The 121,928-nt window shown below is 45.1% G+C and overlaps 2 protein-coding genes across 5 annotated transcripts; both read left to right on the top strand.

The window, feature by feature from the left end:
• Window positions 1–4,833: 4,833 nt before the first annotated feature.
• Window positions 4,834–5,564, top strand: LOC131496954 (reprimo-like protein). Its single transcript, XM_058702832.1, has one exon. The coding sequence runs from the start codon at window positions 4,834–4,836 to the stop codon at window positions 5,416–5,418; it is 585 nt and encodes a 194-aa protein (XP_058558815.1). The 3' UTR covers window positions 5,419–5,564.
• A 1,716-nt stretch (window positions 5,565–7,280) lies between these two features.
• LOC131497275 (cytoplasmic phosphatidylinositol transfer protein 1-like) lies at window positions 7,281–112,213 on the top strand. 4 transcript variants are annotated; one of them, XM_058703462.1, is made up of 5 exons: window positions 7,281–7,551; window positions 68,730–68,878; window positions 85,601–85,697; window positions 109,528–109,599; window positions 111,996–112,213. In XM_058703462.1, exons 1-5 carry the CDS (start codon window positions 7,423–7,425, stop codon window positions 112,041–112,043), a joined length of 495 nt encoding a protein of 164 aa, XP_058559445.1. In that variant the 5' UTR covers window positions 7,281–7,422; the 3' UTR covers window positions 112,044–112,213. The 4 variants fall into 4 exon arrangements, with proteins under 4 accessions (XP_058559445.1, XP_058559444.1, XP_058559446.1 ...); XM_058703461.1 differs by lacking the exon at window positions 7,281–7,551 and adding an exon at window positions 11,581–11,931; XM_058703463.1 differs by lacking the exon at window positions 7,281–7,551 and adding an exon at window positions 36,993–37,107.
• The last annotated feature ends 9,715 nt before the right edge of the window (window positions 112,214–121,928 follow it).

The following is a 121,928-nucleotide window of genomic DNA, read 5'->3' as shown; positions in this document are numbered from 1 at the left end:
GGTCTTGCAGTTTGTGAGGTCAAGCCCTGCATTGGGCTCTCTGCTGTCAGAGCAGAGCCTGCTTTGGATCCTCGGTCCGCTCTGTCTCTGCCCCCTCCCCCACAGGCACATACATGTATGCACATTCTCTCTCTCTCTCTCTCAAAACTAAGTAAACATTAAAAGAAGGGGCGCCTGGGGCGCCTGGGTGGCGCAGTCGGTTAAGCGTCCGACTTCAGCCAGGTCACGATCTCGCGGTCCGTGAGTTCGAGCCCCGCGTCAGGCTCTGGGCTGATGGCTCGGAGCCTGGAGCCTGTTTCCGATTCTGTGTCTCCCTCTCTCTCTGCCCCTCCCCCGTTCATGCTCTGTCTCTCTCTGTCCCAAAAATAAATAAAAAACGTTGAAAAAAAAATTAAAAAAAAAAAAAAAAAAAAAAGAAGGGGCGCCTGGGTGGCTCAGTCGGTTGAGCGTCCGACTTCGGCTCAGGTCACGATCTCACGGTCCGTGAGTTCGAGCCCCGCGTCAGGCTCTGGGCTGATGGCTCGGAGCCTGGAGCCTGTTTCCGATTCTGTGTCTCCCTCTCTCTCTGCCCCTCCCCCGTTCATGCTATGTCTCTCTCCGTCCCAAAAATAAATAAAAAACGTTGAAAAAAAAATTTAAAAATACATAAACATTAAAAAAAAATTTTTTTTTTTTAAAGAAAAAAAGAACATTCGACTTTTCAAGAACATTAACATGAACTGTTTGGGCTAAGATAAAAATAAAACAGTAAAATATTTATCCATAATCCTATCAGCTAACAGTTCAAACCAGGTTTTCTGTATTCCCTCCCAATCCTTTTCCAAAACACATAGGTAATTTTGACATGCTTATACTATGACAGAACTGTCTTTATCTTTCCCAAGGATTTTACATATATGTATTTTATAATTGATTTATGTAACAGACCTTAACGGAATACTTACATGTGTCAGGAACCAAGCCAAGTGTTGAGGATGCAAAATGAAGAAGAAAAGCAAGTCCTGCCCTCAGAGTAATCCCCCCACCCCCCAATTCCTGTGCTGTAGGTCAGGAAGTATTCGTTCTGTTTAACAGATGAGGAAATTAAGCTCAGTGAGGTTAAGTGAAATGTCTGCAGTGACCCAGCTGTTGACCAACAGAGCTGAGACTAACATCTGCCTCTGACTGCCAGGTCAAGGATCTTTCCTTTTTTCCTTCTTTCTTTTTAAAGTTTATTTCTTTATTTTAGGGGCGCCTGGGTGGCTCAGTCAGTTAAGCGTCCTATTTCAGCTCAGGTCACGATCTCACGGTTCGTGGGTTCGAGCCCCACATTGGGCTCTCTGCTGACAGATCAGAGCCTGGAGCCTGCTTCCAATTCTGTGTCTCCCTCTCTCTCTGTGCCTACCCTGCTCATCCTCTGTCTCTCTCTCTCTCTCTCTCTCTCAAAAATAAATAAACATTAAAAAAAATTTTTAAAAAGGATTAATGAAATACACAGCTTTGGATGGCATGGACGAAGAATAAACACTGAACCTCCATAGCAAAGAACATTAGTATCTCAGCATGTCTAATGTACAGAGATATATGCAAACATTTCTTCCTTGACAATGAGGCTGGAGAGATGTTTGTTCTGTAATTAGCGAAGTTAGAGGCATTTCTGATGTTTGTTTAGTGTAAACATTTCTAACTATACCACTTAACCATCATTATATTTTTAAAGATTTCATTTTTTTTAAGTAATCTCTATACCTAACGTGGGGCTCTAACCTACAACCTCGAGATCAAGAGTTGCAGACTCTAATGACTGAGACAGCCACGTGCCCCTTAGCCATCATTGTTTTAATGTTTATTTGTTTTTGAGAGAGACAGAGACAGAGCATGAGTGGGGGAGGGGCAGAGAGAGAGGGAGACAGAATCTGAAACAGGCTCCGGGCTCTGAGCTGTCAGCACAGAGCCCGACACGGGGCTCGAACCCACAAACTGTGAGATCACGACCTGAGTCAAAGTCGGACGCCCAACCAACTGAGCCACCCAGGAGCCCCAACCCCTTAACCATCATTTTAAACATCTATTTTTATGGTGGCATAAGAAGTTCCACACGGATCACAGGAATCTACTCCTGAAGCCAAGAGCACATTGTATGTTAGCTAACTTAACAATAAATTACATAAAACATAATAATAAAAAAATAAACTAATACAATTTCCCACACTGAAATCCTTAATCTGTTCTCTTGATAATTTAATATGTACTTGGTAATACTGCTTACATAATTCACCTGCTTAGTTAAATATTTAATATTCAAATATTTAATTTAGATTAAATTATTTAAAAATTCTGGGTTAATGGCATTCAAATTAATGTAAGTGTTCTATATTTTCTTGTCTTGTAGGTGACAATTTGAGGTTAACTTCAATTCCTCTCATTTTACTAAGCCAACTTTTTCAAACCTTTTCTGTAAAGGCCAGACAGTAAATATTTTAGGCTTTGCAGGCCATATACGGTCTCTGTCACATATTCTCTGTTTCTTTCCCTTCTTTTCTCTTTTACAGCCCTTTAAGAACACGAAAATCATTCTGAACTCATAGGTTGTATCAAGACAGACCATACACAGGATTTGATCCATGGGCCATAAATAATAAATATAAATAAAAGCAGATGGTATATGAACACTTACATAACAAGGTTCATATGGGTGTCCATAATGGCTCAGACTTCATTACCCCTTTTCCTCTACAACTGAAGGGCTTTTTCCTACATCTTGTCTATAAAATTAAAAAGTTGAAAATGCATAGGAGGTATTTAATGCTAGAGATGGGCTGGGTCCCCACAGACTCACAGAGTTATAGAATATAATAGAGAGAATTATAGAATTCCCCTATAGAGAATTATAGAATTCTACTGTAAGAAGAAATTGTTGCAATTATCTAATTTGAACCCTGTATATTTTAATAAATAATATAACTAAAAACTCATAATAAATGATGAACTGATTAACTTACAAATACTGGAGGGATAGCAGGCCTTCAAATGTGTCTTTACGTAATTCGGTCAGATAATTGTCACGGAGAATTCTGCAAAATGAAAAGGTCATTTCTCGGTCAAAATGCAAAATAACTACAACTATTTGCTACACAGGACCGCTAGATGTGAGAGAAACCTGGGTGATGGTGCCACCAAATACACTAATTCTTATTTAATGTAGGGATGGTGGTCTCTGCTGTTTGATTCAAATCTTTTCTTCTCACATACTCCTTTGTCTCTCTCTCTCTCTCTCTCTCTCTCTCTCTCTCTCTCTCTCTCTCACACACACACACACACACACACACACACACACACACACACGTGAATTAGTTCTAATGGCGGAGCGGTGGCTTTGAGATACTCCATGCTGGGGACATCCTGGGTACCCTCACACCCACTTGCCAAGCCCTTTCCATCCTCAGGTCTTTCCCTCCGCCACCACCAGCGGAATCTAAGCCTCCCACAGGATCTTCTGCCTGGACTCAAAGACTCCTAGATGCTTTCCTTCCTTCTCCACAGCTCAAAGAATGCAAATTATACAAGGATGAGAAACCATCCCACATCCCATAAACACAGGCAAAGATATGAAAATAATGACAATAACCAGGATCGGGGGCAATGCCCCCCGCCTTCCCCATAGGGCTGCAGTGTAAACTGGTTCGTTTCTGCAGAGCAATTTGGTAGGATGTAATCTTTGGATTCTGTGGGTCCATCGTTCAAAAAATCAAGAAAAAAATAGTTTTTGCATACACTTTGATACAGGCTCTTTATGGTAATATTGGTTCTGATGCAAAAAAAGGGGGCCAACTAAAATATCCAAAAATAAACATCTTCCTTAAATACATGGTAGTAGTCTCTACCCTTGAAACACCATTCCTTCACTAAAAATTGTATTACAGATCAGTAGTTCTCAAAGCAGGACCCGGAAGCAGCATGAACATCACCTGTGAGGGTATTAGTAATGCACATTCTGGGGCCCCCAACCCCGACATAATAAGTCCTCCAGAATATTCAGAACCACTGTTGTAGATGAATATTTATCACTACGAAAAGATACACAATTAAATGACAAAACAGTAGGTACTAACAATGCATCTCTATTTGAATAAATGTATGGAGACTCGCAAAGAAAAAAAGCCCAGATTTTGTACCAAGGTGGTAACGTCGACACTCTGGGGGGTAGGATTTTGAGGTTTTCGATTTTTTTTTTCATTTTGCTAATCCATACTTTCTAGTTTGCAATGGTGCGTTTTTTGCCAAAAGGAACGGGGGTGGGGGGAGACCTCAATAACTTCTTTTTGAATTAAAAACAAAAAATCAAATGGGGCAGGATGGGGGTGGGGTGGGAAGGACGAAGACAGCACGCCCCGCAGCCACAGCTTTCAGCCTGGGGACTGCAGCGAGGAGCGGGTAGGGGCGTGGCGGGACCGCTCGGACCCAGCGCCACCGCCCCAATGGAGAAGGGAGAGAGGAGGGCAGCCAACGCCAGGGGTGAGAGCTACTTCTCTGATGTCCAGGAAGGTCTACTGGGAGCCAAAGAGCGGAGCAGAAATTTAGGGCCGACTTCAGGAGGAGCTGAACCGCCACGAGCACCGATTCCCGGAATGGGCGCCTCGGGGAGATTTCCCAGCCCGAAACCCTCCGCCACTGCCCCCGGGGCGGGGCTGCCCGCTTCTCGGACCCAGAGGACTCCGGGGGGGTGGGGGTGGGGGGCGCCGCAGGGGGGGGAGCAGGAAGGAGGCGGGAGGGGGCGGGGCCGTTGCTAGGGGAGGGGCGGCGGGGCCGGCGAGCCGCGCAGCAGGCAACCGCGACCCGCGCTCGGCTTTCCGGATGCAGCTCCCGCGCAGCCTGTTGCTCGTTCCTCCGGGCCGCCGCTTCCCGCCCGGTGCCCAGGGCCAGGCGGCCCGAGGGGTGCCGGCGCGCGGGCGGCCTCCCGCCTTCCCCTCTCCCCGCCCGCGGATGGACCCCAGCATCTCCGAGAGCGCAGGCGCCGGCCAGCCTCCCCGCGCGCCCCGGCCGGCGCGCCGAGACCCCGGGCGCCGTGCTGCGAAGAACGCGACCTTCCTGAACCACAGCGGCCTGGAGGCGGCGGGCGGCTTGGGCGGCTGCGGCGGCGGGGCCACCCTGGGGAACCGCAGCCACGGGCTGGGCACGTGGCTGGGCTGCTGCCCCGGGGGCGCGCCGCTGGCCGCCACCGACGGGGTCCCCGCGGGGCTGGCGCCCGACGAGCGCAGCCTGTGGGTGTCGCGCGTGGCGCAGATCGCTGTGCTCTGCGTGCTGTCGCTCACCGTGGTCTTCGGCGTGTTCTTCCTGGGCTGCAACCTGCTCATCAAGTCGGAGAGTATGAGCAACTTTCTGGTGGAGGAGCGCCGGCCCTCCAAGGACGTGGGCGCCGCCATCCTGGGGCTGTACTGAGGCCGCCTCGGCCCGTCCCCGCCAGCCCGGCCGCAAGCGGACGAGAAGGGAGACCGGGACCCTCGTGCCCCTCCCGGGCTCTGCCGCCGCCGCCGCCGCCTGGAGGGCCGCGCAAGGAACAGCGACGGGCCTCGGGGCGCCCCGGCCCGGGGACACGGTGAGACTCGAGGCGGTGGCGCGGGAAGGGACTTCCACACCCGGGTCGGTCCAGTGTGCGCTTCAGCGTAGCGGGGTGGGAGAGGTCGTGGGAGGCTGCGTGGGGCTGAGGTCACGTGCGGGGGAGTTTTGTGCGTACGTAGACGCGTCCGCGTGCGGGTGAGTTGCAGGGTGCGGCAAGTTGAGGAATCCGAATCCCTGAGCTCGTGGGCCGGATTTTGCATTTGGAAAGAACCGTGGTAATAAACCTGCTGCCGTCGGGCTTCCGGCGGCTTCCCATTCGCAACTCTTCACGGAGTGTGTGTGTAAGTGTAAGGTGTGTTGGCTGGGGCGGGGTGGGTGCGCTGTGTACCTCACAGGCGGGTTGGCCGCCTGACTGCGGAGCCGTGGGGGGTAGGTGGGGGGCTCTTGAGACCCCACTTGGAGGAGGCCAGGAGGCCGTAGTCCTGGAGGGGAACGGGCAGGTCCTGCGGGGTGGCCAGACAGCTGGGGAGATTATTGAAATCTTTGGGAAATTGGAATCTATTCCGTGAGGGGGAAAAAAAAGAAAAATCAGTGACTTACCTGCAAAAGGGAAGAAAAGCAAAATTAATATATCAGAACAGTGAATAAAAATTTAATCTGGGGGTTGGTGGGGCGCTAGATCTAGGTAAATTACAAGGCCAAAGCCCCATCTAAGGGCTTGCTTGGACACCGTCCTTGTAGTGTGGAGCAGGAGTAGTGGGAAGAAATGCCCTTGCTGCCGGGGGTGGGGGTGGGGGGATGCAAGGGTGGGAGAGGGCTTTGTGGCGCGGAGGACCCAGGACATTTAAAATGCAGAAAATGACCTCCATATGCAGCTGTATTCAGGGAATTTTCAGTCCCCCATTATGAGATACCCCGTTGCCCAGAACCCAGGCACCTCTTGGAGATGCAGAATTAGAGTAAAGCGGTGTGAACGGGCTAGAAAGATGCCACTCATCGGCCAAGGGCGAGTGCGTGGCTCCACTGTCTGCAAGCGTCTGATCTGGGGAAGGGCTAAAACTGGGCATTATTCAATTTCGTCCTCATAACAATCCTTTGAGGCAGATATTAGCATTATCCCTACTTTACCTTTCACTGGTGGTGAATCTGAGGCCCAAGGAGGTTAGGCAAGGGGCTCAAGGTCACACCTGTACCTAAAGGGTGGGGGAGGTGACATGCCAGCCCAGAGAGAGAGAATCTTTTTTTTTCTTTTTCTTTTTTTAATGTTTATTTATTTTTGAGACAGAGAGAGACAGAGCATGAACGGGGGAGGGGCAGAGAGAGGGAGACACAGAATCGGAAACAGGCTCCAGGCTCTGAGCCATCGGCCCAGAGCCCGACGCGGGGCTCGAACTCACGGACCGCGAGATCGTGACCTGGCTGAAGTCGGACGCTTAACCGACTGCGCCACCCAGGCGCCCCATAATGTCTTATTATTTTTGAGAGAGACAGAGAGTCAGAGTGTGAGCAGGGCAGGGGCAGAGAGCAAGGAAGACATGGAATCCATAGCAGGCTCCAGGCTCTGAGCAGTCAGCACGGAGCCTGACGTGGGGCTTGAACTCATGAACCGCAAGATCATGACCTGAGCCGAAGTTGGACACCTAACCGTGAGCCACCCAGGCACCCCTGTCTTTTTTAAACTCTTGTTCAGAGCTCCGAGAGTGGAACTCGCACAGTGACAACAAAAATAAAATATTTCCTTATTATAAAGTGATCAAAGAACTGAAAAACAGTACAGTAAAATAATTTTCTTAACTGACGTTCTTTTGACCAACATTAAGATGGATTGTCTCTTTGGGGACATGATTCCGGTTTAATGATTGCAAATGTTTTGGGAGATGTTTTATGACTTCTGGTTTTATCGATTTCAAAGACTGTACGTCCATCTGCCCGTCCACGCATCCCCCACCCACCCAGCTGAGAGCAGAAGGGGCGAATGGGACGTTTACAGAGAGGGGCCAACCGCCTGGATTGGTAGGTAGCCTGAGGGGACTTGGTACTTTACGTTGTGCTTTTTCTGCTTGAAAAGCATATTGATCTCAATTTTCAAAACACAGCTCGGTTTGTAGCTGAAGAGGAGTAAGTTTTATAATGTCGCCGACGCTGTTGGTTGTCGTGGATTAGCCATGCTCTCTATGCTCTCTTCATCCCTATTAACCGGTTTCTTTATCCCGTTTTCTTACCCGCGCTATGGGCACCGCACCCACCTCAGAAGGTTGCTGTCAGAGTCCTGGATACTCATGCTAATGCTTACTCGCTAGCTCAGCCTAATTAAGATTTCTGTTAAGCTTGAGATAATTTGTAGCCAGTGTCTTCCAGATGAAAAACAGAGGCCTCTGTTGACACGTTTTGTTATTCTAAATTGGGACCATCCTGACTTTATACCCAAGAATTCATCTTTAGTTCAGTCATCACGTAAGCTGGTGTAATTCTCTAGGGGTGGCTGTCATTATTAATTTATATCTGACCTGGTTCTGAAAAAAAAATATTAAAGGCGGTGGAACCCTAATTTAGGACTTAGTGGTTCTTGCTTGGCCCATTAGTCTGGACCCGTGAAACCAAAATTGTATTGTTATTGTTATTTTTTTTAATGTTTATTTACTTTTTGAGAGAGAGACAGAGTGCGAGCAGGGAAGGCGCAGAGAGAGGGAGACACAGAATCCAAAGCAGGCTCCAGGCTCTGACCTGTCACCACAGAGCCTGATGCGGGGCTTGAACCCATAGACTGCGAGATCATGACCTGAGCTGAAGTCGGACGCCCAACCAACTGAGCCACCCAGGCATCCCCCCCGCCAAAAATTTTTTTTAAAGATTATTTAATAAGTTTAATCTCTACATTCAATGTGGGACTCAAACTCATGACCCTAAGATCAAGAGCTGGACACTCCACTGAGTGAGCCAGTGAGGTGACCCAGGACCTATGAAAATATTAGAACGATTCCCTAAGAAAGCAGACTAACAATTAATGACAACTTCAAACATCATGCTGAGTACTAGGGTTTCTTTTGACTCTCGGACATTGTGTCAACGCAGGTGATTACAACTAGTCTTCCCATCTTACAAATGGGGAAACAGAGACTCCGAGAGACCCATGACTTCTCTCAGTAGTTAGTAGTGTGGTCACAGGGTACCCACTCCCAACCCCTTGGCTACATCCTGTGTGTGTTTGTCAGTTTCCCGGTGGCTGTGCTACTGGGAGCATCTGTCGTGGGCACAGTAGGAAATGTGTGGAGCGTGTTGGAAAGCGTCTGGATTTTCATCTGGATTTGTGGATTTTGTAACAGGGTGTCTGCTGGATGGTGTGCTTGGGTAGAGCTGGCACTCTATCTCAGCGGATGGGTATTTCTATCAGAGAAGAATGGACTTGCCAAGTCAGTCTGGAACATCAGGAGTTGAAAGACATTGCAACTACGAAAAAAAAAACATTATTAAAGATGACTCTTAAGATGTCAAGAGGGAAAAGAAAATGACTTCTTAGGTCAGAAAAGCGAAAGCTATCATGCTGGGCGAGCCACGAGCTGAGGGATAGCTTCTCAAGGGCGGCTTAAATGCATTAGATTAGTCTGCAGTGTGGATTAAGGGACTGCGGGGATTTAATAACTTGTGTATGAGAGAAGGGCCCTGCAAATGTTACACTGTCATAAAAATGTAACCCTTCTAATTGAATTTAGAAGCAATATTAAAATTATTCTTTTGGTGATGCTTCCTAGATGTATTAAATAAAATATCAAGAGTCACAGTTGATTAAGCTGAAACTTGAACATGTGAGAGTTGTTTACACATGAAATTCTGTTGCTGGGGGTTATTTTGATTTTTTTTTTCTGAAATGTACTAAGAAATTTCTCCTTTTACCTAATTTATGGTCACTCCACTGTTTCAGGGTGCCAGAAGATGCTCTCAGAGTCTTGGCAGTGTTTTGGAATAGAGTATATTATCTTAGTGTTGGGCTATGTATATAATGAACACTTTATATATAGTGATGGTGGGACTGCATGAGCTGAATTCTCTCTTAAGGGCAAAGGAAGGGATAGACTATTATTAACTTACATATGGTGCTTGGCATGCCTTTAAGGAAGTAATGGTGGAAAACACACCTTTTTTTCCTCCTGTGGCCATACGTAGTTTGCTAGCCTTATGTCTGCGCCCCAAGACTTAATGAGAAGATGACTTTGACCGGAGGTCGTTACCAGTGTGCCGCTGGGATACTGCTGTCCATGAACTTCGTGAACTTCCTGGATCCATAGACTCCAGAGAGCCTTGTAGAAATCATGAAGCATGAGTGGCAACTGTGAGCCAGGGGGTCTTCTCCTTTCCACCTGAGGACAATCAGATGGGGGCAAACACGAGTGTAGGGAGAGGCAGGGAGATAGCATTTTGAATCCAGACATGTAACGAGGACTATAGTTGACTGACAGGCTGTGCTTTAGGAGCAGGGAAGGTGGTGGCGATTCAGAGGCAGGAAACCCTCACCCTTCAGGCTCTCATCCAGAGTCCCCAAAGTTGTATGTTGTATATTAAAGAGTATTGTGGCATGTATTCCTAAATACCTACATAGAAAAAAACGTATACGAGCACAAGTTAGACCTCAGAATACACGAGTCACACCATTCAAGGTAGATTTCCCTTTCCCTCCACGAACAAGAGCCTCCCGCCTTTTCTGTTATTACTCACATTTAGAGAAATTTCTTTTATTTTGCAGAACTTTATGCCAAAGAAACCAGTGAGTGTTTTCCTGTGTCTGTCTGAGCTCAGTGGAAGGGTGTCCAAGGACTTAATCCAACTCCCATTGAATGATTGGCTTCTGGCAGAACTGTTAATTTGCAAACTCTTAAGAAAGAGGAAAGTGTACATTCTTCCAGCTGCTAAACTTTGGGCTTCATGGTGAATCATTGGGACAGACTTTCTCGGCCGAGTGGGAGAGCTGTTGTGGGGCCCCGGGTTTATTTAGACACCTGGCCAGAGCTCAGACACATGTGCTTGGTGACCCGCCTCTAGGGCTGACGTGCCTTCCCTTAGAAAACATCTTCATATGTCATTCCCTGTATAGGATCTATCACAGACTGATTGAGGGAATGAGTTAGGATCACTGACCAGAGAACACCTGCCATGTTTTTCTTCTGCCTGTTTCAGGGATGTCCGTAAAGGAGAAACCTTACTCGCTTGAAAGCTTCGGATTGCCAGGCAGCTCCGAGCAGTCGCTAGAGGCATTTTCTTCTTGCTGGGGTTTTTCTTTGCCTCTAGAATACTGAGCAGAAAGGAGGGAAAAGAAGAAAGATAAGCCCCTCTTTCAAAATACGTTCGAGTCGATCCCTATCAAAGAGAAGACCTGAGATTTCTCAACTCACAAATTAGGTGGGACTACTGCATCTGGGAATTAGGACTAGGCCCCATATGGAGTTATTTGGGAATTAATCACCAGTTGGCTGTTCCCAGACGTGGAGCACATCGGAATTCACCTCGTGTTGTTTGAAAGTTGGCAACCTGCTTGTTACATAACATGGAACGCAAGGCCTGCCAGCCGGGCCTCCACGTGCCCTGGGGGATTTGTGAGGCTTTATAACTCTTTGTTGAGTCAGCCAGGCCTGCCAGATAGATTCCAGGGGCCTGGGGTATGTTGGACACTGACCTCAGGCTTCGCAGTTTAACAGACGATATCTCTGCCTTTGGGATTTTGTCTTTAGCAACTGCCGTGAACACCAGAGAGAAGTAAATGAGGGACATGACATGGGCTCTTTTTTATTTTTTATTTTTTATTTTTTTTATTTTTGAAAATGTGTTAAAATACGCATAACAAAATATACCCCCTTAACTATTTTTAAAGGTACATTTCAGGACACGTGGGTGGCTCAGTCAGTTAAACGTCTGACTCTTGATTTAGGCACAGGTCATGATGATATCGTGGTCATGAGATTGAGTCCTCCATCAGGCTCCACGCTTAAAATTCTCTCTCTCTCCCCCCCCACCCCTCCCCTACTCGCATGCATGCACTCTCTCTCTCTCTCTCAAAAAAGTACATTTCAGTGGTATTAAGTACATCCATTTTGTTCTATTGCTAGTGCTACTATCTGTAGCATTAATAATTCTGTACCCATTGAACACTAACTCTCCATTTCCCCTCTCCCCAGCCCCCCAGCAGCCACCATACCCCTTTCTGTCTCTATGAATTGGACTATTCAAAGTACCATATGTAAGCGCAGTATTGGACCCTTGTGGCCGGCTTATTTCACTCAGCATGACATCTTCGAGGTTCATCCATGTTGGAGCCTGCGTCAGAATACCCTGCCTTTTCCAGGCCAAATAATATTCCATCGTATGGATATACCACATTTTGTTTATCCATTCATCTGTGCACAGGTAGATGGATTGCTTCCTCCTTTTGGCTGTTGTGAATTATGTCGCTGTGAACGTGGGCATACAGATATTTCTTTGGGTCCCTGCTTTCCATTCTTTTGGATATGCGCCCATAAATGGAATTGCCAGGTCATATGTAATGGACTCCTTAAAAAAAAGAAAAAAGACAAGAAAACAGAGAAAGACAGTATAATGACAGTGTGTGACTACCCTTAGAGGACAGGACTTGATTGCTTGCTCTGTTTCCTTCTCCCCTCACCTGTTGCCTACATGCCTCAGTGGTAATCAGCTTGGTGGGGGGAGCTGGCCTTGTTTGGACTGAGATTGCCGGTGTAGACCTTCTCAGTTTGACCCTACATCTGATTCCCCCGCTAAAGCACAGAGAGATGAACAAAGTAGATTGAAGTCATACAAATGACTCCTCCTGCCTCCTTTTCTTCCTCTTTTCTTTCCTTTTTCTTCTTTTGAGAACTCTGGTTATGGTGTCTGCACATCTGTTTTGGCCTAAACTCCAGTAAATCAGTGGTGCTGCCCGTTGGAGTCACCTGGTTTCGTGCTGACAACTCAACCCTACGTCCAGAGACTCTGAGTTCATTTGCTTTGAGGCCTGGCCTGGGCGTGGGGGTTGGAAGGCCTGCAGGCAAGTCTAATGTGCACCCAGGAAAATGACCACACGTAAATAAATGTTTTCTTCACCCCTCTCTTTATGTCTTCTTTCTGGTTCTTTCTTGTAAAAAAAGATTTTTTTAATCTTTATTTATTTTTGAGAGAGACGAAGTGAGACAAAGTGTGAACGGGAAAGGGGCAGGGAGAGAGGGAGACACAGAATCCAAAGCGGGCTCCAGGCTCTGAGCTGTCAGCACAGAGCCCGATAGGGGCTCAAACCCATGAACTGTGAGATCGTGACCCCAGCCGAAGTCGGACGCCCAGCCGACTGAGCCACCCAGGCGTCCCCTCTGATTATTTCTTTAGAACGTATCTACAGATTTGTAAATCTCAGCTCAAACTTGAAAGTCTTCTAATTGACTTTTTTGCTTGTTTAAACTCATGAGGCTGCATGATGTAATTTTGAATCCAAGAATGAGGAGACCTGGGTCATACTCGTGTATGTCATTATCTAGCCAGGGATGATGAATTACTTCACTTGTCAGAATCATAGCCTTTTCGGGGCGCCTGGGTGGCGCAGTCGGTTGAGCGTCCGACTTCAGCCAGGTCACGATCTCGCGGTCCGTGAGTTCGAGCCCCGCGTCAGGCTCTGGGCTGATGGCTCGGAGCCTGGAGCCTGTTTCCGATTCTGTGTCTCCCTCTCTCTCTGCCCCTCCCCCATTCATGCTCTGTCTCTCTCTGTCCCAAAAATAAATTAAAAAAAAAAAAAAAAAAAACGTTAAAAAAAAAAAAAAAAAAGAATCATAGCCTTTTCTTCTCCCCCCCTCCCCCCCCCCCTTTTTTTTTTTGGTCTTCAAAATTAGAATATGGATCAGCATCTGATCCATAAAGAATGAAATTAATGATTAAAAGAAGATATCCCCTCCAGCTGTAACATGCTCTGAATGAGCAGGGGGGGATTGATGTGGAACAAGGGAGGCTTGTAGTTCACGAATGTGAACTGTGTCATGTTCTAGTAATGAGTAGGAGGATGAAGAACTTCCCCATAGGGCGCTACTGGGAGATCTGGTGCCCCAGAAGCAGCCTTCAGGGCAGTTCTGATCAGTAAATAAAAGGATGCAAAATAAAGATCTTGCAGGATACGTAGTTAATAAAGCAAGAATGTGGTGCCAGGCAGATTGTTAGAGAGTGTTGGGGACGTTGTAAGTGATAGAGGGAACACAGCAGGACTTGGTCTAGTGGAACAGAGTGCCAGAGGTCCCTGTCCCCCTGAAAATTGTCACCTCCTTGCCTCTTGCCACGAGCTGTTTATCATATATCTTCTGAATCCTTTCAAAGCTTATACTGTACAGTTTGTTTCTCCCCTCCTCTGAGCCTATTCGAGGAATATGGATGGCCCAAGTTTTTATGTGTGTGTGTTGGGTTTTGTGTTGTTTTTTTTTTTCCCCCTTCTCCAGATTAACACAAGCTAATGCAGTTGGGATACGGTGCCAGAGATGTTAGTGTAGAAAAGCAGAGAATGCACTTCTGTCCTGGACACCTCCGGGCATGGCATTTTTCTTCCATGGTGACTTCTTAGGCCCATGGGAAAGTAAGAGGAGGTGGCCTCTTGGGGTGGGGGGGTGGCACCTTCTCTGGAGCCGCCCCATAGCGTGTGGCCATCAGGATGACGCAGAGAGGCGTGTGAATACAGCCGGCCGCTGCAGCTGATGCACTTGACTCTGGGCGGCATGTTCCCAGGAACCCGCAGGACACTGAGGACCGTGAGTGATGTAACCCAGATCTGCCAGATGTGGGAGCCAGCGTGAGTCACGCTGGACGATTCATTAAGAAACGTTTTCTGGGTCATCTGGGTGAGGAGTCCTGGCTCTTTTCCCTGCCATCTGGGGTTGGAGGCACACGTCCACACACCAGGAATTCCCAAGTTCACTAACATCTGTCTAAAATTACAGCCCGGTTCTCTGAGCTGACACGGTGCAGAGCCCAGACTCTCGGATGGCCCCTGCCTTGTAATTTGCTAAAGGATGTCATCACTTTGGGCAGTAGAAGGTGGGGGAAAGTCACTTGATAAAACCATACATGTGAGTTGCTATGAAGTTTCTGTATATTCGACTAAGATCAGAAGGGGGATGGGATGTTGTGAGAAGACAAAACTCTGTGGGCGTGTGGCCAACAAAATGCCAGGGGTCGTCTTTTTTGTTAGATGTGTGTAAGATACCTCATGGTGGGTGAACAAGTGTATTTCTTTTATTTATTTACGTATTTGTTATTTTTTTTAATGTGTATTTCTTTTTGAGAGAGAGAGAGACCCACAGAGTGCAATCAGGGGAGGGGCAGAGAGAGAGGGAGACACAGAATCCGAAGGCTCCAAGCTGTCAGCACAGGGCCCGACGTGGGGCTCAAACTTGTGAGCGCGAGATCATGACCTGAGCTGAAGTCGGACGCTTAACTGACTGAGCCACCCAGGCGCCCCAGAACAAGTGTATTTCTAAAGTGCTTTTTTTCTTTGAGAGAGAGAGTGTGTGTACACATGTGAGTGGGGGAGTGGGGCAGAGGGAGAGAGAGAGAATCCCAATCGGGCTCTATGCCCAGCGAGCGGAGCCCAACACGGGGCTCCATCCCATGACCCTGGGATCATGACCTGAGCCGAAATCAAGAGTCAGGGGCTCAACTGACTGCGCCCCCCAAGGTGCCCTAACAAATCTATCTCTAAAAAGTTGTAAGCTGACTTAAAAAAAAATTCCTCACAGATGTGTAGCATATAACCAGAAAAGTGCATGCATGCATTGCTGGCTAAAATTTCACACCCTGTAATGGGTTGACTGGTGGTCCCTGGAAGCCTGTGAATATGACCTTATTTGGAGGGAGGTCTTTGGAGATATAATTAGATAAGAGATCTTGAGATGGGATCGTCCTGGATTTCCCAGGTGGGCCCTAAATCCAATGGCAAATGTCCTTATAAGAGACAGGAGAGAAGACACAGACACGGAGGAGAAGGCCACATAAAGACAGAGGCAGAGAAGGGGGAGTTCCAGCCATAAGGAACAGCTGGGGCCACCAGTAGCTGGAAGAGCCGAGAAGTGGATTGTCCCCTCGAGCCTTCAGCGGGGAGCTGGTCCTGCTGAGACCTTGAGTTCTGACTTCGGGCTTCCAGAACTGGGAGAGATACATTTCTATTGTGTTAAACATTCAAGTTTGTGGTAATTTGGTATGGAAACTAAAATAATAACCAACACCTAGATCAAGAAATAGAATGTTGCCAAAACCACAGAAACTCACCTTATGCCTCATCCTGAATTCACACCACCCCGGGGTAACCACTCTCCTGACTTCTAACATCAGAGATAGTTTTTATGTTCTTGGAACTTAATTAAATGGAATCACATAGTATGTAGTCTTCTCTATCAGGTTTCTTCCATTCAACACTGTATTTGTGTCTATGTTATTGTGTGTGTGATCATTGTTTTGGCCATACAGTGTTCTATGATGTGAATATGCCACTCTTTACTTATTCTTTTCCTTTTGGGGCCATTTGAGTAGCTTTCCTTTTAGGGCTGTTACAAATAGCGTTGTTATGGATTCTGTTATATGGGTTTTTTTGGTGAACACATGTGTTCATTTTTGTTGGTTATAGTCTCAAGAGTTGAAGTGTTGGGTCATAGGCTACTTATATGTTCAACTTTAGTAGATACTGCTAAACAGTTTTCGAATTAATTTTTAAAATGGCCAATCACATTCAGAATTCTTTTGTTAAATGGAGACTCCAACAATGAATTCAATAACCATTCTTTAATGGGATATTGTGCAAGAACCAAGTGTTGGACATAGGGTTTTCTAGGAGCGAGGCTCCCCTCCTTAGATCAGAACTCTGCATTCACAGTGAGGAATACCCCATGTCTCAGAAGAACCCATTACAGGTCTGGACAATTGTTAGAGCACCCCACTTTCTGGTGTGTCAGAGAAGCTGGGCTCCTGACTGTAAATTTTAAATACACCTCACCCATCAGTGGCCCAGCTGCTGGATCTCCATCTTGAAACTCAGAAATAAATTTGCCGTCTTATAAGACGTATATAAGACATTAATACTTCTTATAAGCCATATTAACTCCCCTTTCCAGCTTTTGAGTCTGTGTTCTATAACTTAGGAAGCAATCAAATGATATGAAGCAACCAGTAAACAAGTAAATCTGTACATGAAATAAAGAATACATCGTGTCTGGTCGTGACAAAAGCTGAGAAGACAGTCAAGTCAGATGTCGTGGTTGAGTTTGGAGGGAGTGTTCCCGAGCCTTTTTATTTTTTGGCCTGGGAACCTTTTTTTCACTTTGGGAAATGTTGCTTTTGCTGTGTAACTGGAGTTTTGTGAATTCTAATCTTTTCTTTCTGGTTTGTCATTAGTTTTACTCGTCCTAAGTATATTAAAAATAACTATCTTGGTTCTCTGCTATTTTAACTACGGTTAGGTTAGAAATATGGGCGTGTGTCGCTCAGTGGGATTCTTCTAGTGACCAATAACAAGGCATTTGGCTGAAGTTAGACTCAGAGCTGGTGGCCATTATCAGTGAGTTAACAGCTATAGCAAATGTTGTGCCCTCGCCTGTATCCCTTCATCCTCACCACTGCAGTGCACGCTGGCCCGACTTCTGACTTCCAGCAGCTGCATTTCTTTGCTTGAGGACTCTTCTGGCCTGTAGGCCACCTTGCTGCCCATGAACCAGTGCTTCCTGGGAGCAGCCTAAGTAATGACTGACAGGTGTATCAATACCCCAGCCCCCTCACCTGCCAGGGTGGGTAAATCTAAAGAATGTGTCTACATGGGTTTTGAGACTTCCCCAGTGGGATTAAGCCCAGTTGCCCAGAGTGGTAATTGGCTTGAAACATGCCATTTATTTCCTATTTCTTCTTCCCTATATCACTTCCCCATTCCCTTAAAATTGTTCGCATTTGAGTTCTTTTCTCAGCATATGCTTCTGAGGGAACCTACACTGAGCACGAGCCAATGTCAGAATCAAATCTATGATGTTGAATTTCCCTTCCGGTGATCTACTCGGAGAGATAGCCGGCCGCGTTGTTGAGCGGGTCAAGACAAGTGAAAAACGAGAAAACAGTCCGATGGCATAAGTCTACAGAATTCTTGCAACACGAGGGGAAAATCCACTCAGTTCGGGAATGAGATGGCACATTCTCAGTGGCTGTCTTGACCAATGAATTCGGCAACAGTACATTGCGTACTTGATAAATAATGCAAGTTAGCAGGTTGAAACTGCTTATTAGACAACAGAAATTCTGCATTAAGTAAGCCAGCATGATGTCTTAGGTGATTGATAGCTGCCCACTTCCCGTTTAGACATTTGATTGAACTGGCAAATCACATTTCTGATTTTATTTGTTTATATATATAAACACTCGACACTCGACATTTCTCTTGCTGGGCATCTTGTTATGCCAAAATAAGAAGGTAAAACGGGAAAAGGTTGATGCCCTCACTAATTCAGTCGACCTCCTAATTAGTCATACTTCCTTTCTTGAGAAGCAAAAATCTATCAAAAATTAAAATATAGAAAGTTTATTTTTCACTTCCCAGGAAACACTCACAGAAGGTAGGATGGTTTATGGATTTGGGCCACAAACTTAAACTTGTAAAGACAACCCTGATGGGGATAAAGGGTTTCTCAACCTGGAGCTTGTCGCGGAAGTATTGCCAGCCAGAGGGAATTCAGAATAATAGTACATCCATTTTGATGATAAAATCACATTTAAAAAACTCAGCCTATTTTCTAGTCTCCTTTCTAGTGGTTTTGAAAAGCCGTTGGCTATTTATTGTTTGTTGCCGTTCTTCAAATAATTGTAGCTCCCCCTTACCCTGGGCACGAGAGAAGGGTGCTCCTGGATGTCTGTCACAGGTGAGGCCACTGTGTGACTAGTTCTGGCCAATGGGTTGTATCAAGAACAACATAACTGCGACACTCCACATTTCCTTGCTGGTTGTGGAGTCTCCAGAGTTCTCGCTCTCCTTTTTGTGTGGTGACCACAAGGCTGGCGATGGTGACCGCTCTGTCAGCCTGGGTCTGGGACGATCAGGACACCCCATTGACTTGCAAGAGCAAGGAGTAAACTTGGGGCGGTTTTGAACCTTGGAGATCTTGGGGCTCTTTGTTGCCTCAGCAGAACTGGCCGATCCTGACTGATACAGCTCCTGCTGTAACAGATACGGGGACTCCCAGGGAGAGAACTTGAGCTGATTCCCCTTTGTTGTCACAGTGACCTTACTAGAGAGGTTTGTTTGTTGGTTTGTTTAGACTGAAGAGTCGAACCGGAATGTAAAAGGTCCTATGGAAATAAATGTCTTTGGGGCGCCTGGGGGGCTCAGTCCGTTGAGTGGCTGACTTGGGCTCAGGTTGGGATCTCGTGGTTCATGGGTTTGAGCCCCGCATTGGGCTCTCTGCTGTCAGCACAGGGCCTGCTTCAGATCCGGTCTTCCTCTCTCTGCCCCTTCCCCACTTGTTCTCCCTCCCTCCCTCTCAAAAATAAAAAAGTAAAAATAATTTTAAAAATTAAAAAAAAAAAAAAAGAATGAAAGAAATGTCTTCGGGGGGCACCCTGATTGCCTCAGTTGGTTAAGTGACTTCGGTGGAGGTCATGATCTCACTGTTATGGGTTCGAGCCCCGCATCGGGCTCTCTACTGTCAGTACAGACTGATTGGAAGCCTCTGCCCTGCTCTCTCTCTGCTCCTCCCCTTCTGTCTGTCTCTCTCTCTCTCTCTCTCTCTCTCTCTCTCTCTCTCTCTCTCAATAATAAATATTTAAAAGAAAGAAAGAAAGAAAGAAAGAAAGAAAGAAAGAAAGAAAGAAAGAGAAAAGAAAGAAAGGTCTTCAGATATGGGACAGTTTATAATTGACCATCTTTTATTTGATTTTGATTTTTTTCCCCTTTCCTTATGTTTAGGTTTTTGGAAATTCTGAAATACAAATGAATTTTTGGTGTTGCTGGGAGTTGAATTTCGAGAAGAAAATGTTGCAGGAATTTCAGCCAGCACTTTTGGAGCAGGGCCAAGCATAATACTTGTCCTTACAGGAAAAAATGCCGGAGAGCACAACTTGAATTGGGGGGGGAAAAAAAAGAACAAAATTTCAAAATACCACCCACCTCTCCAACAAACACTTTCATGAGGGAGACATTTCCCCTTGCCCTTTATTTTTCTTCTCCACTTCCTCCACCTATTTAACTACAGATTTTTGCATGTAGCAATTCCCCCATGTAAATTACGGGGAAAACATTTTCAGTTTTCTAACAACATTACCAAATGTGCAGCTTTTTAACTTGTTCCAAAAGGCATCCATGGCTCTCACCGAGTCCTGTAAACGTTACCGCTGGTCTCTGCAGAAACCAAGTGAGGTTGAGTCCGTTTGTGCAGGTTGTACCCCAAACTTGCATCCCAGTCTCCCCATGTTTACTGTGAAATTGTTGGGTCTGCTTCACATTCCTAAATTTGAATTTCCTTCTGCATGGGAAGCACTCACTGTTCCCCTCTGGTTGAGCCCTCCTGAGAGTATGAGGGGCGATTAGTTCTAGAAAACATGGTTGCAATTCTGTCAGGCCTCTGGAATGGTTTTAACCGGGACTCATGCATGGTTTCTGAAAGAGTCCATGTTACCACCGGTTAGGAAAATTATTTCTGTTTCGAATAGAGAAAATTAAGGGTGCTGATTTTTAACAGTCTTAATTCTGCCTTTCTCTGCAGAGCTCCCCACAGTAAAAAAATGTGCTATGTACCTTTTTTCAGAGCTTATGCTGTACATTTGCAAACATAAAGATTAAAACATAGGGGCACCTGGGTCGCTCAGTTGGTTAAGCGGCTGAGTTTGCTCAGGTCATGATCTCACGGTTCGTGGGTTCGAGCCCCACGTGGGGCTTTGTGCTGACAGCTCAGGACCTGGAGCCTGCTTCGGATTCTGTTTCCCTCTCTTTCTGCCCCTCCTCCACTTGTGCTCTGTCTCTGTCTCTGTCTGTCTGTCTGTCTCTGTCTCTCAAAAATAAAAAATAAACATAAAAAAAGATTAAAACATATAGTTTTTTTTTTAACATAACTGTCCACACATGACACATTATTATAAACTTGCTTTTTTGAAACTTCATTTATTTTTTATTTTTAAAAAATGTTTATTTTGAGAGAGAGACAGAGAGAGAGGGAGAGGGAGACGGAGAGGGAGAGAATCCCAAGCATGCTCTGCGCTGTTAGCCCAGAGCCCGACGTGAGGCTTGAACTCACCAACCGTGAGGCCACGACCTGAGTGGAAATCAAGAGTTAGTCACTTCACCGTCTAAGCCACCCGGGTGCCCCTTAGAACTTAATTTATAATTGGAGTCTCTCTGTGTGGCTACACGTACATCTCCCACACTCTTTTGAACAGCAGCTCATTACATAGATGAACAAAAAGGTATCTGTGCCCTCAATGATGGACATTTAGGAAGTTTGGGGTTTTGCTGTTACTACAAATGAGCTAAATCTCTGTCTCCACAAACCCATTTGTTTGCTCGTTCGTGTTGTCATGCATACGTGTATGTATTTCCCCCCAGGATGGATATCCTAAAGGGGAACTTCTAGACCAAAATGCCCACATCTTCATTTTTGGTAGAGCCTCTTGCCTTTTCAGAGCCAGACCGCTTTATAGCCCTACCCACGGTGAGCAGGGCAGATTCTCCGCACTTTCTCCAATGCTGCCATTTCGTATTTCGTATTTTAGTTTTCGCTAATCTTTTGGCTAAAAATATCGGGAGTGACTTAATTTGCATTTCCCTGATTCCTAATGAGGTTGACTAATCTTTTCTTTAGGTTGATAATCCATGTGTATATCCTCTTAGTAACTTGCTTCCAGATATCTTTTGCTCATTGTTTTTCTTAATCAGGTTGTTTATCCTTTTAATTGATTTTAGGAACTCTTTATATATTAGGACTGGTGATCTTCAGTAATAAGTTACAAATATTTTCTCCCAGACTATCGTTATTGCTTATGTGAGTATGTCTTTTATTGTAGAGGAATTTAAAATTGCTTCATAGGGGCGCCTGGGTGGCGCAGTCGGTTAAGCGTCCGACTTCAGCCAGGTCACGATCTCACGGTCCGTGAGTTCGAGCCCCGCATCAGGCTCTGGGCTGATGGCTCGGAGCCTGGAGCCTGTTTCCGATTCTGTGTCTCCCTCTCTCTCTGCCCCTCCCCCGTTCATGCTCTGTCCCTCTCTGTCCCAAAATAAATAAAAAACGTTGAAAAAAAAATTTTTTTAAAAATAAATAAATCAAAAAATAAAATTGCTTCATAGTCAATCCGTCAGTCTTTTTCTCTTTGGTTCCTAGATTTCATGTCTTGCTTTGAAACGCCTTCTACAAAAATATTCTCCTCTGCTCTTTTCATATAGTAAATTTAGAATCTGACTCTCTCTATATAAGAAGACAATTCCTCTCTAAGTTTCTCCACTTATTCCAGGTCTTTATTTATTTATTTATTTATTTTTCAGTGTTTATTTTATTTTGGAGAGAGAGCGAGAGAGAGAGAACATGAGCAGGGGAGGGGCAGAAAGAGAGAGGGAGAGAGAGAATCTCAAGCAGGCCCCACGCTGTTAGCACTAAGCCTGACTCGGGGCTTGATCCCATGAACCGTGAGATCATGACCTGAGCCAAACTCCAGAGCTGGATGCTTAACCGACTGAGCCACTTAGGCAACGCCCTCCCGCCCGCCCCCGCCCTGGTCTTTATTTTTAATGTTTTTCGATAAAATTTTATTTCTCTCTTCATATAGGCCTTGTACATTTTTGTCGTCGTTGTTAGATGGAGTCCTAGGCATTGTATGGTTTGGGTTGCTACTGTGAATGGGATCTTTTCCAGAAAAGTCTGAGCATTTGATTATTTTCCCAGCTTCGCTCAGCAAACCAGTGAGGACTATATATATTTTGCTGGTGTCTTGCCTTTGTCTTGTGAACTTAAATGGGATGGTGGCGCTGGAACAATCTCACTTTCTCTCTTTGCTTTGGTGGGCGGTACATGGCGCATGGTTGGGTTAGTGATGGCGGCAGTGGTGGGGGAATACCGCCCGCAGAACCTTAGCTTTGCGTGCCCAGTGACACGACTCGGCCGTGGCTCTCCTTGACTCTGTTTAACAGCACATGCTTCCAGCAGGAAACAGGGTTGCTCAGAAAAGATAACGTTGCGAAGTTAATAAGGAATGTCTGGCAGTTTTATCTCTAAATATGAATCCTCTGTTGTTGTCTTTTTTTTTCCAGTTACTTCTATTTCCTTCTCTTTCACCATAATCACTGGCTCTCTATAGAGTTGCCAGATAAAATATAGAATGCCCAGTTAAATTTGAGTTTCAGATAAAGAATGAACAATTTTTTTTTAGTATAAGTGCCCCAATGGGACATACTTATACTAAAAAAAAATATATATTATTCATTGTTGATCTGAAATTCAGAGTTAACTGGGTGTCCTATATTTTTATTTGTTGAATCTGGCAACTCTGGCTTATCTAATACCAGAGACAAGATCTGTCCCCTCAAGGAACTTACCTTTCAGTGATGGAGAAAGACTTGGGGAACTCTCTCTCTTGTCCTTAGTGCTGTCAGAGGGATTTTCTGACAAGATGGCAAGCTCTCTTTATAAAGGTGAGCCTTCTCATACGTGGTCTGCCCCTGTCGGTACTGGCTAATTTCCCCACTAATAGCCACGTCCCCCCTTCAGACCAGTGTATCCTCCCGGCTTTCGTCTCTGCTTGTTTTTAAACTGCGGTAAAACACACACACACACACACACACACACACACACACACACACACACACACACAAAACTACATAGCATAAATTTACCCTCTCAACAGAGTTGCCCTGTTTTCTTATGTATCAATTACAGTTTTTCTGGAAACTACTTCCCTTTCATTTTTACAGGAACAAAAAATAACATGGTTTCATTCTCTAGTGCGATTACCAAGCTCTTGGTTCCGTGACATCCCCTTACTTCTTAGAGCCACTGTCATCTTGCCCCATCCCACCAGGCCCTGCCCCCTGCCTTTCTCTGCCATGGCTCAGCATTTTCTTGGATTGCTGTCTTTCTCTATTTTGTTCTCTTCCCTTATTTTGAAGCCTCTTGAACGCGTATTGCTCAGGGAACGTACACACAAGAAAAAGTATGAGAGAGTTAACCGTTCTGAATTCTAGCATGCCTGAGAATATCTTTTTCTTAAATGTTTATTTATTTTGAGAGAGAGGGAGGGAGAGAACATGGGCAGGGGAGGGGCAGAGAGAGAGAGAGAGAGAGAGAAGGAAAGAGAGAATCCCAAGCAGGCTCCATGCTGTCAGCACAGAGCCTGACACGGGGCTTGATCCTACAAACCTTGAACTCATGATCTAAGCCGAAACCAAGAGTCCGATGCTTAGCTGACGGAGCCACCCAGGTGCCCCCTGCCTGAAAATAACTCAATTTTTGTCTGCTGCTTTGCCCGTGCCTCAGTTGCCTCATCTGTATGACGAGAGTGATCATAATTGTACCTACCTCTTAGAGTTATTAGTGAGGATTGGATGTGTTAGCGTGTGAAAAGCTGTTAGACGATCTTTGGTACATAATAAATTTGTCCAGTAAATATTAGCTGTTAATGTTGTAATTGAAGTGCATTTAGATGCACCGTGGCATTCAGCACTCTGAAAACATTGTATGGGCTAACAGTAAAGCAGTCAGATGAAAGTTCGTGTGATTAAGTAAACAGTCCTATTTCCACAGTTGCCCCATAGGCTTATGAATTATTTCTTAGTGTTTTTCTTCCCTTCTTTCATAAAGTCGCAATCAGTGTTTTAGGATTTACTTGTACTTTTTTATTTTTTATTTTTTTTTAGGTCACTAGGCTCTTCTCAGCTCTCTGGGTTTTTAGTAAAGCACAGTCATTTCCAGGAAATGGATCTAAATTGTCATGCAAATTCAGCTTAGCCGTATGAAAGCAGTTTTGGAGAGGAAAACTTAGGCTATTAAAGATTTAAGGAATAGGTTGGCTCAAGTACAAAAGCCGAAAAACATAAAATCCTCGGTGTGGTCAATCTACAGTGGCTGCTTGGACCGCTGTGGTGGAGAGGATTCCAGGTGATGTCTGCCATGAGATAGTAGTTGCATCTGTCGTTCCTGGCTTCACCTTAATCCTTTCTCATGAAGAAAGATACAAGGCGTTAGTAAGAGGCTCTGAGAGGGAGAGGGGGTCTAGGCTTTGGTGCTCAGGGAAGGTATCCGGGGAAGCTTGAGTGAGCCTGCGAGGCTGATGTCAACCAGCCAAAGGGAAGGAGGTTGAGAGAACCCAAGCACAAAGGCTCCTCGGAGGAAGGGAGTAGTTCAGTGTATCCGAGGCACGAAACTTCAAAGGATGGGAGGGTACGTCCCTGAGCTGGAGGAGTAGGTGCCCAGCAGGTCAGGGCATCCCTCGTGGGCCGTGCTGAAGACTAGAGCTTTATTCCAAGAGGGATTGCCTTTTTTTTTTTTTTTTTTTTAATAAGAGGTTTATTTTTTTTTAAATAATTTTTTAATGTTTATTTATTTTTGAGAGACAGAGAGACAGCACGAGCGGAGGAGGGACACAGAGAGAGAGAGAGAGAGAGAGAGAGAGGGAAACACAGAATCCGAAGCAGGCTCCAGGCTCTGAGCTGTCAGCACAGAGCCCGACGTGGGGCTTAAGCCCGTAGACTGCGAGATCACGACCTGAGCTGAAATTGGACGCTCAACGGACTGAGCCACCCAGGCGCCCCGAAGGGATTGTCTTGGGTAATGACAAAAACAGATCTTCAGTGAAATGGGAACCGAGGGACCAGAACGGATTCAGGCACACGTCTTTAGGAGCTCTTATAGGGTCCAGTGGAATGTGGTTGTATCTTAGCCCAGGGTGACAGCTGTGGGGTGGACAGAAGTCAGTGGAGGGGAGAGGGAGAGGGAGAAATCAGTCTACAGGATGTGTCGGGGGGCAAGGCAGGAGGCATCAAGAATGCTGACTCCTAGACTTCCACCTGGAGACCTGGGTGAAGGGTGGTAGGAACTGGGAGAAATCCAACCACTTATTGAACCCCTCCCTCTCACATACGAATGTGCTACAGCTTAGCAAAGGTCAGGGACTCTGGTTCACAGAGCTGCCGGTGGAATCCTGGTGGCTGTGGCTCTGTCTTAAAGGGAAAAAGCAGGTCACGTTGCCCAGTCACCCGTCTCACACTCTGGGTAACTGCTCTGCAACCCTGGCATTCTCTCCAACCTTCCAGGAATCTGAGGAACATTCTTCCCTAAAGGAGTAAGACCACTTGACCACTCTGTTATTGAATAGAAGTTGTTTTCATTTTCTTTTGTATCTGCCTTGAAGTCTGGAGCAAGTGAAAACCTGACAACACTGTATCAACGCAACACAGAAAAGCACCTCAGATCTTCCCATTTTCTCAGGTGGGCGCAAAACGGGTTTTTATCTAAAGCAGCTGAAAAGGCGCAGAGACAGTAATTGCTTTGCTATTCCAGGAACAGGTGGCCAAATGAGCAAAACTATCGAAGAGCACATTTTCAACCTGCTCAAAAGCTATAAGGAAATAGCCAAGATCTTTCTAGAACCCATTCCTCCCTGGGGCAAAAAGAAGACCTGGAAAATATATTTTAAACAAGCACACTCACGATGTTTGCAATTGGAATCATCTCTCTTTTTCCCTTGGTCAGTCTAACTAAAGGTGTGTCAACTTTGTTGTGTGACCAAAGCACCAGCTTTTGGTTTTGTTGATGGTTCCTGTTGTTTTTCTATTCTCCATTTCATTCATTTCGACTCTGATCTTTATTATTTCCTTCTTGCAGCTTGCTTTAGGTGTAGTTTGCTCTTCTTCCAGTGTCTTCAAGTAGAAGGTTAGGTTAGTGATTCGAGATCTTTCTTCTTTTTCACGAAATCTATTTACAGCTCTCGATTTCTCCTTACACCTGCTTTAGCTGCATCCCTGAAGCTTTGGTATGTTGTGTCTTAACTTTTATTCATCGAAAAGAAATTCCTAATTTCCTTTGTGGTTTCTTCTCTGAGTCATAGGCTGTTTAAGAGTGCGCCAGTTTTCTACATATTTGTGAATGTCTCCAATTTCTGACTTTATTCCATGTTGTCAGAGAACGTGCTTTGTATGAATTCAGTCCTTTCAAAATTATTGGAGTTTTGTTCTGTGGTCTAGCACATGGTCTATCCTGGAGACTGGTTCATGTGCGCTGTATTCTGCTGTGTTGGGTGGACCGGTCTATAGATATGTTAGGTCTGGTTGGCTTATAGTGTTGTTCACGCCTTCCGTTTCCATGTTGGTCTTCTGCCTAGCTGTTCTATCTGTTATTGAAATGGGGGGGTTGAGGTCTGTTTTTGCTTTATGTGTTTCAGGGCTCTGTTAGGGGCATACTATGTTTCTAGTTGTATCTTCGTGATAGATTGGCCCTTTCCCATCATGAAATGTCCTCTGTACCTTTGGTAACTTTTTTTGTTTTAAAATCTACTTTGTCGGATATTAGTATAGCTAATCCAACTTTCTTATGGTTATTGTTGGTATATTTTTTTCTGTCATTTTCAACCTATTTGTGACTTTGAAACTAAACTCTTCTATAGACAGCATATAGTTGGATCTTGTTTTTTTTGTTTGTTTGTTTTTGAGAGAGAGAGAGAGAGAGAGAGAGAGACTGCCTGCACGTGAGAGTGGAGAGTAGGGGAGGGACAGAGGGAGAGAGAATCTCAAGTAGTCTCCATGCTCTCGGCATGGTACCTGACACGGGGCCTGATCCCACAGCTATGAGATCGTGACTTGAGCCAAAATCAAGAGTTGGATGCTCAACTGATTGGGTCACCCAGGTACCCTGAATATATATATATATATATATATATATATACTATACATGGATATATTATATATATGAATATATATTATATATATGAATATATATGAACAGATACATAATATATGAATATATGAATAGATATGAATAGATATATAATATATGAATAGATATGAGTAGATAGATATAATATATGAATATATATGAATTCATTATATATGAATATATATGAATCTATTCATATATGAATAGATATGAATCTATATTATATATAATAGTTATATATATGAATATATCTATATCTGTATAGATAGATAGGGGGAGGGACAGAGAGAGGGGGAGGGACAGAGAGAGGGGGAGACACAGATTCTGAAGCAGGCTCCAGGCTCTGAGCTATCAGCACAGAGCCCAATGCGGGGCTCAAACTCACAAACCGTGAGATCATGACCTGAGCCGAAGTTAGACGCTTAACTGACTGAGCCACCCAGGCGCCCCTATACTATTGCTTTTTAAATCAGTTGAGACAGAAAAGGAGAAGAAATACGCATTTATACTTTTTTTTTTAAATATTATCTCCCCCTATGGGGCACCTGAGTGGCTCAGTTGGTTAAGGGTCTGATTTCAGCTCAGGTCATGATTTCAACAGTTTGGAGATCAAACTCCTCATCAGGTTCTCTGCTGTCAGCACAGACCCTGCTTTGGATTCTCTGTTTCCCTCTGTCTCTGCCCCTCCCTGCTCATGCTCTCTGTCTCAAAAATAAAAAAAACATAATATATATATTTATAATATATATTAATAAAATATATTAATGAAATATAATATAATTTATATATACATATGTGATTTATACATACATACATAATATACGTATATTGTCTCCCACCTATTTTGTTTTTAAAATATGCCTGTGTGGCTCAGTTGACTGAGCGTCTAACTCTTGATTTCGACACAGGTCATGATCCCAGGGTTGTGGGATCAAGCCCCATCTTGGACTCTGCACTGAGCGTGGAGCCTGCTTAGGATCCACTCTCTTTTTCCTTCTGCCTCTCTCCTCTGCTCATGCATGCACGCTCTGTCTGTCTGTCTCTCTCAAATAAAAAATAAAATAAAATAAAACACAGAAACCCCACAAAACAGTGCACAATCACAACCACAAAGGGAATTCTCTTCAGCCCTTCTGTTTCTTCCCCAACTCTAGAATGTGAGTGCTGTCCTACGGGACCGTTCGCTTTTAAACATAGGCGTCACCAGGCCACCCTTGGTTGCTCACCTGTCTGGATGTTTGATTTCCCCCAAAAGAGACAACAATGGTTAGGTTTCAGCCGGTGCATCATACCCTGACTTCCAGGCACAAGACCAGAAGACAGAACTGTGCTGAATTATAGTAAAAACAGGCTTGTATTAACCATCACTAGGCTAGAGCTTGAAAGTCAAAGCAAAGGAGAGAATTTTAATTGCCTTGATCATTTTGGCAAGATGATGTTTTATTTCTCTCCTGTGACTGTAAATTCTGTTTTTTGTTGTGCTTTTGTTTAATCTTGTTCTAATTATAAAAGTGCTGCATGCTCATTGAGACTTATTTAGGAAATTCAGAAGAAAGTAGAAATTCCATAACCTGGAGATTACTATTCTTAATATTTTAGAGTCTTTTCTCTCTCTCTGAACGTGTATGTTTGTATGTGCTTACAGTATTTAAATGGCATCCGAATTTGGATTTAGGTTGCCTTAAGCCTACGAGTTATAAAATAGGCCTGTTCCCATCTGCTTGCCTTGTCTGTGAATACAGCTTTGTCTTTGTCACCTAAGATTTAGTATGTAGTGCTCCCATCATTATTTTCTATTTTTTAATTGCGTGTAACTATAGTTTCGATGTCTACTCTGACCAGAAAGCTTATTGAAAAGTTCTTTTAAATTTCCAAGTGTTGGGGTTTGATTTAGACTTAGATATTTTTTTAGTGGAGTATTTTGTGACGTTGAGTCCTGTGTAGTTTCTTCTTGGAATTTATTTGGGTTTTTATGGTGGTTTATGACATGACTAATTTTTGTAAGCGTTGCGTGAACACATAAAAATAAAATATGGCCGATATTATCATGAATTAAAGGCACTTCTTTTTGTTTGTTGTCTGCTAAATCTTTGATCATCCTTTTATTATGACCATTTCTGTCTCATTTTGTTTTAGTTCTGCCTCTTGTAAGCAAAAAGTCACTGGGCCTTATTTTATAATCCCACATGAAAGTTATTTCCTTTTAATACGGAAGTGTAACTTACATTTATCATTATAGCTAATGGTACGGTCTTGTTTCATCTCATTTTATCTGTATTTTTATATCTTTTCTTTTAACAACTGCTGTTTTCTGTATGTACTGTGTCTTCTCTAGCAGTTTGCAAATTCATGTCCTGTTTTTAATTCTGGTGGTTACTTTTATGTGAGCATTCCTCAACCTTTCCGTTTTTGGATTGTCAAGGTCAAGGTAATCAGTACTTAGAGCAGTACTTTTTTTTTTTTTTTTTTTTAATATTTTTATTTATGTTTTGAGAGACGGAAGGAGACAGAGTGCGAGTGGGGAAGGGGCAGAGAGAGAGGGAGACCCAGGATCTGAAGCAGGCTCCAGGCTCCGAGCTGTCAGCACAGAGCCCGACGCGGGCTCGAACCCATGAGCCGTGAGATCATGACCTGAGCTGAAGTCGGACGCTTAACCGACCGAGCCACCCAGGCGCCCTCAGAGCCGTATTTATTATCTCTCCTCCATGTCCCCTTTCATGAACTTGCATGTCACTTCCACCTAAAATAATATGTGGAACTCAGAACGCTCTTAATACGTTTTGCATTGTACATTACGTTTAAGTTTTTAGTTTTTTTACTTTTTTTTTTTTCTTTCTTAAATTTTTTATCTTTATTTTTTATTTTTGAGAGACAGAGTGCGAGCGATGGAGGGGCCAGAGAGGGAGAGGGAACACAGGATCTGAAGGAAGCTCCAGGCTCTGAGCTGTCAGCACAGAGCCCGATGCAGGGCTGGAACTCACGAGCCGCAAGTTCATGACCTGGGCCGAAGTCGGATGCTCAAACCGATTGAGCCACCCAGGTGCCCGTAGTTTTTTTTACTTTACTTTACTTTTTATTTTTTTTACATTTAAGTTTTTAAAATGTCACAATATTATATCATATTTGCAATGATTATTTAGACATCACTGTTTTGCCGGTTTCAATGTACATCGTTAGATCTTCCAGACCTTGAGCTCTTAATTTTTATAGTTATTAGACATCTAGAAGAGATCTTCAAGTTGGTTTTTTTGGGGGAACACCTGTCAGGGCTGTGTGTGAGCCCTTTCACGCAAATGGCGGCTAGGTCATATGTAAAATTTTGGAGTCATTCTCTTTTACTCCCAAAGTTCATGTGCTGAAGTTTTTTATTTTATTTTATTTTTTATTTTTTATTATTATTTATTTATTGATTTATTGATTTATTGATTTATTGATTTATTGATTTATTTATTTTGGCCTTCGGGCCAGCAACGTCCGCCTCTGCATCTTTACCTACATAGCCTTGGAGCTTGCTGTCATGGCTTTAGGCTGCGTCTTTTGTCCAGTGGTTGGTCCCCTGTAGTAAGTCCATCCTTAGACCCTTTCCTGCCCTCATGGACGTGGAGATCGTGACCTTCGATCTCAGTCCCATTCTTTTCTTTTCCACTCTCTCTCCTTCCTCCCTCAAATCATTATGCTTGGCTGATAAAACTGTGCATCGGGTGGATATTAATTAGTGATACGGAAAGTTCACTTTCTTGTGGGCAAGTACATAAATCATATTAAACTGGCTTTTACCAACTGAAAAAATTTCAATATATTTTAATGTGAAGAGAAAACACTGAAGGAAGGAGATTCAGGAAAAGGTGACATGGGCTTTTACACAAATGTTCAGATTAGATGACACTAAAAATCTGTAGAAGGTTTCTGAACATAACCGTCTCCTTATAGATTTAAGACATTCTTTGTTTTTTCCTTTTTCTTTAAGGTTTTATTTAAATTCTAGTTAGTTAACATACGGTGCAATATTAGCTTCAGAAGTAGAATTTTTTTTTTAAGTTTATTTATTTATTTTGAGTGAGAGAGAGCACAAGTGGGGGAGGAACAGAGAGAGAGAGAGAGAGAGAGAGAGAGAGAGAGAGAGAGAATCCCGAGCAGGCTCTGCACTGTCAGCACAGAGTCTGATGCTGGGCTCAAACTCACGAACCGTGAGATCATGACCCGAGCTGAAATCAAAGATGGACGCTTAACCACCTGAGCCACCCAGGCGCCCCAGGAGTAAAAGTGACTCATCACTTACTCGTACCGCACCCAGTGCTCATCACAACGAATGCCCACTTTAATACCCGTCACCCATTTAGCCCATCCCCAGCCCACCTCCCTCCACCAACCCTCAGTTGATTCTCTATAGCTCAGAGTGTCCATTCTTTGTTTCTTTCCAAATCACTGCCTTCATCGTGGATTTGTCTTTGCAGAAGATGGAATGATCCCCATAGGCTGGAGGAAGCAGTAGTTTCATTTGATTTCATTGGGCTTACAAATTCTGCAAATATGTGTTACCACACAAGCAGAAAACAGTTTTTTCCCCATTTAAAAAATTTTCTGTTAATTGAATGATAAAGTCAATTGAGAACAGGATCTAGCTATTGATAATGCTTTGTCCTGATCATAACCATTCAATTCAACAAACATCTTCTGAATACTTACCAGGTGAAATGTACTGGGGGAGGCAGAAATTTTTGAAATTCTCATTCAGTAATTGGGGACTGATTAAATTATGCCCACACAAGGGGAGCGAATGCAACCATTAATAAGTTTTGAAGACTAAGGATACGAAAAATGCTGATAATATATGTTAAAAAAAGCACTTTACAAAGTGATCTATTCAGTATAATTTCCAATTTATCTACAACGTTTTTGAAACCTAAAAAGAAGGGGCACCTGGGTGGCTCAGTCGGTTGAGCAGCCGGCTTCGGCTCAGGTCACGATCTTGCGGTCCGTGAGTTCGAGCCCCGCGTCGGGCTCTGTGCTGACAGCTCAGAGCCTGGAGCCTGTTTCGGGTTCTATGTCTCCCTCTCTCTGACCCTCCCCCGTTCATGCTCTGTCTCTCTCTGTCTCAAAAATAATTTAGCGTTAAAAAAAAAAAAAAAAAAGAATATGTACCTAAACGTTAATGTTATTTCTGGATGAGTAAAAAAACCTCAAACTTTTTCCATATTCTAATTTCTCTATGATGAAAAAAGTTCATTTTGTAACCAGATGATCGTATGATTTCGTTGTTTTGTTGTTTTTAAAGTTTTTATTTAAAAAAAATTTTTTTGGGGGGGCACCTGGGTGGCTCAGTCGGTTAAGCGTCCGACTTCAGCTCAGGTCATGATCTCGTGGTCCGTGAGTTCGAGCCCTGCATCGGGCTCTGTGCTGACAGCTCGGAGCCTGGAGCCTGTTTCAGATTCTGTGTCTCCCTCTCTCTCTGCCCCTCCCCCGTTCATGCTCTGTCCCTCTCTGTCCCAAAATAAATAAAAAACGTTGAAAAAAAAATTTTTTTAAAAATAAATAAATCAAAAAATAAAATTGCTTCATAGTCAATCCGTCAGTCTTTTTCTCTTTGGTTCCTAGATTTCATGTCTTGCTTTGAAACGCCTTCTACAAAAATATTCTCCTCTGCTCTTTTCATATAGTAAATTTAGAATCTGACTCTCTCTATATAAGAAGACAATTCCTCTCTAAGTTTCTCCACTTATTCCAGGTCTTTATTTATTTATTTATTTATTTTTCAGTGTTTATTTTATTTTGGAGAGAGAGCGAGAGAGAGAGAACATGAGCAGGGGAGGGGCAGAAAGAGAGAGGGAGAGAGAGAATCTCAAGCAGGCCCCACGCTGTTAGCACTAAGCCTGACTCGGGGCTTGATCCCATGAACCGTGAGATCATGACCTGAGCCAAACTCCAGAGCTGGATGCTTAACCGACTGAGCCACTTAGGCAACGCCCTCCCGCCCGCCCCCGCCCTGGTCTTTATTTTTAATGTTTTTCGATAAAATTTTATTTCTCTCTTCATATAGGCCTTGTACATTTTTGTCGTCGTTGTTAGATGGAGTCCTAGGCATTGTATGGTTTGGGTTGCTACTGTGAATGGGATCTTTTCCAGAAAAGTCTGAGCATTTGATTATTTTCCCAGCTTCGCTCAGCAAACCAGTGAGGACTATATATATTTTGCTGGTGTCTTGCCTTTGTCTTGTGAACTTAAATGGGATGGTGGCGCTGGAACAATCTCACTTTCTCTCTTTGCTTTGGTGGGCGGTACATGGCGCATGGTTGGGTTAGTGATGGCGGCAGTGGTGGGGGAATACCGCCCGCAGAACCTTAGCTTTGCGTGCCCAGTGACACGACTCGGCCGTGGCTCTCCTTGACTCTGTTTAACAGCACATGCTTCCAGCAGGAAACAGGGTTGCTCAGAAAAGATAACGTTGCGAACTTAATAAGGAATGTCTGGCAGTTTTATCTCTAAATATGAATCCTCTGTTGTTGTCTTTTTTTTTCCAGTTACTTCTATTTCCTTCTCTTTCACCATAATCACTGGCTCTCTATAGAGTTGCCAGATAAAATATAGAATGCCCAGTTAAATTTGAGTTTCAGATAAAGAATGAACAATTTTTTTTTAGTATAAGTGCCCCAATGGGACATACTTATACTAAAAAAAAATATATATTATTCATTGTTGATCTGAAATTCAGAGTTAACTGGGTGTCCTATATTTTTATTTGTTGAATCTGGCAACTCTGGCTTATCTAATACCAGAGACAAGATCTGTCCCCTCAAGGAACTTACCTTTCAGTGATGGAGAAAGACTTGGGGAACTCTCTCTCTTGTCCTTAGTGCTGTCAGAGGGATTTTCTGACAAGATGGCAAGCTCTCTTTATAAAGGTGAGCCTTCTCATACGTGGTCTGCCCCTGTCGGTACTGGCTAATTTCCCCACTAATAGCCACGTCCCCCCTTCAGACCAGTGTATCCTCCCGGCTTTCGTCTCTGCTTGTTTTTAAACTGCGGTAAAACACACACACACACACACACACACACACACACACACACACACACACAAAACTACATAGCATAAATTTACCCTCTCAACAGAGTTGCCCTGTTTTCTTATGTATCAATTACAGTTTTTCTGGAAACTACTTCCCTTTCATTTTTACAGGAACAAAAAATAACATGGTTTCATTCTCTAGTGCGATTACCAAGCTCTTGGTTCCGTGACATCCCCTTACTTCTTAGAGCCACTGTCATCTTGCCCCATCCCACCAGGCCCTGCCCCCTGCCTTTCTCTGCCATGGCTCAGCATTTTCTTGGATTGCTGTCTTTCTCTATTTTGTTCTCTTCCCTTATTTTGAAGCCTCTTGAACGCGTATTGCTCAGGGAACGTACACACAAGAAAAAGTATGAGAGAGTTAACCGTTCTGAATTCTAGCATGCCTGAGAATATCTTTTTCTTAAATGTTTATTTATTTTGAGAGAGAGGGAGGGAGAGAACATGGGCAGGGGAGGGGCAGAGAGAGAGAGAGAGAGAGAGAAGGAAAGAGAGAATCCCAAGCAGGCTCCATGCTGTCAGCACAGAGCCTGACACGGGGCTTGATCCTACAAACCTTGAACTCATGATCTAAGCCGAAACCAAGAGTCCGATGCTTAGCTGACGGAGCCACCCAGGTGCCCCCTGCCTGAAAATAACTCAATTTTTGTCTGCTGCTTTGCCCGTGCCTCAGTTGCCTCATCTGTATGACGAGAGTGATCATAATTGTACCTACCTCTTAGAGTTATTAGTGAGGATTGGATGTGTTAGCGTGTGAAAAGCTGTTAGACGATCTTTGGTACATAATAAATTTGTCCAGTAAATATTAGCTGTTAATGTTGTAATTGAAGTGCATTTAGATGCACCGTGGCATTCAGCACTCTGAAAACATTGTATGGGCTAACAGTAAAGCAGTCAGATGAAAGTTCGTGTGATTAAGTAAACAGTCCTATTTCCACAGTTGCCCCATAGGCTTATGAATTATTTCTTAGTGTTTTTCTTCCCTTCTTTCATAAAGTCGCAATCAGTGTTTTAGGATTTACTTGTACTTTTTTATTTTTTATTTTTTTTTAGGTCACTAGGCTCTTCTCAGCTCTCTGGGTTTTTAGTAAAGCACAGTCATTTCCAGGAAATGGATCTAAATTGTCATGCAAATTCAGCTTAGCCGTATGAAAGCAGTTTTGGAGAGGAAAACTTAGGCTATTAAAGATTTAAGGAATAGGTTGGCTCAAGTACAAAAGCCGAAAAACATAAAATCCTCGGTGTGGTCAATCTACAGTGGCTGCTTGGACCGCTGTGGTGGAGAGGATTCCAGGTGATGTCTGCCATGAGATAGTAGTTGCATCTGTCGTTCCTGGCTTCACCTTAATCCTTTCTCATGAAGAAAGATACAAGGCGTTAGTAAGAGGCTCTGAGAGGGAGAGGGGGTCTAGGCTTTGGTGCTCAGGGAAGGTATCCGGGGAAGCTTGAGTGAGCCTGCGAGGCTGATGTCAACCAGCCAAAGGGAAGGAGGTTGAGAGAACCCAAGCACAAAGGCTCCTCGGAGGAAGGGAGTAGTTCAGTGTATCCGAGGCACGAAACTTCAAAGGATGGGAGGGTACGTCCCTGAGCTGGAGGAGTAGGTGCCCAGCAGGTCAGGGCATCCCTCGTGGGCCGTGCTGAAGACTAGAGCTTTATTCCAAGAGGGATTGCCTTTTTTTTTTTTTTTTTTTAATAAGAGGTTTATTTTTTTTTAAATAATTTTTTAATGTTTATTTATTTTTGAGAGACAGAGAGACAGCACGAGCGGAGGAGGGACACAGAGAGAGAGAGAGAGAGAGAGAGAGAGGGAAACACAGAATCCGAAGCAGGCTCCAGGCTCTGAGCTGTCAGCACAGAGCCCGACGTGGGGCTTAAGCCCGTAGACTGCGAGATCACGACCTGAGCTGAAATTGGACGCTCAACGGACTGAGCCACCCAGGCGCCCCGAAGGGATTGTCTTGGGTAATGACAAAAACAGATCTTCAGTGAAATGGGAACCGAGGGACCAGAACGGATTCAGGCAAACGTCTTTAGGAGCTCTTATAGGGTCCAGTGGAATGTGGTTGTATCTTAGCCCAGGGTGACAGCTGTGGGGTGGACAGAAGTCAGTGGAGGGGAGAGGGAGAGGGAGAAATCAGTCTACAGGATGTGTCGGGGGGCAAGGCAGGAGGCATCAAGAATGCTGACTCCTAGACTTCCACCTGGAGACCTGGGTGAAGGGTGGTAGGAACTGGGAGAAATCCAACCACTTATTGAACCCCTCCCTCTCACATACGAATGTGCTACAGCTTAGCAAAGGTCAGGGACTCTGGTTCACAGAGCTGCCGGTGGAATCCTGGTGGCTGTGGCTCTGTCTTAAAGGGAAAAAGCAGGTCACGTTGCCCAGTCACCCGTCTCACACTCTGGGTAACTGCTCTGCAACCCTGGCATTCTCTCCAACCTTCCAGGAATCTGAGGAACATTCTTCCCTAAAGGAGTAAGACCACTTGACCACTCTGTTATTGAATAGAAGTTGTTTTCATTTTCTTTTGTATCTGCCTTGAAGTCTGGAGCAAGTGAAAACCTGACAACACTGTATCAACGCAACACAGAAAAGCACCTCAGATCTTCCCATTTTCTCAGGTGGGCGCAAAACGGGTTTTTATCTAAAGCAGCTGAAAAGGCGCAGAGACAGTAATTGCTTTGCTATTCCAGGAACAGGTGGCCAAATGAGCAAAACTATCGAAGAGCACATTTTCAACCTGCTCAAAAGCTATAAGGAAATAGCCAAGATCTTTCTAGAACCCATTCCTCCCTGGGGCAAAAAGAAGACCTGGAAAATATATTTTAAACAAGCACACTCACGATGTTTGCAATTGGAATCATCTCTCTTTTTCCCTTGGTCAGTCTAACTAAAGGTGTGTCAACTTTGTTGTGTGACCAAAGCACCAGCTTTTGGTTTTGTTGATGGTTCCTGTTGTTTTTCTATTCTCCATTTCATTCATTTCGACTCTGATCTTTATTATTTCCTTCTTGCAGCTTGCTTTAGGTGTAGTTTGCTCTTCTTCCAGTGTCTTCAAGTAGAAGGTTAGGTTAGTGATTCGAGATCTTTCTTCTTTTTCACGAAATCTATTTACAGCTCTCGATTTCTCCTTACACCTGCTTTAGCTGCATCCCTGAAGCTTTGGTATGTTGTGTCTTAACTTTTATTCATCGAAAAGAAATTCCTAATTTCCTTTGTGGTTTCTTCTCTGAGTCATAGGCTGTTTAAGAGTGCGCCAGTTTTCTACATATTTGTGAATGTCTCCAATTTCTGACTTTATTCCATGTTGTCAGAGAACGTGCTTTGTATGAATTCAGTCCTTTCAAAATTATTGGAGTTTTGTTCTGTGGTCTAGCACATGGTCTATCCTGGAGACTGGTTCATGTGCGCTGTATTCTGCTGTGTTGGGTGGACCGGTCTATAGATATGTTAGGTCTGGTTGGCTTATAGTGTTGTTCACGCCTTCCGTTTCCATGTTGGTCTTCTGCCTAGCTGTTCTATCTGTTATTGAAATGGGGGGGTTGAGGTCTGTTTTTGCTTTATGTGTTTCAGGGCTCTGTTAGGGGCATACTATGTTTCTAGTTGTATCTTCGTGATAGATTGGCCCTTTCCCATCATGAAATGTCCTCTGTACCTTTGGTAACTTTTTTTGTTTTAAAATCTACTTTGTCGGATATTAGTATAGCTAATCCAACTTTCTTATGGTTATTGTTGGTATATTTTTTTCTGTCATTTTCAACCTATTTGTGACTTTGAAACTAAACTCTTCTATAGACAGCATATAGTTGGATCTTGTTTTTTTTGTTTGTTTGTTTTTGAGAGAGAGAGAGAGAGAGAGAGAGAGACTGCCTGCACGTGAGAGTGGAGAGTAGGGGAGGGACAGAGGGAGAGAGAATCTCAAGTAGTCTCCATGCTCTCGGCATGGTACCTGACACGGGGCCTGATCCCACAGCTATGAGATCGTGACTTGAGCCAAAATCAAGAGTTGGATGCTCAACTGATTGGGTCACCCAGGTACCCTGAATATATATATATATATATATATATATACTATACATGGATATATTATATATATGAATATATATTATATATATGAATATATATGAACAGATACATAATATATGAATATATGAATAGATATGAATAGATATATAATATATGAATAGATATGAGTAGATAGATATAATATATGAATATATATGAATTCATTATATATGAATATATATGAATCTATTCATATATGAATAGATATGAATCTATATTATATATAATAGTTATATATATGAATATATCTATATCTGTATAGATAGATAGGGGGAGGGACAGAGAGAGGGGGAGGGACAGAGAGAGGGGGAGACACAGATTCTGAAGCAGGCTCCAGGCTCTGAGCTATCAGCACAGAGCCCAATGCGGGGCTCAAACTCACAAACCGTGAGATCATGACCTGAGCCGAAGTTAGACGCTTAACTGACTGAGCCACCCAGGCGCCCCTATACTATTGCTTTTTAAATCAGTTGAGACAGAAAAGGAGAAGAAATACGCATTTATACTTTTTTTTTTAAATATTATCTCCCCCTATGGGGCACCTGAGTGGCTCAGTTGGTTAAGGGTCTGATTTCAGCTCAGGTCATGATTTCAACAGTTTGGAGATCAAACTCCTCATCAGGTTCTCTGCTGTCAGCACAGACCCTGCTTTGGATTCTCTGTTTCCCTCTGTCTCTGCCCCTCCCTGCTCATGCTCTCTGTCTCAAAAATAAAAAAAACATAATATATATATTTATAATATATATTAATAAAATATATTAATGAAATATAATATAATTTATATATACATATGTGATTTATACATACATACATAATATACGTATATTGTCTCCCACCTATTTTGTTTTTAAAATATGCCTGTGTGGCTCAGTTGACTGAGCGTCTAACTCTTGATTTCGACACAGGTCATGATCCCAGGGTTGTGGGATCAAGCCCCATCTTGGACTCTGCACTGAGCGTGGAGCCTGCTTAGGATCCACTCTCTTTTTCCTTCTGCCTCTCTCCTCTGCTCATGCATGCACGCTCTGTCTGTCTGTCTCTCTCAAATAAAAAATAAAATAAAATAAAACACAGAAACCCCACAAAACAGTGCACAATCACAACCACAAAGGGAATTCTCTTCAGCCCTTCTGTTTCTTCCCCAACTCTAGAATGTGAGTGCTGTCCTACGGGACCGTTCGCTTTTAAACATAGGCGTCACCAGGCCACCCTTGGTTGCTCACCTGTCTGGATGTTTGATTTCCCCCAAAAGAGACAACAATGGTTAGGTTTCAGCCGGTGCATCATACCCTGACTTCCAGGCACAAGACCAGAAGACAGAACTGTGCTGAATTATAGTAAAAACAGGCTTGTATTAACCATCACTAGGCTAGAGCTTGAAAGTCAAAGCAAAGGAGAGAATTTTAATTGCCTTGATCATTTTGGCAAGATGATGTTTTATTTCTCTCCTGTGACTGTAAATTCTGTTTTTTGTTGTGCTTTTGTTTAATCTTGTTCTAATTATAAAAGTGCTGCATGCTCATTGAGACTTATTTAGGAAATTCAGAAGAAAGTAGAAATTCCATAACCTGGAGATTACTATTCTTAATATTTTAGAGTCTTTTCTCTCTCTCTGAACGTGTATGTTTGTATGTGCTTACAGTATTTAAATGGCATCCGAATTTGGATTTAGGTTGCCTTAAGCCTACGAGTTATAAAATAGGCCTGTTCCCATCTGCTTGCCTTGTCTGTGAATACAGCTTTGTCTTTGTCACCTAAGATTTAGTATGTAGTGCTCCCATCATTATTTTCTATTTTTTAATTGCGTGTAACTATAGTTTCGATGTCTACTCTGACCAGAAAGCTTATTGAAAAGTTCTTTTAAATTTCCAAGTGTTGGGGTTTGATTTAGACTTAGATATTTTTTTAGTGGAGTATTTTGTGACGTTGAGTCCTGTGTAGTTTCTTCTTGGAATTTATTTGGGTTTTTATGGTGGTTTATGACATGACTAATTTTTGTAAGCGTTGCGTGAACACATAAAAATAAAATATGGCCGATATTATCATGAATTAAAGGCACTTCTTTTTGTTTGTTGTCTGCTAAATCTTTGATCATCCTTTTATTATGACCATTTCTGTCTCATTTTGTTTTAGTTCTGCCTCTTGTAAGCAAAAAGTCACTGGGCCTTATTTTATAATCCCACATGAAAGTTATTTCCTTTTAATACGGAAGTGTAACTTACATTTATCATTATAGCTAATGGTACGGTCTTGTTTCATCTCATTTTATCTGTATTTTTATATCTTTTCTTTTAACAACTGCTGTTTTCTGTATGTACTGTGTCTTCTCTAGCAGTTTGCAAATTCATGTCCTGTTTTTAATTCTGGTGGTTACTTTTATGTGAGCATTCCTCAACCTTTCCGTTTTTGGATTGTCAAGGTCAAGGTAATCAGTACTTAGAGCAGTACTTTTTTTTTTTTTTTTTTTTAATATTTTTATTTATGTTTTGAGAGACGGAAGGAGACAGAGTGCGAGTGGGGAAGGGGCAGAGAGAGAGGGAGACCCAGGATCTGAAGCAGGCTCCAGGCTCCGAGCTGTCAGCACAGAGCCCGACGCGGGCTCGAACCCATGAGCCGTGAGATCATGACCTGAGCTGAAGTCGGACGCTTAACCGACCGAGCCACCCAGGCGCCCTCAGAGCCGTATTTATTATCTCTCCTCCATGTCCCCTTTCATGAACTTGCATGTCACTTCCACCTAAAATAATATGTGGAACTCAGAACGCTCTTAATACGTTTTGCATTGTACATTACGTTTAAGTTTTTAGTTTTTTTACTTTTTTTTTTTTCTTTCTTAAATTTTTTATCTTTATTTTTTATTTTTGAGAGACAGAGTGCGAGCGATGGAGGGGCCAGAGAGGGAGAGGGAACACAGGATCTGAAGGAAGCTCCAGGCTCTGAGCTGTCAGCACAGAGCCCGATGCAGGGCTGGAACTCACGAGCCGCAAGTTCATGACCTGGGCCGAAGTCGGATGCTCAAACCGATTGAGCCACCCAGGTGCCCGTAGTTTTTTTTACTTTACTTTACTTTTTATTTTTTTTACATTTAAGTTTTTAAAATGTCACAATATTATATCATATTTGCAATGATTATTTAGACATCACTGTTTTGCCGGTTTCAATGTACATCGTTAGATCTTCCAGACCTTGAGCTCTTAATTTTTATAGTTATTAGACATCTAGAAGAGATCTTCAAGTTGGTTTTTTTGGGGGAACACCTGTCAGGGCTGTGTGTGAGCCCTTTCACGCAAATGGCGGCTAGGTCATATGTAAAATTTTGGAGTCATTCTCTTTTACTCCCAAAGTTCATGTGCTGAAGTTTTTTATTTTATTTTATTTTTTATTTTTTATTATTATTTATTTATTGATTTATTGATTTATTGATTTATTGATTTATTGATTTATTTATTTTGGCCTTCGGGCCAGCAACGTCCGCCTCTGCATCTTTACCTACATAGCCTTGGAGCTTGCTGTCATGGCTTTAGGCTGCGTCTTTTGTCCAGTGGTTGGTCCCCTGTAGTAAGTCCATCCTTAGACCCTTTCCTGCCCTCATGGACGTGGAGATCGTGACCTTCGATCTCAGTCCCATTCTTTTCTTTTCCACTCTCTCTCCTTCCTCCCTCAAATCATTATGCTTGGCTGATAAAACTGTGCATCGGGTGGATATTAATTAGTGATACGGAAAGTTCACTTTCTTGTGGGCAAGTACATAAATCATATTAAACTGGCTTTTACCAACTGAAAAAATTTCAATATATTTTAATGTGAAGAGAAAACACTGAAGGAAGGAGATTCAGGAAAAGGTGACATGGGCTTTTACACAAATGTTCAGATTAGATGACACTAAAAATCTGTAGAAGGTTTCTGAACATAACCGTCTCCTTATAGATTTAAGACATTCTTTGTTTTTTCCTTTTTCTTTAAGGTTTTATTTAAATTCTAGTTAGTTAACATACGGTGCAATATTAGCTTCAGAAGTAGAATTTTTTTTTTAAGTTTATTTATTTATTTTGAGTGAGAGAGAGCACAAGTGGGGGAGGAACAGAGAGAGAGAGAGAGAGAGAGAGAGAGAGAGAGAGAGAGAGAGAATCCCGAGCAGGCTCTGCACTGTCAGCACAGAGTCTGATGCTGGGCTCAAACTCACGAACCGTGAGATCATGACCCGAGCTGAAATCAAAGATGGACGCTTAACCACCTGAGCCACCCAGGCGCCCCAGGAGTAAAAGTGACTCATCACTTACTCGTACCGCACCCAGTGCTCATCACAACGAATGCCCACTTTAATACCCGTCACCCATTTAGCCCATCCCCAGCCCACCTCCCTCCACCAACCCTCAGTTGATTCTCTATAGCTCAGAGTGTCCATTCTTTGTTTCTTTCCAAATCACTGCCTTCATCGTGGATTTGTCTTTGCAGAAGATGGAATGATCCCCATAGGCTGGAGGAAGCAGTAGTTTCATTTGATTTCATTGGGCTTACAAATTCTGCAAATATGTGTTACCACACAAGCAGAAAACAGTTTTTTCCCCATTTAAAAAATTTTCTGTTAATTGAATGATAAAGTCAATTGAGAACAGGATCTAGCTATTGATAATGCTTTGTCCTGATCATAACCATTCAATTCAACAAACATCTTCTGAATACTTACCAGGTGAAATGTACTGGGGGAGGCAGAAATTTTTGAAATTCTCATTCAGTAATTGGGGACTGATTAAATTATGCCCACACAAGGGGAGCGAATGCAACCATTAATAAGTTTTGAAGACTAAGGATACGAAAAATGCTGATAATATATGTTAAAAAAAGCACTTTACAAAGTGATCTATTCAGTATAATTTCCAATTTATCTACAACGTTTTTGAAACCTAAAAAGAAGGGGCACCTGGGTGGCTCAGTCGGTTGAGCAGCCGGCTTCGGCTCAGGTCACGATCTTGCGGTCCGTGAGTTCGAGCCCCGCGTCGGGCTCTGTGCTGACAGCTCAGAGCCTGGAGCCTGTTTCGGGTTCTATGTCTCCCTCTCTCTGACCCTCCCCCGTTCATGCTCTGTCTCTCTCTGTCTCAAAAATAATTTAGCGTTAAAAAAAAAAAAAAAAAAGAATATGTACCTAAACGTTAATGTTATTTCTGGATGAGTAAAAAAACCTCAAACTTTTTCCATATTCTAATTTCTCTATGATGAAAAAAGTTCATTTTGTAACCAGATGATCGTATGATTTCGTTGTTTTGTTGTTTTTAAAGTTTTTATTTAAAAAAAATTTTTTTGGGGGGGCACCTGGGTGGCTCAGTCGGTTAAGCGTCCGACTTCAGCTCAGGTCATGATCTCGTGGTCCGTGAGTTCGAGCCCTGCATCGGGCTCTGTGCTGACAGCTCGGAGCCTGGAGCCTGTTTCAGATTCTGTGTCTCCCTCTCTCTGGCCCTCCCCTGTTCATGCTCTGTCTCTCCCTGTCTCAAAAATAAATAAAACATTAAAAAAAAATTTTTAAAAAAAATTTTTTTTAAATTTTGAGCGAAAGAGAGTGAGGGAAGGGGGGGGGAGCGGGGAGGAGAGAAAATCCCAAGCAAGCTCAGCACTGTTGGTACAGAGTCCAATGTGGGGCTCAAACTCATGAACCTACGAGATCACGACCTGAGCCGAGATCAAGTGTCAGAGGCTTAACCGACTGAGCCACCCACGTGTCCCTTGTTGTTTTTAAAGGATGTATGCCTGCTGTATAGGATTATGGGAAATGGGCACATTTATCCCCACTCCAGGGATCGATTCGGATCTCTCAGAAAAGGTGGGATTGCATGTGGTCTTTGAAGGGAGACCATAAGCCAATATTCAGAAAGAACAACACATACACCAAGAGAAAGACGCTGGTTAGGAACACGTGCACACATGTGCATCACAGATGAACCGAGCGGCTGGACCAGGTGGGGTGAGTCGGGAGAGCATCAGGGTGAGCTGGGGAGAGCACTGGAAACTTCAGTAAGAGGTTCGGATTTTGCTCTGAACACTGGACAAAATCATTAAAGGTTTTAGATTTGGGGCAAGAGACTCAGATGAGGAGTAGATCTGTGTTTTAGACAGATGGTTCTGGAAAGGAGTGACGAGTAGGGCAAAGGGAAGGCTGGGAAACACTTAGAAGGTATGCTCCTGGTGTCTTCTGTTTTTTCTGGCTGATCCTGAATTTTTCAGACATCTTCCCGAATTTTTCTTGCTTCCTCTCTCCCTTAATTGTTGCGTCCTCCTGAGTACTGTGTACTGTCCCCATGATTCCCCCGCTATACCCACCTTCAGAATGCTGTTGGTTTCAGTCCCGAGCTCCAGCCCGGATCTCTTTCCTTGGCTCAAAGGCTCCAAACCAGTATGTGTTTAATTATGTCCAGTTCACCTTCACCTGCTGACTCCCCAGCCTCCCAGAAATGTCTTTCTTCCCAAGTCTGCTTCTCTCTCTCCTCTATCTAGACCCTGGGCATAGTCTCCATTTCCCCATCCTACCCGTTCCTGAAGACTGAAACTTGGCATGTCCTCACAAAAGACGCAGAAGGACAAATATTGTGTGATTCTACTTAAAAAAGATCCCTAGAATAGTCGAATTCATAGAGACAGAAATTAGAACAGTGGTTGCCAGGGGCTGGGAAGGGAGGGAATGGGGAGTGAGATTTTAATGGGGACAGAGTTTCTGTTTGGGGATGATAAAAAAGGTTGGTGATGGTTGCACAATATTGTAACAGTAATTAGTGCCACTGAATGGTACACTAAAAAATGGTTAAAATGGTCAATTTTATGTTGTGTATATATTACCACAATTAAAAATTTTTTTTAAATAATAAAGCCTGTTTGGCCTGGTTTGAATTAGTTTCTCCCGGTCTTATTTGACAATGGAAGCCTGTATCAAAAGAAAAAGTGTTCTAAAGTGTAACATATATTCGCATCATTTAGATGTTGAAGGAACACGCTTTGGGCAACGTTCCCACATTTTTGGGAACAGAGAAGAGGAATTAAGTTCCTCATTGCCTCACACCCTGTTGGAACTCAATGCATTTCCTTCAGAAATGTTATTAGAAATGGTGATTAGGCTTTTCCTTAGGGCAATTACGGGTCAGCTAGTTTCTGTGCCGACCTAATATCGTTATTTCTATGGGAGAGGGTATTTGGAGCTTTAGCCTGAAAAGGAAATTCTAGAACACTGTTCACTCACATTGGAGAGAGTTTTATTTCGACAGGTCTAAGTGCACAGTCTGCTCGCTTTATATTTTGAAGGATAGGCGGTTCCACCTGTTTTGGGGGTAACTTCCAGTTTCTGGTCACTGTCACCAGTCTGGAGGTGTTGAAACTCAGGTTTGAGCACAGGGAATTGTGTGAGTGAGAGAGGTACCGAAATGGGCAGCTTGGGGCGTTGCATTTCTTCCTCCATTCGCCTCTGTCTCAGGACCCAGACCCATCTGGGTCTGAGGCAGGAAGTACTTTAGAGGCTCCGCCCACTTGAAGGCTTCATGTCTTAAACCCACCTGCCGATCTGAGAATCAGAGCCACACTCAGGTTCCGTTGGCGACCGTGTTGCTCGCTTTCAGGACCACCCTGACCTGGCCTTGTCACTGACTCCTATATCCTGAGATGTTCAGAATTGACATGCTCACCCTCTTCTTTCTGAGCCCCCTTCCTGCCCTGCTTAGATGCCTGACCTTTTGCTTTGGTTGCCTTTCTGAATTTGTTTCGGGAATCCATATAATGCCCCAAGACTGCACATCTCAAGAGGGTGCCCTTGTGCAGTGCACAACCTATGTGGCTGACCATGTCCTAAAGACTCCCAGGTCTTTGTCTATCTACCCTCCTCCCCAGGAACTGGAATCCTGCCCTGAAATTTCAGCATAGGGCCACGTTTCTAATGTCAGCTTATTTCTTTACTTGGAATGTACGTGCTTCTTGTGAAAACTTCCAACCTTATAGAAGTACATTTCCCACAGTCCTCTCTTAGGTAATTGTGATTAAAAATTGGCTATATATATATATATATATATATATATATATATATATATATTCTTTTAGGTTTTTTTTTCCCCCTCCCTGTTCAGGTACTAGTAGGCATGTCTGTACTTTTTTCTCATGTGTGTGCACTTGACTGAAACTCTTCCTATTCCTACTATTTTGCAGCTTACTTTTTTTTTCCCACTTAACTATGCATCTGGGACATCTTTCCATTTTGGCAAGTAGAGATCTCTTTCATGATTTAATGTCTGTATTGTATTTCATTATTTGGATGTACCTTGATTTATCTAAGCGGTCCCACTGATGGACAACTGGAGTTTTTCCAGCTTTCTTTCTACTGCATATCATGTAGCCGTGAAGAATCTTAAGCATATAAATCTTTGCACAATTGCATAAGAGCTTCTCTGGAAGAAATTCCTAGGTAGAGTGGCTAGGTCAAACAGTATAAACATCTTAAATTTTAATTGCCGGATCATCTTCCTAACCACCTTGCTCCCCCCAGCAGTGTGGTTCAGGATTTGTTCCCTCCACCTCACCAACACTGGGTAGCCTTTTAAAGCTTTACTAATCTGATAGGTGTTGAGTTTGCATTAAACAATTTTTTTTTTCACTTGTTCCCTCATGGCTAAACTGAGGCGATACCGGTGACCCAAGGTTAAAAGTTTTACGTTTTTCACTTGTTTATGGGCCCGTTTTATTTCATTAGGTTCCCGCCCAGACCTCTACTGACTATACACTTTTATTCTATATTTCAGTCCGTTCTCTCCTTCAGACCACTCCCTGCCTCAAAGCTGCAGAGCGATGCCCAGCCCAGGACTTGCAGTGGGAAAGACTCGGGTCACCCCCTAGCTCCACAGATGGTGTGACCTTTGACACTTTCCTTAACTTCTCTGTGTGCCCCGCCCCCGCCCCATGTCCTCATTTGAAAACTGAGATGCTAATTTGTCTTTCAGGATTAAATGGGGTAATTTTTATGTAAAGCACTTAGCCCTTGCCTCTTCCTGTGTAAATGTTCAGGAAATACTAATCACTGTTATTATTGTTCTAATAAGTTGTGCCCTTTGTTTTCTAACTTAAGCTTTCTGACCAGTAGCAATATTGAGATGGCGAAGGATTTACGGTGCTCAGATATTTACGGTGTTTTATATCTTCCTCTTCCCCTTTCCCATAACCGCCCTGAGCCTCAAGCACTAATGAAGTTGCTTGCCTCTAAATGTCACCCTTGGCAGCATGATTCTGACCAAGCACCTCCGTTCTTTCTTTTTATCGTAACTGAGTTACATGTAATTGGATGTTAAAACCATATGGCTAAAGGTAGCTGCTTACGAATTTTTTATGTTTATTCAGAGGGTTGTGAGGTTTGTGATTTAAAAAAAATTTTTTTAATGTTTATTTATTTTTGAGAGAGAGAGACACACACATACACGCGCGCACACACACACACACACACACACACACACACACACACAGAGCGCGATTGGGGGAGGGACAGAGAGAGAGGGAGACACAGAATCCAAAGCAGGCTCCAGGCTCCGAGCTGTCAGCACAGAGCCCAACGCGGAGCTCGAACCCACTGAGGGCAAGATCATGACCTGAGCAGGAGTCAGTTGCTTAACCAATTGAGCCACCCAGGCGCCCCTGTGTTTTGTTTTGTTTCGTTTTGTGTTTTTTTTTTAATTTTTTTTTTTAACGTTTATTTACTTTTGAGACAGACAGAGACAGAACATGAACAGGGGAGGGGCAGAGAGAGAGAGGGAGACACAGAATCTGAAACAGGCTTCAGGCTCTGAGCTGTCAGCACAGAGCCTGACGCGGGGCTCGAACCCACGGACCGTGAGATCATGACCTGAGCTGAAGTCGGACGCTCAACTGACCAAGCCACCCAGGCGCCCCTGTTTCGTTTTGTTTTAATCTAAGCCAACATTTAGAAGTTAGGCCATTAATATAAAAATCGAGATTTCTAGGGGCGCCTGGGTGGCTCAGTCGGTTGAGCGCCGACTTCGGCTCAGGTCATGATCTCGCGGTCCATGAGTTCGAGCCCCGCATCGGGCCCCTGTGCTGACAGCTCAGAGCCCGGAGCCTGTTTCAATTCTGTGTCTCCCTCTCTCTGACCCTCCCCCATTCATGCTCTGTCTCTCTCTGTCTCAAAAATAAATAAACGTTAAAAAAAAAAAATCTAGATTTCTAGCTTTTCTGGAGAAATAGTTTGGAGATGTTGGCAAGCATCCACGAGAGCTGGGTTGCTGCTACCTTCTGTAGACAGGGCATGGGTTCTCCAGGTTTCCAGGCCATGCCGTTTTCTGTCCTCTCCAACCCGTGCAGCTGGGTATCGTTGGTAATTCATCACCACAAGGCCCTGTTGTTTTCGAAACCATAGAGGAATATTTCTTGGTACCCATGTACCAAGGTAAAAATATTAAAACAAGCATATTTCTATGTATAGGCGAGTGATATTCCCAAGTGTTTAATTTGCTGAGGAATTATGTCGTTTTAGCCATGGGTTTCATTCACTGACCCCACCCCACCTGCCAAGGCAATGAACATGTGATTCATGTATGAATCAGTTCTAACAGCCTGCCCCTACAGGGCTTTCTTTCTCACTTTCTCTCCTCCTGTTACCCCAATAGTTCTCAGTCTTAAACTGGACGTTTTTTAAAAATACTCAGGCCTGGGTGTTGGGGTGTTTTACCCTCTGCCTCACTGCTTTCCTAAAGAGCGGAAGAACCTCCTTGGAGGGGTCAAGAGAGGAACGTCTATTGGACTTCTGTCTAGGAGCGTCATCTGTCTTCCTTGGCGTATACTGTCTCTTGGGAACTCCAGGATTCCCCTCAGAACTGCGGGTTGTAAGTTCTGGGATTCTTGGACTCTGAGGTTGCCCTGCCTGGAAGGGCCGATGGGCGAATGAGACTGGCCATGCCCTAGTTCTCATAAAGGAGAGGAGCACTTCCATTCTTTTCTTTCCTGTGTTCTCTTCTTTGTTTGTTTGTTTGTTTATTTTTTAGTATTTATTTATTTTTGAGAGAGACAGAGACAGAATGCGAGTGGGTTAGGGGCAGAGAGAGAGGGAGACACAGAATCCGAAGCAGGCTCCAGGCTCTGAGCGGTCAGCACAGAGCCCGATGCGGGGCTTTGGACCCACGAGCTATGAGATCATGACCCGAGCCGAAGCCGGACACTCAACCGACTGAGCCATCCAGGCGCCCCTTTCCTGTGTTCTTTTCTCTGGATCCATCCTTTGGTCTCAGAGTAACAACACAGGGCCGGGCTCTGACCGTGGACTTGGGGATGGTGCATCCGTGCCGCGGGTGTGGCTGTAGGCCCTGGCACAGCTCTCCCTGGGCAACAAGAACCTACCAGCTCCAGGTGGTGGAGGCCCATTCACCGGGGCTTGGGATCCACATGGGGGTTGAGGCCAAAGCTTCACCCAGTGGGTATCCGTACTCACTCAACTGGAGCTGCCTCTTGACCCGTTTCCCCCCAAATGTGGTCTAGTTGGGGACCTGGGTGCCACCATCAATCCCGAGTATCCTGGTACTGACCCCTCGCGCCTCCCTGCCAGCACGTACAGAACGAAATACTCCACCTGTGCTCCCAGACAGCCTGTCCTTCCTTTTAGAGTGTTTATATTTTACCATCATTTTTTGTTTACATGTCTGTTTCCCTTACTGGAATCTAAGCTCCCCGATTGCCTGTTACCATATTAATGTCCTCGGTACCCAGGACATAACTGATGTTCCATAAATATTTCCTAAGGGATTTAGGTCTTAAAAATTTTATTGACTTTTGCTATATGAAAAACTTCTCTGGGTGCCGTGGGAATATAAGAAGGTCAAAATGCAGTTTGTATTCTGAAGGAGTTCATTATCCAGTTAATAACCTTCATTTATACATTCAGTTATTCAACATTTCTTTCTTTCTTTCTTTCTTTCTTGCTTTCTTGCTTTCTTGCTTTCTTGCTTTCTTGCTTTCTTGCTTTCTTGCTTTCTTGCTTTCTTGCTTTCTTGCTTTCTTTTTTTTTCCTAAGTAATCTCTACACCCAGTGTGGGGCTTGACCTCACAACCCTGAGATCAAGAGTCGGGTGCTGCATTGACCGAGCCGGCCAGGCGCCCCCAGTTCTGCACCATTTCTAAGGTCTGGCTAGCTTGGCCCTGGGGATGTAAAGTTACCGAGGTGTGTAGCCTAGTGTCAAATGGCTTCCAGTCTAGTAGGGGAGACAGATATAAAACACACACGCCATAATGTGAAAGTGCAATGATACAATTTCTAGTAACGGTTACATATATAGAGTAAAACATAAGTAGCTCAAAACCATAAGGGAAGAACTATCACAAAGCAGTGCACGGCTTAGGTGGTTGTTAGGGGGAAATAAAGCTCAACTTTCCTATCGGAGACCAAGGGCCACTTAGAAGTGTCTGCTGGGAATGGGGCTCCACTGTGAAATCAGTGATCCATGGCATGTGGCAGTACAGCAAAGGCCCTGAGATAGCCTGCATTAAAAAACCCATCCAGGGGCCCCGGTGGCTCGGCCGGTTAAGCGTCCAACTCTTGGTCTCAGCTCAGGTCATGGTCTTGAGGTTCGTGAGTTCGAGCCCCGCGTGGGGCTCTGTACGAATGGTGCGGGAGCCTGTGTGGAATTCTGTCTCTGCTCTCTGCTCCTCCCCTGCTTGTGCTCTGTCTCTCTCTGTCTCTCAAAATAAATAAATAAACTAAAAAAAAAAAAAAATTAAAAAAAAAAAAAACCATCCAACTGTGTTTGACTTAGTGTTTCCCACACTCACTTGAAACAGTCACTCACTTGACTGTGGAGCTCTTTTTCCCTCACCATTTTAACATCCTTTGGAACTGTCATTCCTTCAAATCATTGAGGGAAATGCCAATGTAGGTACCATCTGTAATTAGACAGTTGGTGGGTCTTCACGTTTTGGGGGCGCATGGACCTTTTTAGAATTAATGGTGGGGGGGAGGATTGTACACCATCTATGCGTTCCTTGAAGCCTGTCCAAGACCGCTGTCCATGGTCAGGGACGGAAAAGAAGGGCGCAGATCCCAGTAAGAGGGATGCCTGTGGACCAGGACAAAAGAGGCTGGAAAAGATGGTCCTGGATCAATGCCAGTCACTTTGGAAGGGGGTGGGGAGAGGTTGTGCAGGGAGAGGGGGCCACAGCGGAGTCGGGGAGGCCAACTGCGTAAAGGCTGAAATGCCTGGCACAGAACAGCAGTCCTTAATGACCAACTGACTATGAAGGTCAAGGGAGAGCCGAGGCCAAAGATGACTTTACCGACAGAGACTAGCGTTCTAGTAGGATTATTTACAGAAAACAGCAACTTCTTGCGGCTGAAACTTCATTCAACATGTCAAAACCGATGTCGGTGTCGTGTTGAAATGCCCCACCTGGCCTTTATTAACTAGTGCCGAATCTCCCCAAGTGAAAATTCACTGTAAGAACCGAATTCGCCATCTAACTGGGCATCCTACCTTGAACAGTTAAAAATCAGATTGGTCTGACTTCTAATTTTAGAAGGAATCAGGCTGACCTTCATTGCGCTGTTGCTAACTGGAGCCCGTTACCTGGGTGACTAGATTTACAATATGTCAGTATGCAAATACCATCTGCCCAAGAGGAGGAAGGAAGAAAGGCCTTCCTCCTCTGGGGGGTTGTCAGCAGTTCTGGAACTGTCTTCCTCTGGGAATGGGGCGGAGGGCAGAGAAAGAAGAGAAAGGAAAACCAGGGACGACGTGATTTTTCCAGGAGTTTGTGGTTTGCCTTGTGGACAGTCCTATAAGGCACATTATTAGGGGGCGATCTATAGGTGGGGTTGAGATTTTTTTACCTTGCTTCTGGAGGAGTGAGCAGAAAGGGTCATTGATACTACACACCCAGTGTGTCCCCAAGCCCTCTGATTCAGATCCATTGCAATAGCTTAATGAAGTCTTTGAATAGATGATTCCGTCCTCCACAGCGCATTTAGGAATCTAATTTCCAATGGATAGGAGCGTATGAGCTAGATAGGGAACCCGCTGCCTTTCTTGGGCGCGCTCTCATGAAGGGTGAACTAGAAGGGGATAGTCCATTTCATTTTCCTGCACGATGGGTTGACTGGGTGAGCCGAAGGGATTTTCTCCCATAGAATCTCTATATTCAGCCCTCGTCCTGTGTGTTGTTCCAGGCTGGGGTTTAGAATCCCATTTGGAAACATTCAAATCCGAAGGCAGGCAACTTCTCTTCCTTTTCGCGAAATAACTGTCACATCAGCCGTCGGCTCCAGAAATGTCTTCCACCCACGCATTTTGTGCGTCCAAATTAGATGGACTCATTAATTTAAATTTTTACTTTAAAATCTCGGGGATTTCTGTGAGTGGGTATGCTTCTTTTAATTGCCGTGTGTCACGATGTGTGTAGGAGGAAGGCTTTCCAGGACGAGGGCTGAGAACCTTAGGCTCCTGGCTTCTAATTTTGTCCCCGCTGCTAACTCCCCCTGTGACCTCTTCTCTCCTTGCTCTCTTCGGTACTGCTGTCTCCCACCTCTTTAAAAAACTCTTCCTAGGGGCGCCTGGGTGGCGCAGTCGGTTAAGCGTCCGACTTCAGCCAGGTCACGATCTCACGGTCCGTGAGTTCGAGCCCCGCGTCGGGCTCTGGGCTGATGGCTCGGAGCCTGGAGCCTGTTTCCGATTCTGTGTCTCCCTCTCTCTCTGCCCCTCCCCCGTTCATGCTCTGTCTCTCTCTGTCCCAAAAACTAAATAAAAAACGTTGAAAAAAAAAAAATTTTAAAAAACTCTTCCTAATATCAACCTGAAACTGTCAGCAGCACGGGAGGGTGAGGAAACTCACGTTCCTTACAGGGTACTTTTTCCAGCCTTATAAATAAATAACCTTTTATCTGGATGCCACACAAGTGGCCGAGGAGATTATGCCAGAGACAGGGGACAGTGAATCCTGGAGCCGGACTCCCTGGGTTCAAATCCCAACTCAACTGCTTCATAGCTTTGGGCAAGTTGTGCAGCCTGTCTGTGCACCAGTTTCCTTATCTGTAAAATGGGGATAAAAATACTTAACCTACCTTGGGGCGCCTGGCTGGTTTAGAAGAGCATGCAACTCTTGATCTCGGGGTTGTGAGTTCAAGCCCCATGTTGGGTGTAGAGATTACTTTGTTTGTTTGTTTGTTTGTTTGTTTGTTTTGAGAGAGAGGGAGAGAGAGAGAGCAAGCCAAGCGGGGGGCAGAGAAAGCGGGAGAGAGAAATCCCAAGCAGGCTCCACACTTGTAGCGCAGAGCCCGATGCAGGGCTCGAACTCACAAACTGTGAGATCATGACCTGAGCCGAAAGCAAGAGTCGGACGCTTACCTGACTGAGCCACCCCGGCACCTGGGTGTAGGGATTACTTAAACATAAAAATCTTCAAAACAAAACAAAACACAAAACACTTACCTAGCTCAAAGGGTTGTTAAGGATTGAAGACGTATAAACAGTTTAGAACCCTGCTGACCTAGAGAAGTTAGAACAGGGTGGTGGCTTTTATTTTTGTTATTATTTTATATTTTTATTATTTTATTTTATTATTGTTACTTTTTATTATTATTATTATTATTTCTGTTGTGCATCGACAGGGCTCCTGGGAAGAAGTGACATTTTGCTGTGGGCAAGGAAGTGTGTAGGATTTGCTTGTAGGCTGTGACCTCCCCCCCTCTTCTTGCCAAGCTAGTGCCATCTAGGCACAGGTGAAGCCTTTTTTCCCCATGAGACGCCTCCTGGGTAACCGCAGACCCCGCTGCTCTGCTCCATTCCTAACTCCTTCTCCACTTCCCGTCTGTGCCACATAATCAGTAGATTTGGATGTGCTACTGAAGCTTCTAATAGTCTGTTGTGTCCAGTTTAGCTCTCCGTTGGTAATGAAAAGAGGCCATGTGGCTGGATAGTTGCCCATGGTATTTGTCCATTGGATGTGCCCACGTGTAAAATAACGGTGACGGAAGCAAAGAAAACCTTACCCTTCCGTAGCTTACTCTTGGCTTTCGAAGTCACTTGTTTGACTTTTCTTGTTTCTACAAGTAACTTAACACCTGTCACCCAAAAAGTAAGGATGACACGTTATCGGCAGGGATGTAAAATGGGGCGGCTGCTACAGAGAACAGTTTGACGGTTCCTCAACAGGTTAAACACAGAGTTGCCATGTGGCCCAGCCGTTCCACCCCTAGGTGTCTACCCAAGAGAACTGAAGACGTGTGACCTACGTCCACACAAAGGCTGGTACACATTATGTTTATAGCAGCATTATTTATACTAACCCAAAAGTAGAAACAACCCAGATGTCTATCAGCTGAGGAATGAACAAAATGTGGTGTTTCCATGCAATGGAACATTATTTGGTTTAAAAAAAAAAAGGAAGGAAGGAAATACTGATACATACTACGACATGGATGAATCTTAAAAACACGATTCTAGGGGCCCCTGGGGGGGCTTAGTCGTTTGAGCTTCTGACTTTGGCTCGGGTCATGGTCTCGCAGTTCGTGAGTTCAAGCCCCACATCAGGCTCTCTGCTCTCCGCAGCGGAGCCCGTTTCAGAAACTGTCCCTGTCTCTCTTTGTCCCTCCGCTGCTTTCACTCTCCGTCTCTGTCTCTCTCTCAAAAATAAATAAACATTAAAAAAATATTCTAAATTAAAGAAGTAGTCACAAAAGGCCACATGTTGAATGATACCATCGGTATAAAATATCCAGAGTAGGCATATCCCTAGAGACAGAACATACGTTGGTGGTTGATAGGAGCTGGGAGGAGGGAAGGGTGGGGTGTGACTGAAAATGTTCCGGAACTAGATAGCGGTGATAGTTGTACAGCCCTGTGAATGTACTAAAAACCACTGAATTGTGTACTCAAAAAAAAAAAAAGAAAAAAAAAAAAGGTATGAGAAGATCTGTATAATCTATTGCCGAGTTTCAAGTCATTTCCAGGGTTACTTTTTCAAGAGTAGCTGTCACCTGAAATAGAATAAGAAGTGACTTACTTAATTTGCAAGAAAAAAAAAAAAAGAAAAATTAAAATTACCAAGAATGGCTTTTCACCCCAAACCTTTGAATATAAACCATACACATGTGTTATAAGTCAGTTCTCAGGACTCAAACAGTTACTTGTACACCAATGTTTGTAACAGCGTTACTCACAATAATAGCCAAAGGGTGGAAACAACCCAAATATCCATCAGCAGATGTATGGATAAACAAAATGTGGTCTATCCATGCCATGGACTATTAGCCTTAAAAAACAATGAAATTCTGGCACTCGCTACAACATGGATGAACCTTGAAGACATTATGCCCAAGTGAAAGAAGCCGGACACAAAAGGACACACACATGTTGTGTGATTCCACTCATACGAGGTACCTAGAATAGCCAAGTCCATACATAGAGACAGACAGGAGATTAGAGGTCATGGGGGTGGGGGGAGGAGTTGGGAGGGATTGGAAGTTGTTGTCCGATGAGTATGGAGTTTCTTCTTGAGATGATGAAAAAGTCTGGGAATGGGTGGTGGTCGTGGTCGAACAACATCGTGAATGTACTTAACAGCACTGAATTGTACATTTAAAACTAGTTAAAACGATGGGGCGCCTGGGTGGCTCAGTCGGCTAAGCGTCCGACTTCGGCTCAGGTCATGATCTTACAGTTTGTGAGTTCGAGTCCCGTGTCGGGCTCTGTGCTGACAGTTTGGAGCCTGGAGCCTGCTTTGGATTGATTCTGTGTCTCCCTCTCTCTCTGCCCCTCCCCCACTTGTGCTCCGTTTCTCAAAAATGAATAAATGTAAAAAAAATTTTTTTTAAACTGAAAACGGTCGATTTTGGTAATGTATATTTTACCACAGTAAAAAAAAGGGGGGGGGGGTAAGGATCCTATGAAGACCAACACTTCCTGCTCATTTTGTTTGTCACATTCTCTTTGCTGTCAACCCTTTGAAACTGGATACATTCTCTTTCATCCTGGCGTTGCCTTGGGGACTTGTTGGGGGGGGGGCGGGGGTGCCGGAACAAGGATACAGAGAGTCAGAAGGGCCACCGGTTGGCCTCAAAGTTGCTGGTTGATAAACTACCTCTCCAGGTCATAAGTCCAGAATGCAAGAGGAGCTCAGAAGATAGATTTCTTAACGTAGTAATTTCTGAAATTGTACCCGATTTCCTCTGTCTTGCCTATTTCATTCAGTGTCTCAGGAGAGCAGGATTTGACTGCCATTTGCCTTTCTCTATCAGTTATCTGCTTCTTTTAAGCAAGGACGAAACACCCTCAGGCTGCCATTGCCATTAACGAATAGTGCCTTCCCTGCAGCCAGCCAAGTACCCTACAAATGCCGGCTGCCTCTGGGCTACAGGTACCATGAGTGTGCAGCCTGGGGCCTCTCTTCCAAAGCGAGGTGAAGAAAGGTATTGGAACTTTCCAAACTTAGATCCCCGGTTACAACCTGGTCGTAACTCTCCGCATTGCTAGACAGTTCGCAGAGGCAGCTAGCACTTAAGCAAACAAAGGAGTTCGGTGACCTTCAAATGTTATTCTAGGCATGAAGTGGCTTGAATAACTCTTTCAACACAGCGAGAACTCCCATTGTTCAATTGTATATGAAGCAGCAAGTGCTCTTCTTTGCATTCAATTGCGCTTCTGTTCTCAGAAGGTCTCAAAGACACTAAAACTAATTGCTCTCATTCCTGCAAGTCTATTTCAACTTTTAGCCAGTACAACAGCTTCCCTGGATGCTACTGGTCATTTTCCTAAAAGATGGATAGGTGCCACAATAGGTTTCGCAAACAGGAAAGACCCTAATTCTGGAAAGACCCCGTGGCTTGCATAGTAGACGGACCGCTCTCCCTTTGATTATGGGGCCAAAGTTAAGGAGAGGAGCACTGGCAAGGGGGAAGCAAGGAGAAGGTGCAGGATTCATTTCCCAGGACAGTTCTGTCTCAGTCTTTCCCCTTTAGGGCCTTGTGATTGGCTGTGGGTTTATGTTCAGTAGTAAACACAAGTGCCTTGATCGCTTTCCAGAGGTCAGACCCGTCCCCAGACCTCTCCACTTATCTGAGTTGCAGTTGGTTTCTCAGCAAACGGTCTGATAGCTGAGATGGAAGCTTCCGCTTCTTGCAGCTCAAAGCCTTCTGTCTTCACGGCAGAGCTCGTGTGGAAACCCTCCTCTTCGCCAGAGACGAGGTCTGTCTTGTTCCAGTGCCTCCGGGGCCTGGCACACACTGAGTGCTTGTTCAGTGCACAAGCCAGGACGGACAAGGCTCTCCAGAACCAAGGCTTGTCCCCACAACCACGGTATGGAGAAATCTCGCACTCTGCCGTGAAGGCCAGCTACCCCTGTGGCCTTGAGTTCTAGCATGTCCTATCTTTGGTTCTTCATGGCAGTCAATAATGACTAATTCGTTCAGCTTCATATATATACACACACACACACACACACACATATATATATATTTAAAATTTTTTTTAATGTTTATTTATTTTTGAGAGAGAGAGAGAGAGAGAGAGAGAGAAAGAGAGACAGAGCTCGAGAGGGGAAGGGCCAGAGAGAGAGGGAGACACAGAATCTGAAGCAGGCTCCAGGCTCCGAGCTGTGAGCTGTCAGCACAGAGCCCGATGCGGGGCTTGAACTCACGAACCATGAGATCATGACTTGAGCCGAAGTTGGACGCTTAATGGACTGGACCACCCAGGTGTGTGTATATACATATATATATATATATATATATATATATATGTATATACACACACATATACACATATATATATACACACACACCTATGTATGTGTGTGTGTATATATATATATACCTATGTATGTGTGTTTGTGTGTGTGTATATATATATATACATAGATATATGTGTATATATACATATATATATGTGGAACCCATATACATACATATATATGTACATATAGATACATATATCTATGTATCTATATGTATGTGTACATATAGATACATATATCTATGTATCTATATGTATGTGTACATATAGATACATATATCTATGTATCTATATGTATGTGTACATATAGATACATATATCTATGTATCTATATGTATGTGTATGTATACATATATGTATGTATGTATATACATAGATACATATATCTATGTATGTATATATATCTATGTATATATATATACACACACACACACATATATATAATATTAACATATTTTTAATGTTTATTTATTTTTGAGAAAGCGAGAGAGAGAGCAAGGAGGGGCAGGGAAAGAGAGGGAGACAGAATCCCAAGCAGGCTCCATGCTGTCAGCACAGAGCCCGACGCGGGGCTTGAACCCACGAACCAGGAGATCGTGACCAGAGCTGAAACCAAGAGTCGGACGCTTAACCGACTGAGCCACCCAGGTGCCCCAGCTTCTCATTTATAAACACGAGGGGATGACCCCTCCTGCTCGAGCTGATGCTCATAAAGTGGCCGATAGATGCTGCACCTTACCAGTTTGGCTATTCAGTATTGGCATCAAATGAATTCTTGGGGCTAGAATACCACCCCAAAGGCGAGCCAGTGTTGGAAGGGGCAGATCAAATGTGCACTCTTGCTTTTTCCTGCACTGTGAAGAATGTAGTTACCTTCCCTTACGGGGTCAGGTAGATTACGCCGAGCGTCCTGGAAATGATTTGCAGTCTTGTGGCAGCCACGGGTTGCAGACTTCTGCTTGCACCAGCATAAAGCCTATCCTGAGCCCGTCCCTTGGCGTTAAATTGCTCTATTTCTATTCAGTTGGGTCCAAAACTTAGGACGGGTTAAGCATCGGTGTATGATGCTATTTCTCTGAGTTCGTCACAAAAGATTTTTTTTTTTTTGAATTAAAGTCCATCACCCAGCTCCTTCTTAAATCTTTTTATCAGCTTTTTCATTCCTGCACCCTGGCATAATGACACAGGTATTCCGTAAGCAAGACACCTCAGAGGGCTGCTTATAAAAATCCAGGAGGAAAGATAAATATGCGATGATGCACTGATATCTTGAAAATATGAGCTGCAAGTTTGTATTTTCCTTGTGGGATCGGATATTGGTTTTCGTGGTTTATTGACCTGGCAGGGAGATCTGACGAAACACCGGAGAACCTTACACCTTTGTTTTTTGTTTTTTTTTGAAACCTCCTTGTCTGCTTGGAGAAATCTGGACATTGAATCACGGAGTCAGAAAGACTAAGGGGTTGGCAGCCGTGTCCTTGTGGAACCCAAGTCAGATTCAGCCCTTGGTAGCAAAAGCACGCACTACCTTTCCAAAAGGAAAGGATTTGGAATTGGTCTTGCTGTAGAGTTGCTCTCAGTCGGAGCCCCAGGCTGACTAGCAGATGGAGGGGGAGGGTCATGAAATGAGATGGTCCTTTCTCAATAAGGAGCTGGTGTTTTCATGGACGCATGTTAGGGATGGGGGGATCAGCATGCATTTTGTATTTAATCATTCTTTCTGGACTGTCAGGGTCTTTGCAAGTCGTCATAGTCAAACCGTGTTACTTGGGAGCATCGTTACTGTGAACCCTCCAGAATGCCAATATCAAGGACTTTTAACTCAGGGCACCTGGGTGGCTCAGTCGGTTAAGCGGCCAACTTCATCTCACGGTTCATGAGTTGGAGCCCCAGGTCAGGCTCTGTGCCGACAGCTTAGAGCCCGGAACCAGCTTCAGATTGTGTGTGTGTGTGTGTGTGTGTGTGTGTGTGTGTGTGTGTGTGTGTGTCTGTCTCTCTGTGCCCCTCCCCTGTTCATGCTCTGTCTCTCTCTCTCTCTCAAAAATAAATAAACATTAAAAAATAACAATGATAAAGACATTTAACTCTAGGCCATCACGAGCCAGACAAGTAACCAGCAGGGCAGGAATCGGGCATTCATGCAACATTGTCTCTGAGAGAAGTCCTTTGCTAAAGTTCTCCCGTTGGCGCAGCCCAGCACCCTCAAATTAGCGTCCAAACCAAAGATCCATCAAATGTAAAAGTCCCTGTCCTTAAATATTTTTTTTTTCATAGTGAAAAAGACAGACTCTCTGTTAGATGGCCACCGTGAGGTAGGAAGCAGGTGGGAGCCACACTCGCTGAAGAATGACACGTTCCCAGGCTTTTTTGAGAATTGGGATGAGGGGGGCACCTGGGTGGCTCAGTCGGTTCAGTGTGCAACTCTTGATTTCCACTCAGGTCATGGTCTCTTGGGTCGTGGATTCGAGCCGGGTGTCGTGCTCTGTGCTGATGGGGCTGAGCCTGCTTTGGATCCTCTGTCTCCCTCACGCTGTCCTTCCCACGCTCACACATGCGCTCACTCTCTTTCTCAAGAGATAAACATTAGGGGCGCCTGGGTGGCTCAGTCAGTTGAGCGTCCGACTTCCGCTCAGGTCATGATCTCACAGTCTGTGAGTTGGAGCCCCGCCTCGGGCTCTGGGCTGATGGCTCAGAGCCTGGAGCCTGCTTCCGATTCTGTATCTCCCCCTCTCTCTGCCCCTTCCCTGCTCATGCTCTGTCTCTCTCTGTCTCAAAAATAAATAAAAACATTAAGAAAAAAGAATTTTTTTAAAAAAAGATAAAACATTAAAAAGGAAAAGGGCGGGGGGGTGGCATATAGGTGATGGGGATGAAGAGGTGTACTTGTGATGAGCACCGGGTGACACACTGAAGTGTTGAATCACTCTGTTGTATACTTGGAGCTAATATTACACTACGCGAACTAACTGGAATCTAAATTAAGACATTTAAAGGAAAAGGATTGTCATGGAATAGACCTCACATACAATTCACCGTCTTGACCATTTTTTTATTGTTTTTTATTTATTTATTTATTTATTTATTTAATTTTTTTTTAACATTTATTTATTTTTGAGACAGAGAGACAGAGCACGAACGGGGGAGGGTCAGAGAGAGAGGGAGACACAGAATCGGAAACAGGCTCCAGGCTCTGAGCAGTCAGCACAGAGCCCGACGCGGGGCTTGAACTCACATACCGCGAGATCGTGACCTGAGCTGAAGCCGGACGTTTAACCGACTGAGCCACCCAGGCGCCCCCGTCTTGACCATTTTTTAAGGGTATGGTTCAGTGGCACTGAGTGCACTCACAGGGCTGTGCGACCATCACCACCGTCTGTCTCCAGGACGGTTCCGTCTTCCCATTACACACTGACTTCCCATCCTCCCTTGCAACTGCCATCCTACTTTCTGTCCCTGTGAAGCTGACTACTTTGTAAGTGGAAGTTCCCAGGCTTTTTTATATTTGGGAAGTGTTCGATCTGACGACCATCTAAGAAGATTTTTACAGAAAGAAGAGCTCGTCTTGGGCAAAGGGTCCGATCTTCTTTGGTTTTTGCGTCGTACGGGCGTGTGGCAATGCCCTGTTCTCATGCGTGTCCCTTACAGAGCCGTGGCATAACAGGGAAATGGGCAAAACAGATCTCAAGACCCAGCCAGATGCATTGCCCAACAGAAGGAGCAGTAACTACGGCGGTCTGGGTACAGTTTTACATTTTACAAGGCATTTTAATTTGTAAGTTTCTTCTCACTTGATTCTCACCATGGCCCATGAGGTATTTTGGTAGTCCCATTCTAATGATAAGAAACTGTGGCTCAGATAAGTAAATTGTCCAAGGTTACAAAGCTAATCAAAGGCAAAATCAGGACTTCAGCTCCGGGTTTCGATTTTAAAACCCCAGTGCTTTCCACCATAGCATGCGGTGAGCAATTATCACCTCTCTAGAGGTCCAGGTAATCGCCAGTCCTCAGAAAAGGGAACCTTCGGGGCACCTGGGTGGCTCAGTCGGTTGGGCATCTGACTTCAGCTCGGGTCATGATCTCACAACTTATGAGCTCGTGCTCCACGTCTGGCTCTGGAGCCTGCTTTGGATTCTGGTTCTCTCTCTCTCTCTCTCTCTCTCTCTCTATCAAAAATAAACACTAAAAAAAAAAAAAAAAAAGAAAAGGGAAGCTTCTCCAAATGTATCCCTAAGTGTCCGTGTTCTACTTTGTTAGCTTGGAAATGCATGGAAACGCTTTCCTGACCAGCTAGCCTCAACGAATCTTAGTGCAGCCTAATGGCTTGAGCCTCAGACCCCATTGATCTAGATCAGGGTCTAGACCAGCACGTCCAACAGAGATATGTGAGCCACAAATGCAAGCTGCAGTGGTTTCAATTGAAAGTGGTTTAAAATTTTTCTAGTAGCCACATGAAAGTGAGAAGAAACAGGTGAAGTTCATTTTGAGAATGGATTTCAGTTACCCAGTATATCCAAACCACTATCATTTCAATATGTAATCAACATAGAAATTAGGGGTAAAAACATTTGTTGTTGTTGTTGTTACCAAGTCCGCAAAATCCAGTGTGCATTTATACTTACAGCAATCCCAAGTCAGATGCTAAATTTTCATCGGTGGCATCTGATCTGAATTTAAATTTCATAAAAATTTCCAGTTGAAAAAGTAGATTCACATGCCCAAGGTGTTTCGACCTTGTGTAAAAGTTTTCTAATAGCTGAATCAAGTGTCAGTTTGAGTTTTTTTTTTTAACACTTATTTATTTATTTATTTATTTATTTTAATTTTTTTTTTTTCAACATTTTTTATTTATTTTTGGGACAGAGAGAGACAGAGCATGAACGGGGGAGGGGCAGAGAGAGAGGGAGACACAGAATCGGAAACAGGCTCCAGGCTCCGAGCCATCAGCCCAGAGCCTGACGCGGGGCTCGAACTCACGGACCGCGAGATCGTGACCTGGCTGAAGTCGGACGCTTAACCGACTGCGCCACCCAGGCGCCCCTTAATTTTTTTTTTTTAACGTTTATTTATTTTTGGGACAGAGAGAGACAGAGCATGAACGGGGGAGGGGCAAAGAGAGAGGGAGACACAGAATCGGAAGCAGGCTCCAGGCTCTGAGCCATCAGCCCAGAGCCCGACGCGGGGCTCGAACTCACGGACCGTGAGATCGTGACCTGGCTGAAGTCGGACGCTTAACCGACTGAGCCACCCAGGCGCCCCAACACTTATTTATTTTTGAGAGACAGAGCGTGAGCAGGGGAGGGGCAGAGAGCGAGAGGGAGACACAGAATCCGAAACAGGCTCCAGGCTCTGAGCTGTCAGCAAAGAACCTTACGCGGGGCTCGAACTCACAGTCTGTGAGATCATGAGCTGAGCCGAAGTCAGACGCTTAACTGACTGAGCCACCCAGGCGCCCCTGTCAGTTTTAAATTTCTATTTATTTATTTTTATTTATTTATTTATTTATTTATATTTTTATTTTTATTTATTTATTTTTTTTAGAGTCAGACAGTAAATATTTTCAACTTTGCCAGGCCATGCAGTCTGTGTTGAAAGTACTCAATGCTACTGCTGTGCGGCAAAAGCCACAGAATGAACGAGTAGTGCCGTGTTCCATTAAAACTGTATTTAACAACAACCACAACCACAACCACAACCACAGCTTCATTTAACAAACAAGAAACAGCCCACACGGTTTGCCGACCGCTGGTCCAGAACATTGTCCCGGTGCCTTAGCTGTGCTATGGATTACAGAAAACAGTCAGCTCTAGACCCTAGTTTTCCGAGGCGGTGAAAAGCTAGACTCATTGTATCTCCCTTCCTGTGTGCAATTACAATTTTGGCACCACTTGGTGTGAAGCTCTCAGGGCACCTGAAGATAAAACATCTCAGACTCTCTTTTCGGCGGGCTCTTTGCACATCATAGGGCAGTTGCTTCGAGGTCCATGTGTTGAGAGTGGAGAAAGCTGGAAGCATTTTGACAGAGCATTTACAGTGATGTGAATCCCGTGGGAAAGTCCCAAGAATGCCAAATTGTATCACCCCCTGCTCGTTCCTCTTTCCACACTGCCAGAGCGGAGACAGGCAGGAATTGTGCCCATTTCACAGCTGGAAAAACTACATGGTATCATGTTAAGTCAGAGGGCCAGACGTTTCCCCGTGGTTATGTGGTTATGTGGCATTCATCAATTTTAGTGGTAAAGGCAAAAGCACGTGTAAATTCTGATTCCTGGGCTGGGGCTTTGATGTCCTGAGTCATATCTTTGGGGAATAACTCCATTCAGAATGGGTCATGTGTATTACAAAGGGTTGCCCCACTTTTCACATCTTGATATTTAGGAATGGTATTGAGACCAATGGAGGAAGAGAAAGGGGACAGGAAGGGATGAGACAGGGATTGGTTGGAAGATGACAGCCGCTTGGTTGGTGCTTTAGGGTGGGGATATATGAGAGCCTGGCCTCGCAGAGATCTCTGAAGTGCAGCACTGGTGGTGGGGGGTGGTGGGGGGTGGGGGTGCAATGTAGTGAAAAATCATAGCTCGGGGTTCTCCTGAGCCTAAAACTTTGGGTCCAGTAATTCTGGCAAGGAGGACATTTCAGGTGTTGGTGGTGCTCAGTTAATAAACTATATACCCAGAGGTTCTGGCTCGGGGTCACCTTTTCTAAAATCAAGATTTGAGGTCGAACTATATTGAGTCACTTGACTGTGCCCAGTCGGAGAGTTTGCAATAGGACAGACTGAGAAAAACCCTTGGCTTCCCCAGACACGTTTGTGCCTTTTCTATTTTTTTATTTAAAAAAAAATTTTTTTTAACATTTATTTATTTTTGAGACAGAGAGAGACAGAGAATGAACAGGGGAGGGGCAGAGAGAGAGGGAGACACAGAATCTGAAACAGGCTCCAGGCTCTGAGCTGTCAGCACAGAGCCCGACGCGGGGCTCGAACCCACGGACCATGAGATCAGGACCTGAGCCGAAGTCGGACGCTCAACCGACCGAGCCACCCAGGCGCCCCACGTTTGTGCCTTTTCTTAAACTGTGCAGCTCTATCAAACTTGTGGCACTGTGTGCAAGTGGGAAGGATCTGAATCCCCATGATTTTTTTGTTTTTTTTTTGACAATAGAGATCATTATTTGGGGTAGCTGTTCCGATGACGGCTCACACGGAGGCTCAGCCCTGCAGCACAGAGCTGTCTGGAATCGTGATTGCCTGTAATGATGATTACCCAGACTCTGGAGTTAGAACAATAGATCTTACGAAGTTGGAGCTTACTTCCTCCACAAGTCCGTATGTGAGCACAGTTTAAACAACCTGGGTCTTTCACATGGTATCAGGCTTTGGTTATTCGGCTTCTGAAATAGCAAAGTTCAGAAGCGATGGAACTCATCCATCACTTCTTCCAAAATCATGGTGAGGCCCAGGTGTGTTAAAGCAATTCACCTGTCAGAGAAACAAAGGCTGAAGGTGGGTAAAGAAGAAACAGTAGACCTGTGGTCATGTCCCAGCTCTGCCACCTAGAAGCCACATGGCCCCGGAGAAAGTCAACCCTCTCTCAAGACTCAGTTTCCTAATTTGGAAGTCATCGTGAGCATGAAGTGATCGGATCTATTATCAGTTCACTGGCTTTAAAAGTCTTAAGAGTGCTTCTGAATCTTTGGATTTGCAGCCTTCATTTGACAAAGTTTGTTTGGAGACAGTGATGAGGAAGGTGGTATTTTCACTAAACTAGGGATGGAGCCTTGCAAAAAAATGGTATTCAGGAGGAAAGAAAAGACGGGTCCCCTAAAGATGGAACATTTTGGCTTCAGTACCATCAGGTACCCCATAAGTGCTGTGAATGCCTTCGCCGAATTTGCCCCAGTGGCTCTCAGCATTCAGTGTGCATCCGAGCCCGGTCCCCAACTGCCTCTTCCCCAAGGGTCTGGATGTCAAAGCACTGGAATGGCCTGGGATCCAACATTTTGAGGAATATGTCTGCCGACTTTGAGATCGATGGTTCAGGGACCATCTGTCCTACCCTCTACCGCGTCACTGAGAAACTGCTCGGTGCATGTGTCTGTGAGTTAATTTGTGGCTTTAAAAACAACGGCAAAACCTGTGCTTCTGGATGGCCCAGCTCAGACGGTCACAACCAGCAGAGCAGGCCTGATTTGCTTGGGAGGGAAAGGAGCGACAGCCGCAGAACCCTTGGCCATCTCCGCGTCTGGCCTTGAGTGTCCCGCCACCCCCAGTAATGTCACCTACTGCATCCAGCGTCTGTCGGTCGCCCCCAGACTGACGTTATCTTAGTGAGCTAAGGCTGGTGTCTGCCCCGCAGTGGCTCGTTCAGGAGCCGCTGGAATGATCAATGAGGCTGAGCAGACGGGCCCTTCTCTGGCCACTGGTGAATCAGCTGCCGGCCGCCTCGGCCCGTTCCCGTCTCCACAGAGCAGAAGCGCTTGAACCAGGGACGGCTCTTCTGTGTCAGGCATTGTCCTTAATGCCATGCATTCTTCACATGTGAGTGGGCTGGAGCTCCTGAAGACATGCGCCTTCTGCCAGACCCCTCCCCCACCCCCAACTAAAGCCCTTGGTGGCCTTTGGTTTTTGTTTTTACTTTAAAAAGTTTATTTATTTATTGTGTGAGAGAGAGAGAGCACAAGCTGGGGAGGGACCGAGAGAAAGCGAGAGAATCCCAGGCAGGCTCCGCACAGCCAGCGCAGAACCTGGCACGCGGCTCGAACCCACCAACCGCGAGCCCAAGTTGGACGCTTAACCGACTGACCCACCCAGGCGCCCCTTTACCGTCTTCCTTCTTGAAAGAGCCGTAGTTAGTCTTTATGAGCAAAAGTAAGAGCCAGAGTTACTAAGGGGAAGCCAGGTCAAACTTCTGATTGAAAATAAACTCAAAGATTGATTTTATCTTTGATGTTTCTCTCTCCCCTTCCTGTGTTTCTCCTCAGCACCCCCTCTTCCCCCCGGGTGTGCACAGCACGTGCACGCATGTACGCACATACACGCTCATGTGAAAAGCATTTTAAGTGCGGATCATCCTGGGGAGGCGTATGGCACAGAATCGTGGCACTGCCCTTTGAGGAGACCCAGCCTGCCGTTCCCATTGTCATGGTTACTGGCCTGGCCCCCAGGGCTGGTCTCAGACCAGAGGCTTTCAGCTCTTCTTCACACTCCCCTCCCTGCACCTGCCTCACAGCAAAAGAGGGACCTTCGGAGGTGTGTGTCTTCTCAGCCTTAGAATTGACCGCACTGTTGATTTGTCCGATTCATCTGCCCCCTTAATTTAAAATCTGTTTCTCTCTCTTAGGCACACAGATAGGAGACCTACAGCCCTGCCAGCCTGGGCTCTTTGGGGAACAACCCAGAACAACCCACCATTATTTTGCTACAGACCCAAGCCCCTTTTCCCCATCCCAGGGGCCTTGATGATAGTGACACAGTGTGTGTTGTTTTCACACCAAATCTGCCCGAAGGACCACAGCATCCTGTCTCCTGGCTCTGAGCAGACATCCTTTTTGCAAAAGGCATTTGACCCCCTCCTCTCTCTCTCTCTCTCTCTCTCTTCTCCATCAAATTAGTTTTGCCATGTGGAAAGTACACAGGGGGAAGAAATGCCTGTTGGCCCTGGGGTTTTCAGAGAGGCAGGAAGGAGAGTGGAACAGTTGACAAATGCAGACAGGGCAGAGAATGTTCCCATTGTATGTTGCTCCTTATTATCATTTTCCTGTAAGTACACGTGGCTTCTGGGAACCTCAGGCTGGAAGGCTCCACACTGTGGGTGCAATTGGATAAGAAAGAGTTAAAGACTCTGTAGATTCGCCTCTTTGCGGATCAGTCCGTAGAATACACGTTCCATTCTTGGTGGGGCTCCATCATCTGGAGTTGGCTAAAGCTTCAAGGTGATTCTCATGTCCAGCCACTCTTGAGAACTGCAGATCTAGGGGACAGAGAACTCCAGGAGAGTTTGAGACAGATGACGGAAGAGATAGGTGACATCAAGTCCACTTCTGCCCAGCAATGCAGTTAATTAGGCAGAGAAGGGACAGAAATAACACGTCCTGGCCTGTTTGTTGCCAAACAAAATCGGACTTTAGCACCATTTAACCCTGTAGGGCTGATGTTCCGCACCCGCCCCCCCTCCCCCCCGCCGCTTAGTCTGCCAGCCACCCCGGCAAGCATCACCAGGGTGATGTAGAACATTCACAGGAACACACCGTATCTACACTCTACTCACAACTGGTTCTCCTCCCCGCTCCGGAGGAAAAACAACACCAGGCCCATGTGTCTGCCTTCTTTTCTGGCAGAAAGTGCTGACCATAGTTGCTTGCCACGCCGTGGAAGTTGGGGGGGGGGGGGATGTTTTCGAAGGCAAGCGGCGGGGCTGACCTTTCTCCCACTGTGTGTTTTGTAGTACAAAATCGGACAGCTGTACATGATCAGCAAGCACAGCCACGAACAGAGCGACCGAGGAGAAGGGGTGGAGGTCGTCCAGAATGAGCCCTTTGAGGATCCTCACCACGGCAACGGGCAGTTCACCGAGAAGCGGGTGTATCTCAACAGGTAAGTCACGGCAGCCGGCCATCCACCTGCAGGCTCTCCCACGCCACCCTACGGCCGAGCTGGGGGCGGTGTGTGGGATAAAAAGGTGACCTGAAAAGTCACTACCTTTGCCCGCTCCATCCACCAGTCTCGTAGCTTCCCCAAAACAGAGTCCCCTGCCTTCGGCAAGAGAGTCCCCAACTGCATTTTCATGAGGAGGGGCTTTCCTCTTCCATTTCCCACCCGCTGGATGACACGTTAAGATGAAATTTGGTCTAAGGGATTACAGAGCTTTGTCTTCTACCCCTGGTTCAGTGTTAGCAGCGGGAAAGAGACGGCTTTGCCTGAGGGTTGTAGAGACGTGTCAAAGATGCAGTGTGCCACTGGGGTCTTGACTTGGTAAGCGTTCTCGTTCCTGCCAGGGGACCACGCGGGTGTTCACAAAGGGAACTGCCAATGAACGCTTGTTGTTGCTTCTTTGGAAGGGTAAATAAGCAAGGATCATAACCCAGCACTCATCGGGACAGCCGTTTCTGCTTTGCAAAGCGTATTCTTTAATCTCTTGCTGTTTTCTTACCATTAATGGCATAGTTGATTATCGGGGCTTGTCTGATCTTCTCCCCACCCAGTACCCGTTTCCAGCCCGTTTTCTTCCATTTTTTTCTCTTCCAGGTCAGGACATTTGTATACTCACTGGAAATATATTTTATTGGAATTAACTGTCTGCTCCAGTGAACCAGTGGATGACTGGTTTGGTCTTTGCTATTCCTGTGCATTTCTGTGCATACTCTTTACCCCCACCTACGGCTCCTCCTGTTGGCCCCGATGTGATTATTCAGAAAGCATTTCCAACGTAATAACTGGACAGCGCCCCAGTTTATTCACTGATACTCGTGAATATTTATCCATTCTTTGTGCCTTGACCATGAGACATTTCTGAGAGGAGCCACACTGGGACTCTGCCATGCCCACATGGCCTCCACCTTCCAGCAAGCTCAGGTGGACTATTTCTTCTCGATGGGTGCATTTGGGTCCTGTCACTACGGTGTATGGAAATCTCTCAGGCCGATATCCTGACAGTGAAGGCCATGGGCTGATTAAACTGACATGTTTTAATCTACCCAGGGATGCAGTATCAGGGAATTCCTGAGTCACGATGAAATGCAAATGAGATTGATCTTATTCATCTATTAGGAGCTGTGAATTCGCAGGATTTGGAACCAGTTCAGCCTCCAGCCAGCTGCCGATTTGCAAGAGTAGCTGAGCTCTGGGACTGGCCTGGGGATGACTTCCTTACAGAGACCGGTTTCTCATTGTGCTGCTTTGGCATTCTTAGTGTGGAGGGTGAAAATCAAATACTGAGCAGGAATCACCTGTGTAGAGCAAAGAGGAGTGAGCATGATGTAAGAAAATAGATACAGACCTATGGAAAATTCCATTCCTTGGCAGACAATTGCCTTTTCCTAAATTATTGCTTAGGAAATGTTCCCTACATACCAAATTAAAAAAAAAAAAAATTAGAAAGCTTCATATCTGGGGTGTCTGGGTTGGCTCAGCAGGTTGAGCATCCAACTCTTTTTTTTCTTTTTTAATTTTCTTTTTTTTTTTAATTCACATACAAATTACTTAGCATATAGCGCAACAATGATTTCAACAGTAGATTCCTTAATACCCCTTACCCATTTAGCCCATCCCCCCCCAACCCCTCCAGTAACCCTCTGTTTGTTCTCCATATTTAAGAGTCTCTTATGCTTTGTCCTCCTCCTTGTTTTTATATTATTTTTGTTTCCCCTCCCTTATGTTCATCTGTTTTGTCTCTTAAATTCCTCATAGGAGTGAAGTCATATGATATTTGTCTTTCTCTGACTGATTAATTTCGCTTAGCATAATATCCTCCAGTTCCATCCACGTAGTTGCAAATGGCAAGATTTCATTCTTTTTGATCCCCGAGTAATACTCCATTGTATATGTACACCTCATCTTCTTTATCCATTCATCCATCGATGGACATTTGGGCTCTTTCCATACTTTGGCTATTGTTGATAGTGCTGCTATAAACATGGGGGTGCATGTGTCCCTTTGAAACAGCACACGTGTATCCTGTGGATAAAGACCTAATAGTGTAATTGCTGGGTCATAGGGTCGTTCTATTTTTAGTTTTTTGAGGAACCTCCATACTGTTTTCCAGAGTGGCTGCACCAGTCTGCATTCCCACCAGCAGTGCAAGAGAGATCCTCTTTCCCCGCATCCTCGCCAACATCTGTTGTTGCACAAGTTGTTAATGTTAGCCATTCTGACAGGTGTGAGGTGGTATCTCAGTGTGGCTTTGATTTGTATCTCCCTGATGATGATTGATGTTGAGCATTTTTTCATGTGGCGGTTGGCCATCTGGATGTCTTCTTTGGAGAAGTGTCTATGCGTGTCTTTTGCTCATTTCTTCACTGGGTTATTTGTTTCTTGGGTGTTGAGTTTGGTAAGTTCTTTACAGATTTTGGATACTAACTCTTTATCTGGTATGTCGTTTGCAAATGTCTTCTCCCATTCTGTCTTTTAGTTTTGCAGATTGTTTCCTTTGCTGTGCAGAAGCTTTTTATTTTGATGAGGTCCCAGTAGTTCATTTTTGCTTTGTTTCCCTTGCCTCCAGAGATGTGTTGAGTAAGAAGTTGCTGCGGCCAAGATCAAAGAGATTTTTGCCTGCTTTCTCCTCAAGGATTCTGATGGCTTCCTGTCTTACATTTAGGTCTTTCATCCATTTTGAGTTTATTTTTGTGTCTGGTGTAAGAAAGCGGTCCAGGTTCATTCTTCTGCATGTCGCTGTCCAGTTTTCCCAGAACCACTTGCTGAAGAGACTGTCTTTATTCCATTGGATATTCTTTCCTGCTTTGTCAGAGATCAGTTGGCCATACGTTTGTGGGTCCATTTCTGGGTTCTCTATTCTGTCCCATTGATCTGAGTGTCTGTTCTTCTTTTTTTTTTTTTTTTTTTTAATTTTTTTAATGTTTATATATTTTTGAGAGACAGAGAGTGAGCTGAGGAGGGGCAGAGAAAGAGAGACACAGAATCCGAAGCAGGCTCCAGGCTCCAAGCTGTCAGCACAGAGCCCAGTGTGGGGCTGGAACTCGTGAACCACGAGATCATGACCTGAGCTGAAGTCGGACGCTTAACCGACTCGGCCACCCAGGTGCCCCTGAGTGTCTGTTCTTGTGCCAGAGCATCCAACTCTCGATTACAGCTCAGGGTCTGATCTCAAAGTTTGTGGTATCGAGCCCTCACTACATTAGCCTCCTCGCTAATAGCATTGGATTCTCTCTCCCTGTCTCTCTGCCCTTCCTCCACTCTCTCTCTTTCTCTCTCTCTCTAATAGCACTGGATTCTCTCTCCCTCTGTCTCTGTCCCCTTCCCCCATAGCGCTGGATTCTCTCTTCCTCTCTCTCTGGCCCACCTCCACTCTCTCTCTCTCTCTGTCTCTCTCTGTCTGTCTCTCTCAAAATAAATAAACAAAAACTTAAAAAAAAAATAAACCTCGATCTTTTCCTGAAACAGAGCAAGAACTGTCCAGCTGTCTCTGTCATGGCTGTTTTCTCTATCAGAATATATGATGTTTATTTTAAAGGAGAATAATAAACATTAGTAAGAGGGAAATTTGTTATAAATAGAATATCTGGACTTCCAGTAATAGAAACTAAAGAGATGAATGTGGACCCTCCGCCCCGCACCTCCTGTGGCAAACACAGGATGAAATATAACAATATAAAGCTGACTCAAAACAAAGAAAGGGAAATCCTCAGGTACGAGAAATAAAGAGGAGACGCAAACCAGAGTGGAAAGCTGATGAGCTACGGCTCCAGACGCTGGGATATGTCAGAACTGACATACAGGGAATGTCGTGCCCATAAGGAGACAGGAAATGTGGGTTTGGGCCCCTACAAACGGGGTCTTGGAGCTGAGAGTCGTGCACAAAAATTGTTCCTAACGATCGAGTACTCAGAGAGGTTATCACTCAGAGGCACACATGGACAGAACTACTAAAGGTTTTATTAGAAGTAGAAGGAAATTGAGCCCAAGAAGGAGGAGCGGAGGATCCAAAAGTAATAAGCCGAGAAATTGGTAAACATCTCACTGAGTCTGAATCAGCATAGGATGTTTTAAAAATCCTGCTAATGAGCCTATACTCTTGGAATTTAAATAATGGACAATGATAGAAGATGAGAGGGTAGTAATTATCATAAAAAAAAACACTGTCAGTTGCTAATATTGTTTAAGAGGAGGAGACAAATGTTGATTGATTTAAAAACTGTTGAGGCATGTGTGCATATTCAAAAATGTAAAGATGACCTCTAAAGAAATGGTAAAACACTACAAAACTCCCAAGAGAAAATGTGATCCATCAGACAGAAAACAGAGTAAGAACAGAGACAAGCCTACAAAAGGCATGGTAAACAGAAAATGTAAATTTGGGGGGTGCCTGGGTGGCTCAACTGGTTAAGCATTGGACTGTTGATATTTGCCCACAGTTCACAGCATCGAGCCCCTCATTGGGCTCTTCACTGACATCGTGCAGCCTGCTTAGGATTCTCTCTTTCCCTCTCTCTGCCCCTCCTCTGTGCTCACTCCGGCTCACTCTCTCTCTCTCTCTCTCTCTCTCTCAAAATAAAGAAATAAACTTTAAAAAAAACATAAATTTTGATGGTAAGATAAAGCAAAATATATCAGTGGTCACACTGAAGGTTTGTAAGTTAAATCCCACACCTGAACCAGCTCAACAAACATAGGACCACACTGACAAAAACACAGGTAGCCTGAAGTTATAACTGGAGATTTTAATATACCTGTTGAATAAATGGATAGAGCAAATAGCCAAATTAATCTAGCACACATAGAGCAGATGTAAACAGCAGAATTAGAACTTTGATGTAGTGGACATTAATAGACCCTAGTACCAACATGCTTTTCTCTTTCTACTTCTTCTTCTTTTTTTTTTTTTTAACGTTTATTTATTTTTGAGTGAGAGAGAGAGGCAGAGAGAGGGGGATAGAGAATCTCAAGCAAGTTCTACACGGTCAGTGTAGAGCCCAATGTGGGGCTCGAACTCATGAACCATGAGATCGTGACCTCAGCCGAAGTTGGACGCTCACCCGAGCCACCCCGGTGCCCCACCAACCTGCTTTTCATAAACGCATGAAAATGTACAAAAAAACTGACGACACACTAGGCAAGAAATCAGTCTCAACAACTACCAGAAAATCAGTGTCATGTAGATCCTGTTTGCTGGTTACAAAGCCCTACAATAAGAAATTGACAACAAGTCAACTTCCTCATCATTCAGAAATGTAAAAATTTTTAAATAATTCATGGGATAAAAATGTCCATACTCCTTTTCTCGGCCACCTTTGCAGTTAGGGATGGCCATGTGACCTAGTTCTGGCCAACCAGATGTAAGATTTTCCTCCCTGATGAAGAGTCTGGCACCCAGCTGGCTCAGGGTAGAGCACGTGACTCTTGATCTCTGGGTTGTGACCTCGATACTGCACTCCGTTGGGCGTAGAGAGATTACTTAAAAACAAAAATCTTAAAAACAGAGAGAGAGAGAGAGAAAGACGTCCAAGAGGCATAATCTTGCTCTAAGAAAGGGAGGAAATGAGAGGAGACTTCTGGGAAGGTAACTGACAGTGTCTACCACCCGGACCTTGACAATAAAACTGAACAGTAGTGCAAGAAGGAAACTGATAGACCAATCTCTGTTAAGAACACAGACGTGAAAAGCCCATATAAAACATTAGCAGATCAAATACCTCGGAGAATAATAATAATAATAATGATAATAATAAATCATGACTCGACCAGACTCTCATATTGTTAACACCAATATGGGAATTCAGCAAGATTGCTGGGGATAAAATCCATGTACAAAATCAGCATTATTATACAGCAGGAACAATAAGTGGAAAATGTAACTTTGACAAAATTCCATTAGAGGGGTGCCTGGGTAGCTCAATCTGTTGAGCCTCCAACTCTTGATTTTGCCTCAGGTCATGATCCCAGGGTCATGGGATCGAGCCCCACATCGGGCTTGGCACTGAGCATGGATGGAGCCTGCTTGGGATTTTCTCTCTCTCTCTCCCCCTCTCCCCTCTCCCCTGCACTCTCTCTATCTCTTTCTCTCTCTCTCTCTCTCTGGAAAAAAAAAAAATCCATTATAATAGAAAAAGGATAGGCAAAGAAATTTAAAGGTACTCGGTAATCAATCTACAAGATATACAACATCTTTTTGGAAGGAAAAACAAAACAAAACAAAACAGTAGTGGAGGACATTTTTATCTTCTTAAAGTAGGCTCCATGCCCCCACCTGTGGCTCGAAGTCACAATCCTGTGACCAAGTGTCACATGCTCCACTGACTGAGCCAGCCACACATCCCAGTGGAGGACATTTTTAAAAACCCTAGACAGGGACACCTGGCTGGCTCAGTCAGTGGACCATGTGACTCTTGTCAGGGGTCATGAGTTCAAGCCCCACACTGGGTATAAAGCTTACAAAAACAAAACAAAACAAAACAAAACCGAAAGCACCCAAAATAACACCCTAGACAAGTGGTAATGTTCATGGATAGGAAATGCCGTATTATAAAGTTGCCATCAATTCCCAAATTATAAATTTTATACAAATCTAATTAAAATGCCAACAGGGTTGTTTCTAAAATAGAGTTTGAGAATATAATTCTAAAATTCCTAGTTGTTATAGCCTTATAATGAGGTTTGGTATCTAGCGGGGCAAGTCCCTTCTACTTATTCAATTTTTCCAAAATTGTTAATATGAATATTAAGATCAGAGAACCACCAATGATGTGAAGAATGACTGAAAAAACCAAGGGCATTTAACCTGGAAAGGCCAGACTCAGGGTGTGTGATGGTGTAGGCAGGTGGGAAAAGAATTAGACATGCATATTCGATAAGACCTCCAGGGGACCAACTGGACCAAGACCAACAGGTAAGAATGCCAGGAGAAAGGTCTAGGCTCAGTTTAAGGAAGGAATCCAAGTGCGTGTGTGAGAACCCAGAAGGGCGCCTTAAGAGTCCGTAATGCTTTTGCTGGGGATGCCTGAACATGAGCGGGGCTCCCACCTACCGGACTGTTCTTGAGCAGATTTGAACATCAAATAGGTGGTTAAACTGGGCACCCTTTCAGATCCCTTCAACCTTAATTTTCTATGCTCAAAGTAAGTGGCAGACATTATCCTGACTCACCTCCAGCATTCGTAAATGAGTAACCAATGAGACATTGGAGAAAAGTACTTTCTGTTCCCTTTGCACGAGTCTGAACTAGGTCCATCACTTTATAACATAAAAGACTCTTGGTATATTTGGAAGAGTGTGGCACATCTCTTAGGACCAGGGAGATGATGGTTTAGTAAGAGAAAAAGAAAAAATGTCTATGCGACGTACTAGAAAATAAGAATATGGATCTCCGTAATCATAAAAGAACACCAGATCCGTTACTTTGTTACACACTGGAGCCACCTTGAGTTAATCATGTCCTGCACGCACAGGTCATGGGACTGCTGTCTTGGCAAGGCTGCTTCCTAATTGAAATTCATTTAAATAGGTACTTATTGGAACTTTAAACGTATAGTGAATTGTTCCTCTATTAGGATCACTTAGTAAGTAACACGTGGCCTTTGCCTTCTGATCAAAGCAAGATCTGGGCTGACAGTGTTTAGCATTTGCGAGTCTATCCGTCCATCTTGGGAATGGTGTCAGGGAGGAAAATCTTTTGCTCAGCCCACTTAGGCTCTGTCAGCGGGGGCCTACAAATTAAACTAAAACTGACGGATTCGTGGGAGAAAAGACATTTGTTTTATTCATGGATGTACATGGGAGCCCCCCAAAAAACAGTCAGTTAGAGTTTGGGGCTTATATGCCATTTTACTAGGGGGCGAGCAGGGTGAAAGGGAAAGGCACTTCTGGAAGAAACAAATGGCTTTCATGAAAAACAAACGGGACTTGAGGAGGATGGATAGGAGATATGATAGTTTTGTGACAGCGGCTGTTTATTAGCCAGTTTCTTCTCTCGATGATAACTTCTCATCTCTGGTGATAGGAGTCAGTCTTCCCTGGTTGTGAACTTCCTGGGGAGGGGATTTATGACAGCTGAATTCTTTCGAGAGGCTCCGCTTTTATGCTGATAAGGGCAGTTCAGTGAAAGCATCTTCCTGCAACTGTTGATTCTCAAATATCTTCAGCTCCAAATAATTCTTACACTGCTGTGGGTGGCATCTTGGAGACCCCTTTGCCAGCCGCAGGGAAGTGGGTTCTGAGAGCTGGACTGGCATTAGCTGAGACGTCACCGTGCCCACTTAATAATTTACACGCAGGAACATCTGTGTCCCGTGAACCTGCATTCATGAGCTGGCAAAGTGAGTGAATTTTCTCCCTTACATCAACCTAAATTTTTTTTTTTTTTTTTACATGTATTTATTTTTGAGAGACAGGGAGAGACAGAGCCCAAGTGGGGGAGGGGCAGAGAGAGAAGGAGACCCAGGATCCGAAGTAGGCTCCAGGCTCTGAGCTGTCAGCACAAGGCCCGATGTGAAGCTTGAACTCACAAAAATCGTGACCTGAGCCGAAGTCGACCGCTCAACCGACTGAGCCACTCAGGTGCCCCTCCTTATGTCATATGGGAAGGCAAATCACATTTAGAGATAGGTTTATCAATCTGTTCTTACTGGAGTTACTCAGAGCCTGGGTAGTCAGAGCCTTCTCTCTGAGTCTGACCTGAGCAGAAAGGACATTTCGTGGAAGGATGTCAGTGGCCCACAGAACTGCCTGCAGGCTTGAGAACGGGCAGCTGCCTGGGCACCTGCGAGGGGCCAAGGGCAGCAGACAGACTCCATTCTGCCGGCACCACCACGACTGCCATGGATGGGTCCAAATTGTCCCTTTTTTTTTCTTTCTTGCTATCACTTATTCCAAAATCCCAACACAAGCATCCCACTGAGTTTCCGATCCAGGCTCGGGCTGCCAGTGAGTGGGGAGAGGGACTTCCAGGCTGGTTTCCAAAGTGGCTGCATTTTACATTCCCTCCAGCAAATGTGTGAGGATGCCAACTTCTCCACGTAATCACTGCCACTTGCCATTGTCTGTCTTTTTGATTCTAGCCATCCTCGTGGGTGTGAAATGGTATCTCATTTTGGTTTCGATTGGCATTTCCCTCATGACTAATGACCGTTGAGAATCTCTTCTTGTGCTCATTGGCCATTTATTGGAGAAATGGCTGTTGTTGTCCTTTGCCCATTTTTAAATGGGAGTCTAATGTCTTTCGAAAATGCCATCCGTCCTTTTATTGGCTTGTATCTCATCTCCCAGGGAGGGGATTCCTCGGGCCCCTCCCTACGGCGTCTGAGGCACCGCTGGGTGCACCGTTCATCTCGGCGGTTGCCTCATGCGCTCGGAACATTACATTACTTCTCCTACGTTAGTACATTTGGTGATTGTCCTTGGGCCTCCGATCCAGTTCAGTTAACCAAATAAGTGGTATTTCTTGGCTTGGCTTCAAAAAAAATCCCCGTTTCAACTGGCATCCAGGGAAAGGAGGCGAGATACTCATCAGTCTCTCCAATAGTGATTCTAAATAAAACCTGTCTCCCAGAATCAGATGCGGGTGGGTCTTTTCTCTGGTCCCTTTTCATTTTCTTTTCATCTGTAGCATCTCTCCCGTCCCTTCCCATGAAGCCTAGGAGGGGAGGGATTCAGGGATGGGGGTGGGGGGCATGGGAGAAAAGAGGGAGCCTATTTTTAGGCTTGTTTTTCAGTCATGAAGTGTCATGTTCTTCCCCACCACGGCTGCTGGATTAATTAGGCTGTGCTGGCAGCTGCCCGTCAGGGAGGGTTGCCAGCTTATAACGGTGATTCCGCCCAATGCCTGAATCGATCTAATGACGAGGACCACCTTTCTCCTGTTCCATGGCTCTGGCCTTCCAGGGTCACTCTCCCGGCCTCTGTGTGTCGCTGGGTAAGAGAGGGCCCAACTTCCCCAAGCTACGAGTCCTGTTTGGGCAAGCAAAGCCGCCCGCCGGTCACTTTGCCTACCAGCTCGTTGGTCCAGCTTGGTTGCCAGGGCTTGGCTCTTTCTCTCACGTTGCCTTTCTCTTCTCCCAGGTCTGCCAGATCTGCCAAGCAGATCGGTCTCATCTCTTAGAGCTTGCCCAGAGTAAGAGCTCAGTGCCCAGAGCTTGTGTGGCCTGGGGAGAGCCCGCTGCCCAGGCAACAGGTCAGAGAGAGATTGTCGAGGTCAAAGATTCTGACCTGCGGGCTTATTTCCTTGCCGTGTTGAAAGAATCTTTATGATCAGTATTGAATGTTTGGAGTCAACCGTTACTCATTCAGGAAATAGCTGTTGGTGCCTGCTGTGTGCCAGGCACTGTCCTAGGTGCTGGGCATGCAGCAGGGGCAGAATGAGGATCCCTGTCCTGGGGGATCTTACCTTCTAGGTGGGAGTGACAGTGCGCAGTGGCCATAACGTATGGGAACATCAGATATTTCATTTTTTAATGTTTATTTATTTTAAAAAATTGTTAAGTGTTTATTTACTTTTGAGAGAGAGAGAGAGAGAGAGACAAGAGCGTGAGTGGGGGAGGGGCAGAGAGAGAGAGAGGGAGACACAGAATCCGAAGCAGGCTCCGGGCTCTGAGCTGTCAGCACAGAGCCCGCTGCGGGGCCAGAACCCACGGATCGTGAGATCATGACCCCAGCCAAAGTCGGACGTCCCACCGACTGAGCCACCCAGGCGCCCCTGAACGTCAAATATTTTAGAATATTTCATCTTACATATTCTACGGAAATATATAGTCAGTGTGTAAGTATTGAATATAATATTCAATAAATGAGATTGATTAACCTACTGTATTTTGTATACTGGAGAAGTAGAACATGTAAGCGACTTCCTCCCAGCGTGCCTTTCAGTCCATGCAATTCTGCTCCGTTCCGTCTCGGTCCTTAAGAACATGCTCCAGATTCTCACGTTGCCAGGATCTCTCCCTTCTGCTCCTCATTCACCTTCTCCCATGGGAACTCACAGGAACAGAATGTTGGCCTGGCTGGATCTGAAAAGAACTAGAACGTCCATCCAGTCAAACACGTGCCACCTCGGTCCTGCCTCACTCCTGACCAATGCCACTGACATCACGTGGCCCTCTCCCTTGAGTGCTTCCCAGCGTGCTAGCCGTGTTACCATAACGCTGTCCGAGCACAGCCTTCCAAGAACTGACACACAGGCAGACCTTTTTTCCCAGAATCCCAATGCAGACTGCTCTTAAAAAACATTTTTTTTAATGCTTACTCATTTTTGAGAGAGAGAGAGAGACAGAATCCAAACACAGGGAAACATAGAATCCAAAGCAGGCTCCAGGCTCTGAGCTGTCAGCGCAGAATCCGACACGGGGCTCGAACCTACGAACCGCGATCTCGTGCCCTGAGCCAAAGTCGGCCGCTTAACCAACTGAGCCACTCAGGTGCCCCCAAACTACTCTTTTAAGTAGGGAGAGCGGTGGTGGCGTGTAAGTGAAATTACGAGCAGAATTCAAAGACCGGCCAGAACAGTCATTAATCGGAGGTCAGCATACGCGGAACTGGGTACTGACGATTCTTATCAAATAATTGTCAAATGCCAGGTTGGAAAGAAAAGGTGAGAACATCCCTCCTGGACCAGCGGAAAATGAGGTTCTAAAAGGTAGCTTCGTCCTTTTTAGAAGTCCCTTAAGTGGGCTTTGCTTATGTGAGCACAATCTCCGCATCGACAGTGACAGGTTTCAGGGACACTGTGAGAAACGCCTGAGCAAAGGGAACCCAGACAGGCTGTCTTTCTGCAGGGAATGTTTTAAGTCCAAAAGGTGGTTGATTCTAGTGCTGCGTATCCCGCATGAGTCGGTGGGTAAAACAGCTCAAATAAAGATTCTGGTGCAGACCATCATAACTCTGATCCCCGTTGAGAAAATGAAATTAGACTCCATTTAGACCACATCTGGCCTAATGATGTTCAGTACCTCCTGGGGCCAAAAAAATATTCCCAAACGAGCCTAGATTGTAAAGAGAGATTAGATATCAGGGCAAGTCTGGCAATAATCTGGATTGTAAAGTGCCAGAAGCTTCTAAAGAAGGGATGGTTTGGGTTTTCAGTTCCGGAAGCTCTTGATGAAGTAAATAAACACGCTTCAGCTGAGACCAGTTAGGTTATGCCTGCGTTTTGGGGCCTTCCTATCAGATCAGTTGTAATTTAGGGAGACCTAGGGAACCGGTGAGAAGGTTTCAGTGACCATATCCACTGAGGTCCAAGGCCGGGTTTCCCAGTCTCGGCACTGTTACTAATATTTGGGGCCAGAGAATTCTTTGCTGTGGGGGCTTTCCTGAGCATTGCGCATTGTAGGGTGTTGAACAGCATCCCTGGCCCCTACTCACTAGGTGCCAGCAGCATCCCTGCCCCCCCTCCCTCAACCTCTCATTTGTGACAACCAAAAATGTTTCCAGACTTGGTCAAATGCGCCCCCCCCCCCCCCCCGCCGGGGAGGGGTGTAGAATTCCCCCTCCGCCCCATTGAGAACCAGTGCTCTAGGGTGACGACCATACCAGTTTGCCCAGGACTGGGGAATATTCTGGAATGTAGGACTTGCAGCACTAAAAGCAGGACAGCCTCATGTAGACTGGGATGGGTGGGTCACCTGGGTGTGTCATTGATAGGTTCTGTGTTTCATACTAGAGTTTAAAAGTGGAAAAAAATACATAAAAGTGAAAAGCCAAGCGTTTTGAAAAGTCTGTCTTTGGGGGGCATTGACAGAGGTGTTTGGGCAACAGTATCATTCCACGTCAGCACGTTTTACGATTCTGTAAAGGCTTCAGGGTTTTGTCTGTCCGTCTGTCCCTTTCCTCCGTGCCTCTGAAGCCTGACATGGTGATACGGGCCATTGGGAGGTCTGGTCCCGGCCAGTGGATCAAGAGGACATGATTCAAACCGTGCCACCATTCCAGAAGAGAGACTCTTACATTTTTTTTTTTTAATTGATGTTTATTTATCTTTGAGAGAGAGAAAGAGACAGAGTGCAAGAGGGGGAGGGACAGAGAGAGAGGGAAACATAGAATCCGAAACAGGCTCCAGGCTCCCAGCTGTCAGCACAGAGCCTGACACCGGGCTCGAACCCACGAACTGTGAGATCATGACCTGAGCCAGAGTTGGACACTTAACCAACTGAGCCACCCAGGCGCCCCCTCCAGAAGAGAGACTCTTGTTTGACACCTGGGAGTGAGTTTGAGTGACAGACTTCTTAGAATTGGAGGCTGTGTGACAGTATACATCATGAAAGTGACAGCAGCAGTGGGGACTAATTTAATTCCATTTTCCTTTGCAGCCCTGATAAATCATTGCCACGGGGAAAAATAAATTTTACTTCCTCAGACAAAAATGATTTGAATAATGATGTGCTCTGGGGAAAGTGGGGGCTGAGAGAAAGTCTGTTAGTGGGATTAAAATATTTGAATATTGTATCATGCAACTTTCTGCCAATGCCTCCTGCCCCCGGCCCGGTAAATGGCTTGTAGTGAGAGGTTTTCCTTCCTAGACTAATTGAAGAATCCTGTAAAGTGGCATCAGCCCTCTTGGCTGAATGTTGTGGGGTTTTTTTAGGGTGTCTCTTTGGAAAAGGCAGCTTTTTCCAGTGCTTCGTATCCTGGATGAGTTGGTGGATGAAACACCTGAGCTAAAGATTCTAGGGGCTGAAGTCCTGACCACGTACAAATAGGAAAGGTCTTGGCGTGGGTAGAAAATTGCTAGTGCTTTTCAGCCAGTCTCCTTCCAGGAAAGGGTTGTTGAATGGGGATGTGGTTCTTCTGGGAGGCTTTCTAAGTGACCTGGGGTCTGAGTTATGGAGGGAGGGGGCTGGGGCCCCAGAGTGCTATGCCTCAGGAGCCTAATGCGTATGGGGAGGGGTTCCACCCCCAGCGTGGACAGTGGAGAATGGGCTCTGATGCTTGTAGGGAGACCTAGGTACTTGGTCTTGGTCCGAGCTAGAGAATGCCTAGCTTTCTTTGGGGGAGATTCTACAATGCTGTTCCAGTCCATTAACAGCCCAGGGAAGCCACCTGCCTGTGAGTAGAAGCTGTGTCTTCCTACACCACCTGCTGACGTGCATCGCCCTGGGCTCTGGGGCAGAAAGGAGGGAGCCCCGGGGGGACTTGTGCTCATGCCCATTAACTGCAAGTAAGCCCAGCGCAATTTTCCCACCCTGCACGTCAACCCTGGTTGCCCTGCTGCTTCCGCGACAGAAAGGATAAATCAAAGGCAAAAGCTATAAAAACCCCCGTCAGGAAGCAGCTCCTTCCTTTCAAGCAGTGTGAACGTAAGGTAAATGAGCAGTTACTGCAGACCTGATTTTATGGGAGTGAGACGTTCTGCAGGAGAGCGGCAAGAAAAATCGCGATGCGGGGCAGAAAATGCTCCTGCCCACGCTGCCCAGCCCACTGGAGAGCGGTGGCCCTCTGTCTGACAACCCCCCCCCCCAACTTCGGGGAAGCTTTGGGTCCCCCATTTGATTTGGCCCTGATGAGCCGCCCGGAGCTTTGGGTTAGGTCCGGCTGGCCACTGAAAATACATATTTGTCTTTAAAAAAAAAAAAAGGGGGTCCTGGACACTGTCAGAAATAAGAGAAGCAATTTGAGAAGACATGCGAGGTGCACAGTATTTTTCTGGCTCGGGTTGTCGTTTAAACTCCATGTCCGAGAGAGGGTGGGGATTTGGGGTTCTGTTAGCTTGATGGCCCCGTTTTCTTGGAATTCACAACTGCCCCGTAGTGTTATCGTCAACATGGTGGCCTTCAGGAGCTCAGGGTCTGTGTCCTCTCGGGGTCTGATGTCCGGCTAGGCCCAGAGTCCCAGACCCTTGAGCTGGAAGCCCCAGGGTGGGAAAGGAGCAAAATGGGGTGGGGGCCAGGGAGGCGCCTGGGGGGCTCAGTCAGTTGAGCTTCTGACTCTTAATTTCAGCTCAGGTCATGATCTCATGGTTCATGAGTTTGAGCCCTGCATCGGGCTCTGTGCTGACTGTGCAGAGCCTGCTTGGGATATTCTCTCTCTCTCTCTCTCTCTCTCTCTCTCTCTCTCTGCCCTTCCCTTCCAAAATAAATAAATAAATAAACTTAAAAAAAAACTAAAACAAAATGGTAGCATCCGGAAAGACACAAAGCCCCCAGGTATAGTGCTGGGGGCGGGGGCAGGGAGGTAGAATAAAATCATGCAGACATATTTAAGGAATACAGGGGACTATATATTTAAATATAGCATTTACAGAATTCTCTGGGCCTGTACTGCTGTAGAGTTGGCCCCTGAAGGAAAACAAAGCCAAATAAAGCTAAACAAAACTCAGTGAGTCTTTGGTGTACAAAAGGTCTTGAGACCTGTGCCCCTGGGTTTTCTTTGTTTTAAGAATTTGTTTTCTGCTCATGGCTGCCCGGGTTCCTGCTCCAGGGAAAGGCTCCATCACTGTATCATTTCCAGTGGCTGCCTTAACAGATCCCCACACACTGGGTGGCTTCAAACAACGCAGATTTGTCCTGTCTCGATTCTGGAGGCCAGAAGTCTGAAATCAAGGTGTGGGCAGTGCTGATTGCCCATGGGGGCTCCGCGGGAGAGGCTGTTCTGTGCCTCCCTTCCAGCTTCTGGTGTCTGAGGCAATCCATGGCTCGTGGCTACATCCCTCCTGTCTCCAGCTTCTGTCTTCACCTGGCTTCTCCCCCTCTGTGTATACCTGTCTCTAAATCTCCCTCTCCTTTCTCTTACGAGGACACTAGTGCCTGGAGTGAGGGCCTAGCCTAGATCCAACGGGATTCCATCTTGAGATCCTTAATTACCTACAAAAGGCCTGCTTTCACCTAAGGTTAAGTTCACAGGTGCTGGCGGTTAGGTCGTGGCTACATCTTTGGAGAGGACACAAGTCCCCCAACTCCAGTCACCAAGGGGCTATGTTTTGTTCTTCTTCATATCTCTAAAATCATTACTGTCTGTCGTTTTAGTTCGTTTTTAAAACATCGCCCTTGTGGATTGTTGAGCTGACACCCGGCTCTGACATTTGCCTCCGTCTCCCTCCCTATTCGGTCTCAAACATCCTGTCCGACCACTTCCGCCATATGACTCCTAGGAGACCAAGGCCAGGCTGGCCACACCCTCCCGACGGCGCACCTTCCAGGCACTGAAACCTCATGTCCTTGTAGATCAGGTCAAAGAGGACAAGCTAACAATCGTCTGAGGTTCCCCATCCCCACACCCACGCTGCTATCTGCCTCCCCACATTTTAAGAGCGTATGAAGGGGCCCCTGGGTGGCTCAGTCGGTTGTGCATCCGACTTTGGCTCAGGTCCTGATCCCGTGGTTCGTGCGTTCAAGCCCTGCATGGGGCTCTCTGCTGTCAGTGTAGATCCTGCTTTGGATCCTCTGTCACCCTTCTCTCTGCCCCTCCTCCACTTGTGCGCGCGGTCTCACTCTCTCAAAGATAAAAAATAAACATTAAAAAAAAAAGAGCATATGAATATGCACAGAAAATGGTGAACTATGGTGAAAACCAGAGGGATGGGGAAGAGATGACCCGTGGAGAGAAGGGCTGTCTAGGCATGCCTCCACTTTCTCTGGCAGTTTATCCAGAAAGCTGTGGGAGCACGTGAGATTCTGGACAGACTCTTTCTAATTGTCTTTTTTTTTTTTTTTTTTTTCCTCTTAGCAAACTGCCCAGCTGGGCTAGAGCTGTTGTTCCCAAAATATTTTACGTTACAGAAAAGGCTTGGAACTATTATCCCTACACGATTACAGGTAAGTCCGTTTTACAACCGGCAGGTCACATGTAGCAAGAGAACGTAGTGCGGTAGTCAGATTTCACTGATTCAGGGTTTATTATCCAAGCAGGGACTGTGAGAGCCCCGTAGTATCTGTCTCTTCACCATTTGCCTTCGTCCTTTGAGATCAGTGCTCTTCCTAGGGGGGGCTGGTAGGAATTGAACTAAACCATTCCAGCTTGCTTCTTAAAGTGATTTTATTAAATAGCTTGTGGAGAAGGAACGTGAAAGGTTTGTTGTTGTTGTTGTTGTTTTTGTTTTTGTTTTTTTTTTAGTAATATGTCTAGAGTTTTCATGATCCCTATTTCTCCCTATTTCCTCAGTAGTCCCCAAGTAATTTGGGGATGTGGTTTGTAAATAAACAAGTTTGTTTACTTTGATTTGTTTTACAGCTTCTCCCAAAACGTTGACTATAATTTATGTCAAAGGTTCTATTGGGTCTCTCTGCCCCAACTACTTCCTCTGCAGTTGGATAATACGATAATTATAAGATCACTTTCCCTCTTACTTGGAATGGGATGTTAATAAACTCTGTGTTGATTCTGAACTAGAAACTGTGCTCCCAAATTTGGAAGGTTTGGTTCCTGTCCCTCAAACACGAAAATTCAAGACCCTACTTGAATATCATAACAGGCTCTTCTTACTGGTTATAAAAGCTGTTTTTCCACTTAAAAGATTTCCTTTGTGGTTAATGAAATGCTCCACTGAAATTATTAGTCTTTAATTCTGCTTTTATAATGCCAGCTCGCTGGTTTTTAATTAGCCACAAACCTATAGGCTAATTGAACCTTGTCGTACAGTCCTTATCTGCCCAACCACAGAAGTATCATCTGTAAGAGTTTCTTGAGCAAACATGGAGATATTTATGAAAGTTCAGTTTTTGGAAGGTTTCTTTAACATATTTTTAATAGTTATAATTCACCAGTAGTTGTTAGTTCTGTGGTTTTATAAGCCATGTGGTTGCATATAAGCATGGTCTAAATCATCATTTTGTCTCTCTTTTTTCTTTTCCCTCTTGCCCAAATGAACATCCGGGACCAGAATACACAGTAAGTGTCATTTAATCATTTTTAAATATTCAGTTTAAGAACAGTGGAGTAATTGGAACTTCCTGTGTCTTTCTCATCGTACCACGTAATAAAAAAATAGGGGAATAATTCAAATCAGAAATATTTAAATGTAGGCTATTACATAGCTGTATGTAATGCAATAACTTGCATGTTCTCATTTGTTCAAGAATATGAATGTTAATTTGAAATGCCTTGATATTCACCTTACATAATTAACTTTTGCTTGTATTTTTAAATAGCTTGACTGCTCTACTGGTGATAGTTCAATGTAATAGAGCAGTTGCCAGAAATACAATATTAAAGTGATGATAATAGCTGTTGACAGAAGGCGGGGCTGATACCTAAAGGCTGTGATCTGATCACTTATTGGAGAACCTCGTAACTAGAAAGACGTTCATTCAGATTATTTTCCTCTGAGCTCTGGATTGGGCAGTCTTGATGGCTTGATGAAAATCATTTGATTTCCTCCTGCCCTAAGGGCCTCTAAAATCGTTACTTAGTTAGCATTAAAAAGGGAGACCCTATAGTATCTCTGTGTTATGGCGTTTTCATTTGGATCATTTTCCTCAACAACCAACAGGTCAAGTTGTCATAATAAAAAAAATGGGGGGTTGCCCGGGTGCTCAGTCAGTTGAGCATCCAACTCTTGACCCCAGCTCAGGTCTTGATCTCAGGGTCGTGAGTTCAAGCTCCGCACTGGGCTCTCTCTGGACGTGAAGCCTACTTAAAAAAAAAAAAAGAAGAAGAGAAAAGAAAAAAGAAAATGGTTAACTGAGCTATAATGGAGTTGAGTTTTTGGTCTTAATCAAAACAGCCAAAGGAAAGAGACCTGGTGAGAGGGAAGTGGAGGAAAATGATTCATTGTGTCCTTGGCAAGAGCACAGGGCTTTGCACATAATGAATGCTCAATAAATAGTCATTGAATGGCAGAAGGAAGGCGAAAACAGATGGATCATCTCCTCAGGCAGAAGGGTCACCGGCTTTGGAGTCAGGTAGGCCTGAGTGTCCTCTGGCTCTGGCTTTGCCACCTTCCTGCCCAAAGTTCTTAAGCAAGTGATCCCAGTTGCCAGTTCTTTAAACTTACATGACTCTATGAGTATATTCTCCCCTGTGCTTTGCAAAATGAAGAAAATAGTAGCCAAAGTTGTTCACAAAATTAAATTTATTCCACTTCAAGTTTCCTTTAGGAGAATAAATTACATCCCTCATTCTTGGGTATTACAATGTCTTTCCTTGGGCCACCTGGGTGGCTCAGTCGCTTGAGCACCTGACCCTTGATCTCAGCTCAGGTCTTCAGAGTCGTGAGTTCAAGTGCAGCATTGGGCTCCATGCTGGGTGTAAAGCCTATTTAAAAAAATTTAGATAGGTGCGCCTGGGTGGCTCAGTCGGTTGAGCGTCCGACTTCGGCTCAGGTCACGATCTCGGGGTCCGTGAGTTCGAGCCCCGCGTCGGGCTCTGGGCTGACGGCTCAGAGCCTGGAGCCTGCCTCCGATTCTGTGTCTCCCTCTCTCTCTGCCCCTCCCCCGTTCATGCTCTGTCTCTCTCTGTCTCAAAAGTAAATAAATGTTAAAAAAAAATTAAAAAACATTTAGATAAAAAAAATTTTAGATAAGAAAATTTAGATAAAAAGATAATAAAATATATTTCCTTTTACGAAACGATAGGAATATATATAGCATTTCTTCCCTAATGTCTGTAAAAAGGCAATTCTTTGGCAAAATACAAATATTACATTTTAGAAGTAAGCAGCTTAACTTCTCTGAACCAGTTTCTTCATCTCTAAAATTGGACTAAACCCTCTTCCATAGAGCCATTAATAGAAGGATTCAGTGATTTAACATGGGGATCAGAAGACTTTTTTTTTTAATGATTTTATGTATTTTTGAGAGAGAGAGAGCACGTGTGGGGGAGGTTCACAGAGAGAGGAGGACCAAGGATCTAAAGCAGGCTCTGTGCTGTCAGCACAGAGCCCAACGCGAGGCTCGAACTCACAAACTGTGAGATCATGACCTGAGCCCAAGTTGGACGCTCAACCGACTGAGCCACCCAGGCGCCCCTAGAAGACGTTTTCTGTAAAGGGTCATATAGTAAATATTTTCTGCTTTGCGGGCCAGCTTCCGTCACTGTGAAGGCAGCCATGGACAATATGTAAAAGATGTTGGCCTGGTTGAATTTCCTCGGACAGCAGGCCCCGTTGGGTCCCGGGCTATAGTTTGCCAACCCCTGATGTATACAATGGTTAGCACGTTGCCTGTACATAGCAGGCAATTAAACGGTTCCCCACCAACACTATCCCCAGTTCCATGGCTGCTAGCAACTGAACCGCCTCTAAGAGGAATGCTTGGGTATCTTTTGAGTCTTGCTTCTGTTAACAGTTGTGCAAGTTACCTCCCTCTAAACCTCCATTTCATCATCTGTAAGCGGGGAAAATGTAGTAACTATCTCATAAGGGCGATACGAAGATGATATTAAATAATCTAACGTGAAATCTTAGCCCAGTCTTTGGTGCATGGCGAATGTTCGATAAATCTTCAATGCTAGAAGCTGCCATCATTACAATGGAAGTCCTATGGGCGAATAAATGGGAATACATCTTGGTGCCCTTCAATGTTGACTGGGCTCCAATTCTTAGACCAGATGGGGCTAATTGTCTAGAATATTATTTGATTTTATTGACATCTGATGTTATCCTTTTTCCTGCTTCTCCGAAAGCTCGTACATGGACTTTTCACTTGAAATGTGATCAGTAGTTACAGGGACAAAAGAATTCATGTCCCTATAACTATGCAAAGGCAGTTATTTGCTCAGCGAGCTTTAGAATTAGGTCACCTTGACTTGACCCAAAACTCATGGCACTTATTCCCCCAGAAGCCAATGACCATACCATGAAATGTGGGGGTGATTCATGGAGAAATGAAGTCTGAAAAATGCTTGACATCACGTTCAGTTTTTAAGAACATACATTATAGGACTTTGGTTCTGAAAACAGGATGCATCAGAATGAAGACCACAGCTCCTGACAAAGCCATTCCCATGGGGACGCACCTCCTCGGGCAGCCCTCCTGTGAAAAGCTTTCTGGCCAGCCCCCATTACCGTGGACTCGGTCTCCTGTGCTGACCTCTGCACAGGCCACGGCGGATTTCTCAGGGGTCGTGGCCTTTCCTTCTGTCTAGCTTCTGCCCCACGGGACTCCTGTAGGTCTTTTTTTTTTTTTTTTTTAAATGTTTATTTTTGAGGGAGAGAGAGACAGACAAAGCACGAGCAGGGGAGGGGCAGAGAGAGAGGGGAGACACAGAATCTGAAGCAGGCTCCAGGCTCCGAGCAGTCAGCACAGAGCCCTGACACGGGGTTTGAACTCATGAACCGCGAGATCATGACCTGAGCTGAAGTCGAACACTTAACTGACTGAGCCCCCAGGTGCCCCAGCTGTAGTTCTGATCACACAGCTCAGACTTTCAGAGGAGCATGTTATTTTATTTCTATTTGAGAAAACTTTTGGGATAAAAGAAGTTAGTTATAGTTGTATAGGCTCATACTCACCCCCTTCTGTTTGACTCGATGTATTGCTTGATCTTTTCTAGGGCCCTTATTTTTTTTATTTTTTGTCAGTTCCCCCCTAACGGTACCCCCAATCCTTGGGGTAGTTGATTAGGCCTTCTGAAACAAAGTACCACAAAATAACAGAAATGCATCTTCTCATGGTTCTGGGAGCTTAGAAGTCTGAATCAGTGGTTGGCTGGGCCATGCTCCCTCTGATGCCTTATAGGGGCAGAATTCTTTGCCTCTTTCCAGGTTCTGATGGCCTCAGGTGTTCCTTGACTTGTGGCTGCATAACTACAGTCTCTGCCTCCGTCTTCACATGGCATCTTCTCCCTGTGTGTGTCTGTGCCTTCACCTGGTGTCCTCCTTCCTGTGTCTCCTCTTACCAGTTCACCAGTCCTGAGGTGACTGGGTGGCCCAGTCAGTTGAGCGTCCGACTTCAGCCCAGGTCATGATCTCATGGTTCGTGGGTTCGAGCCCCACATTGGCAGAACCTGTTTGGGATTCTCTGTCTCCTTATCTCTCTGCCCCTCCCCTCCTCTCAAAAATAAACAAACATTAAAAAAAAAGAGAGAGAGGGGCGCCTGGGTGGTGCAGTCAGTTAAGCGTCCGACTTCAGCCAGGTCACGATCTCGCGGTCCGTGAGTTCGAGCCCCGCGTCAGGCTCTGGGCTGATGGCTCGGAGCCTGGAGCCTGTTTCCGATTCTGTGTCTCCCTCTCTCTCTGCCCCTCCCCCGTTCATGCTCTGTCTCTCTCTGTCCCAAAAATAAATTAAAAACGTTGAAAAAAAAATTAAAAAAAGAAAAAAAAAAGAGAGAGAGAGAGAGAGAGAGAGAGAGAGACCAGTCCTGTTGGATTAAGGACCTGCCCTACTTCATCTTATTATAAATAATTCCATCTGCAGCAGCCTTAAATCCAAATCAGATTACATTCTGAGGAACCCGGGTTAGGACTTAAGCACATATCTGGATCGTGGGGCGGTAGGGTGGGCAGGGACGCGCACGCGCGCACACACACACACACACACACACACACACACACACACAATTCAACCCATAACACCATCTTTCAGTTTTAGATCAACAATCATTTATTAAACACCAACAGTGTATAAAACATCATGCTAGTAGGTTCCATTGAGTAGCTCCTGTGCTTTGGGGAGCCACAATCTTGTGGGGGAGAAGCTAGACATTCCAGTGGCAGCCATCAGCAAGGCACGGGGTTTTCTGGAGGCAAAATGGGACAGGCCATCATTCAGCCCAGAGGGCAGGCTGACACCAGACCTGCCCACTGAGCTGGATGAGCTCTGAGTGAGGCTGATGGGAGAAATTCAGACCAGAGGGCAGAATGCATGGCACTGGGCCATCCAGGCAGACAAGCAGGTGCAAGGAGCAAAGGTGAAAAGAAGAGCCTTGGTCTCTGGACCGGGGCCCGGAGCTTGGTGTACAGGTAGGAGCAGGACACGGCCATCTTTCACAGGGGACTTGATCATGAGATGTGGGAGTGATAAAGTCACCAGCTTTAGCAAGTGAAAATACAGAATGTCCTGTTGAATTTGACTTTTCAGATTAATGGCATATCGTTTTTAGTACTTCTCAAGTATTGCATGGAATATACTTCTACTGAAAGATTGCTCATCTTCTATTTTTTTTCTGGCAACCGTATGGGAGGGGGGACAGCACTGGGGCAGAGCTCATGTCAGAGACTTAAGGACAAAAGTCAGGTTATAAGGACAGGGGCACATTGGTGGGCCAGAAGAAAAGGAGGAGAGGGAACTGTACGACTCGGCAGCTTGTCCTAAAGTTAACGTGCCACCTTAACCCGAAGGCCAATCCAGTGGCCTGTCAGAACAACTTAAGTACTTCCTGCCTCAGGTAGGTTTGGCTCAGGAAGTGAAATGGATTAAAGGGGGCGGGGCTTGGGAAGATGAGAGGAGAGCAGATGAGTGTAGAACTGTCAATATTTCAAGGAATATGTGTGCTAAGGGTTGTGGTTGAAGCACAGAGCGTTGTAGAAAGGAGAGAGAAATTTTGCCTGGAAGAAATAGGGAAGATTTCCTGGAGAAGGCGGGGTTTGAGCTGGACCTTGGGAATAGTAGAAGTCCTACCTGCAGACACCCGCTGTGTCTTCGTCAGTTCAGGCTGCATAACAAAAAACACCATGCACAGGGTGGCTTCAACAAGAGACATTTATTTCTCACAGCTCTGGAGGCTGGGAAAGTCCAAGATCGAGGTAGCAGCCGCTTCAGTTCCTGGAGAAAAAGCCCTCCTCCTACTATGGCTTCATAGAACTGGGAAAAACAGAAAGCCAGCTCTGATCTCTTCTTATGAGGGCACTTATCCCATTGTGAGGGCCCCACCCTCATGACGTCATCTAAACCTCATCACCTCTCCAAGGCCCTCCCTCCAAATGCCATCACATTGGAGGTTAAGGTTTCAAATATAAATATGGGATGGTGAGGTGTGGGGGCGGGGGGGCAGTCCGGAGCATGCACACTCCAGGCCCAGTGGGTAAGTGACATTGCTGGATCCTGGAAGCTTGGAGGCCAGGTCATGGTGGCTTTGAATGTCATGTGAGGTCTGTATTTAACTCTCTACAGGAGGCCACGTTGTTCCTGGCTAGTTCACTTTGATTTTCCATCCTAAACATAGCACAGGTTTTCTGTCTGCCTTCCCAGTGACTGGGGGTCTGGGTTTCTCCCTCTGGCTGCAGTGGTCATTCTGAAGTTGCCTCCCTCCCCTTGCCTCACACTCAGCCAAGTTCTCACGGTCTCTGCCCCGACAGTTCGGGAGGAAGAGCCCGCTCTTCTCCCTGACTCCAGGCTCTGCTCCCTGGATTTACGACAGATGCTTTCAATTGTCTTCATCCTTTTTTTCCTGTTTTAAATGCTTTTCCGTTGGCCTTTTTGTCCCCCGATCCTTTCACCCTAAATACCTCTTCTTGATGTCGTTTCAAGCCCGTATTTCCTGTCTGTGCCCAACGTTTTGCCCAGAGCAAAACTTCTCCAATGCCTGACTCTCAGCTGGGATCACCACACCCTGCCCTCCCTACCCTCCGGGGAGACACAGGGGCTCCTAATACTCTAGACCGCTCTCTGTTCTCATAGGATTAGCCCAGAGCAATGTTCATCTATTCCTAGGATCCCCTAGGTCCTCTATCTGACTGTCCAGCTTATTACTGAGACCTCATGCTGCCCTCATTTGTGACAAAACCCAGACAAGAGAACTTTCTATTTAGGGTCATGTAAGGCTTCAACATTATCACAGTGATCAAAACATAAAAGCTTTTTCATCACTGTGTATGACTGAGTCGTTAGGATTACGTGGAAATGCCATGTGCCCAGGAAGTGGAAAAAATATCTTTAGCTTGGTTATAGGAAAAAGTCTTAATTACACAGTAAACAAAGCCTAACACGATGACAATTTTCCAGAGGACGGACTATCTAGCCCGTTCTTCAAAACCTGCCGGTTCTTCTGTAGTTTGTAAAGTCACAAAGGAAGGTGCCCGAAGAGACTGGCTGCCTTCCAAAGTCACTGATTTTGTTTCTCTTGAGCTAAAAAAAGGCGACACTGGACTACGAACATAGCTCAGCCGCATCAGTTCAGCCTTGGTCGTGATAAAGGGGAAAAAGTTTTTTCTCATTTGTACGAATTTGAAAACTGAAGCTTACAGTAATTTGATAGTGGTGACCCAGATACACAGTTACTATATATATTTGGGGGCCATGACCATCCCACTCCACCAAAATATCTTTTTTTTATTATTATTTATTTAAAGATTTTAGCTTTTTAAAGTAGGCTCCACACCCAGTGCAGAACCTGAACTCACAACCCCGAGACCAGGAGCTGCCTGCTCTACCGACTGAGCCAGCCAGGCTCCCCTCCGCTAAAATATCTTTCAGTAAGAATTCACAGAAGAAGCCATGGCAGATGGGAAGCCCCTTTGTACTGGTGAGAATGGCTTCTGTTGCCCAAGATGCAGAGGCGGTGAGCTGTCCCGTGTTCCTCCACATTGTCGTTATTTCGTTGAAAAAGGTGGACAAGGTAAATTATAACAGACCGGGGAGAAGGAGATGACTCTTGAATGAATAGCTCAAATGGTGTTGAGCCACAATGAGAGATGGGGTTGTCTGGGGTTGGTTCAGACCAGCCAGGGTAGAGAGTCGAGCCTGCTCACCGTTGAGAACGTATCATGAGTCACCCGAGGTGAACTCGGGCCATCTTCCCGGGAGTGGCACGGGAGGCTGAGGTATTTTTCTGAAAGCAACTAACGGCTCTGGATAGGAACTTCCCTTGAAATCTTAGCCCCAGTAGATCCCCGATAATTGAAAGTGCTGATGGGTGCTTGTGTGTGCAGACCGATGATCTCCATGCCCATCAGGCTTTTCTTGAGCTCCCCATCCCCACCTTCCACTGAGTCCCAGCCAAGGGTAGTAGAAATCACCGAATTACATAACTAGGAAATAGGTGCCAGTACAGAGAAAATACACTCAACGCCTGAACGCTAGGATTAGTCTTATTCAGACGGACATGAGAGTACAATCTGGCCATCTCAACTAAGCTAAGAGAATGATGGTCCTTAAGTGTTCCTTCTCTGGAGTCATGGAGACAAGGGTAGGGATGGGGGTTAGATAGTTAGGAAATAACTTTTATCTCCACGTCGCAATTAACCCTGAATATCCAGGGCAGAAGGTAATCGTGGTGATCAAAAAGAAATAGTCTTCCAGTTGGGGGCGCAGATGAGCAAGGCAGCAATTAGCCACAGGCTGGAGGAGGACCCTCCCAGAAGAAGAAGAGAAAAAAGTCAGTGGAGACATAGGTCATGACACAGGTCATAGACCATAAATAGTTGAGAGTCAGAATAGCCAAGTTCAGAAATCTTCAGGGGTCAAGAGATTTTAGGTGGAAAAAGTCTAAAACCACTCATACCTATCATTAAATTGTGCACAGTCAGATAGGGAAGCACTGGGTTATGCAAAGCTACAAAGCTTAAGTTATTGCAGGACTTGTCAGAGGCTTCACTTTTCTGCCATACATTGTGAATCTTCACATGGGAGCTGCAGCACTTTCCACACTTATTTTCTCCTTGGGATCTTGGGTTTTGTAAGGACAGCCTTCTAAACCTTAAGGGAGCTCCAGAAACTTGTCTCAGGGTTAGAGCCATTATGCACCCACAAAGTAGGTCAGTGGATCAATTCTATTTCAGTAAATGTTGTTTTCTCTAAAATTTCAGTGAGTTAATATATTGCATAGTGATTACTGTTCCTCAAATACCAGCGGTTTGAAAGACTCCCAACAGTAATGACCTGTGAATTTCTTTCCAAACGGTGCCGCGTGACCCCACAGCAAAGGCAGCCCTGCACGGAGATGACAGTGATTTGTTTCCATTTCGAAAATGAACTGGTCATATAGGGGGTGGCGGGGGGACCTTATTCACAGACCTAGTCAGTTGGTGCCTGGTGACTCAGGATCCTTGGAAAAGCAGTGTTCTTTGACTGGTGGATCCCCTTTTCCATTTCCTCTGGCTGTTCCCAAGCTGTTCCTTGTACTTCAAAGAAAATTAATTCAGCCATCTTGGGGGAGAGGGCAGGCGAGAAAATGGGCTTCTCTACCATAACGTTAACATTTTGAAATTGTTTGCATTTAAAAAAAAATTTTTTTTTCAACGTTTTTTATTTATTTTTGGGACAGAGAGAGACAGAGCATGAACGGGGGAGGGTCAGAGAGAGAGGGAGACACAGAATCGGAAACAGGCTCCAGGCTCCGAGCCATCAGCCCAGAGCCTGACGCGGGGCTCGAACTCACGGACCGCGAGATCGTGACCTGGCTGAAGTCGGACGCTTAACCGACTACGCCACCCAGGCGCCCCTGTTTGCAGTTTTTTAAACACCGCTCAGAATGACTTTATATGGGTCAGTCATCAGAGAGAAAATACATGTTTCATGGAATCTTCCTTCTCTTTTGTTTTCTGTTTTCCACTTGTGGCACTGAAAATTGGATTTCTCTTCTCTGGTTTATTAGTACCTATGGAATTGTGTTCAGTGTATGTTGGGGAGGGAAGAATAGTACAACTGCACAGATTTCGTTGTGTAAAAATACAATAAATTGCCTAAATTTGGTGATTAAAATAAAGTGAGTGCAAAATTGCCCCCGTGTTTTTGACCCTCTACCCACTAAGATAATCTCAACTATGTGATATCTAACATCTTTTCAGTTCAGAATCTCAACATTGATCTTCTTTTTAAGAGTGAGTGAGATTTGTTTTTGTTTGTTTTTTTTTTTTAATATATTTTTAAATAAGGAATGTGCCTGGTTTGGTTCAGAGGGGTGGTTCTTACAGTTTTTAATTGAAAAGGCTTGTCATAAAGTTTGCTATGCAGCCTGTGTATTTGGGGAGTTCCTCTGAGTCTTTCCCATCTCTACTATTTACGTGTCATTCTTTTTCATTGGATGTGTTCTGCCTGTCTCTTTAAATCCCTGTCCTGCCTTCATTGTGTGTAGCTATCAGTATTCACAGGCACCTTCTGCTTATTTCTCCGTGACAGGTCCAGCTTTAGACTGTATGAGCCTGAATTTAGTTTCCCTGCTCGATTTTCGTAGAGGCGCCAGGAGCAAACCATGCCCCATTGAGAAAACATATTTTCATTCATGTCTTCGCTGCCTCTCCCTCCTGGCCTTGCTTCTCCTGCAAGATGCTGTTACTCAGCTTGTCAGAGGACAGAAGAGGCTCCTGAGATGAATGAACTAATGAATGAACAGAGAGCCTCAGTGTAGGGTGCAAGCTGCTGAGTAGCCTCGCAGAGGCTGGGGGCTGGAATACAGACAGATGTTTTCGGCGGGGGCTAGAATACAGACAGAAGTTTTCCATCCACTCGGTCCCGTCCTCTCGTCCTCCCCCACTTCTCTTTCAGGCCCCACTGTTCTTCTTGGCCACCCTTTTCTTCCTGTGCAGCATATATTAGGGAAGTCACTCAGACTCATTGTCATCGTTATCCTTTACATGCAATCCCTTTCTCCTTCTCTTTGCTTTAAAATTCTTCTTCTTGGGGCGCCTGGGTGGCTCAGTGGGTTAAGCGTCTGACCTCAGCCCAGGTCATGATCTCGCGGTTCTTGAGTTCGAGCCCCGCGTCGGGCTCTGTGCTGACAGCTCGGAGCCTGGAGCCTGCTTCTGATTCTGTGTCTCCCTCTCTCTCTCTGCCCTTGCTCCGCTCGTGCTCTGTTGCTCTCAATGTAAGAATAAACATTAAAAAAAAATAATTTAAAATTCTCTTCTTCTTCTTCTTCTTCTTCTTCTTCTTCTTCTTCTTCTTCTTCTTCTTCTTTCTTCTTCTTTCTTCTTCTTCTTCTTCTTCTTCTTCTTCTTCTTCTTCTTCTTCTTTCTTCTTCTTTCTTCTTCTTCTTCTTCTTCTTCTTCTTCTTCTTCTTCTTTCTTCTTTCTTCTTCTTCTTCCTTCTTCTTCTTCTTCTTCTTCTTCTTCTTCTTCTTCTCTCCTTCATCTTCTTCTTCTTCTTCTTCTTCTTCTTTCTTCTTCTTCTTCTTCTTCTTCTTCTTCTTCTTCTTCTTCTTCTCTCCTTCATCATCTTCTTCTTTCTTCTTTCTTCTTCTTCTTCTTCTTCTTCTTCTTCTTCTTCTTCTTCTTCTTCTTCTTCTTCCTCCTCCTCCTCCTCCTCCTCCTCCTCCTCCTCCTCCTCCTCCTCCTCCCCCTGGGTTCCTCTTCTCAGTTTTCTGGAACTGTCATTGCAGTTTATTTTCCCAATCACCCCATTGCATTGCCACCCACCCTATCTAGGTGTAAAGTCATACATGGCCCTCGGAACCCAAGAACCCAGTGGAAGCCCGGATAGCTCCCCTTCCTTCCTATGCACCTTTGCCTGCATGATGACTGCAATTCTGAGTAGATGGGAGGGACAGCTGGACATACGCCTTCTTGAAATTGGTGTGTGTGTATGTGAAGGATCTCTGCCTAATAGAGGAGTTTGTATATGTGACTGTGTGTGTATGTGTGTGCAAAACACTTTACAATTATGGGGCAAAATTTCAAATTGGAAGAGTAAAACTTCCTCATGAAGAGTAAAGGAAGGGGCGCCTGGATGGCTCAGTCGGTTGAGCATCCAACTCTTGATTTTGGCTCTGCTCGTGCTCCCAGGGTCAAGGGATCAAGCCCCACGTCGGGCTATGTGCTGATCCTGGAATCTGCTTGGGATGCTCTCTCTCTCTCTTTCTCTCTGCCCCTCTCCTGCTCACGTGCAACCATGTGCGCTCGCTCTCTCTCACTCTCTAAAATTAATGAATTAATTAATAATTTAAAAAAACAAAGAAAAGTATTTAAAAACAGAGTAAAGGAAGTTGAGAGGTACTTTAAGATCTAGATATCTATCAGCTGCCTTTACGTACAGATTGACCACCCATAGTCTCCTAGTTTACAAACAACACAGGCTGCAGCCCCAGAGTCCAAAAAGACAGTAAATCCTAAATTCTAGACTTGATCTCATGAGCCCTGTGGCACATTCTCGTGTAGGTCTCCTGCTGGTGAAACTTGAAAACATTTGCAGATTCATTTTTGTTAATGATCCCATCTCAGGCTGAAATACCCTGTACAGCTTTGGAGTACATTTAATATGATAATATAGAATACAGTACCAGAGAATCAATGTCTTCAGGGGAATTCCATTAGAGAGAAGGTCAAGTCTATATTGAGTTTAATGTTCATGGATAGCAGGAGGACCTGTGTGCACGGAGACAGAACAAGATGGCCGGAGAGGAATGCATTGAGTTCCGGATAAAAGCTAAAAGGAAATGATCTTTTGAAAGCCTATAAACACTTCATCTACCCCATGCCAGCTTCTCAAGTCTTCCATTTCACAGTCTTGTCTTTGAGCCTCCTTGGAAGGTTTGTGCTCAGACGTGGAAGGATTCCGGCTGGTAACCGGCAATAACCGGCACTGCTCTTGAGCTCAATCGTTGGTTCTCAAACTTTGCTTGTCTTGGTCCAGGAGGTTCCATGGACATGCCTCACCAGCCACCATGTCCCTACATAATGCTTTATTTGTAGAAAGAACCTAGTGCCATTTAAAGAGCGGTGTGAACTCCAGGACTGTATCATCCCTGAGATCCTTCCTCATCCATGAACAAGTATGATGGATGAGATGGGGACCACTTGAAGTGGCAATTTCCCAAACTTCCTTCACTTACACCTCCTCCATCTACTCAACCATGCTCTTTATAATATGCTCCCCTTTAGGTTAAAGGGGACTAAAATGAAGAGAATTTCTGGAATACCTTGCGATTTCCATTAGATCCCATATAGTTCCTTTGGGATCTCATTGACATATTTATTTACTTTTTTACCGCTTTGAATTTTTCTTTCCTACTGAAAAAGTAGATGTTTATTGTCAAATGCAAGCATTATAAAAATGTATATCAGGGGGCGCCTGGGTGCTCCCCGGCTCAGTCGGTTGAGGGTCTGACTTCGGCTGATGTCATGATCTCGCCATTTGAGGGAGTTCGGGCCCCACATCAGGCTCTGTGCTGACAGGTCAGAGCCTGGAGCCTGCTTTGGATTCTGTGTCTCCCTCTCTCTTGCCCACCCCCCACTTACACTCTGTCTCTCTCTCTTTCAAAAATAAATATTAAAAAAATTAAAACATAGAAATATAAAAATGTATATGAGGGCAGATAAAAGGGGCTTATGATTTCTGCTGATCTCCTCCATGAGAATATTTTGGTGTCTGTTTCTCCACGTTTTCTGTGCATATACTAACATGCTTTTTTTTTTAGCATGTTTTTGTTTTCTTTTTACAAAAATGGATCGTCCTGTTTTACACTTTACATTTTAATGGCTTTAGAGTTCACCGTAATGTACTTAACCAACCCTCTGTTGGTGGTCTTTGGATTGTTTCCGTGTCTTTTATAAAAGTAGATGTTTATCGTAAAATACAACAGCAATGCGATAATGTTTTTTTTCTTCGTAATATTTTGTACACTTGAGAATTTATGCCCTTCCTTGAGTCCTGAGCGGGGTTTTGAAAGCCCTTCACAGCGGTAGTCAACTTAAGCCATCATATTTAAAATCAATTTTTGAAAATGATTGTATTTGAAAGGTACTAGGATATTTTGGCATTTGAAGGGATAGCACTGTGAATTTCTTCAATGAATAATTATTTCCCCAGTTTATCTTTCTTTTATTTTTAACGTTTATTTATTTATTTATTTATTTATTTATTTTGAGAGGGGGCGGGGAGGAGCAGAGAGAGAGGAAGAGAGAGATTCCAAAGCAGGCTCTGCGCTGACAGCACAGAGCCCAATGCAGGGCTCAATCCCACAATCTGTGAGATTGTGCCCTGCGCTGAAATCCAGAGTCGGACACTTAACCGGCTGAGCCACCCGGGCGCCCCTCAATTTATCTTTTGAGTAAACAGTTATTTTCTTCTTCGGGCTTGTTTGAAGTAGGACACATCTATCATTTGGCAGATGTACACACACACACACATTTTCTTTGTTCTCGGGGGCCACAGGACAAACTGAAAAGCAAAGCCTCTGCCTTAGTCACCATCACCCCTGACCGAGTGCTCAACTCCACTCGAAGCACTCGTGTGCTTTCCCAGTGCTCAAGAGGCAGCAGAATGTAGGGTCACAAGCACGAACTTCCTTGCCTGACAGCTTGCGCTGAATCTCAGCTCCATCATGTAAATGTTCCGTGATTTGGGGCATATGACTTAACCTTTCCGTGCCTTTGTTTCTTATCTGTAAAATGGGGGTAATGATAGTACATCCCTCATCGAGTTGTACGCGGGTGAAGGGTTAATAACAGAATTATTATAGATCAAATACTTGGAATAATGCCATATCATGGTCACCATTACCTCAGTGTTGGGTCATGTCTGTCTCAGCATGGGCATAAAGCAGGCTGACTTTGGTTACCCTGCATCATCATTTTGACCCAAAGATATACCAAAACTTCCCAAGGTGAAGAAACACCTGGGCAGTAAGTAATAAATGTTGGAAAGGATATAGACAACCTGGAACCCTCCTATCGGGAATGTAAAATGGTGCAGTCGATTTGGAAAACCACCTGACAGTTCCTCAAAAGGTTAAACGGAGGGGTGGCTGGGTGGCTCAGTTGGTTGAGCATATATGACTTTGGCTGAGGTCATGATCTCACAGTTCCTGGGTTCGAGCCCCACCCTGAGCTCCGCACTTACAATGCAGAGTCTGCTTGGGATTCCCTCTCTCTCTCTCTCTCTCTCTCTCTCTCTCTCTCTCTTCCCCCCCATCTCTCTCCCATCTCTCTGCCCCTCCCCCACGGCACGAGTTCTCTCTCTCTCTTACTCTCTCAAAAATAAATAAATAAAGATTAAAATTTTTTAAAAAGAACTATACTGTGAGAGAGAATATGATTTTCACTTTCCTTTGTAAACTGATGTAGGGGGGGATTACTACCCTTTAGCTCATGGTTTTCATGGGTGCTGTGGGCTTCTATAGCATGACAGGAATGGCGATCCTCTACCTGAATGGCGCTCATTCTTCCAGAAGTTTTGTCACCGCACGCTTCTGAAGGGCAGCCCCCTGGAGAGCCTCAGACTTGACTCCCCTGCCTGGGTCTCTGCAGCCACCATTTGCTCTCTCTGTGCACGTGTGGGGACTGCAGAAAGGGTTTTCAGCACCACCCAGAAGCTAACTATGAAATTCCCATGGGCTTGCCCCTTTCTCTTTAAGACTTGCTTACATTTAGTTTTCTTCTCGTAAGTGTTTCTGATTGCCATAGCAACCCTAATCAATCACTGGACTAAAAATAGCCCTTTCATTTTTCCAAAGCATGTCTGTAGTGAATTGAAAATTCAGCCCTGCCGTGCATTTTGCATAGGCTGCTTTCGTTTCCCGACACTGAACCTGGGAGTTGCTTGGTCTGGAAAATTATTCTTGCAGAAGCCGAGGGAGGCACTTTGCTTGTTTTTCCTGGCATTCTTTTTCCCCAACTGCAGATTCTCTCGTCACTTCCAAAAGATACAAGCACATGCGTTCAAATGTTCGACAAAGAACCATCACTTTCCTGCACATTCAGCTTTAGGTGCTAGAGATTTCACAGGTACCCGGCGATCTCCTTGGCTGCCGTTGCGTTAGGAAGGCAAATGAAAGATGTGTAGATACTGGGTACAAAGGAAGCTTGGTCACAGCGGGAGCAGATGACAGCAGCCCTACTGAGACTCTTCTGGCTCCGGAGGATCTAAGCTAGCAAATCAAAGTAGAGATGACGGCAGAACTCCGCCTCGTTTCTCTGATTTCTCCGTGACCCTGCTACTATTTTTACGGGGTTAGGGGCAAAACAGACCCTGGGTGTAAGAAGGTGAATATTTGTTGCAGTTCTCCTGGCCAAGCTGTTTTTCTTCTAGTCAAGAAGAGAAAGGGAGAAAGAGTTTTCGTGAGAACGAAGATTCCAGATCTTGAAAGGGCCCAGGAGAGGAAGGAGAGCAGGGAGGGGCTGAAATGACTCATGGTGTCCCCCAGGCTCCAAGGGGATTAGGGCATTTTATTGCCTGTCTCCCTGCCTCATCTTACTACCCTAGAGTAACTGCCCCAGTCTTCAGCCTGTAAGCAGGGTCATCTCGTGGGGCCCCCGGGGCTCCCAAATGCTGTTTTGTGATGCTATTTTTCAACTCGTCTGAACCTCAGTTTTTGTAACAAGGCTGAGTGAACGCGCAGGCGTAGAGGCTTTACATCTAGGAAAGAAGAGAGTCCACGGGGATCCCGGTAGTGTTCTTGTTTCCCTGCCTGAAGCTGGCAGGGGGTCGAGGGAAGCAGAGGAGAGGTCAGGGGATCGAGCCCCTGCTCAGAGGCAGGAGCTCCCAGGCTTTCAGGAAAAGGAGGACACTGTGGGCACGGACGATAGGACGCGTCCTCAACAACAGAGCGGGTCCGGCGGCAGAGCGAGGCGGAAAAAGCCCAAACCCGCTCTGTGGCATGGCCACCGCCCACGTCGTGGGAAGGACCAATCAAGTGTCCTTTTCTTGCACCGCACCCACAAGCCCACAGCCTCCCAGCGTGTCCATGCACCTATGCAGCAGCGGAGGATCTCCCCACCCAGTTTATTTTCTCCCCATGGAGCCTGTGGGATCTCGTGAGGACCGGTACAGTGGGACGGGCCAGCACCTGAGGACCTGTCCTGCCAGACACTGCATGGCCCTTTGTTAGATCATTCAGTCTTCACCCCACGGTGCTGAGGTTGGTATCGTCTCCGTTTTATGGGTGAGAAAACGAAGACTCAAAGGGGACTAAGGAATTTACTCCGAATCACACGGTAACTTGTGAAAAAAGAAGCCGGGGCTCGAACTAACGTGCATCTCACTCGAAAATCTGTATTCCTTCTACTGTATTCTTGCTTCCTGTGGGGTCGTTGTGTCCTGCTCTCTCTGTGGTCATTGACAAAGCAGTTGACCTCACAGCCGGAGCTACTAAGTTCCAAGAGTACAGAGTCCCCGTTTCCTGGGACCTATTCACGCTTCAACTTGAGTGATCTTTTACTCAGATGAAAGCCGGATGGGTGATTTGAAAGGGAAGCAGTGGTTGGATTCTTGAGGTTGGGTGTTGTGTTGGCTTTTCTATCGTCACATATCAAATTTCCCACAAACGTAGCAACTTTAAACAACACGCATTTACGGCCTCAGAGTGTCTCCTGGGCGCAGGTTGGCAGGGTCCTGGCTCAGAGCCTCACTCGGCTGGGCTCCAATCTCATCTGAGGCTCAGGGTCCTCTTCCAAGCTCACTAGTTTTTTGGCAAGTATCAGTTCCTTGCTGTTGTAGGACTGAAGTCTGCTTTTCTCGTTGGCTGGTCTCCCAAGGTCTCTCTCTCTCTCTTGGCTCCTGGAGGGTTCCCTTGGGCTCTGACCACATGGTCCTCTCCCCTCATGGCTTCTCACTTCTTCAAGAGCAGCCAGAATCTCTGCTTCTTCAAAACAGAAGTCTTATGTAAGGTGCACCAACTGATCACCTTGGTAATCCGATCAGAGGGGCTCCTACCCTATGGTGCTCACAGGTGTTGCCCACACTTGAGGGGAAGGAACTGTGCCAGGTGTGTATATCAAGGGCTGGGAATCTTGGGGGCCATCCGAGCATTCTATCTGGCGGGAGGGTTTTAGTCTTTCCTTCAGGTTGTCCTTCATGTTGGGTCATGGGCCAGATGGGACTTGAAGTGTTCGCTGTTCCCAAGTGACTGTGCCCTAGAGAGCATAGGAGTCCTCCGAATCCCTTGACGCCTTCCAGGTTCAGCCAATGGGGGACGCTCCTGACGTCTCCCTTCCTGCAGCATGTTCCAGTTGGTTGTGTCTGGGTTCCCTTTTTTTTTTTTTTCCTGCTCCCACACTCCTGATCATTCCTTCAGTGTTATGGAATCCCCCTCCCCGATGGAAATGTGTCAGAATCTTTAGGGGATGTGACGTGTTTGGAGAAAGTCTAGGTTTGGAAGGTGGGGTACTCCACCTTGAGAAATGTGAGAGTGACCAGGTGAGATGGTATATTCCTAGCTGGAGCAAAGCCCTCCGTCACAGAAGCTTTGATGCCCGAATGACGGGGTGACTTACGCCATTCCTCGTGACAGCAGGGAGTGAGGAGGGGGTCTTCTTGATGGAACAGTGTTGCAGACTTATCTTCTGCCTGGTGAGGCGGACACCTGGCAGCTAATGGTGATGATGGACAAGGAGATAAGTGCTATGACACAGGTACAAACAGAACGCTACCCGCACACATGGGGTCAACATTCTGACATGGGATTTGAGATGGGCTGTGTAGGAGACTTCAGGCTGAGGGAACTGTAGGCAGGAAAAAAAACCAAAAAACAAACAAAAAAAACATGGCAGCCAGAAGTGTTCCAGGGAGTGGCGAGCACTCTTCTGTGGTGGACTATGGGAGGAATACAGGACAGAGATATAAAGAAAATTAGGATCGGATATAGAAGACTCTAGGTCTTGCCTTTAAGGGGGGAAGCTGAGCCAGCAGGATTTGGGGGTTCACTGGCCATGATGGGTGAGTGTAGTGTCCCTCACTACAATGGTGTCCCCTCAAAATTCGTGTCCACTGGAACCTCAGAACGTGACCTTTTTGGAAGTAGGTTCTTTGCAGATATAATTAGTTAAGGACCTCAAGGTGCAAGATGAAATCACACTAGATTTAAGATGGCCTGAATCTAGTAACTGGTGTCTTATAAAGAAAAGGAGAGGACACCCAGAGAGAAGAAGGTGATGTGAAGACACCGGTAGAGACTGGAGGGAGGCAACCACAAACCAGGGAGCCCCTGGGGCCACCAGAAGCTGGAAGAGGCAGGGAAGGGTTCTCCCTGGGGAGCCTTCCGAGGGAGGGCAGCATTGCCAACACCTTGATTTCAGACTTCTGGGCTCCAGAACGGAGCAGGTAAACTGCTGCGTTATACTACCCTGCTTGGACCAGTTTGTTACGGCAGCCCCAGGAATCTCCTACAGTGCAGAGAACATTCTAATTCAGTATGGACCTTTCAGTTTGGACCCTTGCTAGGGATGGCCGGCGGGCAGCTGCATACGTGAGAAAAGCAGGTGGGGTTAGACGTCAGCTTGGGAGGCAGCCGGATAACATGGTCTAGGAAAAGTGAGGGGCAGATGAGATTATTCCCCAGGGGAGAGGGTTTGGTACCAGAAAATAGGGCAGAGGACAAAATCCTAAGGGGACCCCTCCATTGAAGGGGTGGGGGAGGGAACGGAAGGCAGAGAAGGAACCGCTTTCCAGAAAGGTGGAATTCTTGACTCCTACCGAACAGGATAGAGAGTTCCTCAGGGTGTGGACGACGGGGAAGCGATGTTTGTTTGAAAAATTCTTTGATTCTCGGTTGTTTCCATACCCTGTTGCTCTGGTTGAGAAGAGGTGAGAGGCGAAAAAACAGCAGAGCATGGGCTACTTTTTTAATAGAGTTTGATGGGGGAGACAAAGAGAAATGGAATTAATTGTGGATGAAGGAAGGAACATCACCAAGGGTACTTTGATACTAGTTTTTTAGGAAGATGACACCTTTCATGATATTTTTAGGCTGCAGGAAGGAAGCAGGGAGAAGATGCAAGTAATCGACGGAACAAGTTTCCAGGGAAGAGACTTAAAATTTTTTGCTGTGCACCTGCTATGTGCCAGGCACTGTGCTGGGGGTTACTGGAATGATCTCAGTGATCTTCTCAGCACTCCTACAGAGTAGAGAAGGGTGGTCTCCATTCTGTTGCGAGGAAACTGAGGCCGGGAATGCCAAAATAATTTGCTCAAATCCATACATCTCAGATTTGAGCCTGGGTCTGCTGCCCTCACTGCCTCAGTCCTTGTCGTTGCATTGTTTTCCACTGGAATACAGAAAGCAACACCTTTGTCTGATTCACAAGGAATAAGAAGCAGCATATAGAAATAAGCAGATTAGCAGTGGAGGAGAGGGAAGTTGTTGGTGTTTCTACCACATGGTCTCGTTAAACTATGAATCAAGATTACTAGTTGCGAGGGAGGAAGAGGGAAGCCCGCAGACTTCTCTAGACCTGGGTGGTCTAGAGAAGGGAAGGGATTTATGACAACCTCAGTAGTGAGACACAGCAGGAAGCCAGCCAGGGAGAAAGAAGAACCTTGCTTAATCACCGAGGCTCTACTAGGATTAGTGGGCTGGGTCTTTAGGGAAGTTAACCTGTGTAGGGCAAGCAGAACTCGATGTCGAGATAGACTTCTAGCCGGAAAGTTTTTAGTGATCTTTCTGGAAATGCCCCAGGCCAGAGATCCTCCACATTCAGAGGCTGAGACACCAGCCTCTGGGGCTCTGAGAACCAGCCATCAGATAGCCCATGGAGATTATCAGTCCCGAACCGGTGCTATAGCGGAAGACCTTGACCAGCCCGGAGTTGACCTGTCCGATCCGGGTTTTCCCCGCTGCCTCACCGGAGCCAGGTGTGCTCCCTGCCTCTGGCAAGATTGCCATTCTGATATGAAAATAACCTAAGCCCTTGACTCAAAAATAACAGCATCTGCTAATTTGCATAAGAGTTTTGCATTTCGTATTTGGGTTGAATACCCGGATTCATTTGTTTGACCTTAGTTAAGTGGTTTACAGTTTCCACCGATAAAAACTCCTTGTGGGGTTCCACTCTGATGCACCCGGACCCAGCTCCCCACCCAAGACGGCTCTGTTCTCTCACCATCTGGCTCTATGCACGCATTAAGTTGATTCTCAGATGAATTATGGGTTAAAAAGGACTGATCAGTTTGCCAGAAGGCTTGACATTTTTAAAAGGGTCTTGGCAGGTGCATCTCTCCAGGTTCACATGTCAAGAGCTCTGCCCTGGGGCTCTGAGCCGCTCCGATTCCTCCAGGGCCTCGATTCATGAGGAGCAGCCCCTCCTTGGAACCCCCAGGGACAGAGGGTGTGAGGGCAGCAACTGTGGAGTGAGAGATTTGAGAGGAGACAGCAAAGAAGGTGTTAATGAATAATCTCAGAGCCTCATTCTCCATAAAGGCAATTACTGGGATTGGTTGTTTCTGTGTTTCCTTAGTCACGGTTCAGTTTGCTTGTTTCACTTGGATTGAGACAGATGAACGCCGAATGCACACAGTCACGTGATGTCAGAATTATCAATGGCACGTCCAAGGCCTCTGCCTTCCTGTACACATGCCACCGGGGTTCTCAGCTAGGCTGAAAGGGGATCCTGGACTTGGGGGGATGAAGCACGTGGGGTGAGGGGTTGGGGACTAACGGATTTTAGATAGTGCACTGTTTTCTCCCCATGCACGGGGTAATGAGGTGGTTTTCCAGTGCAAGCCCACATCTGCATCCCCTGGATGGCTTGTGAAACACAGATGCCCGGGCACCTTCCCTGGAGTTTCTGAGTCAGTGGGTACGGGGTTGGGCCCAAGAATTGGCATTTCTGACAGATACTGCTACAGGTGTGGAGACCCCACTTTGAGAACCAGCTTGGGGGCAGGGGTGATGAAAAGCAAGGACACTGGGACCAGGCCACTAGCCTTGTTATCTTGATGCTACTGTTTACGAGCTGTGTGATCATGGGCCGTTTACTTAACCTCTCTTTGCCTCCATTCCGTCGTCTCTAAAGCAGGGCTGATAACAGTAGTGTCTACTTCATGGCATAGTTAGGAGGAATAAATGAACGAGCACTTGGACGTACTGGTGCCTGATGTATACAATGTGTGCTCTGTGCACGTGGGGTAAATAAATGAAAGAGCCAGACTCAGGATTGTGAGCCTATCGGCAGGAGTCTCATTTCTCCGACACCTGCAGCTCCCAGTGGAGTTGCCGGGTCATTGTACCTATTAGGCCTTCAGTCCCATCTCTGGTGGCCGAGGAAGTCACTGGCCAGCTCAGTGCCAGCAGGAGGGAGGTTACGTCAACATCCATCAAAAGCCTCTTCTCAAGCCACCTTAACCCTTGAAGTCCACTTAATACACACAGTGTGGTTCAGTGATGCTGGGGTGGGAGGGCAGAGGGTTTGGGGGTTTTTCCCCCTCGTACTGGCAAAAAGGGGGGCTGCCTTTTACATCAAGCTCGCTGCAGCCAATTGCTGTCATTTGCTGAATGCCTCCTCTGCGCCCGGCACTTACACGACTTACACGCGTGATGACTTAACCCTCAAAAAGTCACTACTGGGTAATAGTTATTATCCCCATATTAATACTGCCGCGGCTCAGAAAAATTAAATGACTTGTCCAAACTCACATAGCTGTCCAGTCATAAATTCGAAACGAACAGCCAGGTGTGTCTGACTTCGGTAATCTGTTATCTTAAAGCTCTCCCATACTAACTACCTCCCTCGCTTTATGGGAATACTTACGTGAAGGTGAAGGCTGGGTCCCCAGCAGTGACAGCTTCTCGCCGCAGAGGTCAGCACCCCGGGACCGGACCTGCCTCTGTTTCAGGGGTTCGCTTTTCTAAAGCCTGTGGTAGGACTGACAGAACGTATTCTTTCTGGAAATGGACAACGTGCCTTCCATTGCTTGGTCGTTCTCTCCGGCCTGGCTTCTGGATGCGATCGTGTTCATGTTGCCAAAGGCGGCTTTTCTGTCCGAATTTGGATGTTGACCTGGTATCTTGACATTGCTGATGGAGAATGGTGCTCCCAACGTCATGGTCAGGAGAGCATCCGGCGGCTGTGCTGAGGGTGTAAAGAGAGGAAAAATGGTATGCTAATGAAACCTTCCTTTTTTTTCCCGTAGTGTTCCTTTCTGCCAAAATTCTCCATTCATATAGAAACCAAGTATGAAGACAACAAGGGAAGCAACGACCGCGTGAGTAGAGCCCCCATGGTTTTGGGGGTTTTTTGATAATTTATTGTCAAGTTGGCTAACATACTGTGTCTACAGTGTGCTCTTGGTTTTGGGGGGTAGATTCCCATGATTCTTCGCTTACATACAACACCCAGGGCTCATCCCAACAGGTGCCGCCCCCAATGCCCATCACCCATTTTCCCTGCCCCCCCCACCCCCTACCCCCATTAACCCTGAGTTTGTTCTCTGTTTAAGCGTCTCTTATGGTTTGCCCCCTCTCTGTTTGTAACTTATTTTTCCTTCCCTTCCCCTATGTCTTAAGTTTCTCAGATTCCACATGAGTGAAAACATGGTGTCTGTCTTTCTCTGACTGACTTATTTCACTTAACATAATACCCTCCAGTTCCATCCACATTGTCGCAAATGGCAGGATTTCATTCTTTTTGATTGCCGAGTAATACTCCATTGTATATATATACACCACGTCTTCTTTATCCATCAGTGGACATTTGTAGAACCCCCATTTTGTACTGTGCCCTCATCCGCTGGGCTCTCAGAGTCGCGGCACTTTTCACAGCCCCTTGGGTGGCCAGGCCCAGCGCCCAGCAGGAGGATCTGTACCTAGGACCCCAGACAAGTTCTGGCATTTGCTTTCTGGGGCCATTTCCCTGGGATTGCTCCCTGGAATTACTTTGCAGTCCCGCCTTTCTTCCCATCTTTATGTACTTTCCATGGGCCTCCGTGCGGAAATCTCTGTGGCCTGCAGTGGTTGTCACTGGCATTTGAGGGGGACGGTGGGGACCTTGAACTCCAGGATTCGGTTTCTGGTCATTGGATTGAGCATACGTCTTCTCAGTGACTGTTCACATTTACCTAGAAAAATGAATACAAGCAAATATATGTGCGCATGCTGTATATTTTTTCGGGACTATGCTTATATTCACATATATACACACATATCCCACATTAAAATCAGCGTACCCCTCCTGCAAAATACTTACCTTGTGGGACATTCTGACTCTTACTAGATCTCAGCCATGAAGTTGCTTAGTATTGCTGAGAATCCATCTTCTGACCTAGCATTTACGCCAGCCTCTTTCTGTTGGGGCAGTATAATTTTGAATTGCCTTCTCTTGGGGAGTGGATGTTTTGACCTGTCGAGAGCCTCACCCTGAGATTGGGCTGTGGGTTCCATCAGGATCCACTCAGGGAAGAGCCTGGATCGAGAAGCTACACGTCTTCTTCTACGTCATTTACGTGTTTTGCATTTGTGGAGAATGATGAAGACTGAGACCGGGTCATAATGGTCAAGAGAGAGTTTCCTGACTAGGTGATCCCTGTGGTGCCTTGACACAGCCAAGGGAATGCAAAACAGGATGCAGGAAGTTGTGGAGGTAACGGAGTGCCACGAGGCAAGATCTAAGGACTCCCAAGCATCAGCAACTTGAAATCTTTTATTCAGGTGAAAACCGTCGCTGAAAAGAACTAAGAAGCCCTTTAGAAAGAACAGCTTTGGCCAGGCCTACTCTATGGCTCTTTACATTGATATCTTCTAGAAATATCTTCTAGAAAGTTCCTGCCTGTGGCAGTAACAAATTCTTCTAGAAGGTGTAGGTGTTTTTGTGGGGAACACAGCTTGCCCTTTCAAGGTGGAATCTGCCTGGACAAAGCGTGAGTGGTTCCCAAGGGGCGTCACTCAAGAACTGCCTTTCACACCAGCTTGGTGTGGGAGGAAATTCATTTATTCACTCAGTCTTCAGCAAGGGCGTATCAAGCACCTTCTATTTATATGTCACTGTATGAATTGTATGCATGGTATTAAAAATGTAGGCTCAATTCTCAAACGTCAGGTACTCCTAGTTTAGCTGGGGCAAAAACCAACAGAGTAAATAATTTAAAATATAAGCACAATAATGGGCTTCCCTTCCTTCGGTGTAGAGAGCCACCACTGCTAAGCCCTGAGAGTGGAAGGAGCTGACAGAGCAGCATTCCGTAATGAGCCCTGTACAGTTGTCCCCCCCCATCGCTGGAGAGGAAAAATTCATTCCAAGATCCCCAGGGGATGCCTGAAACCACAGATAATACCGAACTGTATATATACTGGTTTTTTTCTTACATATATGTACCCATTATAAAGTTTAATTTATAAATTGGGCACAAATAAGAAATCAACAACCGCAGTAATAAAATAGAACAATATAACAATATTCTTTAGCTTTTACTAAAGCTAATAATAACTTTTATTATATGAATATGATCTCTCTCTCTCTCTCTCTCTCTCTCTCAAAATATCTGATTGTTCTCAGCCTTTTTGTGATGATGTGAGGTGATAAAACGCGTACGTGATGAGATGAAGCGAGTTGAATGATGTAGGCAGTGACATAACCATTAGGCCGCTATTGACCTTTTGGTGACAGGTCCAATGGAGGTTCATCTGCTTCCAGACCACGGGTGACCGTGGGTAACCGAAACCACGGAACGCGACATGCGGACAAGGGGATATTTACTATATTTGCAGGGACTGACTTGGCTTGTACCAGGTCACTTCAGCTTCCTAAACTAAGTTAAGAAACCTGGAGTTTATCAGGGGTCAGCAAACTACCTTTTTTGTCAATAAAGTTTTATTGGAACACAACCACACGCTCACTCATTTGTGTATCGTCTAAGCTGCTTTCATGCTACAACAGCAGAGTTTTATAATTGCAACAGAGCTCATGTGGCCCATCAAACCTAAACTATTTACTACTTGAAAAATGTTTGCTCACCCCTGATTGGAGGGACTCACATCAGAACAGCACCCAGCAGGGGCTCCTGGGTGGCTCAGTCGGTTGAACGTCCGACTTCGGCTCAGGTCACGATCTCGCGGTCTGTGAGTTCGAGCCCCGCGTCGGGCTCTGTGCTGACTGCTCAGAGCCTGGAGCCTGTTTCACATTCTGTGTCCCCTCTCTCTCTGACCCTCCCCCATTCATGCTCGGTCTCTCTCTGTCTCAAAAATAAATAAACATTAAAAAAAAAAATTTTTTTTAAAAAAGAACAGCACCCAGCAGATCTCAGAATTTGACCACTTGATAGATCTCACCATCTGTCCCAGCCAAATGCCCTCTCCAGAATTCCTGGAACTTGCCAGAGGAGAGAGGAATGCCACTGGCTGGGGTACCCTCCCCGCCATAAGTTCAGGATCTCCAATGGTTAGCGTCCCTTGGTGGTTGGTAACCTCAAGGGGAAAGTTTTGGACCATATCCCTGTCAGCGGCCTGAAATAAAAGGTGCTGTGGTGGCCAACTACATTAAAACCTCGATGTCTAAAATAATGTTACATCGTACTTAAACTTGTACCCTTGGTAAAATAATGACTTTTCTCTCTCTTTTTTTTCAATGTTTATTTATTTATTTATTTTTTAACATTTTATTTATTTTTGAGACAGAGAGAGAGCATGAAGCCATCAGCACAGAGCCCGACGCGGGGCTCGAACTCACGGACCGCGAGATCGTGACCTGAGCCGAAGTCGGACGTTTAACCGACTGAGCCACCCAGGCGCCCCAAATGTTTATTTATTTTTGAGAGAGAGAGACAGAGAGACAGAGAGTGAGGAGGGGAAGGGCAGAGAGAGAGGGAGACACAGAATCCAAAGTAGGCTCCAGACTCTGAGCTGTCAGCACAGAGCCCGACGCGGGGCTCGAGCTCACAAACCGCAGGATCATGACCTGAGCCGAAGTCGGATGCTTAACCGACTGAGCCACTCAGGCGCCCCAATAATGACTTTTCTGATTGGAAAATTAATACATGGTTATTAAAACCTGGAAAATGCCAAAGGGTACCCCCCAAAAAAGGAAAAGAAAAGCCAGTAACTTTTCTGTAATTTAGAGATTACTGCTGATAGCACTTCATGTTCATGTTGCAGACCATGAATAAATGTATTTTTGACCAATTCCCCCCAATATTGAATCACTCAGTAGACTGTTTTTAACATGTCGTGATGTATCCTTCCCTATATGATTTAAAAAAATTTTTTTTAAATGTTTACTTATTTTTGAGAGAGAGAGAGAGCAAGCGAGTATGAGCGGGGTAGGGGCAGAGAGAGAGGAAGACACGGAATCCGAAGCAGCCTCCAGGCTCTGACCTGTCAGAGCCCGATGCGGGGCTCGAACCCGTGAACCATGAGATCATGACCTGGGCCGAGGTCAGACGCTGAACTGACTGAGCCACCCAGGCGCCCCTTCCCTGTATCATTTTTAATGGCTGCACTGTATTCCACACTTAAGTGTACTTGAAATGGGCTCGACCTTTTTGATGTTTCCACGTGGCTGAGGACCATCAGGAAACGGGTGATACAGAGCAGACGTGCCTGCACTGCGTTAAGCGGCACAATCTGAAAATCGGGTGGGGGAGAAATGTTTTCAAATATCTTTCAGTCTTTACAAACAAATTCTCCTGCCTTCTCTTTTCCTCTATGGCTCTGTCCTCATGCGCAGGCTCACCGTGATCCCCATGGGTTGATAGGACCAGCGTGATCTTCTGGTTTATTCTCTGCTGAATTCAAACAGTCAAGAAAAATGTGCACGGTTGTCATTTTATTATCTCGTATCCCTTTGTGGTAGGTGCTGAGTTCTTTTCACTCCTCTGGTAGGACTTTGAAATCCCAGGTTAGCCACCCTAAAGTCAGGACCCGGGATTGGCATCAGCATCATCTGTCCTTGTCCTCGGAGACCTGGGCCGGTCCACAAGGGAAGCGCTAAGCCCCCGGGCACTTGCATGCAGTCCTTGTCAACACAGTTTGCTGCCTCCAGGAGAAATGCCAGCTGTTGTCCCCTGGATTGCCGCCTCCTCCCCAGCCTGCTGACTGCCCGTGGGGTCCTGGGCTTCCTCTCTCTGTCATGGCGCCCAACTTGTCTAAGCCGCCACCCCAGCCTCTGCCTGGCTCCACTCCATAGATCCCCAGGTCTTGCTTTAGACCAGACAGGCCGACCCTGGCCTGATTAGACTTCTTTGCCCGTTCGCCTTCCTCCGATTTCCATATTCAACAGCAGCTGTTGGTCGCCAGCTGCTTCAAGGTTGGTCCCAGGGGGGCGGCAAAGGAAGACTTCATTGGTTTTCATTCAAAATGAAAACTTGTTCATGCTTCAAAATCAGGACGTGACAAATACATATTTATGTAATAATACTTAAACTGTTAAAGGATAGCTTTGTCCAGGGGTTCAAAGCTAGAGCCTTCGGCAGATGGTGTGCGCTGACATGTCCTTTTTCTGTCCGGGGAGCCGTACGGAGTTGTTGGTGGGAGGCATAGCTAGTTGCTAGAGAAAATAGCGGAGTCGTGGGCTATTTCTCTGGTCTCACTGCTTTGCCAAATTATTTAATAAACTCAGTGTATTTCTTTGCATCTTCTGAGCGTATAGTCTTATCGTTCCATCCTTCATATTGCTATCTGTACCCTGTTTCCTCCCCTACCTGCCAAAAACTTAATGAAATTGATGACAGACGATAAGAAGCAATAATTAAATTGAAAGACGCCAGTGATAATCATATTGATGAGTGATTGAATAGAGTACATGTTGCCATCCCATTATCAATTACCGTGCAAGTAATTTTTTTTACGTGTCCCGCTATCTAGTAAAAAAAAAGTAGTGGCATGACTAGCTATAAATATCTTCTCCTGCTTGTTAAAATAAAACGCGTATATTGATGATTGTGAAAACCCCGTAAATTGTGATTACATTCACCGGGGCACAGTGGGAAAGTTGTCTTAAATTGAGGCCCATTTATTTTATGCGCGTAATGATGAGACTTGTTTAGGTTTTAATTAGTGCTGGGGAGGCCAGCACCACGCCAGGGTAGGGATCTGTTGTTTGTCCGAGGCCATAAATCTAGGTCTGGGAGAGTCCCTGTGTAGCTGCCGCCGGGCGACTGTGGCTCAGTGGGGTTAATGGGGAGCCAGCCGCCGTGCCTTTACTTCCTCTTCCAGACAAAGTCAGCACCATTTAAAGCAGTGGCTCTCAACCTTAGCTGCACACTGGAGTCACCTGAGAAGTTTGAACAACAGCTCATGGCTGAGTTCCATCCCTCTGGGTTTCTGATTTTATTGGTCCTGGGCGCAGACTGGGTTAAGGCAGGTAAGACACATGAAGCATAGAACATGAGCCCTCTAGGAATGCCAAAGTCTCCCATCAGGAGTGTCTGCAGTTTTAGAGAATCTATCCATCCTCCAATTAAACCTGGTATGTTCTCTTGGGGTAAGATATGCAACCCCTCCCCCCACCCCATTTGAAGTCTAGACCAATGGTCGTCCGTGGTGGCCACGCATTAAAGTCACTTGGGGAAGCTTTAGCACTCACTGATGCCACTGTCCCATCCCTCCACGAGTCTGATTTCATTTGTCTGGAAAGGGGTCTGGGCATTGGGATTTGTAAAGCTCCCCCAGGTGAATCTAAGGTGTGTCCAAGCTGAGAAGTATAGATTTTAAAGGAAATATTAAGCGCTATTTAAAACCAACTGTGAACGCTTAGGAAATCAGGTTCTCCCAATTTCTTCGCTTCTTCACACCGCAGGAAACAGAACAGTTTACAAAAAGCGTGTTTATGTAACCACCGGCACCACCCACACACACAGTAAAAGGGCCTTAGGGCACCGTATTTATTCTTGTTTAGCCATTATTCCTCAGCAACAGGACTCCTCTGATCAGGTGGAAAGAATGTCCAGCTTAGTTCCTGGAAGAATGCGTCTATGTCCTTCACAGAGCTCTCCTCGGAGGTTGCCTAAAAGTGGTATGTGAATCTGTTTAGTTTCTGGTTCAGCTGTGTTATAATCAGAGAACACAAAGTCATTCCTTGTGAAACAAAAAGATCAGTATTGAAGTCCCAGCCTCGTGACCTTAAGCAATGGAGTGTTGGTTTCTTTATCGAGAAAGGAGAGTAAATAATGCTTGCATCACGAGGATTCATACAGGTTCATTTACCTGGAAACACTTCATAAACTGTAAAGTGCTGTGAAAATATTAGGTTTTTTTCTGTTACGGTCATGCCTGGGCGTTAACTCCGTTAATGATTTCCTAGCAAGACCCTGCTTTTGTCCGAATTGTCAATAAGCTATTTCTTAGTGAACAAGCGTTGATACTAATGTGCCGGGCATTATAACCAGCAGTGAGGAGACAGCAGTAAGACAGACGAGGCCTCCACCTTTCCTGGAGTAGGGCAAAACAGATGAACAAGCAGGTAAACAAAGAATTCCAGCTGTAGTAAATGCAAAGAAAGCAATAAATACGGTGGAGAGGTGGGGGGAGGTGCTCGGCTCGAAGCCAGGTGGTCAGGAAAAGCCTCTCGGAAGAGGTGACGGGTCCAGGTGACACGTGAGCACGGAAGGAGCCAACCGTCTGAAGGGTTGTCCAGGAAAGGAGACTGTTGTAGGCGGAATTGTGTCCTCCCAGTACCCCTATGTTGAAGTACCTCAGAACGTGACTGTGTTTGGCGATAAGGCTTTGAAGAGGTTGATGAAGTTAAACGAGGCCATTAGGGTGGGCCCTTATCCAACCTGACCGTTGTCCTTACAGAAGAGGAAACTGGGACACACAAAACTAGGGGTGTGTCAGTCCAGAGGAAAGACCATATAAAGACACAGCAAAAATATGGCGACCTGTAGGCTGAGGGGAGAGGTCTCAGAGGAAATTAAACCTGCCAACACCTTGATTGTGGACTTGTAGCTTCGGATTGCATTGTTTAAGCCACTCATCTGTGATATTTTGTTAAGGCAGCCCTCGTAAACTACCACAGGGACTAACACAGCCCCTGACACAGCCTGATATGTTCTAGGAACTGTCAGAAAACCAGTGGCCAGAGCAGTAGCTGTTCAGAAATGAAATTTGTAAATTGTTTTTTATTCTCTTAAGTTTTTATTTATTTTTGAGAAAGTGTGAGTAGGGGAGGGGCAGAAAGAATCCCAAGCAGGCTCCACACTGGCAGCGAGGAGTCCGATGCAGGGCTCAAACTCATGAACCATGAGATCATGACCTGAGCCGAAGTCGGATGCTTAACTGACTGAGCCACCCAGGCGCCGCCCCCCCCCCCCCAAATTTTTTTTAAGTATCGAGGAGCACCTGGCTGGCTCATCAAAAGAGCATGTGACATTTGATCTCGGGGTCATGAGTTCAAGCCCTACATTAGGATTACTTACATAAATAAACCTAACGACAAAAAAAAAAGTATTGGAAGCTAGATGACGTAAGACCTGTGAGCCCATGGCAAAGAGTTTGGATTTTAGCACAGTGGGAAGCTATGCAAGTATTTTAAACAAAGGCAAGACACGATATTTATGGGCTTATAAAATAAACTTTTTTGGTTTGGAATAATCTTAAATTTACAGTAAAGTTGCAAAGATAGGACAGAGTTTGCATATACCCTTTACCCAGCTTCCCCTAATGTTAACATCTTACGTAAACCCGCTACATTTCTCATAACCGTGGGCTTTATTCAGATTTCACCAGTTTTCCCACTAATGTCCTTTTTCGGTTCCAGAATCCACTTTAGGAGACCACGTTGCTGTACGTCATTTATGTTGTTAAATGTTTGCTCTGGCTGTTCTGTGGAGACTGTGGTAGGGAGAACAAGAGTGGGGGCAGGAGGGAGGACAGTTGGCAAGCGGTGGTAATAATCCAGACCAAAGATAATGGTGGCTTGGGCTGGAGATGTGACAATGGATAAAGAGAGGAAGGATAGATATATTTTGGAAACAGACCAACTTGCTTTTGCACTTGATGCATTAAAGGAGGGGGGCGTAAGTATGACCTCAGGATATCCAGCTTTGTCTCCTGACCCTGATTGCCATCGGGGGGAACAGTGCAGGGGTTTCACCCGAGGTACAGTCAGTTTGAGGTGCCATTGAGACTTACAACTGGAACCAGCAGGTAAGGAGTTGGATATAGGAATCTGGAGTTCGGAGAGGTGTGTAGGTCATGACCCAGAGACAGAAATAAGTAAAGTTATCTAGGGAGAGAAGTGACAGCAAAATGAAAGTTCCAGTGCTCCGGGATGGAGAACACCCCGGTCCTGAGAAGGACCTTGGCTTTCAAGTCCAGCTTCTGATTATTATTATCTCTTCTTGGTTAAGACTCATTTTTGGGGGGTGCATGGGTGGCTCGGTCGGTGAAGCGTCCCACTCCTGATTTCGGCTCAGGTCACGATCTCACGGTTCGTGAGCTCAAGCCCCACATTGGGTTCCGTGTTTACAGTATGGAGCCTGCTTGGGATATTCTCTCTCTCTCTCTCTCTCTCTCTCTCTCTCTCTCTCTCTCTCTCTCTCTCTCTCCCCCCTCTCTGTCCCTCTCCTTTTCTCTCTCTCTGTCTCTCAAAATAAATAAATAAACTTAAAAGAAAAAAAAAAGACTCATTTTCGAGACAGCTTGCTGGCTCAGTTGATGGATCATGCGACTCTTGATTTCAGAGTTGTGAGTTCGATCCCCACATCGGGTGCCCAGATTACTTAAAAATAAACTCTTTAAAAAAAAAAAAGACTCATTTTCAATCACTAAATTGTGCTTGGTTTTAGGGAATTAGATTATCTCATTTAGTTAACTGAGAAATCTAGTTTCTTCTCCTGGGTGGGTGCCTTCTTTGGAGAACTGAGTAAACATTTCAATGCTTTGACTGCTTATCTTGCATGGCTGTGGAGAGTTGGCCAGAAAAGTTCTCCTCTTGACCACAAATAGCTTCCACTGGTAGTTACCAACTGACAAAGAGGGAATTTTATCATAAGGATAACTCTGTTTATCGAGGATTCTTTTTTTGAAGTTTATTTGTTTATTTTGAGAGAGAGAGAGAACAAGCAGAGGAGGGGCAGAGAGAGGGAGAGGGAAAGAATCCCAAGCAGGCTCTACACTGTCAACATGGAGCCCAACGGCGGGGGGGGGGGGGGGGGCTTGAACTCACAAACCAAGAGGGAGGTCATGACCTGAGCCAAAATCAAGAATCAGACACTTAACTGACTGAGCTACCCAGGCGCCCCTTGAACATTTATTATTGCAGTAGTCATTATGAAGTTTGTTTCATTATTAGTATTACTTTTGTATTTTTTTAAGTTTATTTTATTTATTTTGAGAGGGAGTGAGAGAGAATCCCAAGCATGCTCCATGCTGCCAGTGCAGAGCCCGATGTGGGGCTCGAACTCACAAACCGTGAGATCATGACTTGAAATGGATGCTTAACCAACTGAGCCACCCAGGTGCCCCATTACTTTCATATTTTTAACATAAAGAGGATGACCTGGATGGATGTACAGTAAAATAATTTGTTTGCAGATTTCAAAATTTACTAAAATCAATTTACAAAGCAGGGGGCCAGTGAGAACTATAGAATCCATATTTACAGGTCTCTGAAGCTGATCTTCTTTTCCTTAAATGACTTCTCATTGAGTCTTATAGAAAGTAAAAAGCATTTGCTTTATTTTTAGATGTGATCTCTGATGTCTTCAACTTTTATGGTTCTCTTTTTAACCTTATTATAACCAGCCACCTACGAAATCTGTAATTTTCTCTAATATAACAGTACATGCTAAAAAGAAGTTTGCACAAAATACCCCCATTTGCGGTTTCAAAGGATTATTATCCAGTGTGGTCCATGACGTGGAAAGTCACTGTCCTTGCTCACTCCATGTCTAACAGTATCATTTTGAGGACAGTGGAAAACAGATCAGGTTTGATTCCTTAAGATGATACCTTTGCTGTTTGTGGTATAATTTGTGATCTGAGAGCTGGATGTAAAAGACACGTGAACAAAAGTAGCATCTATCCAACTAGCTTTCTGATTCTCAAAGTTGTACTCAGAATGCATGTTACCTCTGCATTCAGAGCTAGAACATACTGCTCATGATCATTAGTAGTAGTCGACATAGCTTAGAACAATATTTGCTTTCTGTCGAGGCTTGGTTCACGGACGCTGTGGTAAATGCAGAAGGGCCTGGTGGTTAGTTCTAAGGGTTAGGAAGACCGTTAACCAGACTGGTCAAAAGCAGCGTAATCGAAGGGACAAGGCTGAATCATGGTTGGGAAACCAGAAATCAGGGCTAGAAAAGCAACACCAACTACAAGGTCTAGGTGACCGTTTTAAGCTATTACAGTAATAATTGGCTCAAGCAAGAGTCATCAGTGGATGCTAAAACCACTGAAGGAAACAGTATTGGGGAACAGGAATTCACACTGTCTCAAAGCATTATAAGATTCTGTATTAATTATAAACAGTAGATAAATATATTGGATACCGTCAAGTAAGCAAATTTTACATCACCAGTGATAGGACGCACTGACATAATGTGCCTCTCATTGTGACACACTGAGAACACGACATCACCTGTGGATTCTTGCCAGAAATGCTTAACCTGGATCAATCAGGAGGAAACAATCAGACAAATCCAAATTGAAAGACATTCTACAAAACGACTAGCCAAAACTTTTTAAAAGAACATGTCGTTAACTTGGGGAACTGCCCTCAATTAATGACTAAAGTAATCCAGCTACTAAATTTAAGGCCCAATCTTTGATTGGATTCTGAATTAACAGGGGGTGGGCCAGCACAGAGGGCAAGGAAAAATAGTCTTGGGACATTTGGGGAAATTTGAATATGGACCATATATTAGGTAAATAGTATGGTATAGTATTGAGGCAGTCTTAAATTTCTTGCCTGTGGTCTTTGCTTTGTGGATATGTGAAATGTCTTGTTCTTTGTTCTTGGGAGATACATGCCGGCATATTCAGGAATGAAGTGTCATGCAATGTATCTTACTGTCACATGGTACAGCCAGAAATAAAATTTTATTTGTATAGGTTTTATTTTCTTTAAAAAAAGCCTTTTAAAAATTGAGGAACTGTTCACATGTTGCAATGAGATGTCAAAAAACTTACTCAAGGTTGCACAATGAGTCTTTAGTTTTTCTTTCTTTTTTTTTTTTTTACCCAGGTGGTATGGGTTTTATCAATCATATACCATGTGATTTTATTTCTATGCTTTGACTCATCACCGTAGTTTGTTTATATATATATACATATATATATATATATATATATATATATATATATGTATATATATATATATATATGTATATATATATATGTATATATATATATATGTATATATATATATATGTATATATATATATGTATATATATATATATATGTATATACATATATATACGTATATATATATATATATATATATAATTGTCAAGTTGGCTAACATACAGTGTATACAGTGTGCTCTTGGTTTTAGGGGTGGATTCCCATAATTCATCATTTATATACAACACCCAGTGCGCATCCCAACAAATGCCCTCCTCAATGCCCGTCACCCATTTTCCCCTCTCCCCCGCCCCCCTG

The sequence above is a fragment of the Neofelis nebulosa genome, chromosome 16 (genome assembly GCF_028018385.1).
Source record: "Neofelis nebulosa isolate mNeoNeb1 chromosome 16, mNeoNeb1.pri, whole genome shotgun sequence".
Lineage (NCBI taxonomy): Eukaryota > Metazoa > Chordata > Mammalia > Carnivora > Felidae > Neofelis > Neofelis nebulosa.
This window is presented reverse-complemented; position numbering and strand designations above follow the sequence as displayed.

Coding starts and splice junctions, on each gene's coding strand:
- LOC131496954 (XM_058702832.1), top strand. CDS start 4,834: ATGCAGCTCCCGCGCAGCCTGTTGCTCGTTCCTCCGGGCCGCCGCTTC.
- LOC131497275 (XM_058703460.1), top strand. CDS start 67,232: ATGTTTCTCTCTCCCCTTCCTGTGTTTCTCCTCAGCACCCCCTCTTCC. Junction 68,879..85,600: donor AAGCGGGTGTATCTCAACAG/GTAAGTCACGGC, acceptor TTTTCCTCTTAG/CAAACTGCCCAGCTGGGCTA. Junction 85,698..109,527: donor ACACGATTACAGGTAAGTCC/GTTTTACAACCG, acceptor TTTTTCCCGTAG/TGTTCCTTTCTGCCAAAATT.